At 46.9% G+C, this 136,995-nt stretch overlaps 3 protein-coding genes across 9 annotated transcripts; 1 reads left to right on the top strand and 2 right to left on the bottom strand.

Annotated features, from left to right (window-relative positions):
* Positions 1-26,375: 26,375 nt before the first annotated feature.
* On the top strand, positions 26,376-32,412 carry LOC126522351 (prostaglandin reductase 3-like). Its single transcript, XM_050171084.3, has 2 exons — positions 26,376-27,057; positions 27,275-32,412. The coding sequence occupies exons 1-2, from the start codon at positions 26,704-26,706 to the stop codon at positions 28,049-28,051; spliced, it is 1,131 nt and encodes a 376-aa protein (XP_050027041.1). The 5' UTR covers positions 26,376-26,703; the 3' UTR covers positions 28,052-32,412.
* A 2,320-nt stretch (positions 32,413-34,732) lies between these two features.
* Positions 34,733-84,535, bottom strand: LOC126522349 (solute carrier family 41 member 1-like). 7 transcript variants are annotated; one of them, XR_011895193.1, is made up of 13 exons: positions 84,237-84,535; positions 83,794-83,952; positions 74,911-75,064; positions 70,865-71,281; positions 68,959-69,066; positions 62,180-62,251; positions 59,831-60,122; positions 56,753-56,903; positions 54,362-54,435; positions 52,010-52,144; positions 48,054-48,202; positions 42,924-45,847; positions 34,733-42,876 (listed from the first exon to the last, which is right to left on the bottom strand). XR_011895193.1 is itself a non-coding variant. In XM_050171081.3 (13 exons), exons 3-12 carry the CDS (start codon positions 71,249-71,251, stop codon positions 41,175-41,177), a joined length of 1,548 nt encoding a protein of 515 aa, XP_050027038.1. In that variant the 5' UTR covers positions 71,252-71,281; positions 83,794-83,952; positions 84,237-84,535; the 3' UTR covers positions 34,733-37,930; positions 41,141-41,174. The 7 variants fall into 7 exon arrangements, 3 of the variants coding, with proteins under 3 accessions (XP_050027038.1, XP_054922341.1, XP_050027036.1); XM_050171081.3 differs by lacking the exon at positions 74,911-75,064 and having other exon boundaries at positions 34,733-37,930; positions 41,141-41,191; positions 45,685-45,847; XR_011895190.1 differs by lacking the exon at positions 74,911-75,064.
* Positions 84,536-125,786: 41,251 nt separating this feature from the next.
* On the bottom strand, positions 125,787-128,420 carry LOC140218750 (solute carrier family 22 member 7-like). Its single transcript, XM_072288521.1, has one exon. The coding sequence runs from the start codon at positions 127,757-127,759 to the stop codon at positions 126,131-126,133; it is 1,629 nt and encodes a 542-aa protein (XP_072144622.1). The 5' UTR covers positions 127,760-128,420; the 3' UTR covers positions 125,787-126,130.
* Between the last annotated feature and the right edge of the window lie 8,575 nt (positions 128,421-136,995).

Below are 136,995 nucleotides of genomic sequence, written 5' to 3'. Positions count from 1 at the left end.
CGCCTATGTGCACTGACGGATACTGGACTGGCCTCAGCATTGAGCTTGATCTGGTATCCTCCTTGCGTTTCTCCGAGACCAGTGAATAGTTCAGGGAACATCGCTCTACACTTCTCTCGTCGATCTTCAGTGACCGGCTGTAGAAGTTGCACAAGCTTCAAACCCAAACTTACTCGACGTCCAAGGAGTGCCTTCCACATGCACACATCTCACCACGGAAGCTGGTTTCGCCCCAACTAAGCACAGCGTTTAGCTTGCCTAGTACTGTTAGCGGCTGTCCCCCGGCGAAATACAGTTTTATCGTGATTGGCGTAACAGTTTTCAAAGTAGTCACTATTCCAGGCGGCACTGCATTTACATCTACTCCAGTGTCTATCTTGAAGCTCGTCTGTTCTCCGTCCGATGTAGATGATCTTTCTCCACGCCTCAGCCACTTTGTTCGCCTCTTCTTTTACTTCTCCGAGTGTTTTAGTATGGCACATATTCCTGCAGTGCCCTTTTTTGTGGGATAACCGACAGCAACCGTTTATAATATACAAGCTGTTTATTGAGCGGATGCACATGTGAGAACGACATTACATGAAGGTTTGAAGTATAAGAATAACCGATTTCTCTGGGAAAACATACCCGAGAATAATTTCATTATGCCAACTCAGCCTCTGGTCTAGATAGTATCTCCAACTTCATCCTAAAGAGCTGCGCTACCTCTATTGCCCCCTCTTTAACTACACTATTTACAACATCCTTTGAACAAGGTGCATTGCCTTCTGAGTGGATGTGCGCGAATGTTATACCCATCTGTAAAAGCGGCGAAAAAAAAGGTGACCTCGTACTATAGAGCCATTTCACCGACAAGCGTGTGTCGTAAATCTTTAGAGCATATCATTTACGCCAACCTGATATGAGCCATCTAAAACTTTTTCTCCCCATAGCAACATGGTTTTAGAGCCGGATTTTCATGCGACACACAGCTGTGACACACATTGCTATGTTCGCTTGTACGCGGAGCATTTGGGAGCACGGCGCACAAGGGGGAATGTCCGGTGGTATTTCTTTTTTTTTTTATTTCGCGGGCAACCGTAGTAAGCGTAAAACGACTAATATTTAATGGATAGAAAGTTGGAAACTGTTCGATGGGACGTTTTGCAAACCTCTCTACAACTTTCTAATGTGAATTTTTGCCTAATTTTCTTGCTTCAGAAGTTCGTAGATTAACCTTGACTAATTATGCAATTAAACAGAATACTGAAACATTATGCAGATCCCACGCGCTGTGGGAATCGATGTAAGCGAAGCTTTCCGTGCTGGATGCTTTGACTGACGATAATTAGCGGTAATGCTAACGGCTAAAGCATAATTTCTTCAACGTATCGTTTAACACGAGAGTGGCGAGTTGATCTTAAACGTTACGTTGCGTGCACCACTGCTGTTTGTTTGCGTAGTACGCAATACACACAGGGAGAGGTGTTTGCTTGAGGCGTTGTTGTGCGCCATATTTTATAACCTCTGAGAGGATTGAGCGTTGCCATTTCCTCACATGGCACATCGCATTGTGGCAGAAGTATTAAACTTGAATTGTATTATGGGGATGTACGTGCCAAAACCACAATCGGATTATGAGGCAAGCCGTAGTGGCGGACTCCATTGATTTTGACACCGTGATGTTCTTTAACGTGTCGCAATATCTAAGTGCACGTGCGTTTTATATTTCACGCCCGTCGAAATGGGGGCTGCCGCATTTGGGATCAAATCCACGACCTCTAGCAATGCCATAGCCGCACAGCTAACGCGGCGGGCCCAGAAGTGTTGATTTGACGGTCGACCGCTTCCGTAGTGTCTCCTGGACGCTGCGGTGGGCTTTAATTATTGCGGCTCTGCTTCTGCACGCCCTGCGTAAGTTGCCCGTTTGACATATTTGCATGGCGTTTATTTTTCAGAAATAGCAGCAACGTACTGTACCGTACCTTGAACTTAAGTTTATCCTGTTTCCCCGCAATCGCTGTAGTAGGATTTTCTTGCCTTCTTACGTCACCTCCCCCCCCCCTCCCTTGGATAGAAACTGCCTCTTCTCCTCCCTCCTCTCTACAGTTCTATCTACGCCCCCTCTGGACTCGCACCTCAGTATAAAGAAAAGCGCTGCAGTTTCTGCAATGCTTCTGAGGGGAGTCACGGATAATTACAGCTGCCAAGCGGCTAATGTGGCGACGGCCAGGGAGCTCCGGAGGGCATTGTGCACAGTCGACGCGGTGGAGTCAGAACGAGTTTATCCCGTCGCCTTTCCTCTCTTACTCGCGACTGTCACCTATGTACACGCTCTGAACCACCCCCGAAGCAGTGTGCGCGACAGCAGCAGCCTACAGCAGCACACAGCAGCAGCAATGGGAAAGCCGAAGGAAGAGGCAAAGAAAGCTTCGCTTTAAAATAGTGTGACGTGCTCCAACATGGATTTCGTCGCGTCGTCTCATAGTGCATCGATATATTTTTAAACTCTGGCTAAAGTTAGCTGGGACGCCCTATCGACTGATGTACCCGACCAATTTAACACTCACGAAACAAACCGCGCTGGCAAGGTGGCTACTTGGTTTGCTACTTTGTATGCGGTTGTGGGTTGAAAACCGGCTACTACGGTCATTTTCTTTTTTTAAGGAAACCTACAGGCGCTTGTATCTTTACGCTGTAATGAACGTTAAGAAACCGAAGATCAAAATTATTCCGTGCCCTCGACTATGCAGCATCCCCGATTGCCAGCTGTGAAGATTAGGGTTGGTAAAATCAGCCAACAAGAGCCACCGATATTTTACTGCGCGGAATATACAAGCCAAGCAATTGTTTCTCATGGTGTCACTGTTTCTTTTTCAGTCATTTAACAGCCTGGGATACACGCATCATAATTAGGTACTGATTAGGTACTGATGTCGCACTGGGGCTCAAATATGGAAAGTTTTGGACTTCTCATTTTTACCCATAAAATTAATACTACACCATTAGAATACAAGCTGCGTCTATTGGTAATTCCACAATAAACTACATGAACTGGTGTGGCTAATTTCACCCATGCCAATGGCCTTAGAGGCTACCCACGAAACACAGAACCTCTTAACAACTTCTTGAAACGGCTACAAACGGCTACAGATGTCTTGGTCTATGATAAGTCTGAAAATAGAATTTCTTCTAAACATAGCCTCCGCGCTTGGAATATGCTAGTATATATCTAGCTGCGGCAAAACCCACTACTGGTGTCACTAGAGTCTATTTTGGTAAACTCATTCAGAACGTCTAACTCGAGAACTTTCTTAGATATTTTTGTCTAAAAGTGCATAAAATGCCAAACGACGTGTTTAAAGTGCAGTTACCGTCGGCGTCAGCGAATAAAAGACGCCACAGACAAATCGAACTCGTTGGAAGCAACGCAATAAGTTGGCTTTAATGTTAAGTAATTTTGCACCAAAACGTCAACAATCAAGGGTGTAGCAAGCATGTGACGCCCCCCTTCGTTAAGTAAGGGGAAGGGTTACCTCCCTGTCGCCAAGGCGAACGCTGACCTGTGTCTGACCCTGGACCTGGGAGAGTTGCCCGAAGTAGCTGCGCAGCATCACGCCCGAAGCCTCGACGGACACGCCGGGTAAAGTACGCTTGAAGAGCTTCCCGGCCATTACTGACACGCTGGCCCCTGTCTCCAGCTCCATGGAAATGGGGTGCCCGCAGATTATGACGGTCAGCACGTACGGCGGCACAGACGACGGTACAAAGCCTGTGTGCCACATGTCGAAAATCGGCGGGTTCTCGGCCACGACGTGCAGCCTGGCCGCGGAAGGACTTGAGCCTGCTGCAGCACGCCCCCGCCGCATACCCTTGCGACGGCTACCCTGGCCACGGGCTTGTGTGGGACCTGGGCTTGAATCAGGCTGCTGCTGCTGTTTGTTGTTCGTCCTCCCCCTTCGGCATACACGTGCCAGGTGCCCAGTTTTCCCGCATGTAAAGCATTGTGCTTGAGAGAACTGGCACTGTGAGGGGGAGTGGGCACCACAACAGCGACCGCAGGTACTGCCCTTTGTCGCCAACTCGTTGACCGCCGCTTCCGCCGACGGTGAGCCAGTCGCATGGGAAATCTCGCCGGCGTCCTTGGCAGCAGCTTCCATTGCCAGCGCTGCCTTCACGGCGTCGTCCAGCGAGTGGTTGGGATGCTCCAGGAGTCGTGTCTGCATGGCGGTGTTGTTGATGCCGCAGACGAAACGGTCCCGGAGCAGCGAGTCCAGCTGGTCCCCGAAAACGCAGGCACTCGCTAACCCTCGTAGAGCAGCAACGAACTGCCCGAGGGTCGCTCCTTCCCGGCGGCTCCGGTTGTTGAAGCGGAAACGCTGACGGTGCTGGGTTGGAATGCGAGCGCAGTATGGCGAGCAGCTTACCCAGTGTCTTAACGTGCGGCGTGGCTGGCTTGAGAAGGTCGAGCAAGAGGCTGAAGACGCGGGTCCCGCAGCTGGCCAGGAAAATGTCCCGCTGTTTGGCCTCGGGTGTGTCGTTTGCCCGGAAGAACACGTGGACTTGCTCCTCGTAAATTTGCAAGGCGGACCCATCTCCCTCGAATGGTCGAGCCTTCCGTACAGTGGCATGGCGGCCGCAACGGGGGGCGGTGTTTCGCCGCTCGCGGTGGCGTGGGACGCTCCGTGGGAATTCGTCGCCGTCCTCGTCACCAGTGTCACGATCCACCCGGGTTCGTGAACAAGGGAGGGCTCGAGGCACCCTCCGTTACACGGACGCTCCGAAGCGTGGTGGTGCTGAACGATGACTGACCGCCGAGCAGCCGTGCTCGTCGGTGTTTATTGCGGCGCGGGGACCAGTGTCGCCTGCGCTTGGCAGGCCACCGAGCCTGGCGGCGAACGAACATTATGCCTGAGGGGGCGTCACATGCTTGCTAAAAAGGGCCTGTTATTGTTTTCCATACGAGCCGCGCACACGACCCCTGGAAACCGTTCTATGCTAGCGCAGGTACTGACAGCAACAGGAGCGAAACGCCGGTGTTGCAGTGACCACACGGTGTCACAGAGGAGGAGGAAAAAACTTTATTTTGCAAAGGAATTTGGGACCTCCCAGGCCCCCTAGGTCATCGCACGACCCCACTGCGCTCAAACGTTCATGTTTAACATGTCCATGATGCTGGCAGCCCGGTTGGCGGCGATCTTCTGCCTTGCCGGGTCCGTGGAGCGTAGTGAGATCTCCCAGTCCTCCCTGGTTTGGAGTGGTACCGGCCCGCCGGGGGGAGAAGCCGGGCAGGGTGAGGTTTGCTTTCGGCGCATTGCACAGGGGGCAATAAGGTGGAACGGGTTGGTAGTGGGATAGGAGGGATTGAGTAGGTAGAGCCACTGCGCTGCGATCACTTCCGCGTCAAGCTCCAAATTTGCCAGACATCTCATTCCGTGATGGAAACACTGGGAGGCAGGAAGTTTGAAAAAACGGCCACTGCCACCCGCAATGTCTCGGTCGTGAGTTCGTTATGCCAGTTGTGCGTCATCCTAAGCCGTTCTGTAGATTTATACTGGATATTAACTGGCGTCATTTAGCTGTGCTGATGCTGTTTGCCGTGTGTTTTGCATCAGTGCTTCATGGCATCGGCTGTATTGCGTGTTTTCGCCGACGGCTTACTACCACAATGGCGGTATCTGCGTTCGCCACCTTCGTGTCACGGTGCGTCTTTGTACGTCGCACGTTCGGAGGACACTTTTTCCGGTAATCGTTTTTCGTCAACAATGTGAATATTTTTAGGTGTTACCCGCGAAAATTCTTGATGGATGGGCTCTTCCGCCCTGCGGGCTTTCGTCATCTTTACTTTTGTACGAGGGTTCTGCTTGTGTTCAGCAGTTCAGCACTACCGCGCTCCACAACTTCCGCAACACCACTCAGAACTTTGCCCTGCTTGTTAGTTTTTTGTGGTTAACGTAGCACGAACCAACCGAAGTGAGTGCATTCGAAGACGACGTGCTGGCTGTAATCCTGAACCAGACTGAACTTGCCCTATTTTGTGTCCTTTTGTTCTTACGTGGGTTACAGCGTTGCGAGCGCGCGCACGTGTGTCAGTGACTATGCAGCTTGTAGCATTCCCACTTTATGGCAAAAGAAAAATATAACTGCAATGTTTACTTGATGTATACAATTCCAAATGCAATCGTCTGCTGATGAACAAATTTCACTTGTGTTTTGTTCTAAATGAGCAGCAAAACGTTTAGCCTAGTAGGTGCTTCATCTGGGAGTGCAGTGACGACTGCTTGGCATTTATTAATGAATGACTGTGACTGGATCACCTCATTTGTAATTGCAAATCTGTCTTTCAACTGACTCGATGCTCTCTTATTTTGTTCCTTTCACTCCATAGACGGCTGGACATCCTTCTTGTACCTTGGCGCTAGCTGGATGACGGGACCTCATCATGATCAGTGTAAGCCGACACATTGTACCCACTGTGGTTCTCCCAGTGCTTTGTATATGGGTTAATGCCAGGGAGCGCGTCATGGTAAAATAGCTAGTTGGTGTCTCACAAACGGCCATTTTTTTTTTGCACTGGTCTCTTATAAGCTGCCACTACTATAACCAATTTCTCAGTGCCAGTGTACATACACAGTTCTACTAATAATTAGTTTCCCTAAGCCTTACAAAATTTACCTGTAGGTAGTCACTGCTATGTAAAAACGCAACTTAACTCTGTTGTGTCATATGAGCATCTCATACACAAGTAAAAATTTGCTACAACAGTGCACATTACACCTTGCTTCCCTAATTCACAAATGTATTCAAGCCAGTCTGTGATTAGTTCTGTATTCTAAATGTTTTCTGTGTGATTTAGTTTTTTACAGGAATTTACTGTACAGCAGCAGCAAGCAGTCTAACTTAAGATTTATGTGTGCTGTAAGAGGTATGCTTTGCCGCTACAATTGATGTGCGTGTAGAACAGGCATGATGCTGAGGGTTTCAGCAGTTTGCAGAGGGGCTTTTAAAATTTTGTCATAACTATAATTTTGCCTGTGCTCTTTTCTGTCACCTGTTTCAATAATATCATTGGAGGTGTTGTCAGAATTTAGCAATTTATTTGCCCTGGCCCATTAGCCTCCCACATTTGACTTTTCACTTGGTGGGCAATTATTCAGCATGGACCATTACTTGAATGCACCTTTTTGTGTGCAGTGGCTTTTCAATTGCGGGTCATCGTAGATGCTCAGAATTACCTGAGGCTATAGATGCACTGATGAATTTGCTACCTATACGAATCACTTTGCACTTTCTTGCGCAACAAGCATGTTAACACTTCCAAGACAGTGGGCAATGTTATCGTTTGATCACATCATGAGATACTTTCAATGCTGTATGACGCATCGTCCAAGTTGATGCATCATTTGTGTGAGGGATTGCCGTAAGCCAATTAGAGTCCCATGAAAATATGTTAACAAAAGTTATTGATCCAGCTAGGGTTGTTGCTTTGGAACACTACTTTATCACCAGTCCTCCTTTGCATGCTACCTGCTTATTCTGTACTGTGTCATGTTTAAGTTGGAAAAAAAAGGCAACAGCTAGGCAGTGAAAGATGCGAAACTTGCTTTTAGTTTAACAATATAAAACACTATTTAACTTTTTTAGTTAAGTTAGTACATCATTTACCTGCACAGTGGATTACTGTTTTAAACTGATTATATTTAGCAGGAAGCTTCTCAGACTTGTTTGACAAGTTGATAAGTGCCTTTTTAGCCACAAAACACCATATATTAATGTCAGGGCTGACTTCGACTCTCTTATGCAATTTAATAACTATATTCCATGAAATATACTAGTCATTTTAAACATAATCACATACATACCTTAAAGATACCCGTTTTTAAGAGAAAGGAGTGCTTAAATTTATTTTAATATGAGCCAAACTCCTTACTTAGCACATATTGCTAATTGAAGTTCCAATTTCAACATTCCCATTTCCTCCCTCGCCTTTTTTCCCTTTTCTGTGCAGGTATTGATTGCCTATGTCTACCGTAACCTTCACGCGCGGCCTGTCACAGCAAGCTTTTGTGGCCAGCCAGTGCTCTCCTACGAAGACTGGCCTGCTCAGGCAGCGGCGGCAATCATCTTCAAGATTTATCCATGCTCACCTTTGCTGCTATTTGTCACTCTTGTTAATTACACTTTCTGCATCTTTTCTAATTTATTAGGTATAAAGTATGACTATTTGACATGTTGTGAAGTAGATGTCTTGCTGCATTTTCGCTTGCAATCACCTTTTATGCATGTAAAAACTCATCGTACAGTGTATGAAAAAAATAACAGCATATTATGATTTATCTTTCAGTTCCGGTGACATGCAATGAGCAAGGCATTCGCTAATGGATGGTGTATCGAAGAACTGGCCGTTATTTCTGTGTGATGCTGCACAAGCATGTGGTGTTACCTTACAGGGGGCACCCACAAAGTAAGTTACAATTTACTTTTAAATGAAGCACGGACATCAGAAAAAATATATTGATATTGCCAGTTAGAGTGGTTCGCAGAGTGTTTTTCCAGATGTGTACTATCCTTTATTTCTTAACAATTCATTGCAGCACAGCGTTCTGTTTCGTATATTGATGTCAGGCTATTGTGCCCCCTGTAGCTGAAACCATGTAATTTTTACCTGAACTGCAGCATCATTGACAAAATGTTTCCCTGCTAGAAACTATTTCAATTTGGTGGAGACCCAGCAGGGCGAAGTTTTGTCAATAATCACGTGTTTCATGCAGAGGTGTTCTTGTTTAGGTCAATGGGTATGATATCAATGGGAAGAACATTTGCATGATATCAGCATACAATATACACTAGATCTTTTTTTTATTTGCAAAATAATTCTGACAGGCGGCATTCAATTGATTGGTCTAAGTAAAAAGCACTAATTGACCAATGAGGCTGTACTACACTATTCCCATGGTTCACATTTGGAAACTCTACCTGTGCATCACTCTATCCGACAATATAAACTTTTTTTTCTGATGTCAGTGCCTCATTTAAAATAAATTGTAACTGTGAGCAAACCTCGTGTTACTGTAACAGCTGCCGCAAAAATTTGATAGTATGTCTAAACGAAGTCTTCAGCTGTTCTTGTCAAGCTGTCCATTAGCCAACTTTTAGCGTAACGTTAGCAGGGCTTACTGAAGTACTTCTAGACGTCCATGGCTATAAAATGTCTTGAGACAGCTAATAGACTTTTGAATTAGCCGTTCAAGACAACCTTTAGGCATCAAATAGCTGTTTGCATGTTTCGTGGGTAGGCTACGTGAAATCCAGGCAACAGTTATTCAATCAGCTAAGAGACGCCGTTCATCCCTCTGTATTAAGCCCTGCTTCCAGGAGTCGAAGAGATGCCTCTAGCTGTTAATCAGAAACAGTTTAAGAATGCAAAACAGCCTAGCGCAGCTCAGATAAAATTTCGAATATACAAGCAAGATTGTCTTCTTCCTCACCGTCATTGTGCTTTGCTTTGTGTAGAGTTATCCGACACATGTTTTATGCTTGCTGCGAGCTACCTATTCGTAAGAGTAATTAACTTCCTAAAACAAAAAAGCACCACACATCCGTAAGCGTACAACGGTGATTTGCACTAACTCTACATATCCGTGTCATTTTTAATCTTTGTTAAGATCTATGCGCAAGTCCTACGACCGAGGCAAGAGCTACTTGCGTTTTCGCAAACCTGATGCATGAAAATAAATTCACTTATCGGCGAGCCATATGTTACGGCGAATGTACCTTTTTAGTTTATATAGCGCATTTAATACTGCTAACGCAAGCAGCAAGTGATCGTTGGCCCGCTCATTAAGCGTTATAATGTATGTGACGTCTACAACCGGGGCGGCCGCCCTCCCATTTCGTGTATCATAAGGTGAAAATGGAGGAAGTAAAAAATTTGCGACGCAAAAGCGTTGCACTCGCACAGCTGCATTGCTTTTTCTGCCAGTCATCTGTAACTAAATCCTCGGCACCATAGTAGCGATAGGAACCCCGGGCGATCCAATTTATTCAATTTTCCAAATGGCATTCATCATAATGAGATAGTGGTTTTGGCACGTAAAACGCCATAATCTTTATTACCGTTTGCTTCAGCTCGGTATCGCGACAAGGGCGCGTTCGCACCATGGCAACAGTAGCGCATGCTTACTAAGCACTTTTGAACGCTTCGGCCGGAGCAGCGGTCTTGCTTTATGCTGTGCACTGGAGCAGTATATACGCTCATCATCATCGCCACGCAAAAACTTATCTGCAGCATCTCTGAGCCTGACGGGATGCCGGGGTCTGCACGAATCGCACTGAAAGCGGGGGAGCTTTTTACTCCGTGCTGTGCGTGTTGTCGTCTGCAACAGTTATTGCGTATGGGCTGCGACAGGGCTATGGCGCTTTAAAACCCAGCGCGCCTCCACCCGCCATACGAGTCTTTGAAGTAAATCTTCGCTGCAATGGCTTTTGAAATCCAAACGTTAAAATTCGCCGAGTTCGGTGACGTCATAGTATACAGCTATCGCTGTAAAATTAAGCGTCCCTTAAATCTTCGGCGCCAGTCTCCGTCGTATTCAATAACCCTCGCATTGCAACGGCAGCCCCCATTGGGTTTCGCTACCATTCACAGAAGCAACAGCATAGCTAGGTACTGATAGGATACACAAGGCGACAGCTATCGTTTTGAAATTTTACTAAATGTTCGGCACACATTTGCACAGTCTATTTTTAATGGGAACTATAATAGCATCTCATAACGCGTCAAATCGGCAGGTTAACTTCCACCGTGACTTCACCAAATGAGCCATAGGCTAACAGAGCTATTTACTTTAAAAGCTGTTGGAAGTATTCACATGAATAAACAAAGCTTGCGGGATAATGCAAAACATAGACAATAAAAACAATACGGCGTGCCGCCCTCGCCCCGTCCAAGTAGCACCCCCCCCCCCCCCCCCCGCCGCCGCCCATACTTCAGCTGGCCGCATACTGCATACTGCACTGTCATTGCTTGAAGCGCTTGCTGCGCTTGCTGCGTCACGGTGCGAGGAAAGTTCCTCCCCCTCGCCAGAAACCGGCTTAGTTCCTGCGCGCGCTAGTTGTGCCTTTTAATGCGCAAGCATTCTTTAGCGAGCTCCACAACCCTGTCGCGCAAAAAGTGTAGGGCCTTGTAACCGCACAAAAAATGCGTAATTTACAAATACATTTAATCATTATGATAGTGCAAATGTAGATTATTGGTAGCTTTTAAGTGATAAAGAACAATTTAAAGCAAAAAAAAATAAATAAAAAGAATGTGATAGGTCTCATAGAGATCATCATCATCATCAGCCTAGTTACGCCCACTGCAGGGCAAAGGCCTCTCCCATACTTCTCCAACTACCCCGGTCATGTACTAATTGTGGCCATGTTGTCCCTGCAAACGTCTTAATGTCATCTGCCCACCTAACTTTCTGCCGCCCCCTGCTACGCTTCCCTTCCCTTGGAATCCAGTCCGTAGCTCTTAGTGACCATCGGTTATCTTCCCTCCTCATTACATGTCCGGCCCATGCCCATTTCTTTTTCTTGATTTCAACTAAGATGTCGTTTACCCGCGTTTGTTGCCTCACCCAATCTGCTCTTTTCTTATCCCTTAGCGTTACACCCATCATTCTTCTTTCCATAGCTCGTTGCGTCGTCCTCAACTTCAGCAGAACCCTTTTCGTAAGCCTCCCGGTTTCTGCCCCATATGTGAGTACTGGTAACACACAGCTGTTGTACACTTTCCTTTTGAGGGATAGTGGCAACCTACTGTTCATGATTTGAGAATGCCTGCCAAACGCACCCCAACCCATTCTTATTCTTCTGGTTATTTCAGTCTCATGATCCGGATCCGTGGTCACTACCTGCCCTAAGTAGATGTATTCCCTTACCACTTCCAGTGTTTCGCTACCTATCGTAAACTGCTGTTCTCTTCCGAGACTGTTAAACAGTACTTTAGTTTTCTGCAGATTAATTTTCAGACCCACCCTTCTGCTTTGCCTCTCCAGGTCAGTGAGCATGCATTGCAATTGGTCTCCTGAGTTACTAAGCAAGGCAATATCATCAGCGAATCGCAAGTTGCTAAGGTATTCTCCATCAACTTTTATCCCCAATTCTTCCCACTCCAGGCCTCTGAATACCTCCTGTAAACATGCTGTGAATAGCATTGGAGATATCGTATCTCCCTGTCTGACGCCTTTCTTTATAGGGATTTTGTTGCTTTCTTTGTGGAGGACTACGGTGGCTGTGGAGCCGCTATAGATATCTTCCAGTATTTTTACATATGGCTCATCTACACCCTGATTCCGTAATGCCTCCATGACTGCTGAGGTTTCGACTGAATCAAACGCTTTCTCGTAATACGACTCCTTAAAAACGCATGGGGAAGATTATAGTAGGGGTGGGCCAAATGAAATCTGGGGGTCGGTCAACTTGAAATTTGGACTTTAGTCAATTTGAAATTTCGAGGTCGGCCAAATGAAATTTGGGAGTGAGCCCACATAGATTTGGAGGTGGGCCAACTTGAAATTTGATAGGACGTCCTTGAGGGCTAGTTGATTGATATTTGAAGGAAGGTTAAAACTGTGCGAATAAAAAACGAGGACAAGCAAAAAGAACACACATTACACCACTGCACTCGTAGTGTGTTGTGTTCCTTTCGCTTGTAGTCGTTTTGTTTTTTTTGGGCAGTTTCGAAGTTCCTTGAAATTTGGAGGTGGGCCAAATTAAATTAGGAGGTGGGCTGTCTTAAAATTTAGAGTTGAGCCAACTTGAAGTTTGAACACGGGTCAACTGAAATTTGGAGGTGGCCCAAGTTGAAATCTGGGGGTGGGCCAACTTGAAATTTGAGGGTGGCACAGACTAAATTTGGGAGTGAGCCAACTTAGATTTGGAGGCGGGCCAGCTTGAAATTTGCTAGTGGGCCAACTTAATTTAGGGGGTAGATCAACTTAAAACACGGTGGTGGGCGAAATTGAAATTTGGATATGGGCCAAGTTAAATTTGGAATTTAGCCAACTTAAACTTTGAACGTGGGTTAATTGAAATTTGGGGGTGGGCCAAGTTGAAATGGGGAGGAGGCAATTTAAATGTGAGGTTGGGCCTAACTGAAAACTTGGGGTGGGCCAACTGAAATTTGGAGGTGGGCCAACTTGAAATATGGAGGTGGGCAACTCAAATTTGGAGTGGGCCAACTTGAAATTGCATGTGAGCTAACTTAAATTTAGGGATATGTTAACTTGAAGTTCGTTGGTGGGGGATGGCCCAGCTGAAATTTGGGGGTGGGTCAACTGGAGTTTGGGGGTGGGCCTACTTGAAATTTGGGGTTGGCACAACTGAAATGTGGTGTTGGGCCAACTTGAAATTCGGGGGTGAACCTACTAAAATTTGGATTTAACTTTAGATTTTGGCGTGGGGCCCAATGTCCACTTGAACGCTGCTGAGCGCCCTTCGAGGCACGAACACCTCGCGGGCAAGCAAACGCGTCGAGACGCATGATGCGTTTTCATTGGGCCGTCCCGAGGCAGGCCGCAGGTGAGAGCTTGTGTGGCCAAGGAACGCGCGCATAACGTAGGCTTGCGAGACCGATACTGATGGTGACGTGGCTTCGCGGCTATGCAGTCTCCCATCACGCCACGCCTCATGCGCTACTGCGACAGCTGGTGTTCCCCGACAGCTGGTGCTCCCCGACAGCTGGTGCTCCGTCGAGGCGCGCTGGTGTCTGGCGTTCCGGCTCAATTGGCACAATTGCATTGAAGAGGTTGGATGCGGCGAGAAAACCGGACAATTGCCTACTAACGGGTAAGCATGCTTTGCCGCCGCAAAGGCCATGGGTAGCGCGCATAAGCTCGGAAAAGCGAGTGAGCAAAACTCAGCAAAAACGAAGTCACAGCCAAGCCAAGCAATGCTTACGCATTAGCAGACAGTTCTCAGAATTTCTTCAGCTTTTCATTTCCCCTTAATCATTGCGATTAACAACATCTAGGTGTAGTTGCCACTGTTAGAAGTATGAGTGCCTTCAGGGTAACCCTTGAAACGAAATCGCAGACGATTGCGAAACCATGTGAATCACATACAGATGTGTTACCGAGGGGGATTTTGCAACGGCACTTGGTTTCGCTTATGCAAGCTACAGGTTTTCCCACTCAAATTGATCCATACACCAGCCGATTTATTCCCAGCGCCAGTGATTTTAATCAGAGCAGAGCACTCTTCAAGAACATTCGAATTCCGAGGCACGCAAGGTTTTGTTAGAACGTTTGGAATTGAAACCCTTTGTTCGAAAGAAAAATAAGAAGAGCAAGATGGAAGAGCAGTAGATTTTCTCCCGGGTGATTAAGGACAGCGTTCGGAGTTTCTTTTTCCTATCTTTCTTTATCTTCTTTTTGTGTCTGAGGGAGAGGGGCAGACAGATGCCAATTCGAGTAAACAACTACGAGAAAATGTTAGCATGAGATTGCTAACAGAGAGAAGGACGCACGCCCGATGTCGTCGTGGCTCTCAACTGAAGCATGTTAGTGATTCAGTGATCACTAGGCACTCGCTAAGCAGCCTTTGGTCATCAGCGAATAGAAATAACTTATTCCACTAGGCTATCTGTACCCGCCAATCGAGTGCGTTGTCATGAAAACCTGTCAGTAATCACACTGTCAATTATTGAGTCATTAACTGAGCAACTGCACCATAGAGCTAATTTATTTGGCTATAGTCACTAGTGATCACTAGTTGCTGACATACTATTCTAAGTTCTCCCTGTTTTCCGCACCCTAATGTCATGCATATCAAATGAAATTTCATAAAGCGAGTGACCCAACTATGTTTACTGAGAACTGGTATGATTAAGTCAGACTGAAATTAATGATTTATTTTACTGGTACCATGGTGACTCTCACTGCAAGTCGTCATTGATATCAATCAAAAATTTATTAAATGAGTATTTCTTCGGTTACCGCTGCTGAGTGATTACGCCCAGTCATTAGCGATCACAAGTAATACGCTCAGTTCGATGTTCTTGTACTTTCACAGCTCATAGTCATGGATGTCATATGAGAAGTGGTGCAAACGATCATTCGTTATAATGACTAGGAGATGGTAAGGTTGAATTCAACCTTACCATCTTTGTTCAGTATGACAATGGTCGCCTTCATTCGTGCACCTCATCATTGGTATCAATCAAAAGGTGATTACACATGTACTCATTTTGTTACCACTAACAGAGGTTGGGTAACACCTATTCATTAGTGATAACTAGTGATACGCCCGCTTGGATGTTCTCGTGTTTTTTGTACAGTATAGTGTATTAGATATCAAATTAAAAGTCTCATAAACAGTGATTGAATTATAACTAGGAGATGATGGTATTTAGTCACGGGTGATCACGATTCACTTTTTTTAGTATCAGTGGTAGCCTTCTTTCGTGCACGTCGTCATCAATATAAATCATACAGTTTAAAGGAGTATTTTTGGTTACCGCAATTGATGATTGATGATGCCGAGTCATTGGTAATCACTAATGATACGTTCCGTTTAATGTCCTCACACTTTTATACGGGGTAGCGTCATAGGCATCAAAAGAAAAGTCATAAAAATGGTGAATAAAATGTGATAACTAAGAGGGGGTAGGAGTGAGTCACTAGTGATCCCGGATCGTTTTGTTTAGAGTGACAGTGGTTGTCTTCATTCACTGATTGTGACTTCTATGAATGGGTGTCATTTTAAAGTTTTTTTATGGCTATATAGCAGACAGCATGGAAATACTGATAATCACTAGTTAGCTGTATTACGTGATGACTTAGTTAATTGCTTATTAATGATGTGTAATTACTGATGTTTCATGGTTAAGCTGGAACGTAATGCTTATCTTTCTAAATACAAAATAAAACATTTTACCATGTGCCGGAACTTTAGAATAAATGGCGCGCGCAGCCGGGCTTAATGCTTCAATGCCGCTCCATAAAGCCATTCCTTCCCCTGATTCTTGCCGAATCTGACAGTGTCAGTTGTCCTTATACCTCAGGACGCAAATGTTCATCATTGCAGCACATTAAAGGCCATGAGTTTTAGCATGATAGACACACCCTTTCCCGTCAATTCAACGATGGACGAATCTTTTGCCCCTGTAGTGCTACTTCTCCGCATAGTAAACGAACAAAAGGACTCCAGGGAAAAAAACGTCAGCCAGCGCAATAAAAACAAGTTGGACTCAGGTGTACCCGGATATATACAGTATATTCCTTTAGAGTGCAATTAGCGGATTAATTCTCCTTGCGCTGGAATAATAATTTTGAAAATCACCACCTGCAAAAAACATACCGAAGCAAATATTCGCAACAAGATGAGACACGTGTATGCTACAGCGAAAAAACGTAGACCATTCAGCACATCCTAGTGGAATGTGAAGGGATACAACCAGTGAGGCACGCTTAGATGACGTGCACCTTGCAGAAGCGCTTGGATATAAATTGGACGGAGGCATCAACCGGTCAGCAATCGAGATGAGCAAGAAACGTTTAGAGTATATGTGGAAAAAGGGCAGGGAAAAGATTGATATGACCGGATACGTTACAGGCATAGGTAGCGGTACAAAGTAGATGGAAAAGTTTTCAGGACGAAAAAAAATATATATTAAGATATGTATACAAAAACGCTAGACTGAAAAACTTGCATAGCACATGATTAAGTCACGCAGGCTAGGCGACTATTTTTCACCGTCCCGTTTCAAAGGGGATGCCAATAAATCATTGCCATATTCATCATCATTTTGTCGCATCAAGGTCGCACCGTTGGAAACTGCTGGCGATGCTGCTCGGCGGAGTCGTTCGTACTACATCGCGGGCTGGTATTTGCGATCGAACCACTCAAATGATATTCCATATGACTTGTATTTATGTATTAAGAATAAATGCATTTCTTGTTTTTTTATGCCGCGCGGTGATTACGCGTTCATTGCTGCCGCAGTGTCGGCTTTCAATCTACTATCTTATTGTAATTCCCTTGGAGAAAAAGGCCACAAAAGGCCCTTCTGCGTTTCCTGAAGGACACTGCATTGTATGAACGCTTGTAACAGTGAAGATTCTTTTGCGACTGACTGTGAATTACTATTATTTTTTTTCTTTTCTTTCCTTATGTGTTCTTCCCCTCTCCCCTTTCCAAGTGTAGGGTAGTCAACCGGGCATGTTTTTGGTTAACCTCTCTACCTTTCCCTCTTCGTTTCTCTCTCTTTGGAGAACAAATATTTTACGTTGGAGAACAAAAATTTTTAAAAAATTTGAAACAAATAGAGGACAAAAAAGAAAGAACTGTAAGCTCGCTGCTTGCCACTTTAAACAAATAAAACATATCTGCCCCATACGGCGCCCTGTTCTCAGAGTTATGTAAAGTACACTTACAGAAAAAGAAAATACAGCGCAATATTCCGTTCACGTTTGCGGCTTCCTCGCGTATACACATTATGCGGATTTATTGGTACGGGGTCTCGGTCGGGTCTCGAACGCCAAAAACAGTCTTGTTTACATATTCCATATTCTAATCGTTGGCGCGTAAGCAGTGTCCAATCTTTTTTTTTTGTTTCAATCCACGCTTAAAGAAAGAAAAGTCGGCGCGGTGGTTTATTTAGTGGCTATGGCATTTCGCTCCTGAACTCGAGCTCGTAGGTATTCGGTTCGTATGTCTCATTATTTCTCTGCACTTTAATTCGTCTATTGAAGTAACATTAAACAAATAACTGACGTTGCCATTGATTCATTCTCGAAGACACGTGTCACTGCAAGTAACGTCACAGCATGGCGATGTACGTAGCACACTTGCGCGGTCGACGTCACTCTCCGGCTGGGAGCGCAGCCAACACCCTCTAGAGAACTTCAGGCCTTCTGGCTGACCCTCTCCCCTTGAGCTACGTCACGCAAAAGAGGCCTACATAGAAGTTCCGTGCAGCGTGCTACGACGCTACGAGCGGCGCACCTGTGTTGAAAATGAAGCGCGGAAGATATACAATGGTTAACCCCGGCTATTCGGAGAAGACAGAGGGGACGACGGCGGCAACAACAATTCGATTCAACAACTCTAACAACATCGTGAATTTTGCTTTTGTTTCGGTAAGCGCTAGGTTTAACGGATGCTTCTCGTGTTGGGTTAAGATGCGATAAATATGTCGGCATGTTTCAACCGTTCGTATGACTGGAAATGGTGGGTGACGAGCTTCAGCAATTACCAAAGGACTCGAGGTAGCCTACGGAACCCCAGGACACACTCGCAGCCCCCTTGCCAGTAAACGTTGAAGAAGTTGCTCAGAAGTTTGCGATAAACCTTGGAGAGTAGGTGCCGAGTAAGCAATTTTTTGTTTTATGATTGCGTTATGAACTTGTAGCAGTGAAGAGACTGATGCCCCCCACGTTGTGCCAGCGAGTCGCCGAGGTACGTTTATTACAGCATTGGTCTGCTTTTCAATTGCGCGGATGTGTGATGCCCATGTCAGCTGGCGGTCAAGAATAATTCCAAGAAATTTATGCTCTTTTACAAACATCAAATTATGCCCATAAAGCGTAAGTTAAAAATTATTCAGCTGTCGTCTAGTGAAAGTAAGTACGGCTCTCCTTGCGTATGAAAGACTCATGCCTCTTTCTTTTAAAAAAGGTGTCGATACTATCAAGACTCTCTTGCAGCTTTGTTTGAATGTCTTGTATATGAGACCCAGAAGCCCATATGCAGATGTCATCTGCGTACAGAGAATGCTGTAGACCAGACGGGAGTTTATGTGGCAAGGCTTCCATGACACAGTTGAATAAAAACGGACTGAAAACACTGCCCTGTGGAACAACGCCCTGCGTGATGCTGTGATAATTACTCTCTCCTTCGATTGTTTCCATAAATATTTTTCTATCTTTCAAGAAATTTGATACCCATCGCAGTGTTCGACCGTGAAGGCCAAGCTCTAACATACCAGCAAGGACGTGTATGTGACTTACAGTATCGAATGCTCTTTGAATGTCTAAGAATACTGTTACTGTCACATTTCCACAAATTCGTTCATGTTCTACGCATCTGGCAATGTCTAATGGTGCAACCATTGTACACCGATTTTGTCGAAAACCGGTCATGTAATTGGAAAACACATTTGTGTGTTCACACCACCATTGCAGTCGACTGTCTATCATCTTCTCCATTAGTTTGGAAAAATAGCTTGTGAGACTGACAGGTCAGTAGGAGTCTAGACAAAGGGGAGTCCTTCCTGGCTTCATTACTGGAATTACCCGAGCGAATTTCCATGAATCTGGAAGAGTCTCTCTTATCCAGATATAATTAAATATCTCCAAAAGAGCCATTCTTCTTGCTGGACCCAGGTTCTTTAACATCACATACGTAACACCATCTGGGCCTGCGGTTGTCGTTGTACGGCATGACGAAAGAGCACATTTCAATTCATTTAAACTAAACTCACAGTCAAGTTAAAGATGTTGTGACATAAAGCACACACGAACCTTCTGTTCTGCTAGTGTTGGACTTTTAAATTGTAGGCAAGTAAACAGAATTCCTGGTCTGGATGTAAGATGACAGAATTGGCTCTGGGTAACTGGACCACTAAAACATCGGACAACTGATCATATTCTGGGAACTGGAGTAAACTGAGACAACGACGCGCAGTATTCTCGCCATTTTCTCGTACCTAATTTTTGTAAGTTTCTGCACGAAGTTGACTGAACTTTCTGTGCCATCTTGTAGTCATCCAGCTTTCCACTGCGGTGGTAAGCACGTTCTGCGCGTCTTCTAATTGCTCTTAGACATTCATATTCCCCATCAACTGCAGCGTGTTCGTTTGGAACAATGACTTGCTTTGTGCAGATATTGTAAGACTTACACAATATATTTGCAAAACTTTGAAGGTTCGGATTTTCGCCCAATTAGTTACTTAAATAGTGACGAAAACTTTGCCAATTAGTATATTTTGAGTAGCGCCGGGTCCCTTTCACTCCGTATGAGACGATGTTTTACCAGGATCGGAAAATGATCACAACCGTGCGTTTATATGTCAGTTGACCATTCAACGCCATCAAGAAGGTCTTGTGAGCAGAGCGTAGCACCTATACAGCTTGAGTAACGAAACCCCCGGAAGAACGTTGGAGAGCTGTCCTTTAACACGATCAGATTACTTTTCTTCTGCGGCAGACTCTATAACGCTTCCGCGAGAATCATTATATTCACTGCCCCAGATGACGTTATGTGCGTTGAAGTCCCCACAAACCAGCACATGCGAGTTTGGATACCAAACACATTATCCAAGCTGTCTACTGATATTTTGTTAGAACATTGTAGATAAAGACTGATCACTGTGACACTTGTATTTCTAAAAAGATATCTTGCATGCTACGAACTTCGGTATATCTAAATCGCTCGACTGTATTAAATAGGACGGCAGGTCTTTTCTCACGCATAACATCGCTCTGCTACTTCCAGCAATGCGCGATGATTTATATATAACATAGTTTGAAAGACGAAAGTCATCTCGTATATACGCCTGCCTCCTGTATACATAAAACAGGAAAGTGAGGTTTAGCTAGTAGTTTGCCAAAATCAGCTGACTTATTTCGAAAGATATTAGCATTCCGCTGAAATATGAAAACATTGTTGTAATGATTATTCATTGTAAGCCTGCCGTGGAGCTGTTGGTGGTTGTGGAAGCACCAAAGATTCCATAGAAAGCTGTGCTTTTACCCCTGGTTAGGTTGTTTGCGTGTGGAATGGCACTGAGAATTGCACGCAGAGCTGTGAATAGCATGGGCAGGATCATCTGAGCCACGGGTAAATACGCGTAATCACCAAACGACGCTGAAGCTCCATGTATGCTCGAAGCAGGTCGCTGAAGAACTGACTGAGATGGTCGCTGGCATGACTGGTGTGGTTGAGGCGAATGCTGAGGTAATCGTTCAGATGTTAGATGAGGCTGCTGTGTCAATGGCAGATGGCGTTGCTGAGAAGGTCGGCGAATTTCACTCGATGCCTGGGCAAGATGAGTAGTATTCCCTGAAGGTGGATCGTGTCGCTCGCTGTCAGAACGTTGTCTACCTGAGTTCTTTATAGCTGCAGAATAGTTCGAATTGACCCCTTGCTCTCTTTTTTTGTTGGGAGTTGGAGGCGCGTATCTTACAGTATCAAGGTTGGGTGGGGGCGCATTACGAGCAGGCAGCCTTCCGTATTTGAACTCATGTCTCCGTAACTTTGAGGCAGCTCTGCTCTGAGGGCACCCGAAGTAGGAAGCCGTATGATTTCCGCCACAGTCGCCACACTTTGGCTGACCCAGAGACTTGCACTCTGAATGATTGTGGTCTTCTGCGCATATCTTGCAGCGATGTGGACGGCGGCAGTTCTTCGATAAATGTCCAAACCTCTGGCAGTTGTAGCATCTCAGAGCAGGGCCATGGTATTCTTCTACGGGATGACTCGTGAAACCTAAATGCACTCGTTGCGGCATTGGTTTGTCTTCTCTGAAATGGAGAATGACGGTTCTGAGAGGGCGTGGTTCGACCACTCCGTCTTCTCGGCGATTGTAGCGCGCCTGACGACGGGCAGATGTCACGCCAAAATCCTTGAGGAATTCAACCAGTTATTCTTCCGTATACTCAACTGGCACATGGCGCATCTTTCCAATATTCTTGGTATAAGATGCAGGAATGAATTTCCTTGGTTCCTTGCAACAACTTCAGATAACGCTCGCCTCCGCCGCATTGGGGAGATTTTAGAGATATTGTGGCGAATGGACGTGCTTTTTAGGGCTCCGTAGTGGCGACGAAATCATAAGTTTTCGTGCATGCTTTGAGCTTGCTTCTGTTTTTTATTTGCATATTTTTTGCCTTTAAATAGTAATTGGGTGGTTTTCTTTTTTTTGTCTCGTATTTCGTGTGCAAGGGTGTGTTTCGTGTACATTTGGTTTTGCAGGATATGGTTAGAGCGTCCTTTCGCGCCACGTGCTTCAACACGTGCAGCCGGGTGGAACGTTTGGTGTTTGTAGCCTTTAAATGATAGCTTGGAGGTGGCAAGACTAATAGCTATTAGTGGTTTTACTGTGCGTGTTTTGGTAGGAAAGTGAGAGCGTGGCCGCGTGGTTGAGCGCGTGCGAGAGCGTATCATACCTTGGGTCTCCGCGCCTTGATTGCTTTTGAAACTGGGGGTAGAGTTGCTTTGCGACATTTTGAGGATTTGGATCCAGTGCGTAACGGTTTTTGCTAAAAGGCATGTGCTCTGCATTATTATAGTATTACAGTATTACAGGGCTAAGCGGTTGCAGCCCAGAGCCTCACCTCGGAGAGTAGGAGAAGGGGGCCCATTTCTTCTAACCTGCTTAGTATATGGAACCATGGGCAACGGAAATTCGAGTGACATGCATGAAGCGAGAAAACTAGAACGAGCAGACGGGGCCCCCTGCCTAATATAACAGCATGCGTTTAGCCTGATCATTTGGGGAGAGCTTGTCGAGCTGCAAAAACAGGAATCCCCCGCCACCCCGGCGTGGCCCTCTTTCTTACGAATCGAGGTGCTGAACGAAGGGAAAATCAGACATCCACCCATTCGTAGCAATCGCTACAAAGGAAACCCACACGGGTTCCTCGAAAGAAAAGCCTCTTTGAGGCTTTTCTTTCGAGGAACCCGTGTGGGTTTCCTTTGTAGCAATTGCTACGAACGGGTGGTTGTCTGATTTTCCCTTTATTCATTAGTTCTCTCCACCTTGCGGGTTTCCCCAAAACTACTACGTCAAACTCTTGCCTTTGCTTCGTGTTGTCGACAAATTCGACTTCGCCCTGCCATCTGCTAGCCGCCTGGTTAGCTCAGATGGTAGAGCGGCTACCCCGTAAAGGCGGTGGTCCCGGGTTCGAGTCCCGGACAAGGACGAATTTTTCTTCAACTATGAGGCTTTTCTTTCGAGGAACCCGTATGGGTTTCCTTTGTAGCAATTGCTACGAACCGGTGGATGTCTGATTTTACCTTTATTAATTACCTCTGAACCTTGCGGGTTTCCACAGAACTACTACGTCGAAGCGAGGTGCGTTTGCTTGGAAGAGTTTTCGTGGTTTCCTGTCAGTCCGTCTGTCCGGACACTGCTGTCTGGAGAGGAGGGGCAAGGGGGACACACTTAAAACATGTACTGTGGGATGAGGACCTAAACCTCCCTTGCCCCTCGTCACCACCACGCCACCCTCCACCTCTCAAATAGTTCCGCCGCTGTCCTTCTCATAGAAAGGATGTGCTGCAGTACCCAACAGTGCCTCCCATTCGACTTTGCTTTACCGTGACGGTAATTTAGGCGGGGGAGGATGAGTCCGATAGCAGATGATGATGAGTCTAATGGGAGAGTCTAGGCAGGAAAGGAAAGAAGACCTCACACGCGCTTTTGTCCGCGTGCCATGGGGCATGGAATGTTCACTGTTCGGGCTAGGGTTGCGGAAGAGTGAAGGGGAAAGTTGGAGAGCTGGACACAAAGGCCTGTCTCCAGGGCCCGTTCCTGCCTAGTGGATGCGCACCCTTGCGCGCGCTCGACGGAAAAAGTAGGTCAGACTGGCCGCCGAACTTTACAGAAAGAAGTAGAAAAAGATGACTCAGAGGCGACGGAGGGCGCGTAACTTCGCCCGCGCTAGGAGTCGCCCTCTCCCCATCGTTCTTGCGCTCGGCGTCGACGGGGTGAAAGACAAATCGAGAACTTGCCAGAACAGACGATTGCTCCTAGCCAATAGGAAGACGAGACCGCAACGGGAGAAGGAGTGAGTTTGTACGGAGAAGGAGGGAATTTGTACAAGGAACTCTATGCGTATGTGAACGCCTGATTTGGCGCTAGTAACAGACAGACGCGGCGCGCGTCGTAAAAGGAAGTTGATCGCGGGCTGCGATTCAGCCCCGAGCCGCCGGTTAAGCTTGCATAAGCCCGGCCGCTGAGGAGCTCCCGGGGGACGCACCACTCTCGGCCAGCCACGGACCATCCAGGCAGCGTGCGACAGTCATCGGGACGGCCACCGTTGGGCACCTGCGGTCGCATCGGACTGTCGAAGTGCCCGGTGAACAATTAGCATCCATTCATGCGAAAATGCTCGGTCTGAAGCATCAAAGTGGTGCGTCTAAACGAAATGCGAAGTTAGAAAGAGAAGAGCGTGAAAAGAAGCTACCAAAGATGACAAAGTACCTACTGAATGCAGCTTCCGCGGAGCAGTATGATCGCTCTACCCAGAGTCCATGTCAAACTCCCAATAGTACCGACTGTGCTTCTGTGGAGGACTTGCCAACTCCATCACCACGGTTTCCTGGCAAAAAGCAAGGTTTCACTCATCTTGGTTGTCTGGATCCTGTGAAAACGGTGCCAACTTCGGTCGTCCATATTTCTGAGCAACCGACGCTAACCGAGCCCTGTCCTGTTCCTTAGACAGCAACGTCTATGCTACTCGGCCGGGCCCCTGCCACAGAGCTCCAGGTGTCCGGTCCGCCACGGCCGATTTCTACTACTGCTGATCAACAGATGCCAAACCTCCCCGATGAGCCTCTTTCTACTGACGAGCGCCAGGCAACAACACTCCAAGAACCGACTCACTTGGTTCCTGTTAGTTTGGCTTCAAATACTCATGTTCCCACCCACAAAGTGTGCCTCGAGAGGCCGAATTCTCGAGACGGCTTCTCGTTGCGGCAACAGAGAAGTACACACCCCCGCAGCAAGAGGTACGTTGCGAGATTCTCCGAAGTGACGCTGCTAAGTGGCCGGACTTTATTACTGACAGCTTTCGGAGTGTATGCCTTGAGAATGGGCCATTGTGTTCTCAAAATCAGGCAGAAAATTTTCCGTCTCCGAAAGGCAATACAAAACTCAGAAACGCTATATGCGACCTCATCTTTTCGTGCGAAAGGCTGTAAATGGGGAGGCGTACGAGCGACACTGGTTAATGTACTCGGAGTCCGAAGGATCCGTTTACTGTTTCATGTGCAAACTATTTGCGATTTCAAGCAACCCCAGTGCTTTCCCCATGCACGGCTTTTCTGATTGGAAAAGAGCAGAAGAAAAGGTTTGCGCACATGAAAATAGCATCGAGTACCGGAACTACGTGGCAGCATGGCTCGCCCTCTCTAACTCTAGCAGCACAATTGACAAGGAGCTGGTTAGGTATCTTGTCACTGAGACCGCTTACTGGACAGAGGTGTTGACGCGCGTAGTCGTTGTAGGGCAACCTAGCGTTTAGGGGCAGTGAGGGGATTTTTGGTTCACCGAGAAATGGCAATTATATGGGAGTGCTTGAGGCCATCGCCAAGTTTAATCCCTTTCTAGAGGAGCACATCAAACGTTACGGGAACAAAGGAAAAGGTCACTCATCGTATCTGTCAAAAACCATTTATGATTAATTTATCGAGCTTATGGCAAATGCTGTCAAGGAACGGCTCGTTGACGAAGTGAAACGTGCAAAATACATTACTTTAATATTTGATTCGACTCCAGACGTTACTCACGTTGATCAGCTGTCAGTTGTTTTAATTGTGATACTATTTAAAAGGGAAAGTGTACGAACGCTTTCTTGGAGTTGTTTCAATTGAATCGCATACCGGCTTGTATCTTTTCGATACCGTGATGTCCCTCTTGACGACCAATGGCATCTCAATTGAAGATTGTAGGGCCAAGCTTACGATAATCTTCTTGCGTAGCTTCATGCTGCAGATAGGCGGCTTCTGTGGCAAAAATTACGTGTTACTTTCAGAAAACAGTGTTAAAAATAGCAGTTAACCTGGCTAAAACTGCAATTGGTACCGGCCGAAAAGAGTCGTGGGCGTACCAAAACAAGTAAAACCATAAAAATTTTACTGCACAGACTTTCTTGAGAGAAAAACTGGGCGTCCGCGAGCATCCGCGCAACGAATACTGGGCGCGCTCGCTAACAGACGACGCACTTGACAACAACAGCAAAATTGAAGACCTCATGCTGTATAACCCATGCCTCAAATATGTATACGCAGCAAAAAGGAGTAAATATAAATCTGCAGTTGAAATAAAGCGGCGTAATAAGAGACTATGCGTGCAATCGCCCTCAGAGCCCACAGAGTAATTACTTTGAATATGCCGCGAAGCGCGTCTTCATCCCAATCCAGTAAAGGTCCCTCTATAGTTGAGGGTTTTTAAATCCAGTTCGCTCGCAGCGTCCTCGCACAATTTTTTCTAAACGTGGCACCTTAGCCATCCAAAAGAGTCACGAGGGAATTTTACGTAGCCTCCGAGATGTGCGCGCCACGGCGCGCGCCGTCCGATTTCAGAAGCCATAGGTATGGTGTGTCACTATGGTGATTACCATAGAGTAGAAGGCGCCATATTTTGGCCATACTTTGCCGCTCTTTCGGGTAGCAGTATTTTGTATAAATGTGTTCCTTGCCTTTTTTTTATTTATTACATGTACAATGTGTTTCCTTTTTTTTGGTGGCACCACTTTAGCGCAGCAGTTAATAGTTGCTGTGTATCGCCACCAGGGATTTCAAGTCCCAAAACAGAAAAACAAATAATCGTGTGAAGCACGTGCGCAGCAGCCCCAGGCGCTGTAACGGACTGATCGTTCGTCCTCACGGAGATAGCCGCATCCGTGTTGCAATTTGTTACCTGCCATTGAGCTATCAGAAGTGTCACACGCCGGCAGGAAGCGCGCGGCCTCTTGACTTACATCCGTTGATAAACGGCTCGGTGGCACGATGTTAGCTCAGTTCTCGACCCGTGCAGTGCTGTTGCTTCGCTGCGCGCCGGCAGCCGGTGCTTCCCGGGCGACCATGGCTACCAAGAGCAAGATACCGGCCGAGTATCGCAAACTAGTGTGCGTCAAGACGACGCCGAAGTTCCACGATGCAGTCTCCATCGTTACGGTGCCCACGCCGAAGCCCGGGCCGGGTGAGGTGCTCGTGCGGACCTGCTACGCCGGTGTCAATGCTTCGGACGTCAACGCAACCGCCGGCCGGTACGAACGGGCGTCCAAGGACCTCCCGTTCGACCTGGGCTTTGAGTCGGTCGGCGAGGTGGTCGCGGTCGGTCCGGACGTCGATGGACTTAAGGTAACTTTTATCGCCACAACGGCTCGTCAGTCGCGCGGTTTCGGTTTCGTTTTTAGAGGTGCCGGCCATGTAAACTTTGCCGAATGTGCGGTCTGTGAAGATTGCTGCCGATGCATGTATTCTTGAAAAGTGGAGAACTTATTGCTTACTTGTAACCAGCTTGTTAAGTTCTTCAAGTTATCTTTTAATGCGGCCACCTTGCTTGTGACTGTTGCAGGTCGGCAACGCCGTGGCCACGACTAATTTCCCCAAGTTCGGCGCGTTCGCCGAATACCAATGCGTGCGGGCAGAGCATGCGTACCGTATACCACAGGTCATACCCGAGGTAGTGCCGCTCCTGGTAAGCGGTCTGACCGCCGCGATCGGCCTTGACCAACAGGGGCGCATCAGCGCTGGCGAGACTGTGCTGATTACGGCGGCCGCAGGAGGTCTCGGTCACCTGGCCGTGCAGTACGCGCGGGCCGCCGGCTGCCGCGTAGTGGCCACATGTTCTTCGGACCAGAAGGAGGAGTACTTGCGCAGCCTGGGCTGCGAGAAGGTCATCAACTACCGCACGCAGGACCTGGGTGCCGAGCTGGGCAAGGCGTATCCCGAAGGCGTCGACGTTGTCTGGGAGACCGTGGGCGGCGAGACTTTCGACACGCTCTTCAGGAAGCTGCGTCCGCGAGGTCGCCTCGTAGTGGTAGGCGCCATTAAGGGCTATCTCCAGGGTGACAAACCATTCCCAGATGTTGATCTGCGCAACCTGCCCTACCGACTGCTCGCACGCTCAACCACTCTTGCAGGCTTCTTGCTTTCCGACTATGCCCACTTGTATCAGGAGTACATTGGTAAGCTGTACATGATGCTGCAGGACGGCAGCCTAGTTCCTAGGGTTGACTTGGGATTGAATGCAGAGGGTGGGGAGCTAAAGGGTGTTGAAGGGTGCATCCGCGGTGTGGAGTACCTTCACTCGGGAAAGAGCGTAGGCAAGGTGGTTGTCAAGTTTGACTGACCTCTCCACCATCCAGCGAATCTGTACTCGTAACTGATCGTTTCGAAAAGGTCGAAAACCGCTCTGGCGAGGTGTTTGTCAAGTCCAGCTGACTTTCCCACAGACACGCCCACATGATGTTGCCTAGTTGGTGGAGGACAGCAGGGTCGAAAAATACATTACAGATCACAAGCTGAAATAGAGCTGGAAGGGGCATCAACTGTCAAGGTCCAGATCTGTCCTCTCAATTGAAGTTCACTGGTGTATGATGAATTTCATTTTAACCCGATAGCTTTAAGGGCCTTGAGTTGCAGAAAATCCTGCGTCCAGCATCGAATGTAGTTTCGACAAAAATTTTCAAACCACGCGTACCTGGGCCCTCCATGTGGCACAAGGAAGTTACTGAACTAATTAAATTACTTAAGCTAAAATACTTAGAAAAATTGCAAAGTACGACTTACACAGAACCTACAGACATGATAGCATTGGATTGTAATCTGAATATACGAGAAAACAATTCTGTTACGCAAGAACTCAAACCCCTCTTCCAGCATTTCTACCATACATAAACCGGCCACAGTGTCTGCCATTTGTGCACGCTGGCACATGAATACCTTGGAGGCCACGAAGAGGCGTGCCTGGTTCCTTGCAACACCTCCAGATGGTGCTCACCTTTGCCACATCGCTGCCCATGCTAGAGGCTGCGGTAAAGCTAGGGAAACGATGGAGCATGTTTTATTAGAGCGTGAAGATATCTGCCCAGTGTCTATTTAGGCACCACTGGCCTCCTTGAAGCCCTTGGGTTCAGCGAGAGCAGGAGGAAAGTAAACATGTCCGCAATAGGAGATTAGTAAGAGGCGATTAGAAGATTGGTGGAAGTAGGGAAATGACAAACAATGGAGGTGTAGAAAAACAGTCCACAATAGGGGTTCAGAAACGTTGGTTATGGGAATTCATAGCGGTTTTTTTCTTTTTCTTTTTTGACATAACCAGGATATTAGGCAATAGCAAGAGCTTGGTGGCGCAACCCACCACCTCTTTCTGAAGGGGATGCTCAAAATATCCATCAGATATTATGATTTTATTTCCCAGAAAAAATATTCTGGGGAGGTTCATGGGCTAAAGTCTATTATGGACAGCTTGACTAGGCCAACCATCCGTCCATTGCTGCCCACACAAGAGGCCACGTTTCTACCAGAAAGCCCACCTTCGTGCATAGCGTTCGCTGCCAGCGTTTCCCAGTAAACATTACGATTACATAAGCAGCAGTTGCTGGGAAGCATGAGAAGCCACCAGGGATCCACTCTTAAAGGCAAAGCTTAAGCGTCCTCCAAATTTTTATGCCACGACTACATAGCTTGGCCTTGGCGAGTAATCTTGACCATGATGGTCTTGCACAAGGTTACTCACCGGTGACAACAATGTGAACTGAAGAATACGAGAAGACCATGGCAGAAGTTTTGTCCAGCACATGACAGTTATGACAGCTGTTGCGCCAAAGCATGTGTTACAGTTGATGTGTCTGTGGCTAATCACATACTTATTAAGCAAATTATTCCCAGGTGCATGAAGACTTGATGTGACAATTTTTGTATAATTTTTGTTGACAATGCCACCTAGCTATATCCCCGTGTGTTTGCAGGCATTTTTGTAACTTTGCCATTCACTAGTGTGGCATCAGGAATAATTGCTTTACGAACCTGAAACAAATCTGCAGGGCAGTATAGACTGGCACAAATTTATTATGGAAGTGAATGCAGCAAACCCTCAATGTTTTGACCAGGAGCTGTTAGTATGAGCTGGTCTCAACATTGTCGGAAGCATCAGAAATGTGCCTCTTGTGTCCAGTGGAAGAATTGCACACAGAGGCCAAGGGTACTTGCTGTTGCATCAATCTGCAGCCAGAAAACTAGACTGTGGAGCGCATCTTATCTCTTATGAAACATGCACTCTGTGAATGGCCTGCTATCTGCACTACACACCAGCACATGTTATCTCTTATGAAACATGCACTCTGTGAATGGCCTGGTATCTGCACTACACACACACACACACAGGTCCCTATGTTCTGCCCCCCAGTGAATTGCCACGATTACCCGCTTGTGTAGATAAGTATGTGGCACTTCTGATGAGTGCTTACTGCATGCATTGACCGCTGATATTGCTCAAACATTTACTGTGCCATACAGTGGATACTTGAGGACGTTGTGCATGGCCTATGCACTATGTGTGCGATTCTGTGCCACATCTAAACTTTGAAGGGTTGCATTATTTGTTGCTCCGTGCTAAGAAGTGCCTGTTCTTGAAGACCAGAAAGCTTCAAATAAAGCTAGACCTTGTCATGGCACACAAAATAAGAAGGATGGAAGAATGCGGTCTGGGTGAAAAAAAAAAGGGGTCGAGATGACGGGGTCAAGTGCGTCATGCGATATGTTGTCTACAGGTCATGATGTGAAGAATAAAGGTGTGGTTGACCAGGAAAGCTACCTTCATTTCAATGTGGTGACAGTGAAGATACACCAGTCTCCAGGTGGCGAGTGTAATTTGTGAAGGTAATGGATGTGAAGCACCAGACTGATAGTAGACTCAAGAAGCAATACCCACAAAATTTCCTACCAAAATTGCTAAAGAAAACTCTGGCACTGTAATTTTTCAGCTAGTGCGGGACTGATAGTACATAGATTTGTCTGATCTTCGTGCTTGTGGGTTCAGATGTTCTTCCGACTTCATTTACTATCATACCTGCCAACTTTTAAGATTTCATCATACAATGCCCATTTTTAGGGCTCATTTACAATTGTCATAGTGACACAAATATTACTGGATTTTTTGGTTGCGCATAGTTTAGAGCCAAATCAATTTCAAAAATGAGGAGCACATTAGTCTCTGCATGATATTATGGTGCATTTTTTCGGACCCATCGATTACAATGATCTACCTGCATGGCAGCAGCATCACCCGATAGGACCGAGCGAATTGTCAACAGCTTTTATGTAAATATTTCGACAAACTTTTGTCAACACCCCTATGCAACACAGCCTGCGAACCTTTAATAAGCAGTGAACAATCAACCAATTTTTGCATTTTTCAGCAAGTTTTAGTATGTTGTGGCTTTCAGTGTAGCCTTTCTGAAATACCAAGGTTGGCAGCTCTGCTTACTATGCTTTATGTACCTTTACTAGCGTAACTTTCAAAGAAATGCAATTGTTTTCATCAACTTAGAAGGAAATGAGACTGCACGCACGCCTGCTCACTGCGAGTTCTTGCATTTATAACAATATTTTATTGAAAACTATCAGCTTGCAAAGTCGCAAAGCCATTTGAAGCCAGAATGACAAAGTTTAGGTGAATCTATACATAGTCGGAACGTCGTTATAGGGAAATAATGGATTTAGCAAAGTAAGTGAAATTCTCCCCTTGAAAATTCCATAGAAATTCATGGTGCAGTAAATGCAATAAGAGATATGAAGTAATTAATATAACAATGTAATTCTGGTTCCCCTTTCAACTTCGTTGAGGTTTTACTGTACTCCTTGTCATTCTCACGCTGGTTGTATAGCCATGCTTGCAGCTGATGTGGAGACTAGCCCCAGAGTTCTCTCTATAAATAAACTTTTCTAGGAAACTACGGTAGTACCAGCAATCAAACTTCATTGCAGACCATGTCTCTGTGGTACTTAAGTAATAGATGTGTGCACAGAAAAGGAGAAGACTTTGGTACCAACAGCCCATGCCGACATACTTTTTTTTAGCATGCAGCGTATATACTTTGTTACACTATGTAGGCACCGGTTGGCATCTGAAAAGTCCGTCTCTACGTCAGACTTGGAGGGACACTGTGCCTGTCTACTGATGTGCCCGTAAAGTTTTGTGATGTGCAGCAGGTTACAAAAAGAATTCGCAGAGTTTGACGATTGCCTTCGATGGTTTGTGCCACAATTTCTCTGTTTTGAAAGGTACACTGAAGAAAATAGGTAAAGCTGCACCAATAAATTAGCTTTCTACAATACCGAAAAAGCCACTCTTACCAGGAGAAGAGGCTTGATAAGAGATTAGCGACAATGCTGCCTTGCAAGTTCCCGCACCAGCTAAGTTATGACGTCATGGATTTTGAAGCTGTCTGTTCGGGCGTAGTTCAATTTTATTCGCTAATAGTCTACTACATTGCTTTTTGAAGGAGCCAGCGACTGAATGACGTGTTTTGGAAACTTTCACAGTATTACAATGACCCAAACTGAAGAATACACTTTGACATCTGTCATGCCACATTGACGTACTACTGGCACTGAGGCTTCGGTGCAACAGTTAGACATGATTGAAGTTTAGCCTTTATTTTCTCTAGTACTCAACCTCTTGCTGCAGAAATAGAGTTGGAAATAGTATGTTTTGACAATTTATTAGTCTTACCTGATTATTAGTCTAACCTAACCATTTAATGTTCCCTTAATGGCACATTCCTGTGTGATCTGCATGTGAGCTTCACAAAGTGCCATGCAGGAGCACTTCAGATCATTCAACTCAGTCTCCTTTTTCAGTTTGTCTTCCTTTTTGTGCCTTCTCTGTCCCTTGCTCTTTCAGCCTGGCAAGCATTGTGCTCCTTAAAGGAGCAGTTGCCACCCCACCTTTAAATACTTAGTCTGCACCCAACTACTTCGTTAAATCTAGGCTCAACTGCTACACTTCTGTGCATGAACATTAAGATGCTTGAACATTGCAACGCATCAGTTTGTAGCAACATACATCCAAGGGTTCACAAATAACTGACAAAATTGAACGAGAAGGAAGCCACTGTATCTATAGGGCTGTTGCTACTGGAAACTAAGACATGGTCAAGAGCACATGCAACTGTTGCCTTGACAGGTGTTTTGACACATGCAAACAATGCCAGGTGTTTCAGCAAACGAAGACCAATTTGCTCAAGAGGATTTTTTTTTTTTTTGCCAGCATGTTACCTGTGGTGGTGCATGTCAAGAGTCTTGTGGAAATGACGCACAGTAAACTACTAAAACTGACTGTCGAAATAGTTTCAGGCATGTACTGCAACTGCACAACTGAAGCCCACTCAAAGGAGATCCCGTTGCTGTGAACCTCTGGGTTAGTACCAGTTTCTTGTACGTTCCCCAGAATATGCCATAAAATACATGTTTTTCGTGCACTACTGTGCACAGCAAAGAGGAGGAAGGCCTTTCTTGTTTTGGTTAGCTTAGCTTCCCAAAAGCTGCTTGCAAAGCAGCAGTGAACCCTTGGCAGAATGGAGTGGATAGTTTTCATGTGGGCTTGTAAATGTGGAACGAGGACCATTAGAGCTCCGTGATCAGAGCTTGCAGCTGTAGCTTTATATGCCATGTCATCACCTGAATGCCACATAAACGAATAACTCTAGAAATACAAAGTGGTTGAACAACAGATGTTTCTTGAGCCAATGCTTCGTCATGTAGTCGTCATTGACAAGTCCTTTTGTCAAAACATTGGTATAGCAACGTACCTTATTCAGCTGCTTGTCTTTGTCTACACCTGCATTTCAACACTTCTGTAGTTCTAAAAATTGCAAGTGTGACATGTCTGGCTTAGCTGTCACTACTGAAGAATGTGTCCATTTGTAAAGTCATTTCTTCTTTGTGCATTTCTGGTTTTGGTTAAAAGGAACAAGCTAGAGTCTACACTAGTCATACTAAAGTTTTTAGGCATAAACACACGCACACTGTAGGCATAACACGAGCAGGTATGGAGAGTCATGCTGCGTGCCATTAGCTGCACAGCTCTTAACCATTACATTTTTTATTTTGCCCTGCAACATCAAGTGGACAGGTGAATTCGGGTACTACGGTAACCGTGAACCATCAGGCTCATTGAAAGCTCACTGAATACAGGTACGTTATTCTCCATGCCATGCGTGGGCTTGCAGATATTCGAAGAACCATAAGATATCTATAGTCTCAAGAGCTGCAGTAAAACACGAGCGTTTCAGACTTCGATGCTATTTTTTGCCTTTTGAATGCGTTCCTTCCTACCTAAGCAACATCGGCATGTTTCTGAAAAATGGTACATGTATAACTTTGTGAAAACTGCTTAACAGTGTACAGTGCGGTCCGTTTTTAAAGGGAACACCGAGCTGGTAATAAAGCTAATTTAACTGAAACACTTCTACTTTATTGAGAGAAAAGAGAAAGGCTCATAGGTCACAATATGCTGACATCTATGCATTAAAGAATAGTCTTCATAACATAATTCAAGCTGTAATCAGTAGCCAAATACTAACTGATTGTTCTTTAAAAGTGGATTGTACTGCACACATAATTTAATCCCTTCTGGCACAAATAAGTCTGTCCACTGAAAACAAATTTCTTGCATCTTCAGCATGACTGACAGCCAACAGCAGCAAAATAGATTAAAAATATTGAATTTCTTGGGAAGTCTTGTGGTGTTTGCAAATATAAGATTGCACACACGAGCTCTCAAAAATACTTGACATGTGGGAACAATATTGCATATCTGTGGTTGAAAAAGCACCAACTCACTTCAGGAGTTTGCTTAGTGGAAATTACAGCCATCAAAACCAACAAAAGAAGACAACGTGCTACATGATGTCATAACGGCATCGGAGTGCACACGCAGTCATCTGTCATGCTACTTACTGCACACCTGCTACTTACTGTGTTCTGGTCGTGACACAAGCTTTGCACAGTCACAGAGATGCACGCATTTGCACGTGAGTGAACCAGAACGTTTACTACGGAACTGCTCATGCAAGTTCACAACAGAGACTACGGGGCGGAAAGCATGTCACAATGGGCGTGAAAATGCAGGCGGCGACGGGTTTGGGACACAGTGGCTTCGGCATCACCTGCCAGGAATGTTTTCAACATGGCTTCAAACAGTCCATCTCAAAAGGATACAAAAATACACGGCCTCAACAACACCGGTATAAAAATATCTTTGAATCTGCAGTTCAAGTAGAGGAACACAGGTGGCATGGCGACATGCCTACTGACTAGGCAGGGAAACAAAGGAAAGTGACTAATGGGAAGGGACAATGGGGGACAACACAGGTGGCAACATTAATCCAGGACAGAAATGTTAGCAACACAGGCGCCACAACACACAGCTTCACGCAACGACACCTCAAGCACTACTGGACTACGGAGCGCTTTCCAAAGAAAAGGGTTCATTCACTGTCGACCTTTCGATGCGTGAAACAAGAGCACAGACACTAGCTCACAGATTCTGCTCTATCTGATCCTTTCAAAGCCTTTGGCGATGGCAACGTTGTATGAATAAACTTGTTTCATTTTGTTGCATGACGAATATAAAAAGAGGAAAGATAGTTTTAAGATGAGTGCACATATCTGTCACTACATCAGTGCTGCTAATGTATCTTTTGTAACGTGATGCTCGAAGCTATTCAGAGAGAAAGGCATCTGAATGAAGACAAATATTCCTTTTGTAAGAAAGACTTTGTTCTTAACACAAAATCAGAGTTTAGCCATGGTATGGGCTTAAAAGGACATGACAGAGTTTAATTGTTTTCCAAGTCATGCAAAATAGAAACATTGAAAAAAAAATCATTTAATAGCATTAGCTGATGATTTGAGACTGAAAGCATCACTTTAAAAAGTGATGTAAATGGGGCATTGATTGACCTGCAAGGAGTGCCATACATGGTCGCAAATTTGCAAATATGGAGCACATGAAAGTAACTTGACTATGCCACTGTCCTCTAATTCTGAACTGACTGCAGAGGTGCACAGGCTTTTTGTTTCAGATAGGCCTTACAGCATCTTGATTATATTTTGGAAAATCAAGCCCACGTCTCGAAACATATCCTTACTTGCTAGCTTCAGCTGTCAGTCTAGCTTGTAGGAGCCCATGCAGCTGTTAACCAGCAAGCTAAAGAACTTATTCCAAATACCACAGAGCACACAACATAGTTAGTGGAGGCAAGCTCCACAAGGCTGAGAAAGAATTCGAGCCGTCTTATCTTGTGCCATAATTTTCCCACGCTGTGTCATTGGGTACAAACATTTGTCCAGAAAGCATTGCAGCTTTACTGCACTGTATAAGCAGTCAAATGTTTGGGATGTCTGAGTGCATTTGCTCTGGGTCAAGCATAGTGTCGCTACAGTAACATCAATAAACACTGCTCCAGACAGGGAGATCCACACTTCATAAAATAACCTGCACCGCCCTACAGCAGCACTCCGACCAAATAATTCGAAATGCTGGCAAAATCTCGAGACACACTGCTCTTGCTTCAATGACCATTTCAGTGAGAGTTTACGAGCTGCATGCGACTTTTTCTGCTAGCAACAAAGGAACTATTTGCCACTATATGCTTGGGCAGAGAGCTTAAATGGTTGGCAACATTCTGTGATTTCTACTGAACTGTCTTGGTCAAGAATGAGATTTTGTGCGCACTTGGATTCTGTACTGTACAGCACGTAGCCTGGCACACTTCAGAAACCACTGCGTCGCAGATACTGCACCAGTGCATCATCATTGACAAAGCGCACCTCTTCCTAGCACACAGATAGTAGGCATTTGAAGCTGTGATGTACATGGCTACCAAAATCAGCAGAATGTACAGCTCTCACTGTTATCCGTTGAAGTGTAGTATTAGTAGCAGCATTTTCTTTTTATGGGGGAGGAGGAGGAAAAGCAAGAGGGAACTGCTGACCACATCGTAACTGTCAAACCTGAACAGTGGCTCACGCACAGTTTCCTTTGTCTTTACTCCCTTTGTGAGGTTTCTATCTGCTCTGAATCTTATACATGAAAAGCAGGGGCTGTCATTGCTATAAGGCAACTAAATCCACCTTGTTTACGTTCATTAAAAAAAGAAAGGCGATTCTACAGCATTAATGAGAGGGTAGCTGTAGTCGTAATCAAGCTTAATAAGAGGTATAGATTAAAGGTAGTACAAGCCTACGCTCCAACATGCAGTCACGATGGTGAGGAAGTAGATCAGTTTTATGAAGATGTTGAATTAGCGATGAGAAAAGTGCAAGCTCAATGTACTGTAGTAATGGGTGACTTCAATGCAAAAGTGGGGAAAAAGCAGGCTGGTGAACAAGCAATTGGCAACTACGGCTTCGATTCTAGGAACGCTAGAGGAGAGATGCTGGTAGAATTCGCAGAAAGGAATAGGCTTCGAATAATGAACACCTTTTTCAGAAAGCGTAGCAAGAAGAAGTGGACCTGGAAAAGCCCTAATGGTGAAACAAGAAATGAAATTGACTTCATACTTTCTGCTGATCCCAGCATAGTGCAGGATGTGCAGGATGTAGTTGCGGCAAGCCGCAACTTGGAACAAATCTGTTCAAAACAGTAACGCACTTGAGCACAGCTTAGTCGACTCAAACACACAGTTCTAAAAAGGGACCTAACGCAGTGCTAGAAAAAAAAATGATAATGGTACAAGAAAGGCAGACAGCGTATCACATTCATAATGAGGGCATGACAGTCACAAAAAAAGAATGTGTGCAGAACCCTGCAATGCTATAGGTCAGCGATATGACACAGCTGTCACTCGTTTTCTGGCAACTTACATGGTCAGAATTCTTGCACAAGCAGGTAAGACACAAATAAGTACAGCAGTAGTGCACAAAATAACAACAGGTGCATACAATCGGCACTGAACAAGCTACAATAAGTTAGTGTAAACACACTGTATGTTGATCAAGGATTGACAGTGTAAGAATAAAACAGCAAATAACAAAACATCTTCAAGTGCCAACACTTTAACGACCTGATGAACAAACGCGTCAGGCACCCTTCGAACATTTGTGTTACCAAAAATTTAAAAAAAAGGAACACTGTTGAGTCAGACTGCACTTAAAAAGATATTTTAAAAGCCCATGTGGCGAAATTCTTCACAAATGCAAGCGCTTTCACTCCCTGCATCTGCAAGAAATTTTTAAATAAAATAAGTTGGGGAAAGGACTGGCTTTGAGGCCAATTTGAAAGTTAAACACAGCAACAACCAAAAAAGCACCGCCACCTCAGTTTCCTGCAAGCCATGAAGAAGCATGCAGTAGTCAAAGGGGTGCGTGTTCCCGACTTTAGTTCTTCACCATGGTACAAGCAAAAGAAAGTAAAGCAAGAGCCAAAGTACCAGAGCCAGAGCACAGCTTGAGAATGTGTTGCCACATTTTTCATCCCAATCCATCATGTTCAGAATCATGCTTTTCTTTGTTGTGTCAAGTACTCCTGCCAAGTACACAAGGAAACACAGGGTGAAAACGCTTAGCGAATGTCCCAGCTCAAGACCGGTGCAGGAACGTGCCACATGCAATTTTGTGACATAGCAAAGTTGTGTTTGAGCTACTTCTCGGCTGAGTTGAAGCTGAACCTGAAACTCGTGTCGGTTTGAGCGGTCTGATGCCATGACCTTGCCCTTTCTTCGCTTGTCATCACACTGTAGTTTAAGCACATAGTTGTACATAGTTGTTCACTACTAACCGGAACATTTCTCTGCTTCATACCTATACACCCGTGAACATTATAGTGTGTAAAAATCCCACAAACATGACACCACGGGATGTGTCAGTACAGCACGCTTTTAAGTTTCTTTAAGGCTTGCCCCGAACACACACCCGTTGTGGGATACATGCAAGGGGGTGTATCTCACAGCGCTTGCGTCTCATCCTTGTTACTTTGTGGATGCATGTGTTTGCGCTGTTACAATTTTTAAGTCAAGTATGCACCAACTCGCCCAGAAAGAAGCTTTAATGGGTGTGTTTAGGAGGAGGGAGGGCACAGGGCACATCTGGCTCATGCCCCCCCCCCCCAAAATTATTCTTACCTATAGCAATAATATAGTAGTAGTCTGTGGGGACTCATTCCAAGCTCAAGCAACTACAAGAGATTTGATGGTAAGTTGCCTATACAGTGGCTTCATCTTTTTTACTTTGCTTATGGCTGAAAAATCAGTCCAACGAATGGAATGCAATCAAGACTGCAGGTGACCAGTTTTGTGAACGTCTGCACAGTTTTTAGGCTGTTAAGGTGACTGAACTGGTGGTCTACTTTGGCAATTTCATGCACAAAGTCACGACGACAGAAGTGATGGGTCATTACACAGTTGTACAGCTGCGTGTGCAATATTGCGAAAACAGACCAGCACTGCAAACTCCCTTCACTGAAGTTGTGTTGTCATTGCATTGCCGCTGGCTTTGGCCACTAAATTTCGGCCAACTGCTTGTGACTTCACATTTGGCATTTGGTTGGGCCGTCATGTGATGTTATACATTACAAGTTCTCGCACGAAGCAGGGATCGTGCTACGTGTTCAGCTGAGTGCAACCTCGGAATGACCCACACAGCTATGCATGCTTTTGTACAAGTTCTTTGTTCTCTAAATTTCAATCTTCTGTTTGCTGTGACAAGCACTTTTCTGACAAGCTGACAGGAGCAGCTGCCGCATTTGTCTCACAACTGTGCTGCATTTGATAGGTGCTTCATGACTATACTAGCCTCATGAAAAGAAAAAATAAAGAAAGGCATATTTCCCTCTGACAATGTGCCCAATAGTGGTAAATTCACAAACTTTGAAGGAAAAATAAAACAGCACTTAGTCACGCTTCATTTCAGCAAATTGTCTTTGCTGCAAAAATGCAATTTACAGAATATTGCTCTCGCAAGGGAGTCCACTACGGTACAAACGGCTGTTCCGGCCAAACCACTGGCAGGTGTCATTTCGTGAAACATTTTGTTTATTACCACGTTTTGATGCAGTACAGAGACCCACGTCTATCCCTTCAAATAATATTTATAAAAAGATATTGCGCTTACTGCTTCTCTGTTCTTGCACAAATTTTGCAGATAGATCACATTTTATGGCTTGGATCGTTCAATAACACATTGGCACTGTTACTTGCCATGTTTAAGGCAAAAAACTATGCGAGGCATGTACGGCAAAAAACTATGTGGGTCATTTCAATCAGTACAGAGAATTGGCTATGTGTCACAGAGAGAGGAAGACAGACTGCCAACTGTGAGCCACTGACCTTTTCATTACCCTTCTATTTGGCTAGCACCGTGCGCACGAAGGGATTAGCGGAAGGCGGTGGATGAACTTTCTTTGTGTCTGGTGCCTGGCTTTTTTCTGTGCTGCATGAATTTGGCGAGAAGGCAATATAAAGCAGGAACTGTTCATGCAATCAGTCTAAAGTGCTAGTTTGTTTACATTTGAGTTTTGCAAACAGACTGGGCAAGAAACAAACAAAAAAGTCCAATTGATTTCGAAGAACAGCTGATGACATTTTTCAGCTCACACAAAAAGAAGAAAAAAAGAAAAGTGGCAAAGGTAACATTCTTCAAGGTGGCCCTTAAAGTTTTAGGTGATATCAGCGGCGCTGTATAGTGACTCACTAGTATTGGTGAATTCACTCTGCCACTCTTACAAACTGGCCCGGCACGCATTACCTCAAAGCGTAGTGACAAGCAAAAATACAGTAGCTTCAGCAGGGAAATAGTGCAAAAGGATTTCCAATCCCAATTTCCTGACACTGAACCGTTTTCTTCAACAGTTTTTTCTTCCAAGTCCTCTCCACTGCCCTGTTTTTTCCTGCCGATGTTGTGAACCAACCTGCCTGGTTAAGTACCCTTCTGTAAACACATCATAAGAAGCCAACAAACACTGACATCATTGCTTAAACATATTGCTTCTTATGATGTGACTAATAAATATCGGGCCCCTCGGTAAACCCCCTTTCTTCCCCTTCTGTAAACACAGTAACTTGCTTTCTAAAGAGCAAGGCTCGGTTAGTACAAAGCAAGAATTTCCCTACGTAACACCTAGCAGATGAGCCATAACTGTAAAGCATCAAAACACTCCTGACAACACATCCATGTTCTTGAGACACACTGGTCAGTGTCGCCACTAAAACAGGAGGTGCGGTGGATTGGCACAGACCACAGTTCATTGCACCGACGCCTTGCACCACGTGTGTATTCAGACGGTCAGTGACCAGGAGAATCAAGACAGTGTCGCAGCGTACAGGACATGCGCATAACACCTACACCACCAATGCAGAAAGGAAACTTTCCCAGAACGGCTACAGTGCCACCGAAATCAACCGTAGAAACATTCAGAGTTTCAAAATATACTCACATGTCCGAGTTCATCTCTAAGATTATATTAGTCACTATGGTAATACATCTCCTAATGACCAATAAAGAAAGAAAGACAAAGAAAAAGAGGAAACGGGAGCTATAGAATTGTGACAAGCAGAAGTCGGGATCAATTTTCATGCACCTATAGCCCTAACTCATACATGTAAAAATGTATGTTAAATGAAAACACTTAATGCACCTAGCCTTCTTTGAAATTCAAGCTACCCTGCCAGAATGTTGGCAAATAGTAAATTTAGCAAAAAAATAAAGAACATGGTGTTAATTCTGCCTGCTAAAGAAAAATGTGGAACTACCTTTTATAAATAATATGTAGCGTTATGGTTCATCAATGTGGTTTACAAGATGTGCAGCAGGCAATGCCTCAATAATGAAGCTAAAGAACAGTCCAAAGAAATGTTACAATATTAGATTGCTCTAGGTGCTAGAAAATAACGCCAAAAATTACACTAAAAAACAAAGTTTAAAGACACCAAGAAACACGAAATCATTGGCACCCTTTCTATAAAGGTAGCAATAAAAAAAACGAAACTAATGAATTTGTTCTTGTTTCAGCGCTCGTGTATGCAACCTTTCATCAAAGTCTGTTGTTCATTTGGATTGTCGCTCATTTGTGATCCCTGTCACACGGCAAACTTATTGTTATATTTACAATGAATGACATCTGTTCATAATGTAATTTGCTTGCTGTCACACATGAAAACATAATGAAATTAGTTTGAAACGTCATTTTCAACTGAATGAGTTCACAGAACGGGTTCGCATTTGATTTAGTACTGAATGCATAGTCTTGACACCAGGGATGTTCTAAAAAGATCGCTAATGATTCACGGTTTTCTAATCTTTGTAATTAACTAATCTGTTTATTTAGCTTATTAAGCAAGTGTCTATTTACTTAAATCTTTGGACGAAAAGCTACTCAGACTTCAGTGGCTGGACGCCAGAGTCGGTCACGTTTAGTTGCGGCAGTTCGGTCCTTCCGTGTGCACATCTGTTGAGGACCGCATGCTGTTGACCGTAGGTTGAGGACCGACCGCCCAAAAGTTATGCACAGTGTACTGAAGAATAAAGGTATGGCAAAAGCATTTTGGAGACCTATGTCATCGGCCATGCTGTTTTTCATTTAGCAGGGCTAAGCTTGACTTTACTTAGTTCCTGTTGTGCAGCGGTGACAAATTGCTAAAATGGCCAAGCATGTATTTTTAAAGCAACTTCTTATAATTAAAGAGTATTATGTAAAAGGTATACACATGTTAAATGTAAGTTTTGTTAGCTTATTTTTTCCCCGAAAGTCACCGTCATCATTTTCAAACTAAATTTGTTTTCGCTGTGTGACAGCACTCGGCAAAAGTGACATTAAATTTGTCATGTGTCAAGGATATTAAAAAAACAAGAAAGCCAGCAACTCATCTCAACTATCCATTTTCTTGCTCTAGCCGGCAAACCCCCGATCTCAAAAACAAGCAAACATCTGCAGTTGACATACTTCGAATTGCAAGATAACAAAGGAGAGGTGGCCACTACATGCTGATAATGGGACTGCACATAAAGAATGTAAACCGTTAACAAAGAGAGAAATGTTTAAAAGCCTCAAATGCATAGTCAAGGGCCGAATACAATAATTACAATAATGACGTGCAAATACTAGAAGCAAGAACAAAAGTTCCATCCATTCCTTGCATGCAAGCAAGAGATGACCGCTGGGCAACTCGCAGCCTCATAAATTCACACTTTACTTTCTTCATAGGGGGCACAAAAGCAGCACCAGAGATTTGTTCCTTCTAAAATATGACACACGCACTGACAGAAGGATAATACATGAAGAACTGTCAGCACAATCCGCATCGCAGATAATGTCGCTGACACAACATGTCATGCTGTCAATAAGGAAGTACCGAAGGAGAGCTTGAGAGATCCGAAGTACATGGCGCCGTGGCAGAGTTCTGAGAGCAGAAGCGCTAAATTGCGGGCAAAGTGGTGATGCCCGATGCAGAAAAACTGGAGCACATTGGACACAAGATGCATCTCCTTCCGGCATACACTCCAGATCCGCATTCCGTGCTACACACTCAGACTAGGAGTTGTTCAAAAATAAAGTGCACTTCACTCTTTTTCCACACGCTGCACTTAAGTTTGGAGCGAAGGATGTGGATCCCTACCACGTGATCTATCATCAAGACTGGAGGCAGTTCAGCCTAAGTCGCTAGAAGGACGAGAAACATTGCAATATGACCAGTCGCACCTTTCACAGCGCGCGATTCATGCTGGCAGCTACACTCAGCGACTGTCGAATTAAGAAAAAAAAAAAAAAAAAAGGACGGTGGCATCCTAGATGCGTTTGCTTAAACCTCTAGTGCGCTGGTCGGCACTGCTGTGGTAGTATTCTTGAGCAATTGCTTTCAGAGATACCGTATGATCACTTCCGCATGATTTTATGCGAGTCGGCACTATACATGTCAGGGTATACGACCGACAGTGTTCCAGGCACTGTGTGAATATAGTTAGCTTGGCACAGTGCCGAGTCATGCAAAATCTTGCCACGGTAATTGCTTAAGAATACTGCCCTAAGTACTGCATCACCGTTGTGTGGCAAATTACACACAACAGAAAGGAAATGCCAGACAAAGGAAGCATCCGTCAGCTCGTCTGTTGGTCATCGCCACCGTGCAGTCAAGTGCCTAAACTACAATATCCTCTCCTCCACACCTAACAAAATGCCCAGGTCAAAGAGGTGGCACCATAAGCCCCGGTTGCATCTTCAATGCAAGGGGGTCATGACAGTAAAGGTGGAACAGTGCGCTTGCATTCACTGTTGCATTCCGCTTTCACCTGTGGGTTCTGTTCCAAGACCTTAGCAGTGCTCCAAGGCCTTGTTTGCGCTGGCAGGGACGAACTACCAGAGTGGCAAAAGCAGCTCAACAGTGCTCGCTGTGGCAGCAAAGGCAGGTGGAAAGCGAGACAATGAGCACACAACTGTTGCGGGACTGACATCTTGCCAAGTGAGTAGGTCTGTCTGCTGTTGCAAGATAACGGGGTCCCTGGGTGGGAACTTGGTGTGTGAACACCCAGCTTGGCAGTTGAGAACAGCCTCCAGCACATCCGTGCTTTCAGATGCTCTCTACGGGCATTTTCACTCTTTACAAGTGACATAAGAAGTGTGAAGCTTTTACGTGTAGTGGTCACTTGCAGGAGTGTCTGCCTCCAGTGATTTCGACTCTACCAGCACTTTGATCCTACTGCAGTGCGATGCTGAACACAGCTCTCAGCCATCAAGTTATTTGCAAAAAGCTGCATGCATTTGCTTGAGACAAGAGAACTTAGATGGTTCTTTCTTCATAAAAGATCACCATCATTAAATGCTCAAAATAAGCAATGAGATGATCCTCTGAGCAGACAAGTACATTAGTACAAAAACGGTTAGCTATACTTTAAGTGGATATGAAGAAATTCAGTGAGCACACCCTGTGAAACCCCTGTAGTGACGAATGGAACTTTTTGGATGCATGCATACTTAAATAAAACATACCTCTGCAGGTGTAAGTGACATTGTCAAAACGTGACGTAAATGATGCAGGTTTCATTTCGCAACACACTTTTGCCAATTTTTGCCACTTTGTTGGCTTTTTCTTCCAAAGCTGCGGTCGTTGACCGCAGTTGGATGCCTTTAAGTCCCAACGCAACACCTAGGCTATGAGGGACACAGGAAAGGAAAAGGGAGGTCTTCGGATTGATTTTGACCATGTGGGACTTCTTTGCACACTTAACGTCACCATTGATATCCAAGCACTGCACACTATAACGAGAAACAACGCAAGGCTGTGGGCAACCCATTAAAATTACGTGCATAGCTTTTGTTGTGTCACAGCTCGTGGCTTCTCGACAAACCCAATGTCCTCCAACAACTTTGACACACATTTGTCACGTTGCCCCGTGAGGGAAAATTAGAAGAGAGGGAGAAAAAAAGAATGAAGCCAGAGATCTCAAAGAAATGACACTTCTATCTGGTGCCATCAATGGTGAACTTGTCAGACCTGCTGACTGAAGGGGCGCCGACACCAAGCTTCACCAGCAACAACCAACGATACGACAGACGTACAACACTGGTCAACATACCAGGGCTAGGTCACCGGCCAACATGATTATCTTTTCTGCTAATAGGACAACCTTGAACACCGAAGTTGCAGCAGGGAAGAGACCTGATGCCTGCTCGAATGCTAGAGCATAGAAAGGGCGCCCCGTTTGGAAGCATCACGTGACGGGACTCTGGAAACGGTACCGAGACCCAGCTGCTTCACCAGCAGCTGCCGACAGCAGTGAGGAGAGCCACACCTCCGATGCCAGTTGATGTGACAGGCCTAGGTCTTCGAAACAGCGCAACTATCCACTCTGCTATATTGTCCTCAGACAGTAAGACCGTCATGAAGACAACTGCAGACATTAGAGGGCATGGGTGGGAAAGGTGTCCTCGAAGGTGGTGCAGGGAAAATGGAAGGTGCAGTCGTCAGTCGCCAACGTCTGAATCACCGTCTCCGATGGCATCCAGCAGAAGGAAGGAGAGTGCCAACAGAGCTGTGCCCGCCAGGTCACCCAGGGCTGTCAGGTAGGGGATGGCCGAGTTGTCGGGATCCACCGCCCGGCTCCACATCCAGTGCACCATGACATGGGCCATGTACAGTAGAAGCAGCACCTGCATGGATGGTGGACTTCTCATCACGTTGCCTCAGCTGCACGTTACCTGGACTCTTATGCGGACACCCTAAAATAAGGGCTGCCAGTTGTGGCTATTTCAGGGCAAACTGGCCACCACTTCTGGCCTTGTAGCAGCAAGAATCTTCGCTTGCCCACTTGTACTTGGCTACTATTTTGGCTAGGTGCGTCTGAATACTGTTCAATAATTTGATTCGCAAATCGAATACAGTGGAACTTTGTTGATATGTTTCTTGCTGTTACATTTTCCCGGTTGCTAAGTTGTGTTTTTGTGATCCTGATCTAAATCCTATTGACTCCGATGTGCTATGTTCCCATTTCACAAGTTGCCATTCTGTAATGTTCCAGCATCTTACGTTGCATTTCAGCAGCAGTCACGTAAATTTAGTGATGCAGAAGAAAATTTGCTCTCACACAATGCAACAAGCGACTGCTACATTGCAACAAGTGATCAGTATGTTGCAATAAGCAATTTGTACTTTGCTACAAGCGACCAAAGTTTACAATAAGCGACCGAAGCTGCACAAGCCAGGTACTGCACAAGCATCTGGAGAAAATGTGCACAGAGCAGTTGGTGAAGCAGCTGCAAAATTATGCATCAGTTAAAACATACCGAGAACCACATACATTGGGCCAAATCTGCCAAGCACAGGGTTACATTTATTTTGGCACCTACAAGGGTCTTATTTGTGTTGCATAATCAGAAGTTCTCTTTAGCCAGTTTTGCCACCGTAAAGCCGTGTTATGCGGTGAAGCATAACAAGATGGAGGCAAATTTGCCTTTGGAAGACAAGAGGTCATATAGGACCCGTGCCTTTACGTACACAGATTCACGTAGTCACGTGTGCTCACACTGGCAAACTGGAGCTTTTCGTCTAGGTGCGAGCTTAAAACCAACAAACTTGGTACACACAATAGCAATGGCTGCTGGCTGGTCACTTGTGGATCTGAACAGCATTACGATATCCACCAGTCTAAACTCTGTGTACAAGAGTTCCTGGGATTGATCACCGATGAACCAACCGTACATGTTAATGGCAAACCTAGTATTAAAGAGCCCCTAAACCAACTCTTATGAGTAAATAAACAACTGCGTGCTCCTCCCAAGCTGTTTACGGTCTTCGCACATTGCGACACCAACAGGGTCTTGCATGTGAAGTCACAACCAGGACCCACATAAAAGTTGTCAAGTGGTCAACGCACGAGGAGACATCTGTTCTGGTCTGTTCTGCCAGCATGCCTCTACCATGCAGTCGCCCTCGCACTTTTCCTCGATGCCTCACTTGCCTGTTGTGCGCATTAAACTAGTTTCACCTAGTGCAATGTCTTTTGCACTGCAGGTATGGTGGCAACAGCGGGTAGCCGAAGAGCACAAAGTGCCGATTAATGGTGGTTGATGGCGTTTTCAAACAAGAGCACCACTATGATGTTCGGTACTGAAGTAGCGTCCATGTGTCTTCTAGAAAATTATGTGGTGAGGAGGAGAAAGTGCCCGTGGGCAAGTTAGCGAAGGCGACAGAAAAACCACTTGTATACCTTTGAGCTCAGGGCGATTTAGGGGCCCTTTAAATTTTTTGTATTTAATATTTGATTTCACATTCAGCTTTTCTTTTCTGATTTGATATTAAATTCGAAATCTAATATTCAGTTTTTGCACAACCCTAATTTTTGCCACTGCTGGCATGATTTAGGTGTACAGCGGTAGGGCTGCAAAACTGCCAGTAACAACAAATTTTGAGTAAACAGCACTGCTTTGCGCGACAGTAGCACCCATGATAAAATATGCACTTAATTCTAATTCTGGGACTAAATTAAAAATGTGACAACACGGTTTTGAGGCCAACAGACAAAAGACTTTCCCATAACACTGTTTATTGTCTGGTATGCCTCTGGCTACCACACAGTTTCGGCTTGATTACTTCTCTCATCAGGGTGGCTACTTCTGGACTACGTACTACCAGGATTTTATTGGCTATTTTATGAGCCTGCTTACCGTAATCCTAATACTTCTCAACTGCTTTTGCACATATTAACGATGGGTGCAGTGCTGCATTGTCAATGCAGCACATTGCGAATATGGGAGGTGCAGTTAACTACGCGTGAATTGAATGCGTCCATTAAATTCCATCGCGGTGTGCGCATGCCTACCTCGACCCCAACTCCCAGGTTTGCGTTCAGTCACTGACCTGCAGCACGGCAGCAGTGAGGTAGACTACGAGGAAGATGGGCGTGACCGACGTGTGGCCAGCCTTGAGCAGCCGGATGCCGTACGTGAACACCAGGTGTCCCGGAACCACCATCAGGAGCAGCACACGAGCTGTACGTGCGTGCACACCTGCGCAGCCACACCAGAGGTCTCAGGCGCTCGAGTTCAATCCACATGCACACAGTCGAACCGCATTGATTATTACAACAAATGGTGCAATGATCGCAGTACTATAGTTCAGCGTAGCCAAAATTCGTTGGGTAAAATTAACACCAGGAAATCAAACACCAGTGTGACTTCACCACGAATGTCATAGCTCTCCACTAAGTGCTTTTTTGCCATGTTGAATGCTTAACCATGTGCAACGACACCTACCCTGCCATGCGGAACCAGCAGCAGTTGCAGAATGCCGAAAATGACATCTCAGATTGGAGGAAGTACGGTGACATGGCCTCTGACCTCTTCAGGTCGCCGTGCATCGCCCGATCTCGGAGGCCATGTGCGGAAGTTGACCATGCTGTCAAGTGTCTACACTGCTATGCCGAGTGTGACACTCTTGGTGCATTGGATATGGAAATTTTATGCGTGCTAGCGAGAGTGATTTGCTTGTGCTGTTGGTGTGCTGCAAAGAAGTTTGTCTCATATGTCTAGAGTCAGCAAACGCCAGCATAGAAAAGTTTACTATGTCCATGACAAGCTCACTTGGATTCATTATGATGAGTGTTAAGTGCATGTGAATCTTGTAAAATTTCAGTTGACGCTCAATGCAGGAATGGTGCTTAACTCTTTCCACACTGCGGATTGTTAACACACTAACGATGCTTTAAAACGCTGCTTTAGAGACCTTCCGCACAGCTCGCAGACACACTTCACCATTGGACATGAAGAAGGAGAACCATATTTTTGTTTTATGGGCAGTTCGCCTTTTTCCAGCCAGGTGGCGGTTTTTGAACGCGCTTTGAAGTTTCGTGATCAAAGTAGAAAGCAAGAATGGCAGCCCGCTATCAATGGTTCGAAACGCTGCTTTCGAGACCTCCCGCGCTGCTCACTTAGCCCCTACCCCTCACAGACAAACTGCACCATCAGACTTGAAGGAGGAGAACTATAGTTTTGTTTTCTAAGCACTTAATTTTTTTCCCACCAGGCAGTAATTTTTTAACGCGCTCCAAAGTTTTGCGATCGTCAAACTAGAAAGCAAAAATGGCCATCTCTGGGAGCGGCATGCGCACTTCCAAAGATCGCAGATCTCGTGATTCCGCTGCATCTGCGGCTGATTTTATCGATGGATCGAGCAGGAGCGAGTCGGAGGATACTGCTGTTTCATCAGACTCTTGAGCGCAACTTCTCAAACCAGCCCAGAACATCAGCGGTCGCGGCCTGGCACGCCTAACCGTAGTGCTTCATTAAAACTTCTTTCTGGGCCAGTTGGTGCATACTTGATTTGAAAATTTTAACAGCGAAAACACATGCAACCACCAAGGAACAAGGATGAGACACAAGCGCTGCTTGTTCCTTTGTGGTTGCAGGGGTTGCGCTGTGAAAAAAAAAGAAAAAGCTGCAGTGGAATACCTGTTCAATGAGAAATGTAGTTTTTCTTAGATAGTGCCTACTAGAGGGCAAAACATATTGCATATCTCATAATTTTTGTTGCACATTTTTACTAGTAAATACAATCGTGTCTTTACAAACTTTGTTCAATTTTATCCCACAATCTTGATTCTTCCAGTTTATATATTTTTATGACATATATCTTGTTAATAAAGCCCTTATGCGTGAAAAGTGCATTCATTCTGCTTTTTGTCTATGTATTACATAAAATATTGAGTGCAGTAGTTCCTACAGAAAAAAAAAAAAAACATGGCGTAACCCACAAAGACACCTACCCTTTTACTCGCATTATGATCGGACTTTTTTTGTAAAAAAAAAATTGACTCAAATTCAGGGGTGCGATCAATACGCGGGTTAAATTTCCCGCAAAAAGAAAAAAAATTTTCATCTGGCATTTGCTACGGGCTGACAACAGGTCAACAAATAGGCGGCTGCCGCTGTATGTAGTGCGGAACACCAAAAAAAAGGTGGCCAGCGGAGCAAGCCGAACCCGATTTTTTTTCTTCTCGCGAGTACATTACGTGCATTCAAACAGTTTCTTCCGTCTCAGCAGTGAATAATAGCAAGTTTGCGGCAAAACATAGCCATGTCCACTTTGAGGGGACAGAAACAGATGGGCGCGCTTAGCTGCCAGTCACATAGGAACACATGGCGGGCATGCCGCGGAAACTGTGGCATTTGTCTTCACTATTATCCTAATACGGCACATTTCCACTAAGGGTGGGCGAATATCTTAGCTGTGTTACAAACGTCAGCGTATGAATAGGGTACACTTCTAACGTATCAGTGTAAACGTGGCTGCTATCGTTGCCGCTCGAGATTTGTTGCGTGCCCACGAGTGCAGACGAGAAGAATCGAAAGGCGCCTTTTTTTGTTGTGTTGACCACGACCATTATAAAACCTACACATAATAAAGGCAAGTTTAGTTGTAGCTTTTTTTTGTCATGGAAGTGCGGAAGGTGATGAAACGAATGAAACGGGGCATCTGCTTAAGAATGTTTGGTGCATGCAGACCGCTTGGCTTGTCTTGAAGTGTCGTTCGCATAGCATTCGACAGATGGTAATCGCGATCATTATTAGCTAGACTTGGCAGACGACATATCACTGTGGCAAGTTCGGGGTGCGATCATTACACGTGAAATTTAAAAACTTTGAATTTTGACGAAAAAATTTAGGGGTGCGATCATTACGCGAGTGCGATCATTATGCGAGTAAATACAGTATTTTCCTCATGGTAGGGAAAGAAATTAGAGCTGTGCTTGAAAAAGCCAAGTTTGACAGAATGCATATACAGCATAGTCAGTGAGCAAAAGTTTACATTGGAAATATGAATGGATGCATCATGAAAAGCTAGGAAAAATATACTTTTGTGGTACCGGAATAAAGAAAAAACCCGGCATTACGACTTGCTAGAAATGACCCAGAACCACAGAGTTTCTCAGCATAACACCTAGAGGAAAATCTGGCGCCACCGTCTATGGGAGTTTCTTAAGGGGCACCGTGCTGTCATGGGAATGATGGTATGTGTGTCTGCAAGGCTCGTGTTGGCTGGTGTTGTAGGAGGCTTTGTCTAGAACGCAGATATGGCTACACAAAGAACGCGTTCTTAAAGTAAAATCTTCATAAAATGTTTCCATTCACGCATATTGCATCTTCCAGTGAAGTGTACTCACCTACAATGCATAGCCAAGCGAAGAAAAGCAAGAAGACCACAAACTGTTCCAAAGCGAGCACGAATCTTGTCGTCTGTCCTCCAACTTTAGCGGCCCGCTGATACTTTTTACGCTTTATATAATTGTACATGCAACAACAAGTTCTCATAGTTAAACAAAACATGTTTTTGTGTAATAATAAAACTAAAACAGCTTTTTACGTGCTGTTTTAGTAGAATATGAATCATTGTGACAGACGGAACGGTGCTTGCCTGGCTCTCCGAGAACGATGCCAATCCGAAGTCATAATATACCGGCATTCCCATGCACACCACAGCGCAGCAGCGCCAGATTTCCCTCTAGGTAATATAGTGAGAAACTCTATGCCCAGAACCCAGAAGGGTGAGAACCAGGCACAGCTCCTGGGTATGAGCTCCGAGAGTAGGCAATGCGCGCTGTGTCCTGAAGATCTCGAAGGCCATGTTCTGGGACACGCATCGTACATGCAAACCACCAGATTGCCTGTGTCGTCTATCAAAGTGCTACTTCAAGGACGTTAATAAAAAAAATTTAGACAACTAGCAGCACAGCAGCTCTGCTTAGATGGTGCATGCTTCTCGTTTATAACCAAATTAGGCAAAGTGAAAAGTTTGCCTTTTAAGGGGGGAAGACTCACTCTTGCCGAAGAAGGCAGTGAAGGGATTCAGGCAGACGGATGGGTCCGAAGCAGGCAGGAACCCCAGCGTCGCCCTCTGGTGCAGGAAGGTGGAAATGCGGCTTGCCTGCACTGCGACAAGGTTGCCGCCCACGCCTGCGTGCGGTTGTAAGCCACGAAGTCAAGCAGGAGGAGGAGAAAGGGTGAGAGGAGCCTCCATGTATGGCTGCAGTTGTTTGCCAATCACAAGCAAACCCACCCAGCTTCACATCCATGTGAACAACTACCATTCTTTGTGTAAGCACAGTTAAACAAAACACCAAATTAGGTATATTTCTGGACTGATTAAAGCCAAGTTTTGACATGAAGGCCTCGGCTATAATTTCTTTCCAATGTAGGTCTACCTAACATTTCGCACAAATTACTAGTTCTTTCCTATAAACGTACCTCACGATATCATCAAGTTATGTAGGTTTGGATACTAATTACATGTCCTCTTTAAAAGTGGACAATACTGCACATGCAATGTTCATATTGCACCTACAGTTAGTTTCGTGTAGTTTACCGACTTCTTGATACAAGAAGTCAGTAAAATCTACAGTCTGCTTCCTTATATAGAAATTTCCTAACATTAAATATCGACCTTACATGCAAGTAAGTACAGTCGCCGATGTATTTTTCTAACATGAAAGAGGCTACAAAATTTTCTAAATTATTGGGCAATAGGAAAAACCAAAATTGAATGAGAAAAAAAAAAATTATTTTGTTGAATTTGGGAGTTGGCAACGAAAGGCAAGGTTTCATGCTGTGTTGACATATACCTTCACATCGCCAGTACAAAGCCAAGCCAGCCACGCTTTCGTGTCCACTCTGCCCCCACGGCTGAAAGTTTCGCCCGCAGTGGGTTGACGCAATCATAAGAAGCACCAGCAGCCAAGACACTGTCTGCCTCTCACTTCAATGTGTCTTAACAACTTGAGATCACGCGACCTCCAGTACTGAACGTGTGGGAAGACAGCACACACGATGCCATGCCATCTTGGCACCCCTACTCTTTGTACATACGGCAGATTACCTCTAGAACAGTGTGCGTGGGCGGCGTATGTGCTCAGCCACGCTAAAAACAAGAGAAGTGCACTTGATCACGTTACCACGAGCTTGCTCTTACATCCCCCCCCCCCTCCCCTTCTCCTTCCTCGCACTGGAAAACAGCGCTCATCAAACCACCATCCTTCTCGCTTGCTTTCACTCACGCCCAAAGCATACATGAGGTGAGATAATGTCTTATAGCACTTGGACTTTATATGGAACATGGCACTACTCTGCTTTGGCGGTCACTCTTGGTAGCACGGCACGTAACCTGATAGGTACGTTCTCAAGCAGCTGCTTGTAATTCAAACAATCGACCACCTACACCCACTCAAGTTACCATTTCTGTCTTGGTTTTTCTTCGGGGTGATGCTGAAATTTTGTTACATTGAAATTGTGTGTAAACACACTTTGTTATATTCAGGTTCTAAGGGTAAATACATGGTGTTCTATGGACAAGAAGGTACAAAAAGTGAAATACTTTGTTATATTGAGGTTTAACTGCACTTGCTACATCGATAAAACACTAGCATTTGTCAGTTCTGGGGCACAGCTGCATTGCTTGCAATGAAAAGCAAGACTGCCAGAAGCTAGTTCTCTTAAACTGTCACTGTGCTGCATTAAGACGACGATTGGTCTGACCGACATAAGCTTTTTCCACACTAAATTGGAATCGAGTAGACAGTATGCCTTTCACACCGAACAAAACGGTCACAAAGTTTGGTTGAACATTTTCTGGCCTCATGCTTTAAGCTGACGACACAGAACAGAGTTCTTAAAACTGGCCCTTGGTGTTCACAATGTCCTCCCCCCTGAAAACAGTCCATTCGTGCATAGCCATTGTATGTTTTTCGGGGTTAATTTCAGATCCGTAACTTGCGTCAAACGTCAGAAGAGACAAAAGGCAAAAGTTATTGTAACTGCTTACAGTAAGTGGCATCATAGTACAAAATGCAGAACCAATCTACATCTTTATAGAAACTGACCAGAATAACTTAACAAGCCCCGTGGGTCCAGCCATCTCAATCAACTAGCTCAAGAGTTCAGAAAGAAGTAATCAAAGTTACAAGTATTATTGAAGTTACACATTGACTATATCTTAGGTTAACGTTTATTTCTGCTAAAGGACTCGGCGTAAACACGACCTAGGGGAGCTTGTACCTTGACCACACAGAACAAAAAATAGTGTCGGATGTGCGACAAACACCGAGTAATTTGTCCCCAAGTGCTACGTGTGTAGTCAAGGTGAATTAAGACAGAGGATGCAAAGTGGGCAGCACGCACCGTTTATGACAGGCTGGAAGACAGCAATGCCATGGAAGCGGGAGACGGCGAAGTCCAGGATGCAGCCTCCCACACTGCGCAACAGAAGGGGTAAATTTCAGTTGAGCAGCTATGGCTGGACACGCCATCCTACACCCATTTGCCGCAGAAAAGGGCATCACTCGCACAAGAAGCACTGGCACACACTCTACTCACACCACACAGCACTGCACATAAATGGGGACCTAGTTTGCCTAGTCTGTAATCATGCCTTACATGTGCCTTACAGGGTTCAATTGACTGAATCATTGCTTTGTTGGAGCTCCACATCCAGAATGAACACACAGGCAATAAAAGAGCAACACACAAACAATGAAAGAAGCGCTATAAAGCTGGTTTTACAACAGGTCTTAAAGCAAATAGCTTTCTTTGGCTCTTCCTGCCGTGGCTCAGCCTCATGGTCAGCAAGTTAGTACCGAAGGAGGTAGCCAACACACGGTCAACTGCAAAGTTAAAATTAAATTAAGGGGTCTTACGTGCCAAAACCACTATCTGATTATGAGGCACGCCGTAGTGAGTGGGAATTTGGACCACCTGGGGTTCTTTAATGTGCACCTAAGTCTAAGTACACGGGTGTTTTCGCATGTCGCCCCCATCGAAATGCAGCCACCGCGGCCGGGATTCGATCCCGCGACCTCGTGCTCAGCAGCCCAACATTATAGCCACTGAGCAACCACGGGGGGGTATTTAAAATTTTTCTTTATGTATGTATATACATATACGTATGTATATATCTATATGTGTGCATGTGTATGTATCAAGAACTCTGGTAACAGCAACGCCAAAAAAAAAAAAAAAAGGCGGACAACGTAGATTGTTGTAACATATTATGAACCACAGTATGTGAGAAAAGGGTGAATACTTCCACAACCTCACAATGCAGCCAGGTATCGAGATTGCCAACCTGCAGAACTATATTCAGTAGAACCTCGTTGATACGTTCCCATTACGTAGGTTTTCCCGGCACCAACGTTCCCACTCGAGAACAAAAAAAAGAAAATGACCCAATAATAAAGTCACGCTCATTTTTTCACCATTTCATACGTTCCCGGAAAACACAATTTTTCGACACCAACATTCAATTCATCGCCAAATTGCGATCGTATGATATGTTTCCCGGCTGCTAGAGCCCATTTAAGCAAGAAAATGTGTGAGACGCGTGCGATTGAGAACACTATATAGTTGCCCACCATGGCAGCTTTACCGCAATACTTGCCTGTCCGTCTCGTGTGGAAACGCCGGTGCGAACTCAGTGTCTCATTTTAGTACCAGCAGACCTTCTCCGGGGTCGTCGTATGTGGCATTCACAGCTATCGCCAGCAAACCTATTGCGATAAGCATCTTGGCCTATCTGCTTTACAGCGCGTAGCACGTAGTGCCATTGATAGCGAACTGCATGCCTTTAGTAGGCGATAATCAAAAAGCACTGCCATTCCCTGCTGCAGGCGGCGCGATGTGGCCATTACGTTTCGCTTCGGCGGCATCCAGTGTCGCCCACCAGCTCAATTTCGCTTCAGTTTCCCCTCACCTTCATAAAACACCATGCAATAGGAAAACAACAAAATGCGTCACAAGCCACCGGGGTACCACCAGCTCTATGCGCGTCGGCGGCTTGTGCTGCAACCATACGCGCGACGCTTCGCATCACGTAGATGTCAACAATAGTTGAGTCTGATAATTGTTTTTAGTTACTTTATACCGTACGTTTTCCTGCTTAGTACGTTTTTTTTCGCAGTTTTCTTCAAGACGTATGAACGAGGTTCTACTATACTAACAACATAAAGTGGCGATGCCTTACTGGTTATAGTCAAAAATTCAGTGTTTTCTCAGATTCCATGTTCTGTGAACTATTACGGTAGACTGTACGAATTGCGACAGCTTAGTGGTTACCATGTCTAGATTCCTGATGCGCTATTACAGCAGCATAAACTTGATCCCTAGTGACGCCACCAGTTTGAGAAAAGTTTTATTTTCGTTCGAGCTATGGCAGACCCATAGTTTACACTGGATTTTAATTACCTGCCACTGGATTCTATAAGTTATGTCCAAACTGTGGCTTTTGGCTTCCTCACACTGTGGCTCATACAATGCAAACCCATATAGCACACAGAGTGGAAACAACGAAAAAGAAATGTAAACGTGACTACAGGCTGTGCCCTGGAGTGCTCCAATATACTAACTGTGAGTGCAAAACCCTAACGTAAAACTCTTAATTCCTGTGCACTTCCAGAGCCAACGTACACAAAGCTCTCGGGGCACTCAACATTTGGGACTCCTAGTCTAAAGCTGTAGATACTGCAGACAGCATCGGCACTGTCGGCTTGCGCTTTATGGGGCAGAAGTGGTGTGCACCTGGAGATAACCATTGCAGAGATTACAGGCGTCCACCCGGTGTAGAGCACCTCCTGGGTGTGGGGGTTGGCGCATGCCAATATGCCCCACAGGGGAAGCAGCAACGCCACTGCCACCAGCACCACAACCACCAGCCACATTCGGTGCACCTCTGCGGAGAAAAAAAAAATACGGGAGAGGGTGCCATGTATGCTGGTCCCGTAGAGTTAATAACTTTGAGAGAAATATGACGCCACCGTCTGTCTGGCTGTGTCCCTACACCACAATAGCTGGGTCTCAAAGCAGCCTGTGGTGAATCAAACGCACAGGGGCGTGCTCAATATTTAGGCCTGTTAACAGAACGAGATGTGAACTTAACTGCAAATGAAAAATAATTTATTACAAAAACTGCACTCATGGGACAACCATGGAAAAGGAGCCAGGACATCTCATGTGTTTTGACACTGACACACACTCAAATGCAGTAAAGCTAAATCTTACAAAGGTGGTATGTTCATATCACAATGCGCATCCACCCTACGCGCCCAAGCATCCTCAGACAAGTGCGAACCTGAATCCATGTAGATAACCTCAAAATATTTGTAGCAATATGGCCTTTCTTACTGCCAAATCACTAAGAAAAAGAAAACTCAGTTTCAATCACATCCTGGTTCATATGAATGAAATGCCCTGCTTTTGAAATCACCCCCATTTTCATCATAAATTGAATTGCATTCACACCAAGAGCATGCGCGTTTTTGCTGTAAAGTGCACCAAAACATCTGTCAAATGAAATCGATATTGCGATATCATACTTTATAAAGGGCAGCATCAGCCAATGAAGCCACTCATGCGACATGGTTGTCCTTAGCTTGGCCTTTACATGCGTCAAAAGTAAAAAGAGAGCAACCAAACCCTTCCTTGTCTCTATTCAGAAAACCGACACACACAGGGTGATATCGTCACGTCAATTCTAAGCACCCCACCTGTCGGAAGTTTTCTGTAGTCTGAAGCCTAATCAAGAGAGCCAAAAGAATTTGCCTGCCTCCGCACCTCCAGAAGAAATAAAAGAAGAAAGTAATCAGTGACCTTGTGATGAACGTTTTAAAAAAAGGCATTTGTTCACCGTGCCCTCCACCAATAGAACGAGAATGAAAGGAAGATGGCGGCTGCCGCACCACCCAGGCAACGGCGCCGTGTCTTGATACTGCAAGTTCAAAGCATCCGCGAGACATTACCGCTGTGTGCTGCAAAGGGCAGGGGTTGATGTCGCTCACAAGCCTCTCTCCATGGTCAGTAGCCTCCTCTTTTGTCCAAATGACTTTGATCATGTCGAAAAGGTGCAGGGCATTGTGCACAAGATTACCTACACCGAATGCCCTACGTTGTATATAAGCGAGACAAAAAACTTCCCAGAAAGAATTTGTCAACACAAGAATGACCTTCGCCACCTAAACAGAGAATGCAGGGCTATGGCAGAACGCTGCAAGCTTTTTGATCACCAGATTAGCCCCGACAGCACTGTCACCTTGGAGAGAGAAAACAACCACTGGCAGCTGCTCCTTTTGGAATCACGGCACATCCAGAAGACACCAGGTAACATCAATCGATAACCTGGAGCACTTCCAGCTGTTTACACTCGAGGTCTACAAAAAGTGCCTGCGTGCCTGTCAAAGCGCCAAAAACTCATAAGCACTGCTATGCCTCACGCCATCTCACCCCTGAAAGGAGCCGGTTGGGCTCTGAAATATTAGGTTTTTAAAATAAATTTTGGTTGGAGCTTTCCTTCTTCTTAATTCAGTTGTTCCCAACCAAGCATATATCTGCTGAATGTTTACCACTGATTTAATATTGTAACGATGTTGAGGAATACTGGTCAACAAAACAACCCCGCACCTCCACCAAATTAATGTTACGTGTAGCTGAAGCCCAATGCTATGTGTATACAATTTTTTATAGGGACGCTAACGGAAGGCCAAAATGGCGACGCTATATCAAGCGGGGCCCACGTCGTCTTCTTCCTCTTCAGTGCAGCCACACTGTGGCAGCTGTGCTGTAGCAATATTCATTAAAGGCGAACCTGTGCCCACAACTAAAAGTCACTGCGGTCTTGAAAAATCACCGGTGGTCGCGTTCTCAAACTGGCGTTGAACCGTCTTCTTTTTTCTCTCGCGATACCTTGTGCGCGTGGCGCATGCGAGCAGGGTCCAACCGGCTACTCGTGCCACAAAGATCGCTGCCTGTTGTTGCTGATCAACACCGCTGTACGGTGTGCAGTGTCCAATAAGAAGGGCGCACAACTTGAATGTGACCAAGTTGTCGTGGCAATATGTGAACTGCTTTCAGTTATTGTAATACTTTGAATCATGGCAACCCTCTTAGACGTAATTCACCAGAAATTTAGTGAGTGATGCTTAGGTGTAAAAGCTGAGAATGTTCATAACCTGAGGCCAAACAACTCCTGGGAATGATCAAGAACTCACACACATCAAGCACGTGCATTAAAGTATACTCACTGTATGTTGCCAGGAATGTGTGCTTTCGTGAACATTGAAAAAAGAAGACAATTAAAACAGAACCCATGCCTCCTGCAGTCTGAAAACCACAGATCTGCAGCACTGTTCGCCAATCACGTCGAGAGGTATTCTCCTTCCCTACACCCTTTGTCTTTCGTGCTGCGTGGTATAAACAGTAAGCTTCTGATGATGAAACTAAAGTTCAGTGAGAAATGCGGGTGGCAATTCTGATGTCCCAGGATACTTAGCATAGTTCTGATGCCTTTTCTGCTCGACTGCCATGTAAAAACGCCAGAGGTAGCTAAGTACAGTTCCGTCTGTGGCCTTGATGCTTGTTACAAGCAGTGCATGCTATAAAAGGCAGGACTCGGCAGAGTGCCCAAGCTGGAGAGCAACACCTACAAGCCCCACCACAAAACACAACAGACAACTAATATTTTGTGACGCACATCCTCTCTAGCAATGATTTGGCTGAGTCAAGGTTTCATCCAATAGGATCTCGCCATTTTATGCTGCCCGCTATTATATAAAGACCATTGTGAATTAGTCTGGCTTTTCGGTCTTTTGAGTCCAGAGTACTCACCAAGGCAGGCGTAGAGGAAACTGGCTACCAGGGCGAGTAGCGCCAGAGTGGTGAGATCACCAAGCGAGGCCGCTATGGGCGTGGCCACATTGTCCGGGTTCACGTGGCACTTGCGCGAGGCAATCACCACTCCGATCATGACCAGGCCCAGTACCAGGCTGGCCACGCTGGCCGTCAGCAGGCTGCTGGCGCACAGCAGCAGCGCATGCCGCCAGCTGAACGCCCCCTCGGGGATCCAGCCTATCACCATGGCGAACAGCGATGCAAGGAAGCCCACCACGGTCGCCTGGCACTGCACCACGCAACTCGAAGAGGTGAACAACAGCTTCTCACTGAAAACTTTCAGGCTAGCTTTCCCGCAGTTCATGACTGCCAAAAACATAGTGACCAGCCCAGTGATGATTACTGTGCAGCTCGTGCGATGCTCTTGCTTGATGCATTAGATATGGTGGGAACGACTGCGAAAAAGCAAGAGCAGTGTAATAACTGCGCAGTAAAAGTTATTTTAGCGATGCGTTGGCCATCATTTGTGCACTGCAGAAAAGACAGCTTGACAAGTGTGCACTGTGTAACTTGGCAAGGACTCATCTCGACGACAGCGCAAGAAGCTGCATGCTGACAGAAAGAAGACACGCTTGACTACAACCTGTGAACGAGAAGAAGAAGAAGGGGGACCATGCTGAGCACTCATAATAAAGTTCAGGACAATGTGGTGGACTTCCAGGTGGTGAAAGAGAAAGCAGTATTATGGTACACTGTAGTGGCCATGCTGTCTGCATATACAATACCTTTCAGTTTATTGCTGCCATACCTTAGCTGTGTGCAATCCTCTAGACACACCCAAATGGTAAAATGCCTTGGAAACAACCAGCTGGTACACTCGCCAGGCTGAACTTTAGCCTGCTCACTTCCTTTCTCTGCATTCACCTTTTCCTGGTGCCATCAACATGGACAGAATCAGTGCTCCAAGTTTCACTCGTTCTCAGCGAGTAGACCATGCCAAGACATCTAGCCGGGCATGAGATCACATTAAGCTCTATGCACTGGTTTCACATTGCGGATACAATAATGTGCCCCGAGAATAATGAATGGCAATTCTGTTCCTCTGGCACTGCCAGTGATGTTGTAGGCACCACGATTACATGCTGCACATGAAGCCCCACCGGCCAAATACTTACAGTCGTTGTCTGTCTTCTGCTTCAAGCCTAAGTAGATGAACAGCATGGAAAGTGTCAACAAGTGAAATGAAACAGGGCTACAATGTCTCAAACAGAAAGTCACTTATCAGCAGCATGTGCATTGCAGCTGTTGTGTCATAAAGTAAAAGATAGAGAGAAAGAGATCAACTTTATTTACGAACAGAAGGGATATCTGCACAACTTTCAGCAGCAGCACAATCAGACTGTGAACAGCTGCCAATATCATTTAGCTTCTTTCATGTCACTGCTGGTTTGTGACTGCCTTGTGCATTGTGGCACAGAATGATGGGGGCTGTAGTGTCCTTCCTTATCTTCAGGAAAGCCCTTATGGCCATACCTTTCTTGTGTAACAAAGGGAAACGGGTTCCAAAGCTCGGACAGAAAGCTTACAGGATCGGTCCCAAACAGGACAATTACACAGGTTGCGGCAAAAGTGCTACAATTCGTGCAAAGGTGGCGAGTACGTAAGCTGCTTAAACGGCCCACTCATGGTAGGCACTGAAAGAGCTCACCAGACCCTTAATGTCGGGAACCACATCAGTTTCCTTCTGTATGCTGCCAGGCCGAGCCTGCAGCCATAGGTCGGCAGAATAAGTGGATACTCATTTGCCAATATTTTTGTAGGCTAGTATGTACTCACTCATGTGCACTCACACTCGTCAGCACTTACCTGCATTCGTACTCATGCTCACCAACACTCACTCCCATTCTCGCTTACGGCATCAATTCACTCACTCACATACACAATCACATTCACTCACGCTCACCGACAGCCACTCCTGTTCATACACACGTACACTCAGACTCATTGGCACTCGCTCTCTTTCGAACTCATGCCCACTCACACCCTTTGTCGCACTATCTCATGCCTGTGAAATGAGTGTGGAGTGAGTATGGCGACCAATGCCTGCAGCAGATTCCAACTTCAGGTGAAATGCCAAGAGCAAGTGGTGAGAATTATGTGCAGCCTACAACATAAGATGGTCGCTCTTGGAAAGAGTAAACTAGCCATCTTACTGCTCGCGCTTCAAACGCTATTCCAGGACTGTCCCTTCTATGTTTAACCAGTGTCGCTCATTGGTCTTTACCTGGTCTCCAAGATCAATTACTTTCCAGACAATGCAGGCAGCAGGAGTAAGGGTGCACCTACCTGGAGCAATGCTAGGTTCCCTGTGGCCATCCTCCACTGCTCGGCTGAAGTGTCCATCTTTCCCAAGTTTGCCTGCAGGAAGACAGCAATCCCAGTGCTTTTCTCAAGATTTGCTACCAGTAGCGCAATTGATTTATTGATTGACTGAAGTATTGATCGATTAGGTTTAATCTCCCAAAGCAACACTGGGGCTATGAGAGATCCTGTAGGTGAGGGGGTCTGGATTAATACGGACCACCTGGGGTTCCTACCAGGCACCCAAAACATGCTATCTGTAGCACATGCAGCAGAGGCGGGCACTCCTAGGCAGATTCTGAGAGGTGAGTGCAGGACAGGTGAGAAACAGATCATCGCTTTAAAATACGATGTCTGATTGAATAGAAAAACTTCATTTGGCTTGATAATTAGAAAAATGCAGTCTTCGTATATCGAATACAGAATGTTTGTATAAATTCTGCAAGGAAAACAACAAAAGAAAGAAAACAGAGAGCAAATGTGGTAAAAAGGAAGTTATTTCATTGAAGACATGCAACACAACTGCGAAGTCTGCTCATTGATTGACTCAGAGATTAAAGGGGGGCACACTGCTGCCGAGTAATTAAAAAAAATTGTTTTAGTTATTGCAATGAAACTTGGCAACCTGGTTCAGTTTTTTCATGCTGATCTCGCAGTTACATTTTCTGTAGGCCAATTATTTCCAATTAAGATGAATTAACTATTGTTTCTAGGGACAATAACACAAAAGTAATTTCTCAAAGTGTTACTATGGGCACGTGCCTAGATACTGCAATGCATAAGGAGCACAACGGTAGGAGCACTTTTTTGATATAACATTCTTTTAGTTACCATATAGCAGTTTGAGTTTCACGTTGCAAACAAGCCACTCCAGTTTAAAGGCAAAATTACAAATTTTCAGAGGCCCAATTAAAAGAGTCGTGACTTGTGTGCTCAGATTCAGCTATAATCTACTACAAAAATTACAGCTCCAGCTACTCTGCTGGCAGAGATATAGTTAAAAAAAATTAAATTATGGGGTTTTACGTGCCAAAACCACTTTCTGATTATGAGGAACGCCGTGGTGGAGTACTCCGAAAATTTCGACCACCTGGGGTTTCCTTAACGTGCACCTAAATCTAAGTACACGGGTGTTTTCGCATTTCGCCCCCATCGAAATGCGGCCGCCGTACAGAGATATAGTGTCTGGAAGTTTGCAAGGGAACAAAAATGTCATTTCTTGGAAAAATGTGAAGAAAACTAAATAAGCTCATCTCTAGTAAACAGGCGCACAAAATGTTGGAGTATTTGTAATTCCACTGTGATCAGTAGACACCAAAAACATACTTTTGGTTGTAGTCGCCCAAGTGGTGTCCTTTCTTTTTTTTTAACATCTGCTGCATGTTTTCTGTGGAAGCACAGTTGCATGCTGAAGCCGTAGCTATGCAGTGGTCTTTCTGTACCATGCGTTTATAGTAACATTTAAGCCAGAATTGATTTGCAGTCCCTTCAGAATTGCTTCTGAGGCTTCTTTCGGCTCCTGCATTGAATTTCAACACAGCGTTGGCCAAAGCAGCCTGCGTGGTAGACAGTGATGAATGTTGCTCCTCTGATGAACATGCTCACACCATGGAATGAAAAATGCTCATTGCTGTTCTGAATTTTCCCCCGCTGGCACTGCTAAAGAAGACTCGCACGAGACGAGCGTTCGTACACCAGAAAGAGGGCCTTGCAAACATGTGGTGGAAAGTTGAGGGAACGCTTTCGTGCAGTCTGACCTTTTGCCTTTGCCACATTGCACCAACACCACGAGTGTCGGCACAAACTGTGATTTGACATGCCAGCATCAGAAGCGCAACATGGTAGTACAGTGAACTTTCGATATAACGAACTTCAGGGGGCCACGGTAAATTGTTTGTTATTCTGAGAGGTTGCTACAATGAAAGCCCAAAAATTAACCAGCCCACCCATCATATCAGTGCATAAGTTGTCACCATTTGAGCTCTCCACGAAAACGTTGCTGTTGGCTCTCAACCCGTGTTGTTGCTATTTTCCATAAATTCCGCTCCCACACACCACCGAAGCACCGTATAACAGTGATGCATGCAAAACCGACACTGACGCAGAGAAAACCACTGACAAAAAGGAAGCTCTATGCCGCCTCCAAAGCACAATGTTTCTTGCCATTTGTTTGTTTTTCACATTCCTTGCCCCCCTGTGGTCACCACAACTGTCTCACTTGAGGCGGACACTTTAGCTATTCCAAAGATGCAAGCGCACGTAAACGACGCCATCTGAAAAGTGCAAAGTGAAAGTATGTGGCATCCCTGTGAGTACGGAGATTACATTTCTCTGCACATGGAACTAGCGCAGGTGCAGAAAGGGCAAGAAGAGGAAGAGATGCGTCTCTATCGCTAGGCGACATTTGTGTGAGTGGAGCATGCGCTCGCAAAACCTGATGCATCATTGTCTCTGCAGTTGATTAAAAAAATAAAGAATTCTCTCCCACATTTTTTCTTAATGGGCGCCGCCTCAGGTTTGCCGACCCCATGCACCGCGACATCTGCTCTCTCAGCCTTGTCGTCTGCTAGCCAACTTTTTCGGCTGCCATGAAGGATACACGGAAATCGAACAATTCCAAATATTAATTCATAGTACTGAGGCATTGTTAACATGACACGGTGTGGGAGATATGGGGTTCTCCTCCGTACTCTTGGGACAAGGGAACGACAACACAATAGTGCAAACAATCACAAGGGCATTTATTGCACCTTTCATAGATCAATGCCTGCTAGCCGAGTGGCTATCCACAAAACATGCCGATGGGCGCGCGACAAATCTAGAAGTCCGACTCATCGCGACCGGAAAACGAGCGAATGTGTTCGCCCCATGCTGGATCCCAACGCCTGGTCGTTCGCGTGTTCAGTCACGCCAACGGTGGCGCGTTCGAAGGCGGCCACGCGAGACGGTCTCGCAGAAGCATCGGTCGCCGCGAGCGCGCGGGACGTCCACGCCGTGCGCCGAACCACCGGGAAAGAGCAAGCGCCTTGTCTCCCGGCGCCCAAGTAACCTCGCCTGTCGGCGGCGTTAGCAGCTGTGCAACACTAGCGCCATCTCTCGCACTGCGCTTCAACCACTCCGACCGCCGCGGGCGCCAGGCCACGCGGCGGGTGAAGCTGCCCTGCAGGAGACGTGCTATATGGGAAAAACATCAGGGGACGCGCGAGAGTCGCGCATCCCCACAACGGAAACTGAAAAGCTCAGTGTTCTGAGGTTCATAGTACTACTGAAGTATTTTTACATTGAAATCATAAGAAGTCAGCAGGGGATTTCTGACACGTTCATTAATCTGAAAAGTTTGTTAATGTGATGTTCATAGTAACGAGGCTTCACTCTAGTAGGTTGCCATGACAGCATTGTGAATGGCCTTCATGTCACCCTTGCTTTATCTGAGAACCCAACTACAACATGCACCGAGCTTGGTCAGTCAGTCAACCAGTCAGTTTCCCCTTGTCACCAAGGCTCTGGGATCCAGCTCCGTTTTTCTGTAAATAAAGTTGTGCAGTGCCATTTCCACTCTTGTTTTAACAGGGTTGGCACAGTCTTTTTTGCTGATGGGAATGTACTAATACATCTTGGGTTCCCGTAAGGCAAGGAAGGCGTGGCTGCCATTGTCTGAGAATACACAGGGCTTGCCCGTAAAGTAATGAGACAGCCTGCCGCACGGTGCTGCTGTCGCCAGTAGCACACTCCCCGGAGGCGAGATTTGTGGTGGGGGTTCTCATCCAAGTAACGCACTGGGCGACAGTCGCGTCCAAGCTCGAACATAGCGAGGGTTTGAAGAGGTGCAACAGCTGTTTTCAACTTTTTGCCACGGCAGAAAACATAAAAAATGGAGCGTTCGCTGAAGCAGCAGTATGCGATTCAATTTTGCTTTCACCTGGGCAAAATCGCTTCCAAGACGCTCGCATTGGTTAAGGAAGCGTACAAAGACGACGCCCAGTCAAAGGCCCAGGTTTTCCGGTGGTTCAGTGAGTTCAAGAACGGACGAGAGACCATGGAAGACATGGAGCTATTTGGACCTTCTTCAATGAGTGGTTTGGATGAAAATGTGGCCAAAGTAAGAAATCTCCTGGACTGAGACCGTCGTTTGAGTATCAGATTAATCGCAAAAGACCTCAACATGTGAAAAACAATGGTTCACAAAATTATTTCTGAAAATATGAACATGTGGAAAGTTTGTTCGAAATTTTTGCCAAAAGTGTTGAGTGATGAACAAAAACGACAAGCTGACGTTCCCCGTGAGATGTTGGTGCAATTAGAAGGTGAACGGGACATTTTAGACAGTATTATAACAGGCAACGAATTATGGGTGCTCCAGTACGACCCCAAAGCCAAGTGCCATAGTTCGGAGTGGCACACCCTAAACTCCCCATGCCCCAAGAAAGCGAGAATGTCAAAGTCCAAGGTAAAGGCAATGTTCATTGTCTTTTTTGACAAGCGTGAGGTGGTCCACTAAGAATTTGTAGCTCCATGCCGTGTTCTACAAAGAAGTCCTTGAGCACCTTCACAGAGTCGTTAAACGGAAACGACCTGAGATTGCCAATCGCTGGGAGCTCCACCATGACAACTCTCCAGCCCACACCGCTTTCGTTGTGACCCCCTACCTGGCCTGGATAGGAGTTGCAACCTTGCCGCAGCAACCATACAGGCCCAATGCGAGCCTGGCAGACTTTTTCCTGTTCCCAAAGCTCAAGAGAACCCTGAAAGGTCACCGTTTCGCAGATGTTCCGACCATTCAATGGGTCGTCAGAGAGTCTCTCGGATCGATCATCGGATCAATTAATTCTTTTTACCAGACCCAGACTCATTACATTACGAACAAACCCTGTAGCAGTACATCTCAGTTTGTGCTTTTCTATTGATCTTGGGAACAGAATAAGCGCAGCTTCCACATCCAATCCTCCAGCTATTTTGTTAGAGTTCTTTTGGCATACATGCTTCTCCTTCCAAGACTGGTAGAGCAGGTCATCTTCTATTGGTCCATGTTTGTACACAATGAAAAAAAATTGCACAGCTCAACACAGTCAATGGCTAGTCCTGAAAAAAGTTTGATGCATGTGCTGACACAGATGTGAGACGAGTGGCCATGCATCATCCAGGAATCATCATACGAAACGGCAATGTTGGCTGGGTTCTTGAGCTTCAGTTTGCCGTAGAGCTTTTGGACTGTTAGGGTGCTCTTGCACATCATCTTCTCAGCAGCTTCAGTCGCCGTCTTCAAGTACCCCTGTACCTCACCCCTGCCACGTTTTAGTGTGTACAGAAAAAAAATGTCATTTAGCGCAGCTTGCCAATACCCGGTGCTGTGCATTGCGCATGCAGCAAAAATGTTCACAAGGGACATTTTCCACGCACGGTTGCCATTCACACATAGCGAATTCCATGCCAACACGGCTTCACTGCAGACTCCGTATGTGGTAACCACCTTTAAGGCAAGACCATTGTAATGTTCACCTCTGCCCACTGTCCCATCGCCCCACACACCTTGCATTTCACACAAGACAGCAGAGCATTTGTAGACATTATAAATGAACCACAACTCTACTACATCCGAGGCAGCCACAGTGTTGTCAGCATGTGCAAGAAAGTCCTATTTTCGCTTAATATCTTGCGTTGAAGCAATGTCTTGTAGCTTTTCTTGAGCCTCTTTCTCATTCTTTTGCAAATCGGCAGGCTGTAGTATAACGGTGTCGTGCCGAAACGTCTGCTGAATGCGGCTCCTGTCGGAACTGCTCCCATGTCATAGGCCTAGTCTACAGTTAGGGGCTTCGGCGATGCTCTGCATGGGAAGCAACTATCAACATCTTCCGAAGGTATTGCACATTTCTGAAAGTTTACCACTGTTCATTTCTTCTTCCGTTTGCTGAATTTGTGCTTTGTAGAAAGCTTTGGCCATGAATTCAATATTGTTGCAGGCAACGATTCGTCCAGTATAGGCAAGAAGGCCCCCACGTAGCGTGTCCGAGCACACAACTGCGAAAATGTGCCACTGGCATGGCATGCCTATTGTCATGTGTCTCAATCGATAATTGGAATTGTGCATCAGGACTGCTATTTCACAAGCTTTTTCTTCATACCTGTCTGGCGCACGGAGTTGCAGAGGTGTGAAAGGTAAAGAAGAGCTGCTTTTTTCAAATGAGACTAAGATGGCTGTCATTGGAAACATAGAATGGCAGCTGCACGTCGCAGAAAAAGGCCCTTTTTTGCATGTCCATCGGTACAAATTCAGCTTGCAGGTGTGATATAAAATGCTATTACACCTGAAATATCAATCAAGGATGCAAGAAAATTTCTGAGAACAGGCATCAGTCTCTGTAGAATTCAATAACAACATTTTCAAGAAATCTATTTTTCCTCAACTTCTCAGTCTCTAAGACCTATGTGCCCCTAAAGAAACACTCAATCTATGTGAGATGCCACAGCAGGGGTCTACACATTCATTTTGGCTAGCTGGGGTTCTTTGACGGGCTCATAAATTAGACTACACAAGTGTTTTACCATCTTGCCCTTGCTGACAAAGATTACTGGATTACAGGTGTGCGGCTGTTAGCCTAATTATGCGTGAAATTTCTTGCTAGTCAAGAAACTCGCAGAGACATAGCGCTGGGTTTTTTCACAGGCAGCATCGCAGGAAACTCCCTTATGCCTGCCACCGCACCTTTTGTTCTAAGGGGGAAACCTCAATCTGACACAAGGGGCTGGCTTGTCACTGAGTGCCCCACCTGAGTGGAGAGGCGCGAGGCCAGAGTCATCTCCAGGTTGCCCTTGAGCCCCAGTAGTGCCGGCACGAGGATGAACAGCTCGGACACCTTCTGGAACACTTTCCAGTGCTGCAAGCAAGCAGGGTGACACAGAATCTTTCAGCATACAATTACTCAAAGGAACTTACTGTTGGGCATGTTGGCTGATACTTGGCGGACGGCAGCATAGCACAAATAAGACATGCACAAACTACAGAAGATGGGAGAGCGCAGATACTATCCTGTCTTGTGAACACCACCCATGCTGTCCTGCCTTCTCTCCTGTCATCTTTTGAAAGCTACAAACCAACTAGCCCTGCAACGTGTTCTACTGCAATTCCTGTCATCTAAACAGTGCCCATGCTGCCGTGTCTCCTATTCCACAGGCAAGTCTGTCGGCTGCCCTTCATGTCTACTTTACTTGTGCTACGATGACTTCCCAAAATACAATTACTTCTCTGGCAAGTTGTTCAGCCAAGCACACTACTCAATGCTCCTAGTAAACTCAAGTGAATGCAGAAAAACGCAGTGTTAGACTAAAATACTGCAGGCTGGTTATGTTGACAATCCATTACTTTCACGAAGCAGACATTCGAAAAGAAAGAAGGCAAAAGAATGGACACTGCTCGCCCAGCACTCCTTTCTGTCCTTATTGTTTTGAATGTGCATTGGCATGCTGAAGAACCCTGACTGAATTATTCGTTGCGCCTTTATGAGCCTTTACCGGCACTGGAGGGAAGTGCACCTTGGACTGCGACAGTACTGTACTTTGCAACAATGGTGCATTTTAATAAATCATTCTCATTTAGTTGGAGCAACCCATTTCTACCATGGCAAGAAAAGATTAACATAACAGCCATCGTGAAGTGCTTTCATGACAGCTTGACAGCTAGACTTGTTCTTGCTGAACAAGATAAAAAACTATACTTTTGCACTTTCTTGCAAGTAACATTCCGAACAACAGTTGATTCATATGCAATTCCTTATTTCGATATTGAAATGTTGTGTGACACAGCCAAAAAGCCACCAATGGCTTGGCAAAGAGTTGTGCTGCGATGTAGAATCCAACCCCTCAACTCAAGTTTTCAGCTCTTTCAAGACAGTGGTCAAAATTGACAACATGAAAAAAAAAAAAAAAAAAGAAAGGCTGATTTTCACGTGTGAGGAAAGCCTGTCTTGCAAACAAGAAGCCAAATCTGCAGGCTAGGTAGCAGACTGAAGCATGGCTTCCATTCAATAGCCTTTACCCAATGCTGAATCCCCACACCCTCTCTATTCTGCAGGGGTGAAGCTGTCCTAAAGGCTGTTGAATGGGAACAATACATTTCCTCCTGCTGGAGAGAACAATGGTGATATAAAATCTTTGGAATAATTCTCAGAAAGCCTTTGCAGCTTGCTCTCCCTCCCCAAGAGGATGGTGCCCAACGGGAGAAATGTAGCCAGCGGACGAGAGTTCTGGGTTAAAAAACGCCATTACAGAGTAGCCAGCTTACAGAGCTTTGCAACTGTTCATTTCTACTCTAAAGCAATGAAATTTACTGACAGAGAAGCATGCATTGCTCAAAAGCATGAGCCTCAGGGGTATTAGACTGCATTCCAATGCACATCATCAGCAGCATTTCACTGCCTCCATTTCGAAATACTATCATAATATAATGCAAACTACTAGACAAGGACACGAGAAGAGGAGATGAACACACAGCAAATTTGTTGGCAGTTAGCACCTTGTATGCATATCCATGTGCTCTTCTTTGTGATCTAGTTTGAGTTGCACTAGTATTTCAAGATGGCATACAAACAAGCCCACATTGCAAGCCTAGATGCTGCCAGTTTTGCACTATCGTTGCTACTTGCGTCAACGACATGGTTGTGACGGTATGAATCGCACCTGGATGACGTCCAGCACCAGTCCAGCGCCAACTGTGCCAAACCCAGCAATGAGGAATGGCACAAACACCTGCACAGCCACCGACCAGAGGGCCTCTGGGGTGTCACTCGTAGTGGTTCCGGCCCTGTCACCTTTAACACCATCCGCGCTGAGCCGCCGGGGTAGCAATGGCTCCTTGTCCACCACCGTCACCTCCTCGTCGGCCGTCCAGTCGCCCTCTCCGCCCGACTCGACATCACTGCGGTGGGCAGGTGTAGAGGAGGCCAGGTCATTGAGTGGATGGCTCTCCTTGGCCGCTTTGTCGCCTGTCAGACGGGGCACCATCCTGTGCCTCAGTCCTTTACGGCTATGCGGCAGCGCATGGCCGGTCGGGGAAACAGAGCCCATCGCGAAAGCGAGGGCATCGGCACGCTAACCCTGGAAGGACAAAAAGCAGGGATCAGCACGCTACAAGGCGTGCAGTTGGCAGTGCGAGCCGGAACCTGATAAGATACACTCTCTTGGAAAAGTAAGAAAGCCTCCATCTTGCATTTCATACTTCCAGATCTTTGCCACAATGGCAAACAAGTGTTTAAGGACGCCGAATTGTGCTAGTTGGCACACATTGGAAGTGTCAAAGAGCAGTGGCAAGGACAAGACAAACGAGTTAACAAACAAGTGTCATCAGCGTTCGTGATGGAACAAAAGTTCAAAATTCAAATTATTGAGCTTAACACCCCAAAGCTGTCCACTGGCTTTTAAGGGATGCCATAGCACTGATTACAACTAGTCAGGGTCTGCACGCTGCCCTGCAACAAGACTGCTCTGTTGAAGTGACACCAGGTGCAAGACTTCTTGAGCTCAGCCAACATTTAGGCGACCATTTTCGTGGCATAACTATCTCTATAAAGATGGTTATGCAACCATCTTTATAAAGCTCACTTGTTTCTACAAGCTAAATTTTGAAGACAACAAGCATCAAGAGGGTGCTGTGGAGCAGGCAGATGATAAAAGAGATTGACAGAATAAGTAAACAACACGGGCACGAGCAGATAGCAAGTGCCAACTGTTTTTTTGTTACACTATAAAGCCGAGTCACCAAAAGCACAATCTTTTTTTCTTTATGTAATAACAGGGTGCCTTGGGCAAGAACACTGCTAATGAACACTGACACCAAAAATGTTGCAAGCATACACATGAAGCAGTACAAGCCATGCACATAAAAGCTGCACAGCTTACTTTCACTCTGCTTTCCTTTAATTTGGATATGTCTGAAACAAGTACAAATATTCATCTCTTGCTCCCAACAAGAGAACAGAGAAAAATATTCCACACATGCAATCAATATTGTTACTTGATTATTAAAATTGTTAGGCTTGATTATCACAGGAGAAAACGAAGGTCAAACTTCCCTTTTCTGTGATTTTTTACGGCAGAACCACTATTTTAGGAACTCTGTGTTACTTGCAGGTTACAAACTACACGGGTGTTTTCGCATTTCACCCTTATCGAAATGTGGCCGCCGTGGCTGTTACTCGCAGATCTCAGCATGTTCTTTTATATTTGGGGTATCTCGTCGCAGGAAAGGTTAACACTTAGTTGGTTGAGCATTTAATACCTTCAGAAACAAGCATCACATATATACATACGGAAGTGATCCCGCATTCTTGTTTAGAAAATTCTTCAGATGAGAGCAAGCGCCTGCTCCTGTCATTCCTCTTGTCTTTAGTCTTTTTTTTCATTGCACTATAATGTTACGAAGATGAATGTCAACCAGCTAGCCCACTTGTCCATCTTGCAATTTCAGGGCACTTGTCTTTCATTTTTTGGAAGTGACTACAGGGAGTGGGCCCCTCATCATAGTCACAACACTAGATATTCAGGAGGCAATGGCAGCCAATACAGATCCTGTATAATAGCGCTTCATCCCATTCGTGATTTGGCGTGCCATAGGAAGACACCAAATTTGTGACTGCAAGTTTCTTGGTTCAAGCCACATGTATGTTAGTAGTTATTCTTTAATTCTTTTCATGAATTATTCCTTTCTTTTTTTTATAGATTATTGCTGTTCTAGGTAGTTTAGTCTAGGTTAGGTGGAGGCGCTGTAGTTAGCATCCTTTAATTGCGGAGCAACTGTGACAAGTGAGAATTTGTGCAAGCACTCTCCTCACAAAATCAGACATTGAGTTCCAAGTGGAAAGGCTGCAAATCGGAGCATTGAATGATTTACATATACTGCTCTAGGAGGGCACATGTAACCAGCAAACGGAGGGCTCGGCAGAGCACTCAAGATGTTAATATTGTAGGCAGCACAGGATCTCTGGGGGGGGGGGGGGGGGGGTATTAAAGCTGGAATCCAGGCTGGTCTGTGGATTGGGGCCGTCAACTGTGGACAGCCGATATTATGCACCCCGAGTACATAGAGCCACTTTAGCAACCACGAGATACACCCTTGACAACCCTAAACCAGCGCGAGTTCCAGTTTTCATCGCCCCCACTACCCCTTGGGTGTCCTGGAGGCACTGCCAAAGTGTACTAAATAATGACACATTGTTCACACTTGATACTTGCACAAACTTTCACTTGTCATTGGCTGCTCCACAATTAAATGATGCTAATAACTCTGCCAGGTTAGATTAGGAATGAAAGAAGCAAATATATTAAGGCAAAAGCTTTCTAGACTCATGGTGAAGTTTGTGTCAGCAGACCTGAGCACTGGAGTGTCCGCAGAAGCATCATCACGCCATATGAAGACAGATTAAAGACAGATTAAAGAATGAAAAAGGACTGATAGTGACATTTAATGAATGATAAGATTATAATAGAGATTGGTAGAGGTTAATAATTACTAGTAATTGTAAGCAAGCCGGTTGTCGGTGAAGAACAACATTTATTGACGGTGGGATGCTGGCATATATGGGAACAGGAGTGTGACGTCACAATGCCGTGGTGCTGGCAGCTCTGCTACATCTTCCCTTTTTATTTTTTTATAAACAATTAGTTCAACGTCTCTCAGGCAATGGGTACAGACAGGGCTCGCGACATTGCCGTGTGCTTCGTTGTAGCTCTGGGAAAGGCGGTTCGACGTCTGGGACATCAGACTCTAGAGGATCGTGTGGTTGTGGGGCCACGTTGCGTAGATGCTCTCGGGTCCACCTGATCTCCCAGCCATCTTCCGTTTTCAGGATCGCTGAAGGTGGTGCTTCCGCTGGCCTTAGGAAGACAGCAGGTGCCCAGGTCCGGTGAAGAGTGTCGTACGCTGTTACCTGTTGCCCCTGCGATAGGGGGGGCAGCTGTCTGGAGCCACAGTTGTAGATTTTCTGGCGCTGACGGATTTCCTGCAGACGGCGGTGAACGGCTCAGCAGGGCACTGTCTCTGGCACCAGGTGCCTTGTGGGTACTGGGAGCAGGGTTCTCGTCTGCCGTCCCATGAGTCCCTGCACAGGTGACTTCAGCACCGCATCCCTGGGGGTATTGCACCACTCAAGTAAAGCCATCTGGAAGTCGGGTGTCCTACACGAGCACTTCTTTAGTAGTTTCTTAGCCTCTTGGATAGCCCTCTCAGCGATTCTGTTAGAGCGCTGGTAATACGGGCTCGAAGTTACGTGTGCGATACCTAATGTGCTCAGAAACTCTTTGAACTCCGTGCTGTGAAATGGTGGGCCGTTATCACTGCACAGCTTTAAGGGAAGTTCATGAACAGCAAAAACATCCGCACACCATGATTTCAGCAGTATTGCAGTGACGTTTTAGAATTCACGTATCTCAAAAAAGAAGGAATAGAAGTCTACAATTATGACAAACTGTCGGCTGCTGTAAGACAACAAGTCCATTCCTACAGTTTCGCATGGTAAACTAGGCACTTTGTGAGACAAAAGCGGCATCTTCGGGTTCCGAGATTGATGCGTTTGGCAGATCTTACAAGTTCTACAGTACTGTTGCATATCCAGGGACATGCTGAGCCAGAACATAACGCTTCTTGCTCGTTCTTTGATTTTGTCTGCTCCTGAATGTGCGGCGTGAAGGAGGCTCAATATTTCTGCTCTCTTGGAGTGTGGTATGATTACCTTATTGCTGCGGAACAGTAGGCCATCCTGGGTGTGTATGTCCTCCCCGTATGACCAGTAGGAGCGCACGGCTTCCGGGATATCACGTTTATCGTCTGGCCAGCTTTTTCCGCATATCCTCATAACTTGAGCAGGGCTTGATCGCTATCGGTTGCTGCAAGGAGGTCTTTGATGCATGCTTTGGAAGCAGAAACAAGATCGAGCACATTTACTTAAAACTGTTCGGTCTCTTCAGCCATGCACACTTTGCTAGGAAACCGTGACAAAGCATCCGCAAGAAGTAGCTCCTTGCCCAGTTTGTAGATAACATTGATGGGATAGCACAGCAAGGTGAGCCTCATGTGTTGCAGACGAAGGGGGCACTGGTTCAGCTGCTTCTTGAAAACCGCGTCTCGTGAAGTTTCCAAGAAATAGTCCTCGTCTGGTTCTATACGCAGCTCACGCAAATCTCTGCATCTCTGAACCGCATCTCGTGATGGCAGCGGCGCCTTGCATACTTGGGCAAAATGGTTCCACCTGCCGCACTTTTTGCAAGTCTTCCCGTTCGCAGGGCGTATTCCGCTGCGATGTTTCTGGTAGCCGCATTTACTGCAGACGTTTCTGTTACTTGCTACTGCATGAACTCTCGTTTCCTGAGCGGTTGCGGCTGCTTCGCATATCTCGCGAAACTGCTCTTTCCCTTGCTCATGGGCGTGACAGATATCGACAGTCTTCTGATACGAAGGGTTTCCAGCGATCAACTTTTGCTGCCAATTCTTGCCTCAAATGCCCAGAATAATGCGGATGCGCAGCATGCAATCTTCTAGCGCTCCAAATTAGCAGTTTTTAGCTAGTATATGCAGTGCGGTCAACCATCCACGGAAGCTCTCGCCTTCCTTTTGGTTTCTTGATCCGAAATGGAATTCCTGAAAGGCTAGATTCGTATCAGGCTTGTAGAAATCCTCAAATTTCTGTAAAAAGATGACGACGTCACTTTTGTCTTCTCCTGCTTCAAACTTGAATGTGCTGTACGCCTTTCTAGCCTCCTCACCAATCGTTACTAGCAACGTGGCTGCCTGCATATCTTTGCTCTGCTTGCTCAGCTGAGTGGCAGTAGAAAACAACGTAAACTCACTCTTCCAAGTTTGCCATCCAAGCCAAGCGTTGCCCGATGTGTCCAAGGGCTTCGGCGGTGGAAGGAGGGACGCTGGCGTCGACATGCTGACTAGGGACCGCTGCTACCATGTACGCAAGCCAGTTATCGGTGAAGAACAACGTTTATTGACGGTGAGATGCTGGCACATATGGGAACAGGAGTGTGACATCACAGGTCACAATGCCGCGTTGCTGGCATCTCTGCTACAGTAATGACTAATAATGAATACAAATGACTTTCTACAAATAAACCTCAGTAGTGAGTGCTGTGGTTTGTCTGTGTGCTTCCTTAATGTTGTGTTACCCCTATTGCGCTATGATACATAATGCTCACGTTACTTGTACACATCACAGTACAGAGAGATATACAAACAAGACAGCACAACACTACAGTGCTGTGGTGAAACTCGCTCTTGTCTATGGCTTTTCTGTGCAGCACCGCTTTTATAAGGAAGTAAATGTTGGCAGGTGGCAAACAATTCAAACATGAACTCCTAACAGCTAACAGCCTGGCATTTCCTTTGCCATGCCAGCCACATTGCACTCGTTTGGGCTGTGGGACCGAGTTTCACAAACAGCATTAAAATGGGAAAGCCAGCTGTGACAGTTAAACCTGGTTGATGTTGTCTCACTGGCAGCAGTGCAAATCAGATAAGGCTCTTCTTCACGCTATGGCAACATTTGCAAGCTGTACGTGCATTGAAATGCTTTATGTCGTAGGAATGAAGACCCGCATATGCTTGCTGGCATGAACAAAACATGCTGCAGCTCATACTAAAGTGGTTGACTCATGTTTAATTTAGGCAGTTCTCTAGAGCAGATTTTGCACCTTCTACTGTTAATGTTTCTGCAAGAATCAATATAAAACACTGGGAAAATTTGCAACAACAAGGACAGCATGATGACGGGACAAGTCATGGAATACATTTCTTTCAGTAACTTCTGTTAACGAAACATGATAAACACAATGATACCCAGGAATGATCCTAAGAAAGGTGGAAGATGCACCATTCAATTACTGGAGGATTTTTCATCCTAATGCATGCAACTTTGACGGGACCCACAAACCAGTTCAAGTTGTATCTGCAAATTGAAGTGAATCAAGCTTGAATTACAGAGGTTCCAGTTTAATTACATCTTTTGCCGAGTCGTTTCTCGTAACAAATGCGAATCAGATGATGCGGTACATTCGTCACACTCACCTTTGCTGGTTTAGCAAGTCAGCGTAGACTGATACAGGCCTCTTACTTTAACATTAAACAGCTACAGATACACTATTCTAAAAACTCAAAATTTCTTAATTTATGTCCACCTCAAAGGATTCTTAAAGGATTACCAAAACATCTTGTAACCTAAAAAACACGCTGCAATGAGTGCACTGACTTTCAATTAACATTTCTGAAAAAGACCTAACACAAACAACACTATATTAAGTGCGATGTTTGCTTTCTTCGCTCACCCTCAACTTACGAGTTACTCTCAGCTGCGATGGCGCCGATAGCAGTACCCTGCTTACTGCTCCTTTCATTCAAGGTAGGCAAAAAAAATTTATTCTAGGGTTTTAAGTACCAGCACCACAGTCTGCTTATTAGGCATGCCATAGTGGGGATTAATTTTGACTAGTCGGAGTTCTTTGTTGTGCACCCAATGCATGGCACATGAGTGACACAAGCACACTTTTGAAGGTTCCAAAGGCATTCTGCAGATACGATCAGGCAGGATACGAAAGGAATTAAAATTTGAAGTATCAAAAGATTAAAATTATTACAAAGCCAAATTTTCGTCTGTCACTGAACTACAACTACAGGAGACACTGTGCACATTTTGAGATCTAATAACATTGTTTATAAAGCCATAAATGTGTGCCCAGTCACAATTACACACATTAAATTCTCTATATCCCAGTATAAGGTCTACGTAGCAAAACTGGTAAACATTTAAAATTAATTGTGTTCCGAGTCAGAACTTGATGTTGCACTGGTAATAAATTGTTAGAGATGCAAACAATGCATTATAGCACAGAGAAGTACTCTCATCAGACAAACACTGTCGTGCAATTAGGATAGCATACAGTACAGTTTTCTTCTACACAGAATGCCCAGTTAAAACTTGGCCACCAATTTGAGCTCAGCTATCATACTGAGGCCTGCTGAACTTACCTGGGTAGTATATGTTTAGAAGGGTAAACATTCGCTAACCAGCCCAGTTCAGCACACTCCTGTAGTTCATTTCTAGTTCCTCAGGCCACTTCTCTGCTGTTTCCTTGTGTTGTGAGATCATTTGTTATACACGTTACCTTTCTCGCCACTGCATTGCACGAGGCACGTCTCTACACAGAGGCCTACTGACTATCTCATATACTTAAATTACAGATATAGATTGTACGCCTAAAGGTTTGCCTGGCTCACCATTCAATGGCCGTTTTACTGAAAAAGTTCAGGAACCTTTTTGTTACGTTGGCTTTAATATTACTTGGGTCTTCCCTTTAACTTTGGCAATTACTGCTAATTTGGAATTGTGCATAGCCTGAGACGAGAATGGTAGAAGACAGAAACACAGCACTATTTTTCAAAAATCAAGCGAAATTAGAGTTTAACATACCAAAGTAAATCAGGGGACATAAGTGAGGCCAAAGCGGAGAGCTCTGTACCAAATCTAACCACGAGAGCCTCCTGAACATGTACCTAAATCCAATTAGTATGCAAGCATTTTTGCATATTTCCTCCATCAAAATTTCAGCCACCACGGTCAGAAATTGAACCTGTGATCTTGCACTCAGCAGCACAAAGTGCTGCAGCCACTGGACCACTATAGCAGCTATCCATTGTGTTCCAATGGGCTAACCTAACCTAACTCAACAAATTAAACAGGAATGTATTTTTACAGGGACAGGTTTTTCCCTTGACTTTATTTCCTAATAGAGGCAACAGAGGTTTGATGGGGCTACTTAACTGGTTGCCATTTTGAAATTCCCTGCAAATGTCAGAATAGCAACCCTCAAACTCCCTGCCTACCAGTTCTTCGAATTTGGCTGCACAAAAGAAAATGTCTGTGCAAGAGTCCACGTGGATGTTCGTACTTTGGCCAAACTGGCCAATTCAGGAGAAAATGATGTGTAGAACAGACGCCAGCATGAAAAACCTCACCATTCATTGCTTCATGTGAACATACCAGGCAAACTTAGGAGACAGAACAATACTGGACAGGGGTGACTCTGGGACAAAGGGGGAGATATAAGATGCCTTCCACATGGCAACAGGTTTGCAAGGAACCTGCGTCAATGTGCGTTTCTCTATGCTACATGAAAATGAAATCAAACTGATAACAAATAGGTCAGCAGCTACGCGAGGTGAGCGTGAATAGTTCATTTATTATGTGTCTTTTTGTTGCAGCCTTTTACCTTCGACCTTTCGGTGCCGTGCTTTTTGTTCTTTGTCGTAATGCACATATGTGTATGTGAGTGTGCACGTTTAAATATTTTTTTCACTACCTTTTGTTTAAATCAAAGCAGCTCAGCGAAGCTTGAGATGACACACAACAAAATACTGCTGTGACGATTTCAATGGATAGTGCTTTGGCATACAGGGCTGCACGATTCATCAAGCACCGTGCTGGTAGCAGGTGCAATGTCACATTTATCAATGCCTCTGACAACACTCTCAGTATGCCTCCATTGTAGGACACAACAAAAATGCAGAACTGGGAAGGAAAATGCTTGCTGGTTTGAAATATCACACACATAAAAAAAGAAAGAACAAAATTTAATGGCACAACAGTGTATTTCTGTGCTTTCGTATTGCAAGCATTTATACTAGAGGCGTTAGAGTGAGGAAGTTGCAATAAGAGTAGACCACTAACAAGACACTCTTTGGTCAAATTCACTCATAAGCTGAAGCAGTTGGAGACCTTGCCCTTAGCTTCCCAAACACAAACTTCCACGGTCCCTTTGTGCTTGACCCGAATGGAAGCTTGAGCTAGTTGGTTCGACAAAAGAAAAAGTATATCAGCGTGAAGGACGTGGACGAATGCAAGATGCAAGGTGCTGCGCATATGTCTACAGCACCTGTATGTCTCTTCGTCTTCCTTTGATCCATGTCCAGGGGGGGACTGCCCAAAGTCATTTTGAAGCAATTTTTGGAGCAAGTAAAATTGCATTTTGGAGTAGTTTGGGGCAGACAAAGCTGCATTTTGGAGCACCTTGGAGCAGACTAAATTTCATCTTGGAGCAATTTGGAACAGATAAAATTACATCTTGAAGCAGTTTGGAGCAAGACAATCTGAATTTTGGAAAATAATGGAATATGGCAGGGCACTTCAAAACCACAATCGAACACAGGATAAACGAACATGAAATAACATGGGAGAGTATGTCGAGAGGCAGCACGCCGCATTCTTTCCCTACGTATAAAGGCGAGAACATCGGTGGCACTACAAGCTAACTATATATTCCTGCGTCGACGCTCATGATGATAGTGGAAAATGTTCTTAAACTATGCGGTCCAATCAATGTGGTAATGTGATTTTTGGGTCACCATATGTCACCGCTGACCCAGAGAGCTGCAGTCAACCCTGGGCTGGTATAACGTAAAGCTATTCCAATCTGTTTTTATTGCGATAGCAATCATATGGACACTCCAGGCGGATTTCTACCAGCGGTGTTGCCGCGACGTTCCATAAAAAGTCCAAGGATGATAACATCATTGGCACACGCTATATGCTGTACAGTATGTGCGAGAGAAAGCTTGTGTGCGAGGGTGAGCCGATGGTGGCAGTACAATCTCGCGCTCGCAAGGGAGCAAAGCGGGGAGGATGCGCGCCGTCTTCTGTCACATGCAAGGCACTAGGGGAGGCAGCGTTCTACTCCGGCTGCTGCTGGGCATGGTGCAGCCGTGCAGGCCCTATCCGAAAAGCAATCTGCGATGGGGACAGAGTGCGAGTGCTGATAGCTTCATGTGCGCTGTGTGTTCGCTGCTTAGTTCGAGTTGAAGCGAGACGCAGCACGAAGGTCAATTCGTTCGATCATGCTGCCATGCTTCCTGTTTGCTGCCCTGCTTCCCATGAATGAAACCAGTTTCGTTCATGGGGTTGGGAATTCAAACAGCCCAGAAAAGGAAACACTTTTCGTGTTAGCCTTCAAGTTGATGAAAAATGGTGCTCAGAAACCAATATTGCTACAGTGTAAACTTCTACATCGAGTTTTGCATGTTCCAGGCATCTCCCTCTTAGGATGCTCCACCGCCAGCTCTTGCATACTGAAAACCTAACCGCTTCACCACGACTGCCGACAACATAAAACGTGGGCTGACGTGGGTGAACACATGGAAATGCACACGGTGCTCTGCGCAAGACTGCACAACAAGTAAAGCTAGCGCGTCCATTGGGGGCACTGGTGCCACGGTTTGCCACGCAATCGTTGGGTGTGCAACTGGGATAATAAAACAGAGTATCTTCGGAAGCAAACATATTTTTCAACGTATTGCCAGCACTTCAAGAAGTGCAAGATCACTCATTCAGAACCTGCAGTTTTGCTAATTCCATTTTAAGGAGACAACTGGGGATTGGAATGAGCTTCCAAAAGAATTGGCGAATACAACAGATTAGTGGCACTTTCTTTTGTTGTCGTACTGCATGATGTTTCAATCTATGTGCACTTTCATTTTGCATTATGAAACTTTATATATTTCACCTCTTAATTTCATTGTCACTCATTTTCTTGGTCATGTCCTCAAACTATGTGAATTTTGTTTGTGCAGTCACCCCCCCTCCCCCCCCCCCCCTTTTTTTTAAGCAGTACCACTGCAGTTTTGCAAGAATACTACTAAAAAATAAATTAAGTGTGGCTACAGTTGCATGGTGTAGGATCTGTTGGGCAGGACTCCTCAGTACACCACAAGAACTTCACATATTACCACAAACCACTGATGTACATGTTATTCATCTCGATACTGTGGTTCCGAGCCACACGATGGTCATGTTGTGAAAAACTGGACAGCCCCGAGTACTGGCTATATCTTTTTTTCACTTCTGTACATTCAACATTGTTAAGTATTTAGCATTCTAAAGGCAGCGTACTTGCTGAGAGATGATCACAAACATGAGCACTGAATTACAACTGAGGGTTTATTGTTGTGTGAGAAGCATTTGTGGTTTTATGCTTGAATACAACACACACGTTTGAAATGAAGACGGGGGAGAGGTGGAAGGCCCAAGGGCCACATTAATGGGAGAAGAGTTTAAGATCAGCAGCATTAGATACAAGAAACAGTAACAAAAATCCAGAAGGCCCAGAACCAAGTTACACACAATTCTTGACTTTTGCTAAATTAGAGGCACAAGAACCCTTTTATTTTCCTGAAAAAACAAAACACTAAAGGGCAACTGACGCTGGTGTCCCCCATCCTGTGAATCTCTAGCTCTCTGGAATTATAATTGCCCACCAACTGGCACACTAATGCATCTGCAGCATGGTCAGGACTGGTCTTCTGCTGTCACTTTTGGGACAGGGGCACCTGTCTTACCTTCTCTCTTCTACTATTCCTTCATTAAAGGCGTTCTGCAATGCGACCACAACGTAGCCTGCAAACACTGCATCAACCCAGCATCCATGACACCATGTGGCAACCACCCCTGTATTCATGACACATGAAGGAGTCCCATTCAACATGCCCACAGTAGTACTCTTTGAGGTATGCATAATGAATTCACCACATTAAAAGTGGTGTATAATTGACTATTTGTTGCACACTGGAGAAATTGAGGCTTCGTATCACTACCATCAGCAGCTATGCAAGCAAGTGGCTGCCCAAGAAAGACAGCTTGTTGATGGCCTAAATTACTGTAAAGCTTTGTCTTCCACATGAATCTCCTCGATAGCAGCATGCTACTTTTCAGTGGGTGCCAGCATTCCTTTCTGTAACGGATCCCCACAGATATGGTTAATCAACTTCCACAAAATGCCCATGTAGCTTATGGTACATACAGTGGGGCCCAGGCGATTCTCGGAGTGCTTATTTTTCAATATTTGCTGGTGAGAATGAAACTAATGATCTTTTTCAGCCCTTGGGGGGCGGGTTTGGTGAGGAGGCCTCCAATGCTCACGCACGTGCAACGTTTGGTTTGTCTCACTCAGTCTTTCTTTTATGTCGCTCACAGAACAGCACTAAGCAACACTCTCTAGCTGCTTGAATTCCGGCCTCTTCTTCTCTCGCACTGATGCAGCGACTAATTGAACCAAGTTGCATGAGACAGGAGAGACGCTAACAGTGTTGTAGCGTGAAATCTCGCGGTTAGCCTTGTTTCTTTTGCTTCGATCCAAGGAGGCAGCCCTGCGGTTCAGTGGAATCGCTCTGCTGATGGCAAACTTATAAGGACATGTATGTGCTAAAACAACGTCTTCCACCCTCCAAGACAAGATTAACGTCGCACTCAGAGTTCAAAAGTGAAACCAGAAAGCAAAGCGAAGACAGTGGTGTTCAAGTAGCAGAAAAGTGGACAACAGAAAAACGGAACGGTGCAAACAGCATCGTAAACTGTCACTTAACGGCCGACGCGCCAAGGCAACGAAAAGCAACAAAAGCGTGTTTCATGCCACGGCACTGATCACACATGTACGAGAGAGAGAGAGAGAGAGAGAGAGAGAGAGAGAGAGTGGTGCACGGTGCTGGTCGCCGGCGCGTACGCTAACAGGGCAGCAGCAGTAGCAAGCATAACGAACATCCAAGGATCGCGCGGTGATCCGCGACTACTCACTGTGGCACATCTTGTCGGGCATTGTTAGAAACGTTGCTGCAAGGTGTCCTAGGCGTGCAGATGAATCGGGTTGCTACCGAGAACAAGTGCAGGTGACAGACTCGCAGCACCGGCAATGCTGCCGAGAAATCGCGCCGCCGCGCTCAGCTCAAGGACCTCCTGTGCGAAGGAAACGCGAGAGATCGCAAAGATGCACGCCACGGCCACCGCTTGACCGACGTGTCAGGGGCGGAGCACCGTCGCTCCAAACGTGCACAGTGCACACTGCACGCAGCGAAACCTCGAAGAGCGACGGTCAACCTGCAGGGACCTCGCGGCAGCCCAGTCAGCTGCATTTGCACTTTCCGAGGAGCGACAACTGTTACCGCCGCTCTCACACCCAGTCAGGGCCGCCGTGGCATTTGTCTACGCCATATGGAAGAATGTGATGAGCCTCTGCTCACCTAAGCACGGCTGTCGGGCCACCTGTTGCTCTCCCTCGACGCAGAGTCTCGCTCACAACGCCCGACAAATCATTCGGGAAGGGAAACCCCTGACCGCCCACACCAGCAGAAAGCGGCTGCTGCTGCGTGCTGCGCTGCTGAATCAACGTGAATGGCTGGCTTGTCTTGCTTTGTTTTTGTTTCATTCAAATGACGTCACTAAAAATTTCAATCACCCGCTTGTTGTCAGCTCCAGTGTTTAATAAAAAAAATGACAACCTCGTTAATAAAATGAAAACTAAGTAACCGGACCGACTGGGCGTAGAAATGATACAAAAAAAAATTGGTTTGCTGCTTAGCAACGCATGCGGTGTAGTGGATAGTCGTGGACATGTCTTGTGCAACATATGTCGCGCCTAGGAACTATAGCCGTACAAAACACGAGACTATGGAGTATGGTATGGGGCAGTGTGTCGTCTGTACCATAGAGTTTCGTACAAAATTGTCTGTACGACAAAACAATGAAAAAACTGGGGGACGCTTCTGCGATGACGCCACCAGTAAGCGCTGCAATCGACTGGCGTGCCTAGTCCGCGAAATTTAAACATGTCGTGCAAAACTGGCTGCATCTATAAACTAAAACGCTCTGAAAACACAACTGAAATTCTTATAATTTGAAAAAAATAAATAATACAAACTGTTAAGATACATCAATAACGCCGTCTATGCTTGCACGTTTCCGACTACAGATCATGCAGTGTTCCTGATCGTCTGCTCAGCCAATGGCTCAGCGTTTCGGTTGCAGAAGACAAACAAGCACTCGTCTGCTCGTTCCGTTCGGTAAGCACGCATATGTTTTTAGTATTCCGAAAAACACGAGGATGAAAAGCCCCGAAAGAGCACCTGCACTGTGCCTGGTCGGTTGCACGGGATTTCTTTCATTTTGTACCAGCCAGAAAAGCGGTCGCCAGGTTTCACTGAAGAAAAAAAAAAAACTGCTGTGTGACGAATTCAGCCGCTAACGTTTATATTTCGCTCCGTAAAAGGGCGCCGAAGGGCAATAACGCAGCCAATGTTCTCAATGTGCCTGATCTGAAGCAGCCCGGAGTTGTGATCGTTGTGCAGGCACTTCAATGCACGCACGCACGCACACGCACGCACGCACACGCACGCACGCACACGCACGCACACACACACACACACACACACACACACACACACACACACACACACACACACACACACACACACACGCACGCACGCACACACAAAGTACGTTTGCAAACCCACAGCAAGCAATCGGCGAACTGCAAACGTACGTGCATGACCTCCACGACAACCATAACTGCCGATCCCGGAGGCCCTGTGTTGCACCATTATTTTTCCTCTTGTCAGCAATAGCTCCAGGCTGCAGCGAAAGATGGCGCTGCAGTAGACCGGCGTGCTCCAGCACTCCCGGGTGTCATCGCAAATAGATGCACGTTTTCGCCGCAAGACGATACACGAGACGTTCGTTTGAGCAATGCCTTGAGGGATCGCCAGCCGTTTGTGCGCAGGCGCGAGAGAGAAAATTTGGGGGCTTTTGCTCTTTATGATTTTGCCTAGGCACTACGGAGGAGGTTTTTTTTAGCGCGTGTTGTAGGCGTTTGCCCCTAGGCGCACCGGCATTGCGGAGTGGGGTCAAGTTTGTTTACGCTTGGACGCTGGCTGCTGGCATGGTAAAATATGCAAAGCAGCAGGCACTGACGCCTGATTTGGCGACCGCTGTGTCGGACAGACTGTCTCGCACCTGCGGCGCTCGTGCTAAATCAGTCGTGGCGGATCATAGCTTTCTCGCGTCTTACGGCGATGTACCTTGTAAATAACATTACAGATGTTTCTATGGGAGCCGTAGCGACCGTAGTAGAGGCCGGGCCGCATAAATTGAATATCTAGAAGGCAGAGCGCCGTAGCAACCGCGAATGAACGCAAGTGGCTGACAGGCCGCCGATGACGATGTCTGACTCAGCACCAGCGCTGCAGGCGCGAGAAAGTCTGTCCGACGTACCTTCAGAGGCAAAGTTCTGACTCGTGTTGCAGAAGTCGCGGGGCGCGGTAGTGCGTCACAAGCTGGTGGCTGGACGGAACTATATTTATTCAATCGTGATTTTTACTAATTGTAACAACGTGTCATTATTTGACATTATTAGCGGCGCGTCCAGGATTAAAGCGGCAACAGGGACACCAAAGCTGGAAGCCGGGCGGCCCTTTGGAGCTCGCGGAGGCCTTAGCATGCCGAGGGGTGTTCGCACAGCCGATCTTATAACACGTACCCTGGCATGCGCAGGCCTCGGCGAGCCCCAACCCACGCGCCGCCCGGCTTCCAGCTTTGATCCTCCCGCTACCGCTTGGGTGCCCTGGAGATCCTGCGCCGCCTGCTTTATTGTAACTTCAGATGCTCTCCCGAGGCCTCCGTTTGGTGAGAACATGTGCCCTCCTGGAGCAGTGCTTCTAAAAAATCCAATATATCGCCGCGACGAAAAAAGACGCCTGGCCCACCTTATCGCGGCCAAGCAGCTCCATCCTGTCGAGATGGAAGACGCAGCGGACAAACAGAAAGCTACGCAAGAAGGTCGCCGAACTCAACCGCGACATCGAGTCCCACAGCAGAGTGCTATGCACTCAGCAATGGAATTAGGGTTGTAATGCAGCGGACGGCAAGATGTACTGCGGCAAGACGTGGAGTATGCTGAGACATCTATTGGACACGACCACGACCACCACAACATGGCCAAGACCGTCCACAGGGCGCTGACCGAGCACGGGGAAGACGAAGTGAAGAAACGCCTCGACGACAATTACCTGCCGGTCACTTCCACATAAACGCACCCGGACTACCAAGGCGAAGCAAACGAGTGGCTAGATCGAGACGTTGAAGTATAGGAAGTAAGGGTTGCCCTGCACTATCTCAACAGCACGTCCGCCGCTGGTGCCGACCGTGTTACGAACAGAGCGCTAAAAAATCTTAACGAAGCGGCCATCTAGAACCTCACGGCATAGTTCAACAATTGCTGGCGAGCCGGGTCACTATCCCGGCAATGGAAACCAGCCAAGACCATCTTGATTCCCAAGCCGGGCAAGTCACCCAACATTGAGAACATCCGGCTGATCTCGCTTACGTCCTGTGTGGGCAAAGCGTTGGGCCATGTACTCATGAACAGGTAGGTGGCAGAGGTACCTGGAAGATTCGGGACTTTACCCAAACACCGTTATCGGGTTCCGAAACAATCTCGGAACTCAGGACGCCGTGATACAACTGAAAAATGAGATCCTCGATTACACTACCAACACGAAAGACAAGCGAGCCATCCTGGGTTTGGACCTGCAAAGCGCTTTTGATAAAGTGAAACACACTGCGATCCTGGCCCAGATGTCACGGCTAAACATGGGCAAGAGAACATATATGCGTACATCAAGGATTTTTTGACGGAGCGGACCACCGAGATCATCGCCGGTGACCTGCGGCTCCAAAAGAAGCTCGGCAGTGTCAGGACCCCCCAGGACTCGGTCATCTCGCCATTACTTTTCACCCTTGTGATGATAGGGGTGGCCGAGCGGCTCTCGCGAGTCGCGGTGGGTCCGACACACCATATATGGAGACGACATAACGCTCTGGGTCCCAGGAGGAAGCGACGGACACATCGAGAGTACATTGCAATAGGCGGTTGACGCTATCGAGGAGCAGCTGGACGGTTCTGGGCTCGTCTGCTCCCCAAGCAAGTCGGAGCTGTTGGTGATTCCTCCGAAAGGAGCAGTTATAGGAAGACGAAAGGCAACGAACCTTCGAGAGAACAAGAGACAATACAGATCAAGATGGGCGGTGGTCACACGATCCCGGATGTCGAGAAGATACGAGTTCTTGGGATGCTGATTGAGCGCAAGCGAGACGGTCAACCGTCTCACTGCCAAAGTCACCACGGCCATTCGCCTCATCAAGAGGGCGTCACACAGAACAGCAGGCATGAAGGAAGAAAGCCTCATCCGGCCAGTGGAATCCTCCGGTATAAACCACATTGCATACGTTGCTGCTTTCCACAACTGGAGGCAGTGCGAGCGAATAAGATCAATGCGCTCATACGCAAAGCGTACAGGGCAGCACTCGGACTTCTCGACTGCACAAGCACCGACAAGTTCCTGGCGCTGGGAGTGCATAACACCCTAGAAGAAATCGCTGAGGCGCAGAGGACCGCCCAGCTCGCGCGGCTATCGGAAACAAGAACGGGCAGACAAGTGCTGCGTCACCTAGGCCTGTGGCCAAAGGAAAGGGGACCCGGAAATATAGAAATGTCTGTACCGTACGCAATTATTAGACGGTTACAGGTATGTCCGGTGCTAAGAAACATGAACCCTGAGTTCCACAAAGAGCGGCGGGCGGCGAGGGCCAAGGCGCTCATCGATCTCCATGCCAAATACAGGGGTGTCGTGTTTGTGGGCGCGGCAGAGTATCCAGATGACAGAAAGGCATTCGCCGCAGCAGTCGTTGGGGCATCGACCGGTGCAACGAGAACTGCGGCGAGTGTGCGGACTCGAGGGGCGCATCGAGCCGAGGAGGTGGCCATTGCCCTGGCCATCGCCGACCGGGAGTGCACTACTGTGCTCTGTGATTCTAGGACGGCAGTGATAAATTACGCCAGAGCAAGGGTGTGTGGTGAAGCCGCGCGTGTGTTGCGTGCGGTCGATCTCGCGAGAGAAAATCGGTGTGTCGGGATCAAGTGGTTTCCGGCGCACATGGGCAGTGATGTGTCGGATCGCGGCGACGCAAACCACAATGAGGCGACGAACGCGGCGGCACGAGGACTAACCAACCGGGCCACTGCTACTGCGGTTGACCCTTCGTGGTGGTGGGAAACCAAGGACAGAATGACCTCCTACAACGAAATTGTGAAGTGGTACAGACTAGAGAGAAAAACTATGCCGCCACCTCATCCGGGCTTGACCCGTAAGGAAGCGGTGTTATATGGACAACTTCAGACGGGGTCGTTAATTATTCACCCCTGTGCTGATGAGGCACGTGTGTGCGAGTGTTTATGTGAGTGACACGGGCGTAGCCAGGGGGGGGGGGGGTATGGGGATTCAGGCCCTCCCTCTCCCTCCGAAATCTTATCGGGCTATCATGCACCGCCGAACAAAACGACCCCCGGCGCCGGAAATCATTCTGGATATTGTCTAGAATGACTTTTTCACACTTGAAAAGTCATCTCAGCGCGAACATTGCAAACTCGGGCTGGATTTCGCGGCAACGCGCATGCACCGGGAGTCACAAAACGCAAGGAGCCCCATCTGAGAACAAAGTTGCAAGGGCGTTTTGATGGCAAGCGGGCTCGTCGCGGCATCTCGCGGAGGCCGCGTAATCTACGGAGCGCATGGATTTCAATTCCAAACTTAATGTCCTAGTCCAAAACTTAACGGGTATAAAGTTCTAATAAACAATTGATGTGAAAGGTCCATTGACATTTCCAAAGCCGTGTTTTAGATTTTCAATTCCGTAACTTTGTGGGTTTAATGTTGTTATAAACATTTGACTCCAAAGGTCCGTTAACTTTTCGAAAGTCGTACATCGGACCGTACAACGGGACAAGCCAAATCAATACAGTATCAGACAAGTTCACAAAGCACGCAACGAGGTCCGATGAGACGAAGCGTTGTGGTGGTTCATTTGTGCCGTCATATGTCACAGAAAAGAATATCAACATTTTTTTTCACCTGCGCCAACGCATCCATGTCAAGGCACTAAAGCCAGCAAAGGTACGTTCTTATTTATTTTTCTACTTTGACATTTATTCACGAGGAGACATTGGATAGTTTTAGAACAGGGGATCCAAAGAAATAGCGTCGAAGCCACTGCGCATGCGCGAGACGCAAACTGCGTTTAGGTTTTGCGTTGGGAACGCTATTTCACCGATTTAGCGGGAGCCCAAATAGCGGCTGTTACGGTTGGCGTCTGGCACCACGTGCAGAAAGGAATTTCACCCGACCTTCTCTCGCCTTGCCTCGTCGAAATGAGGCAAGGCGAGAGTGCTCTGTAGCAGGAGCAGTCAGCGTGACTGCTCCTGCTACGGTTGGCGTCCAGCACCACGTGCAGAAAGGGATTTCTCTCACCCGACCTTCACACACCTTGCCTCGTCGAAATGAAGCGTGACTTCCTAATTCGCCATGACCATTTCGAGTGTGCCGGTCTGGCGAAAGCCCCGCAGTGTTTACAGGCCTCTTTTGTGTGTGTGCGTGTGTGTGTGCGTGGGTGCGCGCGTGCGCGTGTGTGTGTGTGTGTGTGTTGTGTGTGTGTGTGTGTGTGTGTGTGCGACTTTAGAGGGACCCTTTCCTCGAACGGCCAAAGTCTACAGGAGAACTTCCACGAACCTGAGGGCAAACGGTAAGCGCGCGTACTGGAAGAGCCCCAAAGTTGTCGATATCGTGACATACTTCCGGGAGGCATCCTTTAGCACCAGCTGCTGGTAAGCATCTCTGCGGTCTAGCTTGGTGAACTTCTGTCCCTCGGACAACGATGACCAGAGATCTTCAATCCGGGGCAGCGGGCACTTTTTGACGGTAGCTACGGGATTGATGGTAACATTGAAATCCCCGCAGATCCTGACACTGCCGTCTCGCTTGAGTACTGGTACGATGGGAGCGGCCCATTCAGACGCCTTAACGGTCCCCAGGATGCCCTCTCGCTGTAACTGTTGCAGCTCCTGGGTGACCCCATCCTTCAGGGCGAACGGCAGTGGGCGAGGCTTGAAAAAACGAGGTCGGCCTCCCTCAGGTACATAGATGCCAGCCGTCGTGCCGGCGAATGTACCCACCCCTGGTTGGAACAGGGACTTGAAATCGGTACTGTGGCAGATGAACACCCAGTGCGTGAATCCAGTTTCGGCCCAGCAGAGTCGGCGACGACCCTTTGGTTAAGTAAAGGGGAAGGATTGCCTCCCTGTCGCCAAAGCGAACGCTGACCTGGGCCTGACCGTGGACCTGGCAGAGCTGTCCGAAATAGCTGGGTAGCGTGATGCCCGAAGCCTCGACGGACACGCCGTGGAAGGTACGCTTGAAGAGTTTCCCTGCCATGACTGACACGCTGGCCCCTATGTCCAGCTGCATGGAAATGGGGCGCCCGCAGACTTCGACGGTCAGCATGCAGGGCGGCACAGACGACGGAACAAGGCCTGTGTGCCACATGCCGAAAATCGGCGGGTCCTCGGCCACGACGTGGAGCCTGGCCCCGGAGGAACTCGAGCCTGCTGCCGCAGGTCCCCGCCACAGGCCCGCTACCCTGGCCGCGGGCCTGTGGGCAACCTGAGCTTAAACCAGGCTGCTCCTGCTGCTGTTCGTCCTCTCCCACCTGCATAACCGTGCAAGGTGCTCAGTTTTCTCGCACTGGAAGCATTGTGCTTGGGAGAACTGGCACTGTGAGGGGGAGTGGGCACCACCACAGCGACCGCTGGTACTGCCATTTGTCGCCATCTTGTTGACCACCGCTTCCGCCGACAGTGAGCCGGCCGCACGTGCAATCTCGCCGGTGTCCTTGGCCGTAGCGTCCATCGCCACCGCCGCCTTCCCGGCGTCGTCCAGCGAGAGGTCGGGAAGCTCCAGGAGGCGTATCTTCATGAATGGATGGATGGATGAATAACTTTATTGAGGTCCCTCGCGCGCGCGATTAACGCGCAGCGGGCCGCTCCCACGTCGGGACAGAGAGGCTATGGCCCTCGGCCGCGTCGCGGGCCCTATGGACAGCCCAGAGCTGTGCTTCAAGGTCTCAGCTGCGTATAGCTCGGTTCCACTCTTCCTTTGTGGTCCTGGCGCCCGGCCCCAGTGGGCTACCCCAGAGCATTTGAGCAAGGCTAGCTATATCTTTACAAAAGCGACACGCATTGTGAGGGTGCGCGTCTGGAAAGATTTTGTGCAGGAAGGCCGGGCATGGGTAGGTGCCCGTCTGAAGCCGCCTGTACGTGTGTGATGTGTGGTGTTGCCCCCATAAGTGGGTCATCACAAATTGGCGTCCGCGACAGGACAAAGCCGTTCGTTCGGATTTTTTTTTCTAAAGGCTAGGAACTATGGCTGCTAGCACACGAGACCTGTTAGCCTTAGCCGAACGCATGGGGCTAGAAGGTGCGGAGTTGAGGGCATGGTTGGACGACCAGGAAGCGCGTGCGCGAGAAGAGCAGGCAGAGGAGCGCAAGGCTAGGAGGGAGGAACTTGCACTGGAGGAGAGAAATTTACAATTACGGCTTAAAGTCGCGGAAGCTGAGGGCGCATATGTGAGCAAGAAACAGCCAGAAGTTAGTTTGTTTGACTTAGCCACCGTGGCCCAGCGATTGGGTTTGCATGGGGCAGACTTGCACAGATGGGTGCAAGACAGATGGTTGTTAATATGCGCGAAAGCTCGGAGGGAGTGCGACAGGCGTGTGGCAGAACAGGCAGCTGAAAGGGCACGTCTGGAGGAGGAGCTTCGCGGGGTACGCCTTAGTATCAAATGCCTAGATTCATCACTCACTGATGCTTGCCCCGAAGGGACAAGATCCGCGGTTGAGGATGCCGTACAGCAGTGCAGCGGCGACCTGAGGGTTCCCTCCGACATGGCCTCAGGCCTCGGCGAGCAAAAAGTGTCTCAAGGAGAGACGACTTATGATCACGCCATTGTAGGCAAAGATACTGATGTTAGGTTGCAAGACAAGAAGCAGATTGCTTCCGTACCTCAACCAGTGCTGCGTGGGCCCAGCGCAGGCGATGACTGGTTCGTACAAGGTTCAGAGCTACCATGCATAAGCATGCTTGAGGAAACTGAAGTTAGAACTGAGAGCCTCCTACAGGCTACATATAGTACGTCGGAGTGTTTGCGCCAGGGTCAAGAAGGACCTGAAGGTATCAGGGCTCCTGAGGAACCAGGATCGGTTTCAATAAAAAGTATTGAGTTGTCCTTACTGTGTTCCTTGAATTCAACAAAGGCAACTGCTTGTGGCCCTATGCGCTCTTGGGAGGGCTCCGGCATATGTACCCAACCAACTTATGGCTTTAAGGAACCAGAACATTCTTTGTGTTCTCATGCACTCATGTGTGGTTCGACCATTGACACTGATGCTGCAACCACACATTACAATGTTCACTACCTGAGAACGCAGGCAGTGACTTGGTCGACACCATGCAAAGACATTAATGCCTGGAGCGATATGGTCACGAACTGGCCAGTGCACTCTGACCGAGAAGATGAAGGTCTAGTCCGCTTGATATGGGAAAGGGTCACCTAAAGGAGCCGATGCTTCGCTTATGGCTCTTCACGGACTTTTGACCTCGGACTTGGTGACTTAAACTTAATTGCTTATAGAGTGGGTCGTGATAGCCTGTGACGCTACAGTTTCTTTCTTTTCAGTTGTTGTGGTTTCTTTGAATTGTGTTTTCCTTTAAGGGTTTTATCTGCGTGCGCAGTGAACTGTGCGTTGGAACCATATAGTGCGTTCTTGTGAACAGACCATGACGGTAGTGTTCCAAGCATGCGATGAACTATGTCGCGCACTGAGCGGCAGTTTTTCTTCAGAAAATCTTGTTAAAAAAAGGGGCTTGTGTGATGTGTGGTGCGCGACTTGGTGCGGTGATCGGGACAGTCAGGAGCAGACGACACTGAGTGCACGCGCGCCGAGGCGGATTCCATGCTGGAAGAAGGAAAACAACGACGCCGAAGCGCGTCCGGCACGAGAACGCGCGGCGCATGAAAAACAACAAAAAGAAGAAAAGCAACCAATTAGAAAAGACCACGGGGCGTCAGGCAGCCAATACGAGAATGCCAAATCGGCCAGATCAGAAGAAAAAGCGTGGTGCGCTGGCAGAACAGGGGACACGCAAGGAGACGCAGAGGAGACGCCAAGAGAAGCGACGGCAGGAGGAGGTCAACCACCGGAGCGGGCGTTGAAGACTGGCCGTCGGGTTCCGAACCCGAGCCACTAGGACTTCACCCGACCGGGGCCCCCTGCCAACCTGCTCCTGTGCGTCGCCCGTCTACCGGAGCGTGCCGCCAGCTCCTCAAGGCCGGTGAGCTTCTGTGCTCGTGGGTACGACGAGAACAGTCGGGCTACGGGCCCGAGTTCTACGCCAGCTGCCCGGCCAGAACGCCGCCCCGTCTGTCGTGCCGCCTGCTGCCAGAGGCCGGCGTTCGAGCTTCTGTGCCCGTGGGCAGGACAAGAGCAGTCGGGCTACGTGCCCGAGCTCTACACCCAGCTGCCCGGCCAGAACGCCGCCGCCGTCTACTCGTGCCACCAAGCCGCCTGCTTTACTTCTCCGAGACAGAGCTGGCCAGCTCCGGTCGCCCGGTCGACCAACATACACCACGACCTTTGGTGAGACCGGCGCCACTCCTTTCACCAGCTTGTCGCCGCGTCGCAGCTTCGAGACTGTTATGTGTCCCTGCCGTCGTGGCAAGCCCGGACTCGCGCACTAGGTAGCTCCATACTAACCCCAAGTGTGTTTCTTTCTGCGATTATGTCTATTTGAGCGTTTCTTTTATGTTTTCTATTTTCTTCTATTTAAAGCTTTTTTTTTGTTCCAATAAAAGTTTGTGTGTGTGTTCAAACCAACGGCTTTTGGGTTCTCGGAGGCTCCGCCTAAGAGAACCGTGAAAACATTTGAGTGCACGAACCTTTGCCCTCATATTAGGGTCATCACAACGTGGCTTCTTGTGTTTTATTGAGTGCTTTGTGCGGTAGCGGCATGGTTCTCTTGACTAACTTATAGTGCTGGGTGAGATCGTTGTATGTGACGAGGGGGTCCGCACTCCCATCGTGCCGAGAGGAAGTCCGGACTCGCACGGTGAGTTGACGCACGGTGACTCGCACGAGACCCGCGTGGGTCTCGTGCGGCCTCGTGTGCCGTCTCGTTGAGGTTAGGGAGCGGCCCCTCCAATGGTCCCATGTGTGCCGGGAACCAATTGGTGTAGTGTGGAGTGAGGTGTTGAGTACCAAATATTCTGCCTGCGGTCGGGGATATGCTCCCTGCTCTGAAGGACAGAATTGCCCTCTTGGAGTCGCACTATACCAAGCTTTTACCGTCTTCTAGGAGTGCAGGCGGCTGAGCGTGCCATCTTTGTTGACCACCGCTGCTGCTTGGCTCGCCTGTCAGGATATTTGGCTGCGTCCGCAAAGCAGCATGCTTTCCCGGAGGCGTCTGCCTGTGGGAGGAGTGCTTTGGCTCGAACAAGTTTTCTGTCTATGTTGTGCTCGGGGTTCATATTCCTGGGCAGGGGGGCTGCCCTGATCTTCTTCCTCTCGTCGGGTGTTAGCCCGTGGCTGTTACACTCGCTCTTTCGAGGCGCGACGCCGATTTCTCGTAGGATCCATCTGCCCGCAGGTGTGCTGGACAGCCTGGTGATCTGTGCCCGCTCCTGTGTCTCCGCAATCTCGCTCAGCGTGTTGTACATGCCTAATGCGTCCAGTGCCTCCGTGCTCGTGTGCATGGGTAGACCCATGGCTCTCTTGGCGACATTACGCAGGATCGTTTCAAGCTTGTCTCTCTCCACTTTTGACCAATTGTGCATGGCCGCGATGTACACGAAGTGACTTCTTACGAAGACAGGTGCCAGTCTAAGCAGGTTGTCCTCCTTGAGCCCGTGATGCCGGTTGGCCACTCGTCTCAGTAGGTATGTGGCGTTCTCGGCCTTCTTGGGGAGCTTAGCGATTGCGATGGTGTTCGAGCCATTCGCCTCTGTTGTCATGCCCAGCATCTTGATCTGACCAACCACCAGAATGCTGTTACCTTCAGTAGTATACAGGCGGAAGCATGGGTCGGCGCCTGTGTCCCATCCCTTCGGTTTGGGCCCTAGTCTCTTGGATCTATATAGCAGCAGCTCAGACTTGCTCGGCTAGCAGCGCAGGCCTGTTGGTTTGAGGTACTCCTCAGTGGCTCGGATCGAATTTTGTAAGTGTGCTCGATTTGTCCTTCGCTCCCCTTTGCTACACACATGATCACGTCATCTGCTCAGATGGTACGTTAGAGGTTCTCTATTCGAGTCAGTTGCCTGGATTTCATGTTGTCTGTGTGTCATGTATTCTTAGCGAAGTTGTCTTCATGGCGGGGTTATTTATGCCGCTGGCGAAACCGTCCCAGAGCAGCTAGTCCAGCTGGTCCCAGAAGGCGCAGGCACTCTCTAACCCTCATAGCACAGCGACGAACTGCCCGAGGGTCTCTCCTTCCCTGCGCCTCTGGCTGCTGAAGCGGAACCGCTTCATTAGTATGGACTGTGCCGGGCTGAAATGCGAGCGCAGTATGCCGAGCAGCTCACCCAGCGTCTTAACATGCGGCGTGGCTGGCTTGAGAAGGTCGAGCAGAAGACTGGAGACGCGGGTCCCGCAGCTGGCCAATAAAATGTCCCGCTGTTTCACCTCTGGTGTGTCGTTTGCCCGGAAGAACACGTGGACTTGCTCCTCGTAGACTGGCTAGGTGGACCCATCTCCGTCGAACGGCTCGAGCCTTCCGCACAGCGCTATTATAGCAGGAACGGGGAACGGCGTTTCGCCGCTCGCGGCGGCGTGGGTGGATACGTGGGCACTCGTCGGCGCTGTTACGATCCGCCCGGGTTCGTGAACGAGGAGGGGTTCGAGGCACCCTCCGTCAGAGTGACGTACCGCAGCGTGGTGGTGGTGAACGACGACTGACCGCGAGCAGCTGTGCTCGCCGGTGTTTATTTGGTGTGGTGACTAATGTTGACCACTCAGCCTGGCGGGCCAACGAAGATTATGCCCGAGGGGGCGTCACATATGCTTGTAAAATATTACCAAGATATGAGATTACTTGACTATAAACAATTACTACACAACCCATCTTACGATGTTACGATGTCTGTCGACAGCACTGTGGTTGAATTCAAGTATTGTAACAACCCACCATATTGCTGAAATCACATTTATTTGAAATATGTATTTATATTCTTTTCTTTCGAGGAACCTGTATTGCTACGAACGCCGCATAGGCGTCCAGTAAAACCGTTTGTCTGCGCATGGCTGCTATGCTGTGGTTAACTTGTGATTGGTCGAGCAGGAACGAAGAATGTCGTCGACTACTTTGTACAGGAAGCAGCGGCCGCGGTCTGTTATTAACTGAGAAGGAGCACCGTGGAGCAGGATAACATTGCGAAGAACGAAATTGGCCACATCAGTAGAACAGCAGGCAGGAGGAGGAGGAGGAAGTAAACTTTATTGCTCTAGAAAGAGTAATTCAGAGGTCGGGCCGGATGTCTTCATCTTCTATTCGTTGATGACGATCTCCGGCCTGCATGGTTGACGCCCCTATTCCAGGGCACACTGAGCGTGGCTGCTCGTCGGGCATGATTCACCAGCCTCCGTTGGAGGCTAGGGTCGCCGCTTGAGAGCACGCTTTCCCACTGCCCCGCACTCGGATTTTCTATGTTGTGGAATGCCTTATTCGTATTGCACTCCCATGTGATGTGATAAAGTGTGGGTATTGCGCCACACCACGGGCATGTGTCCCTGTATTGACTTGGGAACATTTTGCATAGTATATGTAAATTTGGGAAAGTTCCTGTCTGCAGCTTTCGCCAGTAAACTGCCTGTTGTTGAGTGAGTGTATTGTGGGGCGGGGGATATCTGATCCTCGTCCCTCTATGGTAATTTAGTACGTCGGAGTACGTTGGGATCACTGTCATGAAATCCTCAGGATCTCTTTTTAGGTCCGCTCGGTTTGTATGGTCGCGAGCGATCCTATCAACCCTTTGGTTGCCCTCAATCCCAGTGTGCCCCGGTACCCAAAAGATGGTGTGTCTAATGCGTTTATTCTGTTGGCCAGCGCGGAGGAAGATTTGGAGCGCTTTTTGACCGATTTTGCCGTTAATGTATACAGTTTCGGCGTGCTTCCTTGGAGTCTGTTGGAATTATAAGGGATCTATTTGTGCGGTAGCCCTCCACAGCTGCTAGAGCAACAGCCATTTCCTCTCCCTCGGTTACCGTACAATCCCATGTAGACGCGCAAGCGATTTCCTTATAGTCTGAGTCTATTACTGCCGCGACGACTCTGTTCTGTTTCCCTTCGTTCTTGAGGATATACCGCGGCGTCCGTGTATACCGTGTTTGCCTTGGTTGCTAGGTATTTTTCTACATATTTTGCCCTAGCGTTCCGCCTGGCTGTGTGTAAATCCGGGTCCATGTTTCTTGGCAGGGACCCTACCTTGATGGTGCTGCGATACTCATCGTAGATTTGCCGTTCTTTGTTCTTCCTTTTCAATTTCTTTGTGCCCCAGCTTCTTTAGGAGCTTTCTGCCCGTGGTAGTCTGCTGTCTTTGTGCCCCAGCTTCTTTAGGAGCTTTCTGCCCGTGGTAGTCTGCTGTAGTCTGAGTAGCTGCGAGCCTAATTGTGCTTCTTTGAGCTCCTCGAACGTGTTGTGGAGTCCGAGGGCCAGCAGCTTTTCTGTCGAGGTGTTGGCCGGCAGGTGAAGTGTTTTGAATGCTTTCCTTATGATGGCGTCGGCCTGGTCCCGTTCGCCTTTGTTTGTGTTGTAATATGGGAGGGCGTACGTAATCCGGCTGATTATGAGGCTCTTAACCAACTTGACTGTATCTTCCTCCTTCATGCCGCTTCTTTTTTGCGAGACGCGGGTGATCATACGTGTCACCTGTGCCGTCGCTTGCTTGAGTAGGTTTATGATGTGTGTGCAGCGTTGATTGCTCTGCACCCACATTCCCAGAATCCTGACGGCTTCTTTTTCTGGTATCTTTTGTCCTTCTAGGGTGACGCTGATTTGTTCTTCCGAGCGTTTTCCTCTTCTGACTCTTAGGAGCTCTGACTTCTCCGTCAAGCAGGCGAGGCCTCTTTCCCTTACACATTCTTCCACGCATGTTGCTGCGGCTTGTAATCGTTCTTTTTGGCTGAGCGAGCCTTGGTTAGTCGAGACGGTGATATCGTCGGCATAAATGGCGTGATGTATGCCGTCGATCTCTTCCAGTTTCCGGGCTATCTCAATCATTGCAATGTTGAAAAGGATCGGTGAGATCACGGATCCCTGCGGGGTTCCTTTGTTAGGCGTGTGGAACTTGTCTGTCCGCAGGTCTCCTAACACCACCGTGGCTGTTCTGTTTGATAGGAACGCTGTCACGTAGCCGTGGATTCTTCGTCCGCTGTTGAGATCGTCCAGTCCCTTGAGGATGGCCGCGTGGCTGACGTTGTCGAATGCTCCTTTGACATCGAGTGCCATTATTATGTTTTCTCCGTTGTAGGGGATGTTGCTTAGAACCTCCTCTTTAATTTGTAGTAGGACGTCTTGGGCTGATAATTTGGTGCGAAAGCCGAACATACTGTGGGGATACAGATCTTCGTCTTTCATGTATTGTTGTACCCTCCTTGTCAGCGTGCGTTTGTCAGCAATGTTATAAAAACGGATGTTTAATGCCTGGGATTGCGGCCATTCCAAGTCTCTCGCTCGCATTCGGAACGCAGTTATTGCAGAAAGCGCCATTTGATGAGGTTTCGTAGAAAACACCACTTTTACCGCAATAAGACGCTTGGTAAGCCAGAAAAAACGCAATAACAAAAGACATGTGGCGACGTACGCCTCATAGAAGTTCCTGCAAAGTTCCTGCACCCACTCACTGTGACATCATGGATTTTCACAGCGTCTTCGATCATCCAATCATATTCAATCGATGTGCTCTAATATCCCTAGGTATGATACGTACTACATGGACGCAGCTACGTATGCAGAGGAGACCGGACAGTGCTACCATAGGAGTTACGCCCTGGCAGTAGTGAACGTGATCTGCCAGCAGAAAATAACCGCGTTGGCCACGGCGGGATTAAAGGTAGGCTGGATCCCCTACCTCGGCCGAAATGTTAACAATGGCGATCGCCCTCGCTCACGCAGGGCGTCCGCAAAGGAATTCGGTCGTGGTCACGGACTCCCGGGAGACATGTCGCATGTTTCTCAAGGGGCACGTGACTGCGGCTAGCCTCGCGATAATTTCCATTTCTTTCAACCTGCGTCATCGCCTACTCTGGTGCCCGGGACACGCGGGGGTACAAGGAAACGAACAGGCTAACGCGTTAGCTCGAGGGTGTACCAAGCGAGCGCGCGGCGTCCTCTTCTATCCCCAAGCACTCGCACTATCCCTCTCCAAACCCCATCAATTTAAATGCCAAGGACATCCTTGCTCATCTGCGCGGAGTCCGCAGTAAATACCCGCCGCCTCACCCACAACTTAGCGGGGAAGAGGCCGCCTATTGGCGCGAAATACTGACTGGAGTATTTCCCCATCTAAATATGCTAAACGCCATGTATCCCACTCGCTATAGGGCCAACTGTCCTTGGTGCGGTGGCATACCCACACTAATACATGCAACCTGAGAGTGCACTAAGCACCCTCATAGGCCAAATAGCAATAATACAATGGAGCAGTGGGAGGCACATCTGGCCCGTTCCGACTTGGCACGACAAAAGTCCTTAATTAGCCAGGTCAGGCGGGCGGCAGAGGCCAGTGGGGCCCTGGACTGAGGGGCTCCGGCCACTCCTCCTTAAAATATTTTCCTGTCAAAGTCTATATATTTATACAGCGTCTTCCAGAGTCTAGTTAACTGTTTAGCGGTAAAGATAAACTACATTGTGTTCTATATAAAGGAGCGAAATGTTGAACGTGACGAGTTTCAGGAACTTTTGCGGAACCAAAGGGACCTAAGTTTGACGTAATAGTTCTGTGGAAACCCGCAAGGTGGAGAAAAGTAATTAATAAAGGGAACATCAGACACCCACCCGTTCGTAGCAATTGCTACAAAGAAACGAATTTTTCTTCAACTGCGAGGCTTTTCTTTCGAAGAACCTGTATGGGTCTCCTTTGTAGTAATTGCTACGAATGGGTGAATGTCTGCTTTTTCCTTTATCAAAGTGACCTAAATACGAAAAAAAAAATAATTTGAAATCTGTGACGCCTTAGTGACCTACCATCGTTGGGAATTCGGCGCGAAATTCAAAAGCTGAAACATTGACCTTCATTTTCTCTTTCAGTAAGCTACCTATTATTTCGAAATTAACGACAACAGAGTTTAACCATGACTTAACCGTCTAAACTGGTTTAGTGTTTTGCTTTAGGGCCCCTTTGGGTCGGGTCAACTGCGATCATCTTGCTTCCCCCACTGCTAAGCGTCTGATGCCGCTAAATCTGCTTCTACTAGCTTCTATTCGTTGTTGTGGTCTTCCTTACGGAGATGTTCCCAAAACGTATGAAAGATAGGAATTCGTCCAGGGCACAATCAAACCTTCGTCACACACACACACACACACACACACACACACACACACACACACACACACACACACACACACACACACACACACACGCGCGCGCGCGCGCGCACGCACACACACGCACGCACGCACACACGCACACACGCACGCACACGACATTTCGCTGTAGAACGAGAAGAGGAACCGCGGGGCCCTGTTTTCTTAAGCCATGCACAAGCTTCATGTGGTTTGTATTTCTCTGTAGAGGCGTTCGACTGTATACTCCTGCTAAAGAAAAAATCACCGACGATTACGATACTCCCTAATGTGAAATTTGAGCGCAGCTTTATATGTGTTTTCATGCCGCGATATATTGGCTGGCGCGGGCAATCTGTCTCATGCGGCACGTTGCAAACGGATCGAAGTGTGGCGCTACTGCCTCGCTAATAGGGAGATTGCGAGAGGCAGCGTGGGTGACGCGTGGGCGCGATTCACATCATCCGCCGCAGACAGACCTCCGTTCATGCAGTGCTAGCTTTGTTTCTATATATGGTATCGGTGGCGTCATCGGTGAACAGACGACGTGCGCTACTGTGGCGCCGTCTCGTCGCCATCGTCGCCGCAGAGCCCGCCTGGCGCGGCACTGCGCTGTTCTTCTCACACTATCACCATACCCTCCTCCTCGGCTTTCCTCCTCGCACTCTCTTCGCTATCGCCGTCTTTCCTCCCCCGCGGCGCTCCGCGTTTGCTCTTTCTAGAGTTACTGTATATGCTACCAAAGGTAGCACAGGCAGGCAGGCGGGCGGGCGGGCAGACAGACAGGCAGGCAGGCAGGCAGGCAGGCAAGGCAAGGCAAGGCAAGGCAAGGCAAGGCAAGGCAAGGCAAGGCAGGCAGGCAGGCTGGCTGGCAGGCAGGCACGGCAAGGCAAGGCAAGGCAAGGCAAGGCAGGCGGGCGGGCAGGCAGGTGGCCGAGCGGGCGGGCGGGCGGTCAGGCAGGCAGGCAGGCAGGCAGGCGCTCGCGAGCGCCGAACCAATGGCGAACCGCGCTGGAGGTTTACAAAACCACCAATTGTCGACGACCTGGCGCGAACTTACAAAACCACCAATTGTCGACGACCTGGCGCGAACTTACCTACCCGTCAAGGAAGGAGATTCGCAAGGCATAAGCGCGAGAGCGATGTACACGGGGCTACACAGGCCAGAATTAGACGAACCTTTCACGATTTCAGAAATCAGAGACGTACTCTTCAACCTAAATGGATGATCGGCTCCGGGGCCAGACGGGGTCACCAACAAGCTCCTCCGGAACCTGGACGACAAGGCCATCGAAATCCTAACGGCAGAGATAAACAAGGTGTGGAGCTCGGGGCAGGTCCCGTCGGAATGGCGCACCGCAAAGGTGGTGCTCATCCCCAAACCGGGGAAACCTCCGCACATAAATAACCTGCGTCCCATCTCTCTAACATCGTGCATTTGCAAAGTGGCAGAACATGCAGTGCACAATCGAATCGTCGAACACGTAGAAAACCACGAACTATATTTAGGCATAATCTAATAGGTTTTAGAAAGGGACTCTCCACACAGGACGCAATGCTCCTCCTGAAAAGATCTATATTCGATAACGAGACGCGGGACGTACGAGGTATCATTGCACTCGACCTCGCTAAGGCCTTTGATAGGGTGGCTCATGAACACATCTTGACCGAAATTTCCTATCTCAACCTAGGGCGGAAATTCTTTAATTTAACTCTCTCGTTTCTATCGGAAAGGAAAGCGTTCCTTCGACTGGGCACGATCTCGGGCGGTCCTTACGAACTGGGCAACTGCGGAACCCCTCAGGGCTCGGTCCTATCCCCGCTGCTATTTAATATCGCCATGCATAAACTGTCCGAAAGGCTGGCCGCACTCCCAAAAATAGGACACGCAATCTATGCAGACGATATTACAATCTGGTCCCCGGGGGGATCTCTGGCCGATCTAGAGCAATCTCTCCAGGCGGCCATAGATGTAACGGAAGAATTTCTTACAAGCACGGGTCTCAAGCTGTCACCGACCAAATCCGAACTCCTGCTCTACAGACAGTCGAGGCAGGGCGTTAGGAACCTCGAGCCTCTGGAAACGCTGCCAGTCAAAATTACAACACGAGAAGGGCACCCCATTCCGAGGGTGAACTCCATCAAAATTTTAGGACTCAACGCCAAAGGCTGTAATGCAGAAGCTCTAAACAAGCTGGGTGCGCAGGCGAAAAACATATTAAGACTCATAACTAGAATCGCAAACAAAAGGGGGGGACTCAAGGAGGACAACCTACTCAGGGTCTTCCAAGCTTTCTTCATCAGTCACATTACTTACACGGCATCGTACCTAAAATGGAGCAAAATTGAAAAGAACAAACTCGACACGCTCATCAGGTCCGGCATCAAAAGAATACTCGGTATCCCACAATCCGCTAGCACAGTAAAACTACTTCAACTCGGAATTCACAATACCACAGACGAATTAATTGAAGCGCAGTTTATTGCACAGATCTCCAGGCTTTCGTCAACTAAGCCGGGAATCAAAATTCTCGATGAAGCTGGTCAACTCCCTATACAGGCACCGCTCGACAGACACCCCCTGTCTAAATTAGACCGTGAAGGTATAAAGGTTGAGCCCGTGCCGAGGAACATCCACCCAATATGTAACGAAGGTCGCAGAAGAGCGCGGGCTAGAACCATCCTTCGACGAATCGATCCTTACGGGGCAGACGCATTCTTCGTCGACGCCGCCAAATATGGCAGCGAAGACAGGTTTGCAATCACGGTCGTTGACGCGCGCGGGACACTTATCAGCGCCGCATCAATTTACGCTAAACACGCGAATGAGGCGGAGGAAACCGCGATAGCCTTGGCTCTTCAAGCCGCAAAAGGCCCGGCGACCATTTTCTCCGACTCGCGCACGGCGGTTAGGGCTTTCTCGTCCGCTCTAGTTTGTAAACACGCAGCCGACATCGTCAACAGATCCTTTCGTATTATTACGCGAGAACACATTGGAGGTCATACATTAGCGTGGTTCCCGGCGCACGTGAACGATGTAACTAACCAAGCGGGTTGCAACCCTAACGAGCGGGCCAACTGCCTGGCGCGTGAATTCACGAACCGCGCCCGAGATAACGGTCCGGCTCTCCCGCAGGATTGCCCCTTCAAAGATAATCTTACGAACTTTCATGAAATTACATCACATTACAGACAAAGCAGGAGAAAATTCCCTCCCCCCAGCCCGAAACTGAACAGGGCTCAGGCTGTTACTTTCAGACTTTTACAGACAAGATCCTACCTCACCCCTAGAGCGCTGAGTTGGATAGACCCGAACTTCCCGCAATCGTGCTCCAAATGCGGTCACGCGTGCTGCTTCTTCGACCACATGCTCTGGCTGTGCCCGTACAACGCGGGCTCCGACTTTCATAACAAGTCCAAGTGGGACGCCTTGCTGAAGAGCTCGGATTTCACAAACCAACTACAGGCCGTCCAGAGGGCCCGCGACGTCGCGGAGAGTCACCACCTCCCTGTCCCGTCGTGGGCGGAGCCAACAACTTGATCGGGGAGCCTTCGGTCCCCCCAATCGAGTTCCTCAGGACACTCTAATAAAGTTCTTGTCACTGTCACTGTCACCAATTCCGACTAATTTATTCAGAGCATGCCTCTTGCCAGGAGACAGAGCAAATCTTCCAGGTGCAGCGTAGCGTCACCTAACCAATTATGAGTAACCAATCATAAGAAGACCGAGTGAAACTCGGCCTTCCCTAGGCTTCTTCGGTGGCATCGCCGTGAACAACTTCCTCGGCGGGGTCGGGGGGATCCGCTTGGTTCTCCGAACATGGTTTTCCGGTTCTCGAGACCTCTTGGTTCTCGGGCTTACGTGCTCTAAAGTCAGCAAGAGTAGTGTCGATACTCATGCAATCAATATGAAACGCGTGTGAAACACAGTACGCATCACATCCGTGTGCTCCTCCCTGCGCGCTTCTCAAATGACTCAAAGAATACAGTTAACAAGCACACACCAGCACACATACACACATTGTTAGGAATGGCCGTACGGGGTGACGACGTGCCAGCTATTTCAGCCCGCTGCACGTGTTCCCAACCAACTGGACGGGGCGCACTTCAGAGAACTGCGAATAACCGGCAGCCACGTGGCGCGGGGTCAGCTCAGGAACCCGCCAGCGCCACCGTTGACGGAGCAGAGTTCTACGAAGCCCTCTGACGTCGGCTCCGGACCTTTACACCTGTGTGTGTGTGCAACACGAGTATGTGAGCCCGCTCCTCCAAAAGGGCGGGTCATCTTCGGTGACGTCGAACGGTGACGTCGAACGGTGACGTCGAACGATGACTGGACGAACGTTTCCGTTCGCTTGGAATCAAGGGGGGGACAAGTGCTTATAAGCAGCGGTTGTCGGCTGCGAGAGTGTGCTCGTTGTCATGCTCGAGATGTACTAGTGAGCTGAGTGCTCGTCGTAGTGAGCTGTGTGCTCGTTGTCATGCTCGAAATGTACTCGTGAGCTCTGTGCTCGTAAGCTGTTTGCTGTATGCGTCGTCTTGCGTGCTCTATATGGGAGTCCCGCTAGGCTGTCGATGTATGTCTTGTTTTAAATGTAAATCCTGTAAATAAATCCTGATCGCCCAGTCCTGTCGTCCCAAGGTCCTCCCGACAACTACGACCGCTCCAAACTCTAATAACATGCACTGACCTCAGGCTCCTGAACAACGCGATCGCCTCTCGTCGAAGCTGGAGGCTAGCCGCCGCTTTCTTCTTCGTGGACTCCAGTTCTACCTCGACGTCACTTAGCTTTGCCTTGGCATTCAAGTAACTTTCTGTCTTCTCAGAGGCTACCCTCGCGTATTTATTTGCCCAGTAGGCCTCTTGATCGCGTTCTTGCTAAGCGTTGTGCGGCCGGCGTCTAAGGTCCTTGTTTGTTCTCAATTCTGTCACACAGTCGGGTCTCGCAGAGCAGTTGGCTGGGCCATGTATCTTGATCGTGCTGCCTAAGTCAGTAGGCGCACGACAAACAGGGCAACTACGGGACAGCTCTACCCAAGCACGAAGGCATTCTTTGTGAAACGTGTGACCGCAGCTGGTTACGAGAAAGTTGCTGGTGCCCTCTCCCATGCAACAGTTACAGATCATTATTGGTTGCTTGAGTGAACTGGCTTCCAGCGCCAGATGCGCCAGGGCTGCCGCTGTGAGCCCTCTCACGCTACGAATGCAGGCGGGGTGGAGCCGCCAACGGCGTGCGTCTATTTGTCGTACAAAAATCCCTCACGTGACCTGATCCTAGGTGCCTAGGGACAGCATCGTTTAGGGATTTTTGAGAAGGCGCGATGCTGGCGCCGAGCGACGCCGTGGCGTTTTCGTCCTCGGCGTGATGGTTCTCTGGACCGCGCGTTGTTCAACATTGCTCATGTAATCGTGCGTGCGTTGCTTGTGTGTTGGTTGTAGGTTCTGTGTTACTTGGCGGAAAGCCGTGAGTAGTGGCGGTGCGGCAATGCGGCTTTGGCCTCGATGAGCTCTGGCACTACAGAATCTGCGTTGTGTGACCCGTGCTTTCTTGAGAACCCGGCGGTGGTGACAATTGAAATATCGAAGTGGCCTAGCGCCTCGGCAGCGAAGTTCTGCGAACCGCGAAGTGGCGTCGCCGTGTCCGACTTTGCTTAACGGACATCGAGGCATGTGCTGCTCGCTGCAAGTCATGTAAATGCAACTGTGTCGACCGCCCACTGTTCAGCGCTGAATGTGTATTTGGGTTTGCGATGTGTGTGGCTTAGGGTTTGCGCGTTCACAGACATGTGCTCCCGTCTTGGTCTCATTAGCGGCTGTCGCGGGATTGTGGTGTGCTAGCTCCTTGCCTAGTATGAAGTTTACGACGCTAACACACAGCACGTTCACGTTTTTCCGCGCTATATGTCATTTGCATGATGACCGAGTTGAAAACGAGACATATAGTGTTCTTTGCGTTTGTGTGTTGTAAATTACTTTCTATTGTGGAAGTTCTGGGAGTCTTATTACGCAAGGAGTGCGAACGTAAACATAAACACATACGTGTGTAAAATTTTGAATTACCCATAATACCCTTTACGACTGATAGTGGGCTACACGGCCTGTGTGAATCAGCTACCGTATGTTGCGACGCTCTTCCGTGTGGTAGACTGATGCATGGTGCGCGTTTATTTCTGTGCTGTTGTAAAAACCATTTGTTTATTCACTCAATACAAATGTACGGCTTCTTCGCCGCAGTACGTTTTAGTTACGCGGTGAAGCATACTAAAAGTGGGAGGGGGCCACTATCAGCCAGCATAGTATGTCCACTTAGGCGACCTGAGAGGCGGCGGGTTCGCGAGTGTATGATTAAAGAACTCTTATTATGTCCAGTTACAGTGGCCCCTTTTCACTTTTAGTATGCTTCACCGCAGTACATTGCTTAGGCTTCACCGCGAAATAATAGTGTATTGCGAGAAAGATAATCGTAAAAAGCCTAATTATGCAAAGTTTCTTTTGTAGCTTGCTACACCGCAATACAGGGGTGTAAATAAGCATCGTGCAGTAAAGCATACTAAGAGTGGAAAGGGCACATAGGTTTACACTGTGCTCATTACTTTCGATTGTGACATAATTTGCAAGTGCATCTGTGCTCGTGGTAAGCTTCATTGACAATTCTTTGTACATTACAAATTAATATTGCAATGAAGCTTACTAAAGCACATTCGCCATTATGGTACGTGTTATTCACCTTCAATGCAGGAGCACAATGCGGATTCTTGCCCCTGCTTTTGAGAATTGATTCATTGTTCATAAGTGCACTGGTACTTTACTCTAAACTGGAGGGCTCAAGTTGATATGAAAGCACAATTTTTATTAAGGGGACAAGATGTTGCCAAGATGGTTGCAGCATAGCTTTTTTTTTCTTCCAGGCACCTTTTCTACTTGAAGCTTCCATTGCAGTGTTTCGAACATCATTGAACCAGCACATAGTGTATATAAATATTGGACACTGATTGGGAACATCACCTAAGTTCATGCCTATATATAGTAAAAGGATGTAACACGACCAGAAAAAATAAAAGAAGGGGGTGGGCTGTAGCAATACTAAGTGTTAAATGGTGCTTTATCCTTTCCCTTGAGTTTTCTGTTTTTGTGCTTTTTATGAATCCTCCGCAGTAACCATGCGAGTGCTGAGCTTGAGCTTGTTGGTTTCAAGTCTCATGGTTGTTACCAACAGAACAGTGTGATAAACGAACAAGGGCTTGGAGGCATCCATTCACCTTGCTTGCCTCATGGTGCTGCTTCATAAGCACCGTGAGCATCCAGGCCAACTAGGAAGGGAGGTTTGTTGCAATTGCTTCTGAACTTTATTGCCACCAAACCAACACTGCTCTCAATGACAGCTTTTGGACAGTAGAATGCTTGCACCCAGCAAAGTCTTAAGAAGGAAGCATTCAGGATGTGCAAAATAGGCTTTTGATGCTGGCAGCACTACTGAAGGGGCTTTGCCCATCTGCCCTCTTTATGGATACACAAGGATTATTTCCTCTTTAAGAGGGATTGTTTCAGAGGTCGTTACATGGCAACAGTGTTGGGTGTTTAGTAGCTTGTCTTTGCCCACTGTTAATAACCTGTTCCTTCTCCAGTGCCCCTGTGAAGTGCCTACTTTTTGGACACAATGTGCTCTCCATGCATTCATGCATTTTTAGCTTGTAAGGACGTCTATTACCCCTTGCCTCAAGCTGGTCTTTGCTGATGTCACCCAAGAAGGCATTGGGGAGTATGGCAATGTACGCTTACAAAACACTGTCGATACCAGTGAAACTAAATTAATGGAGCTGCTGTTTTTTTTTTGTCCACTCCATCCTTGTTAGTTACAATGAGCAATGTCCGAACAGAAGGCATATGTAGTTGGTCGTGCATAGCCTGCGCACTAAGACTTGTTGGCATATTATGACCTTAGCACAGTGTTTATATTTAAAAACCTTCTGATGTGTTGATGACTTCCTTCTCTTTATCATACTTTGCCTAGTGGAGCCAGCAAGTGGGTCAACCAGATGTTCAACAGGCTTCCCACTAGTTTTCCCAGAGTCTCCTTACCAGGGTGCTGCTCATAGATATCTGTTTTCTTGACCTTGCACTGCACTTCAACCATGGCCACACCTGTTAAACCCATAGCATGCGATCAAAAAAGTGCTATACATCATGTTGCTCCAAACTCGTAACATGTGCTACAAGGCCTTGAGGAACACCCTCATTTATTTACGCCCTCATCATACTGCATGAAGCTTCGCATGATAAGTGCGACAATTAACATCTGCTGGTTTTTCAATGTTATTCCTGTCCAGCTTGCTGAAAGCTATCCTGAGTGTTTCAAAAGCAAACGACCGCTGCTGGACAAGAAGTGCTTAAAACAAGGTTCGCTATAACCACATATGTTACACGAAATGAAGGCCACTAAGTATACAGGCGGTTTACTTCATATCCGACAAGCTTGGTTCTCCCTTTGCTAGTGAGTGAACTCAACTTGCCCCGAATACATGGCCTGTGACAAACTATGTGCCAAATGCTGTGTCCCCTGCAAAGCTGAAGATGTGTACGAGATCCTGACACACTGCAGCGGCTTCTACACTGGGCAAACAGGCTACTATAAAAATGACTGCCTTTACTAATATGCTAATAACATGAAAACGGGCAGAAATTTGGCTATTCATTGGACCCAACTGCAGGTGCAAGCCACCCTTCCACCAGATGTGTGTTGTTCACAGAAACTGGAGCTATACAAATGCAGATAAAAACAATGATGTTTGAAAGTAGTAGAGCTGCACTATATTCTGCACAAGCAGTGCTATCTGCAGCGCTGGTACCTTATAGCCACAATTCATGGCTGCACCACCATGCAAAGGCACTATTTTTGAAATATTAACTTCTATTATATTTATGGCGGCCATATATTGCAATTACATATCATCCACATTGTGTGCAATATCAAATATTAAATCAATATATCAATCAATCAATATATAAAAAAATATCAATATATTAAATGTCAATTATGATGGCCATTCCTAATCTGAAATGCAACAAAAGAGCAAATATAGGCAACAAATTGCAATTCAAAGAGACAAAAGGCAACCAGTGCACAGGATAAGTGACAGACTTCCTTTTATTGAAAAAGAAACACGACATGTGTCATGCCACCACCAGTGGGTAGCAATCTTTCAAGCTTGGGTGACAGAGGCAAAACTTAGCAGAATGCTACAATCACGCTGTAAAACGGCCTTGGACACACAAAAAAAACGACATCATATTGTACAGAATGAAAGGGCAAGACTTCATCTAAGAACAGTCTATGGCATCACATACTTGAAATGGTGTAAAAAATGTTGACTTGCCCTACCCACTAAGAAAAAGTAACAAACACAGAAAACACGCCTTAAAATGCAATGTGCAGTCTGAAAACAAAAAAAGAAACAACCTGAAAAAGGTTTTGCTAAGTCTTTCAATGATTAAAATTGTCAAACTGTATCATCACTTAATGAACCTGCACAGCTGAAAAGGAAGGAAGGAAAGCTCAATAGCAGGGCTGCAGAAAATGTCACCGAATAAATATACTTTGCTTACCAACGATACCTGTGGTTTAGTTGTGGTCTGTGTATAAACTTTTCTTGTTTAGAATGGCTGAGCGGATAGGGAAAAAATGACCATAAGAGCACCAGGTGTATGCATAGTCTACGCACAAAAAGCCACTGCTTTGTTACTTTTTTTTTTCTCTGTATTACTATTCATGGAGTATTGAGGTGCCTTATTAGCACTGCTAACATCCCACTGCAAAACACAAAATTGGGCAAGTTGTGGCATAAAAAAAAATTGCAGTTTCACTCATAATGTGAAACAATGATGCAGTAGCTGGTGAAATATGCACAGGAAGCTTACTTCATGCAGTGTTTGCTGAAGTGAACACTTGCCAATGCAAGTCGGTAATCTCCTTAAAAAAGTAAAATAAGTAAGAGTCCTATTTATTTGTGGGAGTTGTGCCTCAGTGTTGAAGTGGAAAGACTCTGCTTTTCTTCCTCCTCTTTCATATCCGGACTTAGCCACAGATCTACACCAAAACAACCCTTTAGCTTCTTACTGCTGAATTCGTTTTGGTTTTCTCAAATCTATATTTGGGCTATGCATTGCTATGTCTCGCGCTTTGCTTGAGGAAAACAAGACAACAGCTCCATCCAGTAAATCTGAGAAGCCAAGCACTAGACGAAGATTAATGAAGCAGATGCACCCAATCATTGTCATCACATGCAAGAAGAAAACTTAACATAGGACTACCTTCACAAGTGGGAAGGTGATGTGTAAGAACTTGAAGGTGTGGATGCCAGCACTATATACAGTATGCAGACATTGAGCAGGTGTTAGCCAATCTAGGCACCTGTTGGCTAGATCACACTCTCCGGGATCAGTATTCACCACGACTGTACCTTCAGCAGAGTGGCTGAAATGTAGAATTGTGGGCTGCCACTCTTTTGATCGTATGTTTGAATCCTCGCAGCACAATGAGAACTTTATTTGAAATATTCTAGCAAGAAATTCGGGAATTCCAGCGACAACACCAGTAGACATCAGAACAACCAGGGGAGTTAGCCCATAGCAGCTATTGCTGTAAAAAATAAGACTGGCATAAGCACAAGAATTGAGATGGGCATACTACATGCCTTTGTTCTGGTAGTGGTGCACTACTTTGGTGCTACAGTTAATGATCTCCACTGTCACTGGACATAATAAGAGTTCTTAAATTATACACTCGCGCACCCGCCGCCTCTCGGGTCACCTAAGTGGACATACTATGCTGGCTGATAGCGGCCCCCTCCTACTTCTAGTATGCTTCACCGCGTAACTAAGCTGTACTGCGGCGAAGAAGCCGTACATTTGTATCGAGTGAATAAACAAATGGTGTTTACAACAGTACAGAAATAAACGCGCACCATGCATTATTCTACCACACGAAAGAGCGTCGCAACATACGGTAGCTGATTCACACAGGCCGTGTAGCCCACTTATCAGTCGTAAAGGGTATTATGGGTAATTCAAAATTTTACACACATATGTGTTTATGTTTACGTTCGCACTCCTTGCGTAATAAGACTCCCAGAACTTCCACAATAGAAAGTAATTTACAACACACAAACGCAAAGAACATTATATGTCTCGTTTTCAACTCGGTCGTCATGCAAATGACATATAGCGCGGAAAAACGTGAACATGCTGTGTGTTAGTGTCGTAAACTTCATACTAGGCAAGGAGCTAGCACACCACAATCCCGCGACAGCCACTAATGAGACCAAGACGGGAGCACATGTCTGTGAACGCGCAAACGGAGCCACTCTGCTCCTCCGCCACCCCCGCTGCACGGCTGCACCACTCGTTTCAAGCACAGCACACCAAACACACATTCAGCGCTGAACAGTGGGCGGTCGACGCAGTTGCATTTACATGACTTGCAGCGAGCAGCACATCCCTCGATGTCCGTTAAGCAAAGTCGGACACGGCGACGCCACATCGCGGTTCGCAGAACTTCGCCGCCGAGGCGCTAGGCCACTTCGATATTTCAATCGTCACCACCGCCGGGTTCTCAAGAAAGCACGGGTCACACAACGCAGATTCTGTAGTGCCAGAGCTCATCGAGGCCAAAGCCGCATTGCCGCACCGCCACTACTTACGGCTTTCCACCAAGTAACACAGTACCTACAACCAACACACAAGCAACGCACGCACGATTACATGAGCAATGTTGAACAACGCGCGGCCCAGAGAACCATCACGCCGAGGACGAAAACGCCACGGCGTCGCTCGGCGCCAGCATCGCGCCTTCTCAAAAATCCCTAAACAATGCTGTCCCTAGGCACCTAGGATCAGGTCACGTGAGGGATTTTTGTACGACAAATAGACGCACGCTTCGCTGCGCGAGCCGTGCGATGCCACAGTGTTGCTGGGTCGCCGCATTTTGACGGCCGGGTTTAGCAGCGTCTAAAACATGTCTTTGAAGCGCGATGCAATATTGCATTGCAAGCAAGCATTCCCCCCTCAAATGGGTTCACTCCAAGATAGGGATGGCGGCTGCCTGCCTGCCTGCCTAAATTAAGACTTCATTTGATGAAGTGATCAAGCATGTGTGGCCTTCAGTCACTGCTAGCTAGCATGACCTGCCCCAACGAAAGAAGCCAGTGGAAAATGCCGCACGACCTATCGTACCGCACTTTCGTGTTTCACAGGCTTTCTTTCACACTTGGAAAAAAACTTTTATTATGTAGCACGTATTTGCCGCAGAAAGCAAGATTGCAAATTTTTCAGGACGGTCTACAATTTCCTCATCGACACATTTGCTGTGAATATTTCATGAAGTTGAGTAATTAATAAATTCAGTAATTAGGCGAAATACAAAAAAATTTGACTTGCTCCAAGGCAACATCAAACAACATTACCTTGGTTCTGTCCAGCTATGTGGCACTTCTTTTAAGCTTCGGCACAAGTAGTGTCGGACACATGGCATACATAGGAAATTAATTATGGTTTAAACTGTGAAATCAAATATACAATAACTGTAATTACAAAACATTGTAAAGAAGCTCTCAATATCGGGAATTTTACAACAAAACTGTATAAACTGGCAGGTATAATATTGTTACGAGGATGTTGGGAGTACAGAAGATGGTATTTACATACGTGGAGTTCTCAACCGTACTCTTGGGACAAAGCAAGGACAACACAGTAGGGCAAGCAGTCGCAAGGGCATTTATTGCATCTTTCATAGATCGATGACTGCTAGCCGAGTGAGCTACGTGCCTTGATTCGCTCCATCGTCCGTGAAGAACTGCACGCCCACCGTTCGTCAGCCCCTCCTGAGTAGAGTTACTCTAGGTCTTTCATACTTCGCTGTGCTCGCTCGCTCTGTCAGGAGGAACGCCGACGCTCGCAGTAGGAATTAGGAATGGGTGCCTAAGTGCTTCGCTCTAAAGTCAATTTGTACTGCTGTGAAAGCTACGCGGCGTGACAAAGATTGACCACGTGCTATACGGGTGCACCGCCTAATACGCAATAGAATATAGTTTCGTGATGTGGCGTTGATTGTATTGGAGATACGCAGGTATAATACTGTCAAGCTCTACATAAATGTTTGTACAATTTATAATGTCACAAATAACTGCTTGTGATACGGATGTAGTTTGCAACAAAGCGAAAGCGGCGTAGTAGATGCCATCAATATAGTGCCCCATAAAGCTTGTCCAGATATACGGGCGTCCACATTTGCCATGCTTGAAGCGTCCAGAATTACCCCGCTTGAAATGACCCTGTCAATTTAGCACTTCAACTGTACTGGATCTTATACAAATGGTCAAAAAGTTGCATGCTCTATGAACGACCGAGTGTGCATATTCATAGAAATAGGCGTGACATAAGTGTACTACCTAAATCATTTTTGTGCAGGAATGCTAGGATCGTGGGCAAGATTGCAGCGTATGACAATATCTGGAAGAAACAGTAAAGCATTTTCTTGCATGCATAGAGAAGGTGTACATAAAAGGTGAACTAATCACACACAGAGAAGCTCTTGGCCACACCGAATGAGATTATTAATGCACTTGAGCATTTATAAAAATTACTATCAAATGGGGAAGTATGTGCTGTGATTTGCGGCTTACAGGTCAATATGCGAACATTTAGGCATACAACACAATAATATTCAGGCCATTATTCTTTGCTAATCTGAACAAGTCAATGCATCGCGTGTAAGTAGGTGCCTATGCGTTGTCTAAAACTTTGATGGGAATTCGGGATGCGTTCTCCTGCACAAGTTAGAGCTCTTCTGCCCAAACATTGGGCTTTAAAGTGGATGGAAGCCTTACCCGGTCATGCCGTCGAGATAAGCAAGAAACATTTAAAATATTGGTGGAAATGAAGCAGGGAAAAATTTTTAGGACCAGATCCTATACAAACATAGATAATTATAAAAGCTAGATATATAGGTTTAAGTAAGATAGAAGTGATCAAAATTACAGAGAAAATGCTGGACTGATAAATATTTATAGATAACTTGATTAGCTCAAGCAGGTTTGGTGACTATTTATCACCGCCCCGTTTCGAAGGCGATGTCAATAACTCAACATCGTCGGGCATTTTGGAGCGCTGAAATTTAAAGCGGATGAAAGCGTGAACTGGTCAGGCAGTCGAGAAACGCAGGAGTCGTTTATAGTATTGGTGGAAAAACAATCAGGCAGGAGATTGATAGGACAGGTACACGGTACATATAGAAGTTCTAAGGAAGCGTAAAAAGATTAAGAGGGAGCTTTCACTCGGGGCCTCCTATCTAAATACACGGGAAAAGAAGAAATCGTTCTTCTCGGTAACCGCTGCACCGAATTTGATGATGTTTGTTGAATTTGAAAGAAAAAGTTAAAATACATTGACTGTTGGTTGCGAATATTAAATTAGGTTTTAAATTTTTAATAGAGATCTACAAAAATCGCAAATCTTCAGAATACGAAACTATGCAACTTACAAGTTTTTAACCCATCAATGAAAAACGATATCACAATTATGTAAATTGCGCCCAATAGTGCGCATCTAAAGCGGACAAATTTGATATGTTATACGTGGCTCTCAAGTAGACCACTAATTTGTGAGTAGAACTTAGCAAAATCCTTGCAAACGGTTTAACAAATTCACGTAAAATGTAAATTGACATAACAAACTTGTCCCCTTTGGATGCGCTTATGAATGCAGGTTACAGAACTGCGATGTCTGTTTTAGGTGCAGGGCTACGAATTTGTAAACATCGTGCTTCTATCTTTTTTCGAACTTACCAATTTTTGAACATTACATAAAAAAATTCAGGCCCTAAATCGAAATCCCGCTCCCAACAAACACTACAAGCTAGCGACACCCCGAGCGCCAATTTATCATTGTAAGGCTTCTGTCGCCCACATTTGAGGTTTCCTTTAAGTTGTCCTTAACTGTTCACTTCTTAAACGCTTCTTATAGTATTGGTACGGACATGCTCCACTTTTTAATACTTAATATTTTCGCCTAATATCTGCGAATGCTGATAACAGAGGGAAAAGCGCATTAAAGAGGAACTTTTCGAACTAACCTTCCTTTATAGCGGCATGAACAACTTCTACCGATAGAGAGAAAATATATGGCTAATTGTTCACATTGTCAAGTTCACAGTTAATTCTATAAAGCGATGCCCAACATTGTTCGATCGTGTGCGACACGGCAAACACTCACGACAGCCTTCCGCCGAACGATTAAACCGAACGCTGACAGGCATGGCGTCGATGATGCCTTGCCTGCCATGCCTCTTCCGACTATCGTTACGGGGACGTGATCTCGGCATTCGTGACCTAGCTACGCTTACGATTCGTCATTCCACGATGTCACCGCTTTCTCGCAGACCTATGCGCGCTGCTAAGTAGAGATCTTACGTTCAGCCACACCGTGCTGCCTTCCGGATCCCACTGCCAGTATCTCAGCCCGCGACGCCATTTTAATTTGAACAAGGTAAAGATTAAATTTTGCAAGTTTCACCAACTTTTACAGAGGCAACGAGGCCCAAATACGAAAAAAAGAAATACTTTGAAATCGGTGACATCACACTGATGTAACGGTGCTAGTGTTGAGACGCGAAATTTGAAAAAGAATCAATTTGAACTTTGACCTTCATTTTCTCTTCTAATAATCAACCTATTATCGCCAAATCACCGAAAATAGTTTAAAACTAATATTTGCGGTGTGTTCAAATTCTAGTCAGCATAGGAGACTGTCTACGCGGACAGCTAAGACAGCTGTGACAGCTTGGAGCCCAAGTAATGGAACGTGCAAGGAACCGTCTGGAAAACGATGGGAAGGCGCCTCTGCGACGTGGCACCACCTCGCGTGGAGAAGAAAAAGCTAAGAAAAGCACATATTATTTATGCATTTTGCCTACTTGTCTGCGCAAACCTATGAAAAACCATGTTGTTTTTTTCATTGGTTTGCACACACATAGGAAAGCGTGGCTACATTTTCGTGTGCGCGCGGCCGACCTTACAGTCGAGTTTACAAGTTTCCTTCTCAGCCGCCATCTTGCTCGGACTGCAACGTAGCCTGCGTCGTTTTTGACTTCGATGCTATCTTCGCAAAGCTTTCGTTGACGTCTTTGTCAGAATCGTAACGAGACTTAGGATGGGCCGCTATACACTTAGCCGTCTACTTCTCCGTCTACGGCGAGTATTGAAACACAGCCGTTGTCATTATAGGCTGCTATAGTGTTTATATTTAGTGTCCATAGGTCGTGGGCACCTCATTTCTGTTGTAAGACAGTGCCAGGTCGGCACTTTTACTTCATGGGATTGTACCATATAGTGTCACGGGACAGTAGAGGCGCTGTGCTAAAGTACCTGAAAAGCCCGGACACAGAATGAAGGAAGAGCTTAAGAAAGTTGGCAATCAAGTACAGGCTAATTGAAAGCTTTAATAGACAACCAGTAGTCGTCAAAAGGAAAGTGACAGAAACAAAGAAAGTGGATTGGGTGCAAAGAATGGAAACAAAAATCACCATGGAGATTTACGAGAACGAGAAGAAAGAAATTACAAGAGAAGATCTGTACGATAACAGAAAGGGCAATGCCTTGCTGTTTGAGGCTCGAGCTGGTTATTTAAGGACAAAAACACACCGGAGCAAATAATTGCAACAATACCAGGCAACAATACCAGGCAAATCTCTGCCCGCCCAATTTCAGAATTTGGATGTGTGCTATATTCTGGTGCACCAGCTTATAAATTACTGCCTCTTGTCCTATTGGAACGGCAGGCTCTGACGTTATGCTGTGGGCTACCAAAATGTGTTGCTAATAACCTGCCGCACCAGGAAATACGAACGCCATCTCTACTGTGCAGGTTTCGTTTGTTAAATATTCACATTCCTAAAAATGTAGGAAGCACCGATAAAAAATTAGAGATAATTTTTATTTCCCAGCCGGCGTTATTATTATTTTTTTTTGAAGTTCGTTGGTACAAATTTCATACACCTCAGGTTGTCTTCGTACAGAACCTGGTTGAACCTTTGAATGTACGCACCAGTGAGATACCACCTATTGGCGGTGTGTGAGAATTTCTAGAGGTAGTATTTGTTGATACCTGTCCACACCAATGCTAAAGAGCTCTCCTGCAGTATTTTAAGCGGTTTATTGCAGGTTGACTTAGTGGGTCTGGCGACAGATACTATGATTGGGAGAGATGAATCATTATGTGAAGAAAAGTGGGGTACTGGAATTTTCTCCCCTGCTCCTCATTGCCCTTTGTCCCTTAGAATACCTGATTCCATACTCAAGAAAGGGACTGACAGATGGAATAGCACACTGTGGTATAAAGGTTATAAACAGGTGCCTCAGAAAGGCTGGCCAACATTTCGATAGGAGGACCTATCTTGTCGCCGTCTTAACTCCTTCAAAATTACTCGACGCATTGCTGCTACGCTACTAAAGTCATTATTTCAACTGATGTCTTTTTGGGTCTTTTTTTTTACTCGCGCGTTGACCGCCTGAGCGGCTCTTCTAAAGCCACAAAAGCATGCCGCCAACGACACCCCTGAATGTTCCCTCTCGCTTCCCCAACACACTCACATGCTTTTTCTTTTCTTGTTCTTTCTTCCCTCTTGGTGTCCCTCTTTTTTTTCTCTCCTTTTCTTTCTTTTCTTTTCCCCCACCTTCCCACTCTCCCGCTCTTGCTCCCTCGTCTTAGAAACCACGCTCGCAAACGTCAGGCGACAGCGCTCATTCTCTTTGATGTCTCTCCCTTTACAACCATCCGCCACCGACAACAACCACACGTGACGTCACTGTACTAACCCTTTAAAGCTAACTTGCCGAGGATGACGAGGCCGCCTTTGGCGAAGATAGGTACTCCTATTGAAAAGGTGGCCAGCCTTTCTGAGGCGCCTTATCCCTGTTTATAACCGTTATACCACTGATTCCATACCAGTGTTTCTGGCTGAATTCCTTGCAGTAATATTAGCCCTGCCAAACCTAAGTTCAGAAACCTCATAAGTTGTCATAATAACAGATTCATTATCGATATGTTCAGCACTCATTGCCAATATTGATTCTCACACCTTGCATACATTCCATTTTCTAGTGCGTTCTTAATTAAAATCAGTAAGAATGGTAATGCAATAGAACGTAGAAACGTTCTATTGCGCAACCAACGCGACCAACGCAGCCAGCGCAACGTAGAAAGAAGGAAGGCCAGAGCGGTGGCGCTCCTACGCCGCGCAACAGAACTCCCTCGCGGCAGCTGCTTCGTTGACGCGGCCCAGTATGGCGACAGCAACAATTTAACGGTAGTGTCAATCAACCACAGGGGTTCGACCATTAACGCCGCTTCGGTACGAAGCACGTTGTCGCGTGCGGCCGAGCAAGTGGCCATTGCCTTGGCCCTCCTGGACGACGGACATGTCAATATCTTTAGCGACTCTAGGGCAGCCATCCGCACCTTCAGCGTTGGTGCCGTGTGTAAGGAAGCCTGTCGCATCCTCGACGGCAAAAGCATCGCCACCCACACTCTCACGTGGTTCCCCGCTCACATGGGATCCATCATGGTAGGCCCCACAAACCTCAACGAGCTGGCCCACTCCAAGGCGCGAGGTCTCGCTTTCCGCGACCATGCAGAACTCCAACGCCGGCCTGCAGTAGTGGAGAACAGAGATCAACCGACCACATACAACGAAATTGCGCAGCACTTTTATCTCGGCAGGAAAGACTTTCCCCTTCCACACAAGAAGTTAAATAGAGCGCAGGCATTGACCCTCAGATTATTGCAAACAGGCTCATATCCCAACCCGGCTTTATTCCACAACATTTATCCCGACACCTATGCCACTAGTTCTTGCAGGCACTGCAATGACATCGCTAGCTAGACCATATGCTCTGGCGTTGCCCCTCGTTACGAGGCACAGAACAAATCAATGAGGACAAGTGGCTCTCCGCTATCAAGAGCCCCGATGCCGGGGCGCAACTATGGGCTGTCCAGAGGGCCCACGATGCGGCGGTCGGGCAAGGCCTGACTGTCCCAACGTGGGAGCGGCCCACAGTGCGCTGAGTCGCGTACCTCAGGACCTCATTAAAGTTTTGCATCCATCCATCCAAGAATGGTATGGGTACCCGGATATAAGGGATTATTTATGAATAAAATGCCATATAGCCTGGCGACAGAGGGCCTCAGTGACCCAGTTCCCTCGGCATTTCCAGCATCAACATCCATTACTGCAGCTAGATTCATGTCAGAATTCTATCATATATAATCGTGCCATCATCATTCAATCGGGATTATGCGTAGTCGTCACACAGACGATATTGACACGTGTACTTATCTTTATCGGGCAACCACGTTTGGCCGCCTAACAAATGTTATCGCGCAGCGCAGGACGCGCCTGCATGTAAAAGAAATTTCTGGAATGTTATCGATGGTTCCGTCCACTGTCTTTCACCGCAACTTGTGTAATCTGATTGCATGCATGCGCGACGCGAATAGTGTAGAACTTTGTGGAATGGAATGGAAAAACTTTATTTCTCTATATCTCAGAGAGATTGGCGGTGGGCCGGTGTCGTCATGTTTTGAGTCCTGGCCGCTTCACAAGAACTTTGTGGAAGACACGCGGGTCCCATCGGTTAATCTGGAACATTCGACGACTGATCTATAAAAGCCGACGCGCTTGACCCGCAGATCAGATTTTCGACGATCGCCGACCGTGTTCGCCGCTATCGTTGTGCTATAAGTGTAGCCTCTTTTTGTGGGCACAGGTTCGCCCAATAAAAGTTAGTTTTGTCTTTCACAGTATTGCTACTGTGTTCTTCAACGTCACCACCACGTGACAATATATCATGCATCCATTGTCATACCTTCATCGTCATGTCGTCTTGGTCCTGCCATCGTCGTCATTACTGCGTCTTCCAAAAGGACTTCTTCTTGGGCTAGTTGGTGCTTAGATTTCCTAGGTATACTTTGTGGCGCAAAATACATTTCTTGAAAAGGGACAGAAAAAAGGGAGACAGTGAAGCGCCATACTACCAACTGTTTAATGACAGCCTGAACAAACGTATAGAAGAAAATACAACTTCCGCTCATGCGCAGGGAGCCAAGGTGTGACAGAACAACATGGTCATGATAACATACTTTGGATGAAGCACATTTCTGCGGAATATAATAAGATAGATGTATCGCTGACACAATCAGACCCTTTCTTTCTAATATAACACGCTTCCAACAATTCCCTTGCAATTTGGTCCCTACTTTTGCCAAGAATCAATACTTGTTCAAAGCATGGCCTACAACGACAGGCTTTACAGTGCGCAGGAAGATGCGCGTTGTCACACTTGCCGATGCTATTAGCGTGCTCCCTCAGTCTGTCACTAATACAACGTCCCGTTTGTCCGACGTATGACTTGCGGCAATCTAGGGGTATCTCGTAGACCACCCCTTCAACGCAGTCCCTGAAATGTTTGGCGTGCTGCTTCTGGCAGCCCCGCGGCCCCTCGCGTGTGATCCGGGGGCACAATTGAGCTAACTTGTTGCGAGCCGAAAAGACAACCGGAATGCCATATCTGGTAGCTACCTTCTTGAGGTATGGCTCACACGGTGCACATAAGGTACTACTTCTGGTTTTACTCGCTCCCTTTCCTTCGAGTGCGCTTTCCCACTCGCAGCGGTAGTTTTCAGCTTCTGTAGGAGGGACTCGACCACGGCATTTAAGACAGACTGAGGGTAGCCTGCTTTTTGAAGTCTCTCAAGTTGATAAAAAAAAAAAACTCGCCTGCATACATGCACACATGACTTGCGCAGAGCCGATTCCAGGCAAAGTAAGGCGATTCCACGCTTCACAGTCTTAGAGTGCGCTGAGTCATATTGTAGCAATTCTTTTTTACCTCGAGGAAGGAACGCACAGCAAACGTGATCACTCTTAAGTGTTAGGTTAAGGTCTAAAAACTGCAACGAACTGTCCTTCGGAAGCTCGTTAGTAAAAGTAAGTCCTTTTGCGTTTGCTCTAAAAACATCTAAAAGCTGCTCAACCATTTCATGGCATGGCAAGGTGCATCTATTGTCAATAACAACTAAAAATCGTCAACGTATCTAAAAACTTTAAGAACATTAGGATGAGATGAAGTGAAAGCACATTGTCGTGCGTGGTCAAAGTAGGATAAAAAGATGTCACATAAAATGGGTGCTACACGTGAACCAATGCAGATGCCCTCTTTCTGCAAAAATATGCCATGTTCAAAAGTTACAAAGGTGCGGTTGAGATAAGCTTCCAAGAGGGAAACAAAATTCGAAGCCGACATCTCCATTTTAGACACAAAATTAGCTTCACCACTTTCCTCAATGCACTGTTTAACGGCTTTTAGAAGTTCAGTATGCGGAACCGAGTAAAAAAGGTCATTTACATTAACGGAGAACACATAGTCTATTTCTTGGCTGTCACGGAAATATTCAAAAACTTCATCCGAGTTTCTAGTCAAGAAAGGGTCATTGAGTTGAAGAAGCTGCAGGGATTTTAACAAAAAACTGCTGACTTGATATTGCCACGTGTCCCGTTCACTAATAATCGTTCGAAACGGGACATCAACCTTATGGGTCTTGGCACTGAAGAAAGCTCGAAGAGAATCTTTTTTACTCTTTCTGATCTGTTTACCTAATCTTTCACAGCCAATTTCTTCACAGAACGAAGTCATGGTTTTCTTAACTTTTGATAAGCTGACTTTTACAGGCTTAAAATTCTTTTTGATTGCCTCTAATGCTTTTTCGTGAAAGGCTTGCCTAGGAAGAGCTACAAAAGCACCTTCCTTATCGGACTGCATTAGACAGAGTTCATTGTCTTTGAAAATGTTGTTCTGTCACACCTTGGCTCCCTGCGCATGAGCGGAAGTTGTATTTTCTTCTATACGTTTGTTCAGGCTGTCATTAAACAGTTGGTAGTTTGGCGCTTCACTGTCTCCCTCTTTTCTGTCCCTTTTCAAGAAATGTATTTTGCGCCACAAAGTATACCTAGGAAATACTGCGTCTTCTTCCGGCTGTCATCTTATCGTCGTCGTCACAACACCGTCATCATACAGTTGCTATCTCATTCTCGTTATGCCGTCGCCGTTATACGTATTTGTTGTTCGATCGCTATCATTCCTTCTTCGTCATTGCAACGTCACTGCGTCGACGTCATACTGTAGTTACCATGCCTCCGTACCTATGGGTGACCCTGACATGCGAGTGCCATAGCAAAGCTGGGCGATATCGGAGCATGTGGCATGTAGTCGAAGCAACGAAAGAGTCAGAATCACCACTGCACGTGTTAAATAAACGTGACTCAGGGATACGGTCTGTCGCTATATTGCCCGATTGCTATTCACATTACCATCGACACGCATCGTGAGATGAGTTCTGCCGTATTCTTTTTTATTTACTTCCAGAAGAACGTATTTTTACGGACATTGAAAAGAAGAAAGTTCAGCGCGAACTGACGAGCTATTTTAACATTGCTAGATAAAAGTGTGTTGCCTGTGGTTCGTGTGTCATCGAATGATGCTGCTCCGCATAGCGTGTTAGGGGGGAGCAGCATCACTCGACGCCACACGAACCTTTGCTATTGAGTTTGTCACCGAGTATGCCTCTTTAGATATATTTTAGAACATTATCTGCGTAATAAGATTTTAAGATAATACGCTTGACACTGCCAAAAACGTTGCGCTAGCCTCGAGTAGTCGTTGCATCCATGTCGCGTACCAAAGGGCCATGTGAACACATGCTTGCGTTTCACCAAAATGTAGAAATAATTACACCAGCTGTAAATAAAATATAACTGCACGCATCATGCATCTCTTTGCATAATAATTAACTGAAACGAATCACGGAAACATCACTTAATGTAAATTTCAAAACAAGTGCGTGCCATTTTGTTTTATTTTTACAAAGGCAGTACGCAGCTACCCCGGTCATTTATTCTAAGCCATTCCTTTTCTGCAGAGCTCGTCCTCCATGCACCTGGGGTCAAGATCGCATCAGGACTATTTTAAAGACAGTCGATTTTTCGTGGGGTTGTACTTATCACATCTTCGTCTCCTGCTCAGTCTGAGACCGCTGAACACACTATTCTGGTCAGGTGTTTCCGCTTCACCGCACGCAACCTCCGACCTCGCGCACATTAAGTGTGTGCACCTCAGGAATGCGTAAAATAGCTTGAGTGTCAGACGCGTTCCTGCAAAAAGCACAGCCAACCTCCACAACATTGGATAGTGCTTAGCTTGTGGGGCATGTGCACTAATGCAGACTTCTACGGCAGTGGTTAGGATTTCCCTAGCAAAGAAATAAAAAGAACGACCTTCCCTATTTTAGCACGCGTGCTCGCGAGCCTGTAGGCCAGGAACCGCGGAAGAAGAGCTTTTCCAAGTTAGAAACAACCTGCTCAAGAAATCTTCCCATTTAGAACTAACCACATGAAAAAGCCGCGTCATTTTATTTGTGACAACCTAAGAATTCGTTTGCAGGTACTCACATTTGCAGGTCGCTGTCCAATAAATACGTTTAATATCTCTCTCTCTCAAGATATGAGGCGCAAGAGGCTCAGGGAGGCCTAACTCAGTCCTGTAGTGTCCCGGTGACAATGTCCGTTGGATAACGGTCAACAAATGCGCAAATTCATTGCTGCAGTACTTGTATCACAGATGGCTGCATGCGTATATTTTACGCCCCTTTGGTCATTTTTTTTTACAACATATACATTGCGACGAATCTCCTGAATAAACAATGCGCGCCACCCAATCACATCAGATCACTTGCGCGACGTCACGACAGAAGCAAACTTTTCAATATCGTCTACATTTTGGAACGCAGGCAGGTATGGTGCGGCTGAGTGGAAGGAGTTGGTGCTGCATTTCTATAGCTATTACTATGTATGGGTATACATTCAAATTACTGTGTGCCTAAGTGTTCTTCCTCAAGTTCTTTTATCTCTTCAGCTAGGGCTTGACACAAGATTCATGTTCAAAGGATGCGACTCGTACATCACTCATCCGAACACGCCCGAACAGTTCCGCGGAATGGCAGAGCTTATGTGGTGCGGTTGTTCGACCAACAGCAAGTCGCTTCAAGCGTTGATTGAACCACAGTACGTGTTTCGACTGCCGATTCTACGCATGGCACTTCTCTACAAGAAATTTGATTCTTCACCGTCATAATGTACGGACTGCCCGTGGACATCGGTTGACGCGTGCAGACACCGAGGAGCGCACCGAAGAAATCCCGGTCCTCATTTGCGCAATGTTCTTGATTGCAATTAATTGATGTGGCCAATAAAAGTTCATACGATACGCACGCAAATACACATTTCTTAACACCCTGACAGCTTGTACATATATTGAACAAATATCTCACTAATGAACCGCGTTACATGAATATGTAGCAGGCCGTACCACAGAAGATTATGCATTAGCATGCATTACAACTTCGTCTCTGCTCAACATGATTTTGAACAGCTTGCAAAACTGCAAGCATATAATGCGTCCATCGTTCATTGTCTACATAACAATCCGCTCTAAAAAACTGGTCGACTAAATTGCCAATTCAATGACAAACCGCGCGCTCTGTCTTATGGCAATATATGATGCAGGTCATTAGGTTGATCATTTTTGGACACTGAGGAGCGCACCGAAGAAACGCTCCAGCGCTCAGATTCGTGAGCCTGAATCTGTGCTAGAAAGAGTTCGTAGTCGGCCACATGTGGAAGGTGGCGAGTGGCAGAAATGGCGGCCAGCACGGCAACGGTGCCGCCGACCAGCAGTAAGGTCTGCGGCTCCATGCCGGCCAACATGGGGGAAAGGGTGGCTCCGATGCCTCCGGAGAAGTACACCGCGCACAGACCAGTGGCGCGCACTTCCGTGCGATAGGCCTCCAAGGTGCAGGCGAAGACCAACACGAGAGCGACCAGAATGGCGTCGAGCAGCAGCTCGCCCATCACAACGATTACGAGCGGCGGGTCGCCGGGGTCGTCACGCGAGGCGATGCGCTTGGCGACGTGCTTCGCCCATCCGGCCACCAGAACCGTGCAGAATGCTAGCACCAGCGCCTCGCGGCGGGTCGGCATCCGCAAAAGCCAGTCGGAAACGAGCAGGCTTAGCGAACGAGCGACGAGTTCCAGCAGCAGTCTGTACGGGCCGGCCAGGGCGGTTTCGGACCGCGATGGTTGACCAGACGCAGTGCCGGAGAACGTCACGTACAGACCGGCGAACAGGAGGAGGAACAGGAATGAAAGCGTCAGCGTTCGCGGCCGCAGCGCTTTCTGAGCCAGCAGGTCGACTGCTGTGGACGCCCGCGGTCGTCGCCTTTTTGCCCGACCGTGTCTGTGCCTGCGATGACTCGTCGATGCGCTCGGCTCAATGCTGGTGACGCGCGATGTGACGAACCTGTGGCGCTCAACTTTACTGCCCACGGCGCGCCGCCACTGCGCGGACTCCTCGACGAAGTAGAACGAAGGGATCAGCAGCGAAGCCACGGCGAGCATCATGAACGACAGCACGCGGCGGTCGAGCATGGCGCCAGCGGCGAGCGTCGGCAACAGCGACGTCAGCATCGGTGCCAGAAATGCGGCCCAGGCGAGCTCCTGTCGTATTTCACTGCCGGACACCTCGAACAACATCACCAAGAAGACTAGCGCGAGCGCGTTGCACGAGGCACCGGCGAACATACGGGCCGCAAAGAAGGCTACCAAGGAACTGGTTACCGCGGTCGTGATGTCGGCGGCTAGCACCACGATCACCGACGCAAATATCACCGGCCTCCGGCCGAATCTGTCCGCCATCTGACCCAAAAACGGCACGGGGGCGAGAACGACGACGTGGTCGTAGGTGAACGCTGCCGCGGAAATCCAGGCGTCATCGCAGACGAGGTTCCACTCGCTGACGAGCGTCCTTACGCCACGCTCGACGCCGTAGTCCCACTCGCTGCAGCGAACCTTCGTTCGATGCTTCTCGGCGACGGCTTCAGCGCGCGAGCCGCGTGCCGTGCCCGTCACGGGAGCGGCAGTGACAGCGTAGGCGTAGCATTGGCTGGGAGTGCCGTCTGCTTCGAGAGGTATCCCGGTGCTCTTCCACTCCTTGGCGCTGACGTTGCCCAACTCGCGCGGCACCTTGCACCAGTGGTCGACGGGAGCCGCCAGTATTACCATAGACGCGTAGTGCATCGTTAAAATGCTGAGCGACACCTGGGCACAGGCTAGCATCAGCGCCTGGTAGGTGTTCTTGACCTGGGCCGAGTCGCAGGCTGCGTTCTGCGGCGCCGAGTTGTCGCACGTCGTGGCGCCAGCAGGTGTCCGGCTGGCGTCGCATGGAGCCTCCGGCGCGCTCGGCAAAGGCGCATTGAGAGAAAAAGGGATTGTCACAGCTCGGTCGGCTTCGCGTGCAGTTGCGGTGGGCGTCGACAATTGCCGAGAGACTGAAACCGTCGGACTCGAAGCGATCGAGGAGAGCGCCTCGACTGCTCCCGGAGTCCCCTTGGTGTTGTCGCTCGAAGGCCGCTCGTGCGAGTCCGGACCCCTCGCCGTGAAGGTGGGGCTCGCGCAGCTCTCGGGGCCGGCGAGCAAAGAGCTGAAGGCCTTTTCAGAGGAAGCCGGGAATGACTCGGCAGGACTGGCCCAGCTGCTGGGCACATCGCGTTGGTTGGCGTCAGTCTGTCTCTCGCGACGTTTCTTTCTCTTCTTTCTGCACGTAAAAAGAGAGAGAGAGAAAGGCAATGGGCTGTTTTCAGGGGCCTATGGGGCCGAATGTTCGAGGATACCAACACCACTCGAAAGAAATACTTGCGACGAACGATGGAACTGAAATTTATAACCACAACTTTAAGAGATATGACGGTACAGTATAAATTAGTGAATAAACACGTGCGGCTGATATTTAAGTTGAAGTGCATACATACATTCTTGCTTGTTATACACTTTAAAAATGCTGCTATGATCTTCGCTTTTCGGAGTGAAAATTAGCGCTAATGAAACCCAAATTTCCTACAACATATTCGTTTCCCAAGCACCTGACAACGCATTTCCTATGCAGCTAACCACCTAGATGAGAGTTCGCAAAGAGAGCTCCAGTGCTTACCTATAGATGGATGCATCAGTGGATAGACTCCATGAGCATCCCCTTTAAAGCAGGAATGCTAGCATACGCTAACAAGCTAATTATTTTTACCCTTTTCTTATATTCTAAGCCCTTAATTAGGGTACATATTTTGTGTTAACAAGCAATTCACTCTTAGAGTGTCTTAATGCCCTAAATATGTCATGTTCTTCTCATTCTGTTATACGCCCCGCATTCTCCTGCCGTCTTTTATTATTATCCATCGCAGATTACGATTCGGACGTTTTTGAATTATGCTTCTTTTTGGTTTTTGTGAACAACTTAACGGAATTTTCCAACAAGATCCGTGCCAGTTTCCGTTAACCAGAGAAGTCATGGACACGATTAGGCTTTTTCTGTACCTTATACAGCATCAGTGATTGATTTCTATCTAAAGCATAAGATTCCTAGATATTCATTTTTTCAGCTTTACATTTATTGTTGCTTTTTTCTTCTAAAATGTAACTTTTTATATAAACACACTAGCCACAGAGTTTTCAACATTCCAAGGAATAAGGACATTGACTTGAGTCACATGTGGTACTAGACCTGTGTAGATATACTGTGAAATTAAAGCAAAATATTTTTTGTTGCTTCAAACGGCAACTGAGAGACACGTTTTATTTGTGCGCAAAACAGCTATTATGGCAGCTGGCTACTCATCTTTGTAGCAGTAATGTGTGCTAGGCACTAACTTAAATTATCACGAAGTTTTATTCGCATACACCCAGCATTTTAGTAAATGTAGAAATTTGCTCTCAAGTTTTTTTTAGAAAAATACAAGAACGGTAAAGCGCTTTAAAAGTGTTTTGGTTATCCAAACCATCCTAGAATTGTCTTTCTCGTGAGCACCATTGCTTTATACTTTTTATCTCTACTGCTCTCATTCCTTATCTGTTTGGTTTAAGTCTTCAGTTTTAGGTCATTAACTCTTGAAGTTGATTATCTTCATTAGTACAGTGTCCTCCACGGCAGACGATACCGCGTGCGCATGGCCGACATACACAAAAACACTTTTGAAGAACGAACGTCGCAGTGTACGCCAGCTGTCTGACTTTTACTGGGAACAACGAAATGTGTTTGCGGTTTATCAGTACCACGATATAGAACCATTATATATATATATATATATATATATATATATATATATATATATATATATATATATATATATCATCAGCCTGGTTATGCCCACTGCAGGGCGAAGGCCTCTCCCATACTTCTCCAACTACCCCGGTCATGTACGAATTGTGGCCATGTTGTCCCTGCAAACTTCTTAATCTCATCCGCCCACCTAACTTTCTGCCGCCCTCTGCTACGCTTCCCTTCTCTTGGAATCCATTCCGTAACTCTTAATGACCATCGGTTATCTTCCCTCCTCATTACGTGTCCTGCCCATGCCCATTTCTTTTTCTTGATTTCAACTAAGATATCATTAACTCGCGTTTGTTCCCTCACCCAATCTGCTCTTTTCTTATCCCTTAACGTTACACCTATCATTCTTCTTTCCATAGCTCGTTGCGTCGTCCTCAATTTAAGTAGAACCCTTTTCGTAAGCCTCCAGGTTTCTGCCCCGTAGGTGAGTACTGGTAAGACACAGCTATTATATACTTTGCTCTTGAGGGATAATGGCAACCTGCTGTTCATGATCTGAGAATGCCTGCCAAACGCACCCCAGCCCATTCTTATTCTTCTGATCATTTCAGTCTCATGATCCGGATCCGCAGTCACTACCTGTCCTAAGTAGATGTATTCCCTTACCACTTCCAGTGCCTCACTACCTATTGCAAACTGCTGTTCCCTTCCGAGACTGTTAAACATTACTTTAGTTTTCTGCAGATTAATTTTTAGACCCACCCTTCTGCTTTGCCTGTCCAGGTCAGTGAGCGTGCATTGCAGTTGGTCCCCTGAGTTACTAAGCAAGGCAATATCATCAGCGAATCGCAAGTTACTAAGGTATTCTCCATTAACTCTTATCCCCAATTCTTCCCAATCCAGGTCTCTGAATACCTCCTGTAAACACGCTGTGAATAGCATCGGAGAGATCGTATCTCCCTGCCTGGCGCCTTTCTTTATTGGGATCTTGTTGCTTTCTTTATGGCGGACTACGGTGGCTGTGGAGCCGCTATAGATATCTTTCAGTATTTTTATATACGGCTCGTCTACACCCTGATTACGCAATGCCTCCATGACTGCTGAGGTTTCGACTGAATCAAACGCTTTCTCGTAATCAATGAAAGCTATATATAAAGGTTGGTTATATTCCGCACATTTTTCGATCACCTGATTGATAGTGTGAATATGGTCTATTGTTGAGTAGCCTTTACGGAATCCTGCCTGGTCCTTTGGTTGACGGAAGTCTAAGGTGTTCCTGATTCTATTTGCAATTACCTTAGTAAATACTTTGTAGGCAACGGACAGTAAACTGATCGGTCTATAATTTTTCAAGTCTTTGGCGTCCCCTTTCTTATGGATTAGGATTATGTTAGCGTTTTTCCAAGATTCCGGTACGCTCGAAGTCATGAGGCATTGCGTATACAGGGTGGCCAGTTTCTCTAGAACAATCTGCCCACCATCCTTCAACAAACCTGCTGTTACCTGATCCTCCCCAGCTGCCTTCCCCCTTTGCATAGCTCCCAAGGCTTTCTTTACTTCTTCCGGTGTTACCTGTGGGATTTCGAATTCCTCTAGACTATTCTCTCTTCCATTATCGTCGTGGGTGCCACTGGTACTGTATAAATCTCTATAGAACTCCTCAGCCACTTCAACTATCTCATCCATATTAGTAATGACATTGCCGGCTTTGTCTCTTAACGCATACATCTGATTCTTGCCAATTCCTAGTTTCTTCTTCACTGCTTTTAGGCTTCCTCCGTTCCTGAGAGCATGTTCAATTCTATCCATATTATACTTCCTTATGTCAGCTGTCTTACGCTTGTTGATTAACTTCGAAAGTTCTGCCAGTTCTATTCTAGCTCTTGGGTTAGAGGCTTTCATACATTGGCGTTTCTTGATCAGATCTTTCGTATCCTGCGATAGCTTACTGGTATCCTGTCTAACGGAGTTACCACCGACTTCTATTGCATACTCCTTAATGATGCCCACAAGATTGCCGTTCATTGCTTCAACGGTGCAGCGGTGGCGTAGAGGTAGAACACCCGCCTCGCGTGCAAGAGGTCCGTGGTTCGAATCCCGGTGCCGCGCAATTTTCCACCGGATTAAAGAAAAAATCTGCGTGTTGATAAAATTGCATAAACGGGCCTGGAGTGTGGCCTGATCCCGGTGACCAGAACCGGTAACGCACTCCCTCACCAGAGCAGGATTGGCCACCCTGGTGCAGTACTTGGCCACAACCTCCTATATGAACACAACAATTCCGGCGAACTCAAACTTTGTTACACAATATCGCGAAACTTGTCGGGAAACTTGAAACCATGACCTTGGAGGCCATGCTGAAGCAATAGAGTTTTGTACCAAAACCACCAGAGGGGAATCTGGCGCTAGTGCCCCCGGGAGTCGCCATACGTGCGGTTCCCGCTAGCTACAAGAACGATAGGTTGTACAGGTGCAGACAAAAATGACTAGAACGTGGGAGCTATTGCCGAACTGTTTCCCAATGCCCTCTAGCAGCCTCAAGGGAAAGCAAAAAAAAATATGGATTACGTATGCGCGCAGGACGGCGATAATGGAAATTCCAGTTACTTTTGTCCGCACCTTACATGGATTTGCCTAAACGTGCATGGTCGTTTTAGCTAAAGAAGATGTTTTGACTGTCCGTCGATCGTATTCATCAAAATATATCGCGTTATAAGTTCGACAAATCGCAATATATAAGCATGCGCGCTGTGGGTTATTGCATTTAGGCGAATAGAAAATGTATGAGTGCTTGAGAATCTAGACCAGTAAATGCAGAATAACAGAAATGAAGCCGCAAGAACGTCTGAAGCGGCAAGCATTCAAATTACATACCTAAATCTATGCACATCGTATCTCATGGTAGCTCGTTAGAGAGCCAGAATTTCCTGTTGGGAAACCCGATGTGTAAGCTATCATTTTTAAAAGCTACTTGCAATATTTAAACAAATCCACTGAAAAGGATTATTTGTATAGCCTAGAAATCGCATAACTACATTGATTTTCGAGAGCTGCAATTACCTTTTGCTGCGACATTCGGGGGACGGAAGCTCCGATGGAGATTGTGATGAAGGGCTGCAGAGATCGTTCTGGTGTTGGTGGTGCTTCTTCCTCCTCCTCCTCCTCCTCCTCCGCGTTTTTGTGTCGGCGCTGCTCGCCTGACGGGTGATTACGTCGCTCCGAAGAACCGGCGACGCTGCCTTCGCGTCACTGTGGACCCGGGTAACAAAGGTGTAGAGAATAAGTTGGAATCGGGCGTGATGTCGTTCGAAGTTTGCAGTGAACACGCACGCACATACCGTGTGTCCAGCATGCTGTTCAAGGAGTAAAATATTTAGAAAACAGGGTGCAAAATTTAAAAAATGCTGTTTTAAAAGCGAATCGTTGCGAACCTCGCCAGGTTTCGCGACCATGGCTGCGGCCGGGCTGGGTTCTCTTGCTGAATAGGCCAACAACCAGACACAGCGGAGCACGCGCGCCGCCCACGCCACTGGGTTCCTTGCACCGCCACACGATGGCGCTCGGCTACGCGCATCCGGGGCAGCGGCGGCGCCGGCCGTGAGGGGAAAGAAATAAAGAACCAGAAAGCTCGCCTACGTGCATCCGCGGCTGCTTGGTAATCAGGAAGTAAACGCTTCTTGCGAATAAAATGGATTCGGATTGCGCTACGCACGTATGCGGATGATTCCTCTGAAACCATGTTGCGTTCTAGGCGTCCGTCGTACTCGCTGGTAGTCAGCAACTACGCTTAACAAAAGACTCGATGTGATTTGTCTGTTCCCGCGCTTGTGTGTGTGTGCGTGTGCACTTATGTTTCGAATCTTTATGCACTCACACAAAGATTCGCTTTATATAGATTCCAACTCGTTAGATGTTGCATTTATTCGGCCTTCAACAGCTTGGCGAACGTTAACACACACACAGACACAGACAGACAGACAGACACACACACACACACACACACACACACACATATATATATATATAGTGTGTCTGTGTGTGTGTGTGAACGACAAGGAAGGAAACCGAGGAGCCCGATTGTGTTTAGTCATATCGTAAGAAGCAAACACAGGGGAAATTACTTTACCTACTAACTGACTTGAAGAAATTATATATTAATGGAATTGAAAGTGTATGAAAAAGAAAATCATGAGTCATTCCACTCTGTGAAGGTGGTTGACCAGCGAAGCTGTTTTGCACACGACACGGAGGTGACACAATTTTCAACAAAGGTGCCAACTCATTTATATGTCTTCATGGGTGGCCATCGTGACGAAAGGTACGCACACTCATTTATTGTCTTGATCGGTGGTCATTATTTCACTCGCAACTGCAATCACATTCTTTGATAATGTCAAATCGGTGCACGTATACGCCGCTGTGTGGTCGGTTGGGCCGGATCGGTGTGGCATCGCAAGGGATATGTCTGCAACACGGAACGCGTAAACCGCTTTCTTTTCGGTACCGACCCATCCAAAATAAAATCACTGACAGCGACAACAGAGGTACTGTCACCGCAGCTAATTCACGCTGTTACGTTCGACCTGCGAAGGCTGGCAATCTTCGGGGAAGCGACAGTCCCCAAGCGAACGGCGCCACCATGTCTACTGCGGCGACTCGCTTCGTAAGGACCACAATGCACCGCTTCCCTTGCCATGAGGCGCCGAGACGTTTAGACGCAGTCGGCGGGCCATGTACTGTTAGTGGATTTGCCGTCACCGTCACAGTTTGTTTGAAGCGGTGGGACTCCGGGAAGAAGGTGTTTTGCGGCGCCGTCTCACGGGTCTTAGAAGTCGTCAGTCAATGACAGACGCGGCGGCCACTGTCTGCGGGGTCAACTCTGGGACCAAGAGGCGCCTGCTCAGGGCAAGACCCGTGTCTGCGAGAACCCTCTCACCTCGGTGTGGTTAGTGAAACTTGTGCGGAAGTGAGTGTGTACACCCTCCCCCTCAAAGGCGGGTCGGTTACGATGACTTTGGACGCTCCGAATTGGTCGACGGTTGAACGACCGTTTTCCCCCAACTAGGGATCTAGGGAGGGCAGATTGTTTATAAGCAGCCGTGGCGCAGCTGCTGGGTGTGAATTCCTCTTTCAATCATTCTAGACTGATGAACTGTAACGTTATCATGTAGATACTGTAAGTAAATCCCATATTACTCGTCCTCGATAAGAACAAGTCCTTCCTTTCAACAACGTCCTCAGCGGGGATGAGTTGGACGACGGCATGGGCCAGCTACCATCTAGTTCATGGCCGACCCCAACCATTACAACGCACAGTGAGTAGCCATGAGCCTTACGGGACTATGAATCATTGCATTTTTTGCTTGCTTGCGGGGGTATGAGCATTTGCTCACGGGGGTATGAGCCATTGCTCACGGGGGTATGAGCCATTGATGACAGTTTTCGACATGCTGTTCTGTATGTTGTATGCGTGAATAGGGAGAATTTAAGCACTGTTCACTTCACTTTGTTGAGTGCCTGTAGCCTCTGCCTTACGGGGCTATGAGCCATTGCATTTTTTTGCTTGCTTACAGGAGCATGCATGCTTACGGGGTATTAGTCATTGATGGTGATAGTTTTTGTTCACGGAGAACAAAAAAAATGCACGGAACCCTAGCCATATACAGCTCCGCTAAAAAACAAATTGCCCCAGGTGGGGAACGATCCCACGTATTCGCATTACGCGTGCGATGCTCTACCAATTGAGCTACCGCGGCGCCATTCTCCCTTCCACTTTCTGGGGATGAGAGAACGCGAATAATTGCGTATGTCGATGCTAAAGAAAGAAGGATCGACGCACATGGTGGTTAAAATGATTCAATGATTAAGTGTTGATTATATATATACCTATTCTGTCTCTTTCTTATGTTCATGATTCGCTAATGTCGTACCTTATTCATATCGTATTTGATGCCCAATTTGTCTACCTTCTATTTTTTAGCGTCGAGACTTGGTTGACATTGTTTTTTGGCCAAGAGGCCAGGTGAGTCAGATGGCACAATGTACGTTGCAATGTGATTAATTTTCGCGTATGTTGGAGCTAATTACGCACATGCCTATAATTTTACCAACTCTGCGATTAATTCTCGATTGTTGCGAATACCACGGTAGCAACCTTGCAGACGCTATTGCCACGCATGAGCCCTACTTAGTCCAACCAAACTCGCTCCATTTCCCAAAGTGTGCCGTAACGCATATTTGCCTCGACATATCTATATCTACGGCGCTGCACCCTTTACATCGGTACTTCGCGATGTGAATAATTTTTGCTATATTGGCGCTAATTACGCCTGTGCCGTTAATTTTACCTCCTCTGCGACTAATTCTCGCTTATTGTCTCGTTGAAAACCACATTTTGTTGTTTCTTGCGACTAGCTACGACGCTCTGAAGGCGCAAGAGTCGTCTTTTTTCTGGAAGTGGTTACGAGAAACCTAGATCCAAGACACGCCAAACCCGTGTAAAGTCAGCTAAGGAGACCTTTCTATGAAATGTCTTTAATCCGTACCTCCTGCTTTGGCATCCGGGGGATGGAGATCCCGACAGCGATTCCAAATTGCTGAGATCCTTGGGTCGATGCTTCTTCCTCCTCCGCTTCTTTGTCTCAGCGTTCGCCTGAACAGCGAAGACGTCACTACTGAGAGCCGCTGACGCCGCCGTTGCACCACTGCCGGAAACACATTAGGAGGATGTTCAAATAATCAAATTTTCGAATCGAATACGAATATTCGGCAAAAACGACTTTCCAATATCAAATCAAACACCGCATGGTTTTAAATTTCTAAACAAATTTAAAGGCAAATTTTGCGTGAAGTCCGCCTGGTAAAAAAAGAAAGATGCTTCCACTATTTAATACACAATATATTTAATGGCATTCACAAATTGACGTCCGTTAAATTGTGGAGCTTCTAAACTATAAACTTATTTTGGTTATTTGGTGCGCGAGGATAGTAACGGTAATTAAACAAGAGCACATGACCACATGGACCAGGCACGTACCCAAGGGGGGGGCCCGGGGGGGCCCTCCCCCCCCCCCGAAATTAAGGGCGCCCCTCCCCCCCTATCAACCCACGCCACCATTCCTCACACATTTTCCTAAAGCGCCGCCAAATCAATCTACTTGGCGGTCAACATTGTGCCGCCTTTTACAGCGAAAGCAATGTATGACTAACTTCTTTAGTTTTTTTCGGCGTCCGTTAACAGAAAAAATCATCA

The sequence above is a fragment of the Dermacentor andersoni genome, chromosome 6 (assembly GCF_023375885.2).
Source record: "Dermacentor andersoni chromosome 6, qqDerAnde1_hic_scaffold, whole genome shotgun sequence".
Classification (NCBI taxonomy): domain Eukaryota; kingdom Metazoa; phylum Arthropoda; class Arachnida; order Ixodida; family Ixodidae; genus Dermacentor; species Dermacentor andersoni.
The sequence above is the reverse complement of the archived record's forward strand: the minus strand, read 5'-3'. Positions and strand labels throughout refer to the sequence as shown.

What these genes read in the sequence shown, in the direction of transcription:
- LOC140218750 (XM_072288521.1), bottom strand. Translation starts at nt 127,759, where the DNA reads ATGCTAGCCTGTGCCCAGGTGTCGCTCAGCATTTTAACGATGCACTAC.
- LOC126522349 (XM_050171079.3), bottom strand. Translation starts at nt 71,251, where the DNA reads ATGGGCTCTGTTTCCCCGACCGGCCATGCGCTGCCGCATAGCCGTAAA. An exon ending in CCTCGCGCCTCTCCACTCAG is followed by an intron (nt 62,252 to 68,958) that starts GTGGGGCACTCA and finishes GTCTTCCTGCAG; the next exon opens with GCAAACTTGGGAAAGATGGA. An exon ending in TCTGCAATGGTTATCTCCAG is followed by an intron (nt 54,436 to 56,752) that starts GTGCACACCACT and finishes TCTGTTGCGCAG; the next exon opens with TGTGGGAGGCTGCATCCTGG.
- LOC126522351 (XM_050171084.3), top strand. Translation starts at nt 26,704, where the DNA reads ATGTTAGCTCAGTTCTCGACCCGTGCAGTGCTGTTGCTTCGCTGCGCG. An exon ending in CGGACGTCGATGGACTTAAG is followed by an intron (nt 27,058 to 27,274) that starts GTAACTTTTATC and finishes TGACTGTTGCAG; the next exon opens with GTCGGCAACGCCGTGGCCAC.